Source organism: Chroicocephalus ridibundus, chromosome 9 (assembly GCF_963924245.1).
Source record: "Chroicocephalus ridibundus chromosome 9, bChrRid1.1, whole genome shotgun sequence".
NCBI classification, from domain to species: Eukaryota; Metazoa; Chordata; class Aves; order Charadriiformes; family Laridae; genus Chroicocephalus; species Chroicocephalus ridibundus.
The window spans coordinates 34,679,787-34,823,965 of NC_086292.1; the positions used below are offsets into that span (position 1 = coordinate 34,679,787).

Consider the following 144,179-nt stretch of genomic DNA (forward strand, 5'->3'; position numbering starts at 1 on the left):
ACGACTTGTTCGAGGCATATTAGTCATGACTGCAGTTCCCACGTTCAAGATTTTCAAACGTTTTCCACGGAAAAGTAGTCCTTCTCTCGCAGAAAACTTGCACCAGCTTTCCCTTTTTGTGCCCCCCCCCCTTTTTTTGTTTCTTTTTTTTAATCAAGGGCCAGAAATGTCAAGCTCTGCTAAGCACAGGAAAGTTTCAGAGGAGCAGCAAAGTTAATGGGTATCAATCTCCCTTTCCCCATCCGTATTACCTCTAAATTTGTAAAAAATTATAAAGGTGATGAGAACAACTGCACTGACTAGATAAAGTGCCAATCAAAGTTAAACTGTGCTGCTTTTATCTGATTCTCTGCCCTCAGTTGCAGAGCATCCTCAAAGGGCCTCACAGCTGGTCTCTGGCAGCCGTGCACACTCACGTTTGTGCTCAGCAGCACGTCACTGCAGTTTGCGCAGAGGGTGTCACCAGTATGCTCTGTGGCTGGTCGGTATCTTTATATTCTTGAGGAGAAAAGCTAAAATGACAAGACTTATAAAAGTTTGTGGAATCAAAGCTCAATTACCCGATATCTGATTCTCTAGGCTTGGCAGGTATTGAAGGTACAGGCCTATTTAATCATTCAGTGTGGAGACCCACTCTATCCAGGAGTTACTCATCATGACTGAAGAGATCTAGGCAGACTCCCCGCCCCACTGAATTTCCAGGTATGCAGTTCCCTTCTGTCACCTGCACTGCCCTTCAGATGCAACTGCTAACGTCACTCCTTTGGTGGCACGTTGACATCTACAGATGCTGCAGTTTATAGACAGGGTCCTGAGGCTTGTGTCATCCCCGTTTGAGTCATAAGCACCTGCCTTTCCTGGAAACAGCATTGTGAAGCTTTACACTAAAAGCCCTCCAGGTGAATACAAACACATTGCAACAAGAGGCTAGGTAAGCACTAATTGCACAAGTACAAAAAGCTCATTATTTTGTTCAAATAAACTGAACGATAGGTGTTTAATGTCATGCCCACGGTGCGTCATGACATTTCCTGTACTACCAGCCTGGCGACATCACCACAGCAGACTGCAGATACTGCCTGCCTCTCGCTTTACTTGTGGACACAAGGTAAGCTAAAAATGTAAGTGAAATAAAATCACATATGTTTAGTCAAGAATTCAGCCACAAGACAGAAGACCTAATAGACTCCTAGAGAACAAAACCAGGAGAGAAACCTTCCCAGGCTGTTTTGTTGCAGGTTTTTGACCAAAAGAAAAAACAAAACAACAAAACCCAAAACTCCACATTTGCCCAAAAAAGCCAAATGTCTCAACAGCCACCAATCAAACAGCTAGACCTTTCTGTCAGCACCTGGGAACCTGTGTTTGCTGTGAGTATGCTAATGTTAACTCAATGTTTTCCAAACATCTGGTGGTCAGGACTCCTCACTTCTCTGCCCTGGTACATTTAATGCCATGCATTGCGTTTTCCAACAGAGTGTCCGCACTTGTTACTGATGAAGGAAGGACCACAGCTGGGAAGCACAAGAGAAACTGTCAGCCAGGTACTATGTTAGAAAGCAGCCCACAGCATAGCACAAATTGGTAGTCCTGAGATACCGACCTGTGCCTTGGCAGGGCGGTAAGTAGCTGGCCCAGCAAGGACGGTGCTGGGGCTTGCTTCATGGTAGTTGTCACAGGACGACAGGTCTGATGAAAATCCTGTTTTGTCTTTGAAAAAATACTTTCATGGGATCTATATACACGCCTTTAAATGGAACCTGTTTAATTTTAAAAATAAATAGTTGAGTTTTGAGTATTTGAGCGTTTTGAGTCAGTTTGTTATATAGACACAAGCTTACAGCTGCCTTTCTCCTGCTATGAATATGAAGGAGAAGACAGCAATAGCAATAGGGACATAAGGAGAAAGGAGGTTGATTAAGTAGATGGCGGTTTGCCTTCTGCCATCGCCACTCCATATCAATACTACCAGTGTGGTACATGCATACAGAAGGCTTATCGTGCACACCTACAAAGACTCCTTTCCTCTCATACAGGTAGCACTTGTAGTGACCCTATTTCTTACTCATTCTTTTCTCTTCTGTGCTTATCCCACAATGCTTATTAAATTCAGCCCATCTGAAAAGGTTTCCTAGCCAAGGGATGCCAGGCAAACTAAAGAGATGAATTCTATTGAGCTGTATTGGCTCTACTGGCTTGGACATCCAGATAAATATTTATCCTTATGCGGTATCACATACAGCACCACACAGGCTGCAGTCTTTCATTGTGACTGTTAGTAACGCTCAGGAAGTTCACAGTTGGGAAGAGACATTTTGATCTGAATTTTGGATTTGATCTTATCTTTAAAATAGCTGGATACCACACACAATATGTACTGAAATAGCAAGGCACAGTGAGCTGTGTTTAAAGTAAACACAGCCCAACTCAGGAAGCTTCCTTTCTTTGGTTGGCTGATGTTACAGTTTTACATAGTTTTATTGGACTTTATTTTTTCCTTCCCTCTTTTCATTGCTATTCTACCTATTACACAATAAACCATTTTCTTATTTGAAGAAAAACAAATTTGAAACTTCCCATAAAGCAAGGAAATCTAGAATTAAGGCTGTCGTTCTGCAGCAAAGACGCTCCGCAGAGCCTGCTGGTTACTGCAGAGCCAGCACAAGACCTTCAATCTCAGATGTGTGGCAGGTAAAACAGCTCCCCGCTTGGAAAGCATTGCAGCATATCCCAGGCTGCAGGGCAAGGGGCTAAACACAGCACAGAAAGCAGATATATTGAAAAATCAGATTCTCATCATTTCCTCCTAACATTTTTATCCAGGAAGTTTCAACAGCAGACACAGTATCAAGTTTTCAAGGTCTAGTTTTGTGCTCCGTTTTCCAGGCATGTTGACAAACTGTGAAGAGGTCAAGGACTGAAGCAGCAGCTCAAATGGATTAGAAACCAGGCCCCTGGTTCCCAGTGCTCTACTTCCAGCTGTTAGACTGCCCCATCTTCTCTGGATGGTTCAGCTTCCTTTATTCTTCTTTTGGTAACATGTTTAAAAGACAAATTAAGAGGCGTGTTGGGACTCTGTCAAAAAGCTCTTTTACGCAGCAGATATCCAAGAAAATGCCAGAACTCAGATGAAGGTGGTCTGCACTGAGAAGGATTTACAGTAACCACAGTGTGACCATAGCCACTGAACTTGTTTATCAATTTTAAACAGTTGGGATTATGTCTTCAGGCAGGCATCAAAATCAGCTGATACCACACTTGCAGTGATGCAAACCCACCTCTCTCTGCCTTCAGAGAGCGTTGTGTGTGCAGATGTGTTTATTTGCTGTTGCACGCTCTAGTCACGAATACGCAATAAGTCCTTTTTCCTTAAATAGTATTTGCTGTACTTTAACCAAAAGACTTGAAGAACAAAATTAAAAGTATACCAATCTCGATCTCATCTGTAGTACAGAAATCACATGCCAGCAGCCTCAGCCAAGTCAAGTTTCAGGTCTCCGTCCTTATCTCCCAGGAGAATAAAGGCCAGGCTGGGCTGAGAATAGACAGCTCTGTGGGTGTGAGAGGTGAACTTTTAGTCAACAGCTCAGCACTCCTGTGCACAGTCGAACTGCTTTCTGGGAAAGTAAATTTCGTTTCTGGCACAGATTAAGTTTTCCCAGGGACGAATCCCAAACAGTCTCATCTCCCTTTCCACTCCAAGGGCAGCAATGTTTTCTTTCTCTCTCACAAAAACCCACAGAATTAAACACATCTTGACAAAAAGCCAAATCCAAGGGAAAACACAGAACTACACACACAATTTCTTTCCGGAAAAAGGATAAGATAAAAAGTGACTCACACAAAATAGATGCTTCCGATACTGGCAGGCATGTGAGTATCCAAGGTTTGAAGATGCTGAAAGCATTTCTGCAAAACAGAACTACCTGTGCTGCACAGGGGTATGCAGTTAATCAGTCTCCATTAACGCTGCATCCGCAGAAATATCTGAAACATATGCTGCTCCTTTTTCAGCACTATCATTTGTCTCAGCTGGACTCTCTTGAGAGTCTTTCCTGCGAACGCATACAGGAAATAGCCATTTCCTAGCACAACTTCAATGTGTTCCCTACCATCCTGATCTTGAACCCTTACAGTCTTTCCCTGGAAATAAAATCTTGCATCCATCCCAGCCCAAGTTAGGTATTTGTAGGTTTAAGATGGCTTAACATTCAGTGCCAGGCTCTTTAAGAGGAGTGAAGAGGTGGTCAAAATCAAATGAAGTGGATCCTGCATTGATCTTTCTTACTGTCTGTATTTTTTCCCTTACTTCACATTATGCCACTGGTAGGTTTCATCCCAGCCACACTGCATGCAACCATAGTAAAAGGACTGCTTGAAACTAGGTAAAATAGATTTGTAATCTAATATATATAAAACATTGTTCAGAAAGCCCATTCAGCTGAAGAAGCAGAAGTACACAGAAAGCACAGAAAAACTCAAGTTACCTGTAATGAGTTGCCTCTCTGCATGCACATATAAGTGTTCCTACAGTTTTCCTTTTGGCAATGTGGAGAGCTTAAACTTTCATCATCCACCTGTGCTCAGAATTTAATCTTTTTATTGCCTGTTCTGCTAATGGCATGAAGCTTCAGGATCCAATTAAAACAGCAAATTGTTATTAGAAGTGGAGAAAAGATCAAATGTTCCCTCTTACACAAAATATACAGTCTGTGCTGACCTCACATGAGGTTCATTCGTGCTAACCATTACAGGGCTGTCACACACCTACTGTGGCAGATGACCGCAATTCACTTCTGCATTTACTAAGTCTTTCCTTTTTTACATGTTAAAAGAAAAACCTATATATAATACAAAACCAATCTTTTATTCATTTCTATATCTTCTTCTCAATAGCCCAGTGCCTCATGAACAAATTTTGAAACAACAATTGAAATTATCCCCACTATTACAATGTAGTAGGGTCAGAGGCTTAAATATGTGACTTAATAAACACCTTATGTAAAAAAGAACAAATTAAATGTATTTTAAACCCTGGCAATCTTTAAACAATGTTGCTCTTTCAGCAAAGTCTTTGAACATTTTGCAATATTTGAAGAAATTAAGCAGCTGAAATGTGTAGCTCTACTCATACGATAGGATGCTCCAGTAAGCTAAAAGCATCAACATTGAATTACTGAAATATGCTGCATGATCTAGAAAAAAACAAAAAGCTGAATCTACTGCACTGTGTAGCTCACTCAGCAAAGCACACAGCTGGTCTGTAAAAAACGCACATGGCTTCTGGAATAGTTTAGAAAATCAGCTATAAATCAGAACAGATTATTTAATCAGGAAAAGGGAAACAATTAAGTTGAGAAGAATGAGGATAAATCAGAGGAATAGGCAAATTAATCAACAAGTTATAGTCTCATCGCCAAGAGATTTCATTTTGGGGAGAAACCTGCCTAATGACTGAACAATAAAAAAAAGTATTTGCATAGTACAGGGTTTTCCTTAAATAAAATACAGTGCAGGGAACCAGGTACAGCAGACAGCAAATGACGGCTTTTCCTTTTTCTTTCTCCATACAGTAAAAACACACGACATCCAAAAGACCCTAACGCTTTCATGAAAAGAGATGCCTTCCAAACTCAAAGTCATTAAAATCCATTATATGTGAAGAATATCCTTAATTTTATTACTTGGCCAGTGAATGAGTCTATGGAGGACAGGAGGGTTTTGTTCACTTGAATTAGTTTTAAACTTATGTATTTTGCATTATATAGCTATTGCCATTGTAGAAGTTAACTTGTATTTGCCTATCTACAAAAGTAGGCTCAGAAAACCAAGAGCCTCTGCCAGACCATAACAGATTAGTGAAAATTTTCAAAACAGAACTTGGATTTGATTCCCAAAACAAAGAATTATAAACTAATAAATGACCATATAAGTCCTCTTAAGGAACAAGTTGTCAGGAATTGAATATGGCAATATTAATCTTACACAGCTTTGAAGAACATTATATTTAGGTAGAATAGAATTTTAGCGGGAACAAGCTAGCGTGTATCGAGAAACAAAGCTACAACTGTTTTGTGAATGAGTTGAAATACCCTTTTCAACATCTTAAGACTTTCTTTTATTTCAGTCATATCATTTCAGAACTCTAAAGAGGAAATGCCATTTCCAAGTCTAAATGAACAAATTAAAGATCAGTTCTTTTTATGAAGACACATAGAGGAAGGGAGGTCTAATAAGGAGGATCACTCCCACTAGGAGTCTGCAACAATGCCTCTCCCTCCTCCTAACTTATAAGTTCAAATGAGAAAAGGCGTCTTCTAGATATTTACACCCACCACCTGCTTCACCAAGTTACAAAGAAAGCAGCTATCCAAAAAGAAGAAAATGCAGAAACCTGTTTACAGCATCAGTATTTCCCAGATAACTATTTTTGTTATATTTTAAACACAAGCATCTTCCACGTGAAATTCAATTGTCATATCAATCTAAGTGCACATACAAAGTAGAACTGAAAGAGCTGTCTGGCTGTTTATTTTAAGTGAAAATTATTTATTTTTTTACAGTTTAGTGTAACTGGAGGTAGATGCATTATTAAGTGATTTTCTTCCAGTGGTCTGAAATAATAGTCACCTATGAACATTAGGACAGAGTACTGGAGATTGGAATCAGCTGTTTAAAGTTAAGCCTACATAAACATGCAAATGAAACAACAAAAAATAGATCACAGCAGGTCATATGATGATTGTCAATACAGTATAGTGCAGATCTTCTTGGAGGAATGGCAGTTTCTATGTTGTGAAAACAGTAAAGCTAGTACTGCAAAAAAAAAATTATATGCTACTTGAAAAGATATACAAAATTCAGAGTATACAACTATGCTGTTCCTATTACTTCCTGTATACCTCAAACCATCAAAATCAAGTTGGAGGGAATTACATGGCAAAAGAATCTGTAATCTGCTATGCATGAATATATTTCTGATCCCGCAGGCAGGACTTTCATTTCGTATAATCGTATGAAAATGGATACTGCCATTGTCAGAACTTTTGCCTTAACCAAGCCTATCAGTCTCACTTTCAGAGCTGTTAAATTTGTCCTCTTCAGCAGATGCCTTTGTGGGAGTAAGGGAAGCTCCCAGCAACTCCAGGTTAAAGTATTTTTACAATTATGCTACTATTTGGGCCATTCAATGAAGAAGTCCTCACTGACCCATAACTGGGGACAAATACTAATAATCAGATAGAACTTAGCTATGGTTTATCAACAAAATTATGTAGTAGTGCCCTTTCCTTCGAATTCTAGATTTGCAAAGGAGCAAAAACAGTCTGGTGTAATATAAATGGCAAAAAAAATAGTTTTGTATTTTCAGCAATAAATGGAAAATGCTTTTTAAATAAAATCTGCAATTTTTTCTTTTAAATTTCCCACAAAGTTTGTTGAACAGATGGATCACCCAAAATGCAGATAGTTCTGTAAACCGAAATCTAACATACATCTGCATATATGACCATACACTGCACTATATCACAAACAGATGCTCAAGAACAGGTTAGAAAGAAGTATCAGATGCTTTGTGTTTCCTTGGTGCAATTTCTTGCTAGGTGCACAAGATTTTGGGATCAATTAAAGAATAAAGTTAAGCATGTACTTAATTCAAAGACTACAAGTAATTTTACTGGAACGAGGGGGGCTCCTTAGAGACTTTTAAGATAAGCCTGTCCTGATGCCCTCAAATGAGTAGGCTTCTAACATTCTGCCCCTGGCAGTATGGAGCCCATTTCAGGAAATGAAAGATGCCAAGTAGTAACTAACTCGTTCTCACCCTTCCCTACTAAGAACAGAAAGCTTCCCAAACGAAGCTTACGGGAAAGCTGTAAGCAAGCCTCACTCATCATGCAGGTATGATGGTCCTTTTAAAGTCAACAGGCAGGATTAACAGTTGATCTCTAATATACAGAATACATACAATGAAACTTGCACTGGTTTTAAAATGGGAATGCGCTTCCTGGCTCAGGAACTGTCAGTCTGCTCTGTAGTGAACAAAAAGTATTCATTTTCATTTGTTTTCTTCTTAGTCAAAACCCAAATACAGCCTTCAGTATAAATTTACGTACTTTACATATGAAGCTGATTTATATAATATTTGAAACTTTACAAAATAGTACTAGTCAATAAAAAGATCAGGTTTAAAATATTTACATTTTATACATCATTTCCCCCTACTTACAATTATTAAATAACCTGTGGTTTCCTTAATTTTAGGGAAAATCTTTTAATAATTACAAACTAATTTTGAATTAGTTTCAAATGGCTTTTTACTTAAAAAGAATTTTAGAAAAATCATATTTCCAATGTGAAACATTATCCTTATGTTTTCAGTAGCAGTTATATATCTATATCCATATTTTATAGCTGGTTTATAATGCAATCCTGTTTTCTATAATAAACAGGGGAGATCTAAATAAGAAAATGGCACAGCATGGATGGAAACATTATATTCCCAACTCTTAAATCCCTTTATGTTATTTGGCTTCTAGAATATCCAGTTTCTTGAAAATTTACATTATTCTTCCAGTACTTTCAAGGAATCACAGATTCAATACTTGTTTATATTTTTGTGTCATCAGCTTTTGAAAAGTTATTTCCTGAAGGAACTTCACAGAGACTATCGCCATCCGTACTGAAATCATCATCGTCATCGTCATCATCATCATCAGAATCAGCCAACACTTTACTTGGCGACTTCTTCAGTCTACTAAAACAAAAACACAGACATCTTTGCCATTAAAACTGCACATCTACATGCAGAACACTTATGCAAAGCTTAAAACATTGACAGGTAAGATTTATATTTTTAAAGGATGTCAAAGAAACTTGTGCTCCAACAGGTGTGGTTTATGCAAGAGAATGAACATCGATCAATCATATTTTTAAGCACCTTTAACTGAAGTCACAGCAAGGAGAAACTGTAAACTTTGCAGACCAAGACATTCAAAGATGTCTGAGGAAAACTAAACACAGGATAGCTGGTCCTCTCAGTCATTAGCAGGAAATTTTTATTACTACAAATGATAAGAGTGTTTTTTCCATTTTTTATTCCCTGCCTCAGTGACTTAATTCAGCAGGCAGATCTTGGAAAGAAGGTTTGGGCACCTAGAGCACCCTGAAATGATTTGGAGAACATTTGTAGAGAAAGAAAATACAGAAGAGTTTCACAGGTCTGTCTCTTAAACTCTATCTGCCAATGACAAACTTTAAGTTTGTTAGAGGAAGCCCTCAGTTCATGGACTACAGGAGCAACAGATCAATGTTGTGAGTGGTGGTGTGATACATAATTATTAGGTCTGACAAACCATCCTACCTTAATTCCTTCTTTGCAGTGTTAAGTTGTCCTTGCAATTGTTCATTCATGTCTAGTTGCTCTTCCAGTTCTCTCTGGAGTTTCTTTTTAGCACTTTCCAGTCTGTCTATTTCTTCTTCAGCTTCTTCAACTTGACGTTTCATTGCTTTCAAACGCAAACTCAACTGAAATATTTACATGTCAGCTGATTAGAAGACTATTTTAATAAAGGAATTTTATTCTTCCAGCATCTATGAGAGGGAGAATAAAGACACGACTTTGCCAGTGTAGTGACACTGTAATCCTATGCTTCAGAAAGTCAGCATTAGACTTTGAGAAAAGTGATGGGATACAATTTTTTAAGAAGAAAAAACAGCTACAAGCAAACATAGCTTTGGTAGGGTAAGACAGTACTATGTGATAGCAAGAGCCAGTTATCAATATGGGAAGACTGGAGATACCAGTGTGCCTAAGTTACCCAACTTTACCAGACAGATACTATAAAATACATTTTAAAAACCAAGAGGATTTTAAAAGATTGTTCCCTTAACAAATGACTGCAATTTGAAACATACTGTTCAATTTTTAAGCAGAATATTAACTATTTGACTCATGTAGTGAAACAAAAAACGTTTTGAGCAAGGAATCAACAAAGACCAGAGGAATGGTAGAGCACATTGCTCTTAGAATATCAATGTATGCTTAATACTTATAGCCTATATTTAATAATAAATAGCTTCTTTCTTTAGAAAAAATTTATGGTGGCAAAACAGAATATATTATCTGTTTGTGAACGTATTTATAGGATCGTATCTTGATGTATATATTTATATGATCATATAGTGCCTGTTGTTGGCTTTATTTCTTAAAATAATTATAGCATTGCTTCTGTAAGTGCTTCATTTTCATAATTTTAGAAATTAATAACAATTTAGTACTAGACAAAAGAACCTGGTGACAATGGGAACTGCAAATCTGACTAAATGGGAGTTCATAAACAACAGTGTAAACAGTATCTAACTATATTCTTCTCACATCTTTTATAAATGATGATTTATGCTAATAGGATTCATATCAGATATTTGCCTACTAATCTTTCCCTCTACCTGGTCCTTTTGATCAGTCAATGAGAGATGTTCATCATCTACTTGCAACATTAACTCCTTCACTTTTCTCTCAAGTCTGCGGTTACTTAGTTGGAAATTAGCTCTATCCCTAGAAAAAACAAAACAAACAAAAGACAGGCTTGTAAAAAAAGGAACTTAAATACTTCCAAATCCTGCTGACATCATTCCGTAGCAAATTTCTAAGAATTACATAAATACTAACGGGCCCTGCTTTGATTTACTGATTCCATGCAACATATAAATAAATTTGTTCAAAAGCATAAACCACTAAGGGGATTTTTTTCTGTCTTCAGAGCAACATTTAGAAAAAAAAATACATTCCTCCAAGATTAAACAATGACGTGAACATGAAAATGGAAGTGTTAAACTATAGTTAGCATTTCTAAGCCTGGTATCGATACCAGATATTTATAAAATAATAGAGGTATGGAACCATCTTAGCACTGTGCCCAGTTTTAAAATTATAAGGCAACTTCCAGCGTGCTTTCATTCAAAAAGAAAATTCACAATACTTGTATGAAACAGTAATCATTTTAATTTGGTGCTTGTGAGAAAAAAAAAAATCAAGTTAACTGTATTAGAGACTTAGCATTAGCAAGAGGCCATATAACAAACATAAACATGCATGTTTTGATTGTAACATAACTAGTTTCACCTCTCCTCATTTTCAAGTCGTTCTTCTAGCTCTGTGATCCTTGCTTCCATTTGAGCAACAAGTCCCTCTTTACTGGATCGGTAAGAACCCTCCAGGTGAAGGATTCGGCTCTTCAAGTCTTTGTTCTATAGTTGGAACATAATTGATTACTACATACGTGCTCATGTTAACAAATATCACCTTAACACAAAATAAATTTCTCCAGACAAACATAAGGTTATAATTATATTTTTAATTTAGTAAATATGGAAAAAGAGAGTCAGTGAGATTCTACTGTTTACTACAAAAGTATTTAGCGTTAAGCTTGAGTTAAAGTTTTAGGGTTAAATGGACCTTTGAACTTCAGATTGTTGCAAGTCCCTTCCAACGGCATTTTTTAATATGCCAAAATTCTTCAAGTACCGTTGGATCTGTCTTATTCTCCATACAATTATTTTGTCACATTCTGTATTCTTCCCCTGTAATTCACTCAGGATAAAACAAGCAGACAAAGAAATTACTTGCATCCAGTAATTGCTTTACTCTATCAAAGCTGTTACTGTGGGTTTTTCCCCTCTTTCTTATCTTCAATGCTACTCCTACTACATAAATAGTTTGAAAAACTTTGCAAGCTGCAGGATTTGTAAAAGCCAACTTTTTGCTCAGATTTACACTTTAATTTTTATGAGGCTAGGTAATTCGGGTTTTCAATGGGGACCTAGAGATAAAGTTGCCAAAAAAGAAAGAGTAGTTACATGAGGAACAGAAAATAAAAGTTCTTTGTTACAGAACTTCAAACCCTGATCTCGGATCTCAAACACTGAAAAAGCTACAATAGGAAAGTCAGAACTAAAGTATAAGGATGGACGTGGGATATACCAGTAGGTGGCATTCTTTTTTTCTCAAACAATTAAGATAGGTTCAATTTCACATAATTTAAGGCACCAAATTAGGTGTCTGGTATAAACATGTTCTCTAAATTCCCATTATAATCTGTTTATGTTCTTGAGACTGTCAATAATACTATGACTTGCTACGATAGCTTTCCTCTGGATCTCAGCTAGAGGCTATGATAGTAATCTTCCTTTCAAAGACCACAGAGCTGCAGAATAAAATCTTGCAAAAAGCTAGAAGTATTTTTAATGTACTTTCCATCACAGATATTGAAACATGCGTCATATTCCTTCCTAGACAAGAGAGGAGCAGTTCTCTACCAAATCTGTATCTTTTCTTTCAGAGGCATGTCTTCAGACAGAAGAAAGTACTTGACTAAAATCACAACTGCTTAAAATTATGATCTACCTTCAACAGTGTTCCCGAAGTACTGTTAAGACTTTGAAGAATAGCTCCTCCAAAAGCAAAGGATTTACAGCTAAACTGGCTAACAGTGTCTTTGACATTCTACAGTCTTTTCTGTGTATGTGCTTTTTAAAAGTTTCTATACTGATATTTCAGTTTTATTCTAAAACAAGCGTACCATATCAACTGTCACGTTTCTTTTTTTTAAGGTGTCTGATGCTCCAATGTATAGACAGAATTTGTGTGTTAGAGAGATGCCTGCATTCACTACAACAAAAAAGTCTTATTACATAAACAGATGTATGCACAGTATGAGTGTTTACTATATGAAATACATAAATTGTGACAAACCACAAGCTAAAACAGGGAGTACAGAAAGAAAAAAATACTAAGAGAAGACATAATTCAAGATTATAATTTTGGCTATCAATATTAAGATACTCATAGTTTGTAATTTATTCTTACTAATACTTCCAGCAGCACACCATGGTGGGATAGCAGGGCCTGTTGCGACAGGACACGGGGTAATGGTTTTAAACTAAAAGAGGGTAGATTTAGGCTAGATAAAAGGAAAAAAAATTTCACAATGTGGGTGGTGAAACAGGTTGCCCAGAGAGGCAGTCGATGCCTCATCCCTGGAAACATTCAAGGCCAGGTTGGACGGCGCTCTGAGCAACCTGATCTCATTGAAGATGTCCCTGCTCATGGCAGGGGGACTGGACTAGATGACTCCACTCCAACCCAAACTATTCTATGATTCTATGATAGTGCCAGCTACCAAATACTGTATTCCTTAAATGCTTATTTGAATTTCCTAATGAAGGCAGATACCAAGCCTGTTATCTTGCTAGCGTGATGATATGCCAGCCATAACTACCTGTCTTTCCAGTGAAATTTTGTCACACTCCAAATCTTGCTTTACAGCTCTTTCCTGAAGTAGCTCTGTCCTCATTTGTTCAATCTATTATAGAAAGAAAAGACAGAAATTTTAGTAAAAGATTTAATTTACATTTATCTGTACGATACTGTGTGTATGTATATATACACATATATACATAAAGTACATATATGTATGCAATGAGAATTAGTTTGCTCTTTCTTAGAACTCAAGACATATGCATGATTTCAGACTAAGTTTACAATTACAATCTTGAACAAAATTTTCTGCTTTGGGAAGCCTGCATTATTCTCAGTGCTTATTATACGCATTTTCCGGCCACACTGGGTATTGTTGATGTTCAGTATATATATTCTGTAGCAGGGAACTGAATTCTAGAATGTTACATGAGAGAGATATCATGTGGCAGGGAACTGAGTTCTGGAACATCACATCAGTCTTCAAACACCTTCTACAGTTGTTTTCTTCATACATAAGTCTGAAGCTCTGAAATGGCACCTTACCTTTAAGCTGCTGACTAGTCTACTTTGAAGTTTCCCTTTATGAAACACAAACTGGTAACTGCAGACAAGTGCCTAGAACTCAGCGAGAAACTCTACCGACAATTACAGTTTTCTATGTCCATGAGAGTAGTAATAGCTCTTTTTCAATGGACTCTGTTGCATACTAGATATGAACATTTGTCCCCTGCTCCAGTCCATTTTATGCCTGTCATGCCAGGAGAGCACTGACTTCTGGATTTGGGGAGGGCGTGGGTTTTGTTTTGTTAAAACACAACTTTTGTTGCAGTTTCTTGACTACTTCAGTTGCATATTCAATAACCAAAAGGAAAGTATATTCTCCATATGTAAGAAGTTAAAAAACTACCTGACCAATACAGAATCAAGATAAGAATACAGAATTAGTTTGGTTTATCTCACTATTGGACTTGACTGGAAAAAAAATAACTGAGAATCAAAGAGAAAATCTAAACTGCCTAACAGCTGCTACTGAAACTTTGGGGCTAAAGGAAAAAGCTTGCAGTGCCCAAATACTTTTCTTGCCTCTCATTCCGGCCGAGACTGCCCTCAAGGTTTTACAAATGCCTTTGCAGGCACAGCTAATGTTACCGCAGCATTTGTGCTATTCCCTGCGCAATGTTTACAATGATGAATATCACCTGGGGAACCACAGTGAACATCTATGCCAATTACCGTACCTGCAAAAAGACTGACAGAGGTTTCAGTGGCCACAGCATTCTTCCCTGCTTTACACACAGTTACATATGAACTTGCATAAACACACCATCACAGTTAAGTAGCTCTAAGTTACAGATTTATCTCACTAAAGGTCTTTCAAAAGACATTGGGAATTCTCGCATAAAAAAAAAACAAACCAAAAGCAATGCTAAGAATGTGAAGGTTAAACAAGTACAACACATGAAATTTTACCTTAGGGCTTTTCTGTTTTTACCGCATTATAATATTAAAAGATATATTTTTAGCTAATCACATGCTTAAAAAAAGTTGTTTACACTGTTTCTGTAGCTTTTAAGCGAATATATGAATACAAACAATGGTAGCAATGCATGCGGTTGCATATGATATGTCACAGTATGGTTTCAAAACAGTAGAAGGCATTCCTGAAAACTAAGGTTATAACAGTCATTGGACTACGAAATGTTAGCACGTGGCTGTGTTCTCAACAGCTGGGTATTTTCCTAAAAGCTCTCATTGTCACATAGAAGCCTAAGAATAATAAAGGTTTTATACGTTATACAGTAGAATATTGGTTTATATATTAAAATATTATTTTATATATTAAAATTAGAAACACTCATGTATACAATAGCTGCATTTATTCATTAAATCTATGAAAAAAAGTTATAATGTGAGGGATTACATAGAATTTATTCAGCTGTAATTGCTTTAGCCATGAAGACACACACAGAAAAAATAAAGCAAAATTTGTAGTAAAATGAATGACTAATTAAAAATGCAACTGTTAACCGAAGAAAGGGTTTTTGTTTTATGTAGGGACTTGCTCAATGGACCACTCTAAAGTTCTACTGTGCTCTTACTGTGCTCAAAGGCTGTGACAAATTTGTGCAACCTTCCCAAGTTCTCAAATTAAAGAATTATTTAGAGGACAATTAGTAAATTTCCAAGATGACTGCTACTGTTGTTGGACACCTCATGGTAAAAGCAGCCTCACAGAAAAACAGAGGAAGAAAAAGTGAGAGAGATAAAAAGTACTATATCTGATTAGGATCAGAAAGCTACGTGCAAATATATACAAGAGCTTGTAAAAGGAGAAGGGCGGCAAGACACAATTCTTGCTAGGGGAGATGGAAACTGTTTTCACTTACCTCCTTGCACTTTTCATTAGTAAACACATAATTAACATGCACAGAGGAAAAAAAGCAGTTCTATGCCAAAATGTGCTCAAACTTTTCACTTCTTTCACAGCAGCTAAGATAGACTCTGGGTATGTACCATGCAGAGCTTTCATATATCTAATATATTCCAATTACGTTAAAAGAAGAAACGATTTCTGCAGCTTAAGGCAACAGTTATCACAGCTGGATTTGAAGAATGCTAGCAACAAAGAATTGAGAAAAGCAATAGTATCAGATTTTACAAAGCTTTATTAGACATAACAGTGTTTTGTGCCAGCTGTAGAATTAGAAGCAGATGTTGAATGCATTATTAGTGGAAGCAATTTGATTTCTAATATTTTAGATGCTATCACATTGTTTACCATCTTGCACTAGGTTCACAGCCTATGTTTCTTGTCAATACCTAAGTAGGGAAAAGTAATATATATATACACACAGGTATATGTGTGTGCCTATATAAATACCTACATACACAATTCTCAAGTATTTGATCAAAAAAACGATGCTTAACAAACAAATAAGCTAAAGCCAAACAAACCCCTTTGATCCTTGATAATTGAAAAGCAACCTTAATGTCCACATTTTCATTTGTTTGCTTCCCACACCTGGTGCCAGCTAAAAAGGAAGTATACAGCTATCCATTGGGAACACTTTACCAAAAAGAAGTGAATGATGCAGTCAATGCAATTTTAGCCTTCTATATCTATTCTAAAATTGTCATGGAAACTAACTAGCCCATTTTTCACACTTACTAGAAACAATTCTGAAGTCAATAGACTCATGTTTGTGTTTTCACAGAATACAAGAATTGATGAGGGTATCTTAAGTATTTTTCAATTATGTTTGCAAAAACAAAATGGCAAGAGGTACTTCATTTCATTTGTTTGTGGGAAAAAAAAAAAACATTACGTACTAAAACGTGCTCTGTCTCTGTTTGCTTTAGACTCAAAGGGCAGCCGAGTGCTCTAGCTTTCTATCCTCTTTTCCAGAGTTGCTAATAACCTATCATTTCAAAACTAACAGGATACAATCCACCTTTCCCCCAAACTTTTTACTGTTTCCACTTTGTTGGGGTACTTCTTGAGAACAAGGTAGGGAGGATGAGAACAGTGTCTCATCTAGACATTCCCTGATTCAAAAGGGTGTTTAAATTAAAAAAGGATAACATTTCATGGTAAATGAAATGTGAACTATCAGCCTTACCAATGTTTATTCAAACATTTAGTTTTATGTAAAATAGAACCAGTTGTTTCAATTTGTTTTTACTAGAAATTTCAGTATTATAGTTCATTAACAGTATATTAAAATAACACATTTATAATAATAAAAAAAATTTACAGAAATACAGGTATTACCGAAACCAATCCATTATAATTTCTCATGTCATTATAAATGCTTAGCAGACCCTGAAATACTCTTCAGTAATTTGACTACTTAGTCATTCTGGCATAAAATCAAAACAAAGCAACCTTTGTAACTCATGTGTGAAATGAGAAACTCCAGACCTCAAAATAAACACGTCTTTTACCCATTATGTAACAATTTGGTCACCCATCTGTATTTCAGGTTTCCATTCAGTTAGCAAATTAACTTACTATAGTACCAGCTAGTGCAGCTATGACTAAGGTTCTTTTATCCCAGCCTTACAGAACGGGTACGGACTCTGGTATTAAAGTTTTCCTAATTTAACAATAGCGTGACCTCACATTATTATGGATCCTTTACATTCTATTTCACCCACTGACTCGGAGTCCATACAATATCAATGGAGTAATAGCAAAAAGGCTATTCTGCAACCAAATAGAATCTCAGTAACCTGAGTCCCAAAAAAATAGTAATGGCGCCTTGATGTTTTCAAGGATAAATGAAAGAAAGCTGAGCCCTAACTCACTTTAAAACTCTCCAGCTGTCTCAGTGGAATAGACAGTTTCACTGAAAAGACATAGAAACTAACATTTTACTTTCTGTTCTCCCTCTGAAATTAAAGCTATTCATAAGAATGTCAGCAATTCTTTTTTTTCTAGAGAAAGAAAGAGAAATGAAAATAGAACAGAATATCGTGGGTTGTACCTCAATGCAAACTGTCTTCTGGACTTTTAGGAAATTACTAATGCATTAGTATTTAATGTAAATGTACAGTAGTAGACATGCTATAAGTTACGCATCAGTTTCACATTTTTCAGAATGTAAAACTAAGGCAAAGAACATTGTCGAGGCCATGATATTCCAAGACAGCCATATCACCATATTGCTTTCCATGGACTAATCAAAAACTTGCATACTACTGACTACTTGACCATGGATGCTCTGGTTACTTTTTCACTCATTAGACCCTATTCTCTACTTTTGTGGTTTATTATACATCTTTGTTCCAGGACCTATAATTTCATATGTCAGTTCTTTCAGAAATCTTGAATAATATTATTAAGGCCTCTTTCTTCAGAACAATGAACTCCTAATTCTCTTAGACTTAGTGATTTCCAGCTCAATGGTCTTGCTTCCATTAGCCCACTCCACTTCCCCCCACCTGCACGTTCACTTGTCTTACTGAAGACAGAGGCAAAATATTCATTTATTTGAGGAGGCATACCTGGATTACTTTTTATCTTGATTGATAACTCATCATACAGTTTCCACAACTTTTTCCTTCTACTTATACAGTCAAGAACTTCTTTGTTATTTGTTTGAATTACTATGATAGGTTTCACTTAGCTTGGCAAATCTCACTTTATCTTTACATTTTCTGGCCCATGACATACAACCTCATTAATAAATCTTTCTTCTCCACATTCTAGGCTATCTACTCATATAACACTTCTGGAACTAACAACTTCTGTTTTTATGTAGAAAATGCTTTCCAACTGTCTTATCTTGGATACACCTAATCAGTTGCTACACTTGTAATGAAAATAAAAGCCTCCTCTCTGTTGAAACTGGCCAGCACCTTGCAGTTCAGCTGACTTCGCTAATTAATGCCACAATTTCCTAAGCTCTTCCTTCTTCGAAATCACGACTCTATTATGCTGGCCTACTTTTCAGTAAGGTTAAAAAATTGTGATCTTTCAATCTAAGATACTTTCTACAACCAGTTTTTCTCTGATAGCCTAAAACTAAGCCCAAGATAGCATCATCTCTGCATGCACCAATGATTACTTGATGAAGCTCACTGCATCAAGAACATCAGAGGATGATTCTGGTCTTCAGTCTTTATATGCAATCTGTGTCAGTTTTCCAGTTAGGAAAACAGGAAAAAATTAGTTTGTGGTGACACGGAGGAGTATCTTTAATCATATTTGTGAACCTTTTGCTTTTATATGAACCCTATTGCTAATCACTGTTTAGTTAATCAATATTGTTTGAGATCCTAGTAACACTTTTTCCTCATCATTATACAAGAGTTGGAAGACTTGTTCAAATACCTGTTCTCTGCATCTACTGATCCTCTCAGACAACAAATCCGAATTAGTCTTTTCTTCATCAAGCTCAAGTTCCAGGTGAGATAACTTGTCCTAAGTGGAACAAATAAAAATAATTTCAACATACTACTTTCCCATTCAGATTGCTACCAGGGCATTCTTCCTTAAACTTCAAGGACTCAAAACTGTCTGAAAGAATAGGCTTGAAAAGTGAAATGCCTCTGAAAACACGTACAGAATCTAGAAAAAGAGATGGCAGTTAGATAAGCTTTTGAAATGAATTGTTTGTCTGACAGAGGTAAAATAGAAGTTTCATTTCCTTGTTTAATCATTCCCACCAATTAAAACAATGAAAGAACAATTGCAATTTAGAACACATCATCCTACAATAAATACGCTAACAGATCACCTTTAGCATATACCAGAATAATTCCTGCAGTAGTACTATGTGGATTTTCATCAAAAACATTAAGTTATTTCGTTTCTTCCCAGGCAGAATCCATGTGAAATACCAAATAAGATACCAACACTTTAAAATGTCTCTTACCTCCATTAGTTTGATTTGTCTTGCCCGATCGTCTTTTAAGTGATTTTTGGCTTCCAGCTCATACTCCAAGCCTTTCACAGTCTGTTCTAGCAGTTGAGTTTTTGTTATTGCCTCATCCTGAGCTCTCTGGTGGTCCCTCAAGTTTTCCTCCATAAGACGCATCTGAAACAATAAGATTCTGGTAATACTTTTTATATTGTACTTTCTATAAATTATGTCAGTAAAGGGGACTAACTATAGTCATGACTGATCACATGGAAGCATGACAGGAATTGCATTGAGTTATATTGCTTTTCACAGTAATTTTTGTTTTATCCACAAGATGGCACCAAGAAAATAAATTGGGATTAAATATCAGATCTAAAGGGATGCTTCATAATACAGGTTTTACAGTAACAATTCTATATGGTGGGGCTTTTTTATTTCTTTATTTTTACCCAGTTACATCAAGCCAAAATTTTTACAATTTTCTAAATGGTTACATCTTTGGAACTTTTGCAATATCATTCCTTTCCTTTTCAGACTATCAGTACTTTAGCTTTTAAATAATTATGTAGTTTATATATCTGAGGCACTTCAATGAGAGCAATTTACTAACAACATAATTGCTAACATATATATGTATTAGTATGACTTCTAGATATAGTAGGGCTATCTGCTGAGGACAAAAGTGTACTCAATAAAATTATCTAAAACCTTCACAGTACTTTAAGAAAGAAAAAAAAAAAGTAGTGAGAGGGGGTTTAGGCAAGACTATGATCATTCCTTATACTTGCAATATGCATATAATATATGATAAGAATTTTTTCTTCAGCATACAATCTTCCATATTCTTCCTCTGATTAGTCAAGTGCTTATTTTAGTGATGAAGATAAAATAATGTATTAGTGACTGTCTACGGAGTTTGCTACCTATTGCTAAGTCCTGACAACAAAATGTATATCTGCATGACTTGATAAACAGCTAGTTAAATGCAGACTTCTATACATTAATAGCATTTCATATGCATTTAATGTTTCAGAATGATAGTGAATTGACAACTTTCAAGATTTGTATCTTTAATGTATCCACAGAGAACTTACAAGAGACGCAGCAATGAAGAACTCTCATACTGCCTTACAAGACTGCTTAATAATTTTTCTGCTAGAAAAAGATGATGATGCTCATGTTGCCATGATCATTACAATCCTTGGCTTCTGATGAGACTCTCAAAAAGAATATTTTGTGCACTATGACACCTACCAGACACCAGGATTTTGGCAGACAACAGACTTTTTCCACTTTGAATGGAAAAACTATCTATTTGTACTTCTTGTTAAACACAAAAGAGATAATAAAGACTTTCAATTGTCCTAAATATTTAGTCTCTCTAGAAAGTCTGCTGTTTAACCTGCCTACCCTATGTTTTCAGATTTTGTTTTCTCTTTTGCAGGTAGTTGCCATACTACATTTTGAAAGCCCTTAGATTTTAAATAATGCCTCATGAAGATGTTCAATTCCACAACCAGTAATATTTTGTCCTTTATATAGTGTTTGGGTTATCTTTTTGTCAAATAATAACAGTTTATTTTGTGCTGTATTTTTTTCTTTGTATTTGTTTTGTAGTTGTAATAGATAACACCAGAAGTATTCTTCATAATAACTGTAAACACAGTGTGTATACATATTTACATACACACATCTCTCCTATTTAAGCTGTCTATTCCCAGAGCCATGTTCTCAATATTCCAGTTTTATCTTTCACATTTTATTATTAATCTTCATCCCTTTAGAAAGGCTCTCCATCCCTGAATTGAATAAATATAGAAGGAAGACAGAATAATATGTAAGAACTATACTTTCTTCTATTGCTGTTCTTTTAAATTGAATTTAAAACAAGTCTGTTAAGGAGAGAGGGCAGAGTTTGTTAAGGGGAGAGTTCTGAACTGGAAAAAAATCAACCTATTAAAATATTCTACATACAGAAAACATATGTGACCAGTGCGTTCTCATAGCGTTTCCAATTGCAGAACAAGTATATGCAGAACTTTTAAAGGCTGGATTGCCTTTATGGCAGAATTTACATGCTAAGAGGCAAACACTTCAAGACTGTGGTCGATTCTTGGTTGCACAGACACCTTTCTCATTTAAATAGGTGGACTGTTCGGTGGATAAGGAACTGGCTGGATGGTCACATCCAGAGGGTAGCAGTCAATGGCTCAATATCCAGATGGAGAGGGGTGACAAGTGGTGTCCCTCAGGGATCCGTACTCGGACCGGTGCTATTCAATATCTTCAACAATGATTTAGACAGTGGGATCAAGCAATTTTGACGATGACACCAAGCTGAGTGCTGCGGTCTACAGGCCAGAGGGAAGTGATGATCAGAGAGAAAATTAGGAAGGCAAAAGCCCAGCTGGAGCTCAACTTGGCCACTAACATTAAGGACAACAAAAAAAGCTTTTATAAATACATCAACAAAAAGAAAGCCAGGGAGAATCTCCATCCCTTACTGGATGCAGGGGGGAAAGCTGCAACCAAGGACGAGGAGAAGGCTGAGATACTTAATGCCGTCTTTGCCTCCGTCTTCAATAGTCAGACCAGCTATCCCCAGGGTGCTCAGCCTTCTGAGCTGGAAGATAAGGATGGCGAGCAGAACGACCCACCCATAATCCAGGAGGAAGTAGTCAATGATCTGCTTCTGCACCTAGACTCACATAAGTCTATGGGGCCGGATGGGATTCACCCAGGAGTACTCAGGAAGCTGGCGGGAGAGCTCACCAAGCCTCTCTCCATCATTTATCAACAATCCTGGTCAACAGGGCAGGTACCAGATGACCGGAGGGTCGCTAATGTGACATCCATCTACAAGAAGCGTTGGAAGGAGGATCCGGGGAACTACAGGCCTGTCAGCCTGACCTCGGTACCAGGAAGGATCACGGAGAGGATCATCTTGAGCAAGCTCTCACAGCAAGTGCAGGGCACCAAGGGATCAGGGCCAGCCAGCATGGATTTAGGAAAGGGAGGTCCTGCTTAACCAACCTGATCTCCTTCTATGACCATGTGACCCGCCTTCTGGGTGCGGGGAAGGCTGTGGATGTTGTCTATCTGGACTTTGGTAAGGCCTTTGACACCGTCCCCCACAGCATTCTCCTGGAGAAGCTGGCGCATCATGGCATAGACAAGTGTACTCTTCACTGGGTTAAAAACTGGCTGGATGGCCATGCCCAGAGAGTTGTCATTAATGGGGTGAAATCCTCTTGGCGGCCCGTCACCAGTGGTGTCCCTCAGGGCTCAGTTTTGGGGCCAGATTTGTTTCATATCTTAATCAATGATCTGGATGAGGGGAGTGAGTGCACCCTCAGTAAATTTGCAGATGACACCAAACTAGGTGGGAGTGTTGATCTGCTTGAGGGTAGGAATGCTCTACAGAGGGACCTGGACAGGCTGGATCAATGGGCCAAGGCCAACTGTATGAGGTTTAATAAGGCCAAGTGCTGGGTCCTGCATTTCGGTCACAACAACCTCAAGCAACACTACAGGCTTGGGGAAGAGTGGCTGGAAAGCTGCCCGGCAGAAAAGGACCTGGGGGTGCTGGTGGACGGGCAGCTTAACATGAGCCAGCAGCGTGCCCAGGTGGCCAAGAAGGCCAACAGCATTCTGGCTTGTATCAGGAATAGCGTGGCCAGCAGGAGCAGGGAAGTGATGGTGCCTCTGTACTTGGCACTGGTGAGGCCTCACCTCGAGTACTGTGTTCAGTTCTGGGCCCCTCTGTACAAGAGAGACATTGAGGTGCTGGAGCGTGTCCAGAGGAGAGCTACCAGGCTGGTGAGGGGTCTGGAGACCAAGTCTTATGAGGAGAGGCTGAGGGAGCTGGGCATGTTCAGCTTGGAGAAGAGGAGACTGAGGGGAGACCTCATTGCCCTCTACAACTACCTGAAAGGAGGTTGGAGAGAGGTGGGTGTTGGCCTCTTCTCCCAGGTGAATAATGACAGGACCAGAGGAAATGGTCTGAAGTTGCGGCAGGGGAGGTTTAGGTTAGATATTAGGAGGAATCACTTTACTGAAAGAGCGGTCAGGCACTGGAACAGCCTGCCCAGGGAGATGGTTGAGTCACCATCCCTAGAGGTGTTTAAGAAATGTCTAGATGTGGCACTTCAGGGCATGCTCTAGTGGCAGAGACTGTAGGTTTTTTGGTTGGACTCGATGATCTTAAAGGTCCTTTCCAACCATGAAGATTCTATGATTCTATGTAATCCAGAGGGAATTTGACGAGCTAGAGAGGTGGGCCCAAGCAAACCCCATGAAGTTCAACAAGGCCAAGTGCAAGGTCCTACACTTCGGTCAGGACAATACTCATTATCAATACAGGCTGGGGGATGACGTGATAGAGAGCAGCCTTGCAGAAAAGGACTTGGGGGTACTGGTGGATGAAAAGCTAGACATGAGCCAACAATGTGCACTTGCAGCACAGAAGGCCAATCCTGGGCTACATCAAAAGAACCGTGGCCAGCAGACCCAGAGAGGTTATTCTCCCCCTCTACTCTGCTCTCGTGGGACCCCACCTGGAGTACTGTGTCCAGCTCTGGGGCCCTCAGCACAAGAAGGATATGGACCTGTTGGAGTGGGTCCAGAGATGGGCCACAAAGATGATCAAAGGGCTGGAGCACCTCTCCTATGAAGACAGACTGAAAGAGCTGGGGTTGTTCAGCCTGGAGAAGAGAAGGCTCTGGGGAGACCTTATTGCGGCCTTCCAGTACCTGAAGGGGGCCTACAAGAAAGGTGTGGGGGGAGGCTGTTTGCAAGGGCATGTAGCAATAGGACGAGGGGCAATGGTTTTAAACTAGAGCAGGGTAGGTTTAGATTAGACATTAGGAAGAAGTTCTTTACAATGAGGGTGGTGAGACACTGGCCCAGGCTGCCCAGAGAGGTGGTGGAGGCACCATCCCTGGAGACATTCAAGGCTAGGTTTGATGAGGCTCTGAGCAATCTGATCTAGTTGAAGATGTCCCTGCTTACTGTAGGGGGGTTGGACTAGATGACCTTTAAGGGACCCAACACATTCTATGATTCTATGAAATCTGCAACTTGGCTCATACAAAGGAAGAGGAGAATGTATGTCAACTCCTTTAGAGCTAGAATTTTCTTTTTTTTTTTTTTTTTCCTAAATAAGTGCTGGGGTTTTCTTTTCCTAATTCAAGAATAGTTCCACATTCTCAGTTCTTTCAGTAGCAGGCATTAAAAGAGCAGCAGACATCAATAGAATCCTTGTCATATCACTTAAAATAAATGCAGTGTTTGACAAATGAATGTATCTGTCATAAACAGGAAACCCCATTTCCCTGGCAGAAGTAACATGCTAATCGTCACCATCATAAAAAAATGAAACTGAAAAGCATGCTGATTGAGATCAGTCTCATGATGAAGTAGACAAAAGTGTGACAGCAAACATTCATTGTCTTGAAAACTATCTGAGCTGAATTCTAGGTCAAAGGTTAGAATTTGTCAGTGAACTTGTGAGTCATTACCTCATCTTGCATTCTCATGGTTGTCAGGCGTGATTTCTCTACCTCAAGGTTTTTCTCTTTTAATTGCCTCTGCAGATCTGCAAGTTCCCTGCGATTTTTCTCCTTGTATTCATCAAGCTGGTTCTGAAGCTCCAGAGTTGATGTTCTTGAGACCTCTACCATTTCAGACATCTGGGAAAAAAGCACATAATTTTTTTCCTAACATAGTGCTACAAAAGGTTCTATCATGCTTGATACACCAAAAGCTTTTTTTCTCCAGCTTCAATATTCAGCTCAGTATTTTCAAATGGAAAGTTCATCAAACATTCTCAAGCAAATAAATTTCTATGCAGAAATGTGAAAACACAAAACATCAAGATTAATTTCTAATAGTATGTGTAGCAACACTATTCTTTTTGTCTGTCAGCAGTTCTTCCAGCTGACTGACACAATGAACTATACAGTCACACTTGAGTATACCAATATTAAGTTGTACAATTTACACACAGATGGCAAAATAAGTCTAACGCAGTAGCATTTTCAGAATCAGCTGTAAAACTCTGAAATTCCGCTGTAGCATACATTAGAATTGAACTCAAATCTGCGATCTTGTTTAAACAAAACAGAACTGTTTTACAACAGTATTTTGAGATAGCAGTGTTCCGACCAGTATTCCAGCTCAGAAAGCTTTTATTGATAGTCTCTAAGTTAAAGAGACTAATAGTTCAGTTTGCATTTCATTTCATTTTACACATTTAAAAAATAATAAATCTTTACAATTTGGCAGCTCATTTGCTTCTGTCCGTTAGATATTTAGATTTCTTTAGCCTCTTTGGAGTGAACTCATACCTCCTCCTGTAACTTTTCAACAGTCTTGTTCAGCTGCCATCGTTCATTCTCCATTTCATTCTTTATCTGCTTTAACTGTTCCTTCTGTTGAGTTTCATCTTTTAACTGCTGAGTTAACTGTTGCCGTTCCTGTGAAACACAACGAATGTTCTCCTGCAGTAAGTTAAAAAACATATATAATGAAATGTAGACTGTCTTGGTTAATGCCTTAAAGAAACGTCATATAACACTCAACAATAATAGCACCAGCTGATGTAACAATAAGAAAACTGAAATAAAATAAAAAAATAATTTATAGAGTTAGTTTGCTAGCATTTACAGGACAAGCATTATTTTAGCGATGCAGTGCTTTATCCTTCCTGTAAATTCCTAAAACACTGTTGCAACATTTGTAGGACCAAATGTAGACCCTTGTCATGATTCTGTTACGTGCAAAGCATACATTTCTCTGCAGTTGCACACATGTCAGCAAATCCTACCTCCTCCATGAGGTTCAATATCCATTTCAGGTGGCACATTTTCCTATTTGCTCCCTTAAAAGTTTTCCTAACAACCAGCTTTCTTCCTAGGTAAAACAAATTAAAAAAAAATACAAATCTGTTCCTACGATGAGATTACCTGCTCTAGGTGAACCTGCTTTGGCAGAGGGGTTGGACTAGATGATCTCCAGAGGTCTCTTCCAACCCCTATCATTCTGTGATTCTGATCCTGCCCTCCCTGCCCCCCATTACCGTGCTTCTATAGCACCCAGAAGCCCTAATCAAGATGATGTCTCATTGTGACAGATGCTGTGCAAACAGAATTTTGCAGCTCCTAGCACAGAAATCCCCTTTCTGAAAGAACTTTTGTCATTAATGTTCAAACCAGACCTTCATTGTCTGGATTAAATTTTGAATGAACTGCAGAGCTATGTTGTATTCTCATCTACCAGGACCTCCAAATGTTTCTGCTACCACATTCAGGATGTTCAAGAACCTACCACCCTCCAACTTCTCAATACTGTCCATCAGCAGAATAACCGACTGACACTAGTTTGTTCCAGTACAAGAAAAGCACCTTATCTTCCAACTGCACGTTGGGAACTCTCACGTCTTCTTTCTCCCTCCATAATAAAATACCTTAATGGCCCTCTCTAAATAGACACTACAAGATTAGAAAAATGGTTTGAGAGGAACCATTAAATTGACTAAAACCGGATTGTGTACAGTTTAATTTGTTCCAACAGAAAAATATAAATAATTAAAATAACGATGAATTGTACAAAGCATTCCAAAACATTGTTTGAATATCTAATACCTACGATGCTTACTTTATTACACTTCAAAAACCTTTAAATGTGAAAACACAATAATATTTCTGTAGGCAATATAGATCAGAATCTCAAAAAATAATTATTCTGTTATAAGAGAAAAGAAAGAACATCTCAAACGTTAGAAGTTACAGATTTCTTTAGATCCTTTGTCTCTTTTACATTCCTGTATAACCTGTTAACAGAAGACATCTCTAATACAAACAGGAGTTATGATGGATGCCTAAGAAATATATACATAATCCTAAAACATGTGGGGGCCTAAGAGGTGTTGTCTTGCAAAGCCTAATTCTACACCAGAATTGGTTTAACTGACACCAAAAGACTATAAGAACCTTGAAAAGGTTCAACTTTAGCACTTCATTTCCATAAGCTGCTGAAGTCTTGGGACTCTGCTAATGTGCCATATTTGAACAGGTTATAAAAACCTCACGTGTGCCCCCCTCCATTAGCTTCTCACAGATCATTTAACTTTATTGTTTGTTTACGCATCCTTGAGAAACAAACCGCACAGATACAGATCAGTGAAGTACACTGTGGCAAAATAATGGCGCCAGCAGGGTGCTGTTCTGCATTTCCACTGTGCTGCAAGGGGAAGTAAACATCAGAGCAAATCTGGTCACTCTCTTTACTGCAGAGTTATCAATAACAACAAAAAAGCAACCACCAAAAAAAAAAAAAAAAAAATCAATCACTAATGTGAGAAGAAATTTCATCTACTAACTAGGGCAATTGCCAAAGTAATAACAGGTATGAATAATTATAATATTTAAAGACAATAGTAACAGGGGTCTTGATGCAAGCAGTGGATCACCTCAATTTTCATCAGGTCATGCCAACTTATGCCTGATTTTCAGATACGTAGCAGACTGAGATGTCCAAGATTGAAATTTAGCTTTTTCTCCTTTGAGTTATATTCTGTCATCCTGAAAAGAAAAATCTATATTTTTCATGTATTGCATCTCCCTACTTTCATCAACATCTTTTTACTGTTTGTTACTAAAAAGGATGGTAAAACAAATACTAAATACCTTACTAAAAAATAGAAAGTGTTGTGAAGTTGTAATCATAATTATTTTAATAAAAAGTGTAATTCCTAGATAACTGGCCTGTTCCAAATTTCAGTTTTGCTGAGTTTTAGTTAGTTCAACATTTAACTGACAGTGGCATGCTGCTTCAGAGTGCCATGGGAACTGAAGTTCAGGTGCTTCATGCTCTCATTCCCCCCCATCTATTAAAATTTCTCATGCCCAAGTCCATTTTGTGACGCATCAGTATCTCTTGAGCCATCTGACGTGCCTTAAGAAAGCCCTAAGAATCACAGGACTAAGCATTCTCTGGACCCAGGAAAGATCCTATCACTCTCCAGCCTCCCCTCCTGGTAGATCACATTTGTTAGTGACTGGAGAAAGCAAAGGCTTCTCTGGGTACATATAAAGCACAAGACTGGAAAAAAATTTTCAGCAGTGCTGTTTCTTACCAAATCAGCAATGTGTCATCAGATGGTTCACATGCACAACCATTCTCTTTGGAAAAGTGTTTAATACCTGATTGTTCTCTGGACTTGATGAATTCTACTTGGCTGGAAAATAGTGGTTTTCTTACCCCACCATTCTGCATAATTTTCTTCTCAAAATCTACTTAATAGGCATCTATGTTATGATCTGCCTTATTTAGCTAATAACTATGCCAATAGAACCATTTATTCTTCAAATAGTGAAATTACCACTAAAGCATAAAAAGGTCCTTGCTGTTTTGCTAAAACGTAGGCAGCAGCAAACTTGATAATGTAGGTATAGAGTAAAAATATTCCTCATGAAAACTTATCATTGCAACATAAATGATCTTTGTTTTACTAAAAACCCTGCATTACAACAAATACTACTTCATTCTTGTAATATTATTCAGGGGAAATAACATGTCATACGTAGCTTCTCATCAAAAATCATTTTCCTTGGACAACACAAATTAGGATACGGTATTTCCCTTTTCTAGATTAGCTGACAAAACAGAAAAATACTTCTAAAAATCAGCATGCCTAGCATATCATTAATATTTGATATAGACTAATATGTCATACTAGAAACAAAGGAACTTCCACTTATATCACTTTTCTTAATTCAGGTATTAAAAAACATGATGCAATGGAAATTTTGCTATCATCTATCCCAATTCTGCAGATTCCTCAGCGCCTACCCTTTCAATATACTATGCTGAATTTCAATATTTGAAATTTGGCATGTCCTATAGGACAGCTTCAATAGTCAGCTCAAGTATAATCTCTAATTTGAGTCCCCTTCTCACACAAAAATCCTTAAGTACTTTGCAGTGGCATTGGCTGCCCTGGCAGCTACAGTGTAACCACAAGTCAAGTCAACAGTTTGTCAGTTGCCAATTTACAGTCAATCTCTAGTGACAATTAATTACTTTGTGAAGAAGGTTAAGTGTTATTTCAGCACAAGTGAGGCTACCTCTACAGCAGTATTTCTCAATTTCAGGTTGGTGGACAGACAGTGGTCCAGAAGACAGGGAGCCATAAAATAACAATAGAACACACTCACATTTCCACATACTTGGAAAAGGGAAGAAAACAAAATGGGGGAAAACAAAAGTAGTAACTTGTTTTCATAGTTATCTGTAAGATTACTGCAATACTTCCCTTATTTTTCTAAACAATATTAGTTGAGCCATCTCTTTACAAAATTAATAATTTCCCTAAACTGATCACTGAAAATTAAGAATGTATTTCAACTTACAGTGCTCTGCAACACTAATTCTAGGTGCCTACCATTATTTACCACAATGAAACAATAAGTTTTATATTCTTACACCCAAGGAAAGGATCCTGTATTCTGATTGTTTAATTTAAAAAGCACAGAATACTGGCACTGCCATTCATAATTTTGGTGTAATTGATATTTTAAAATATATTGCAGTACCATATATTCTATGGTTAAGGTGCATAATAATTATATTATTTCCTTTCCCAAGAGAGTTCTCAAGAAACTTCCAGAAGTCTTCTCAATGTTGCAAAAATATTAAGACATATTTCATTTCTTGAAGCGGTAGACTACACAGAGGAGGCTACCCTAAATCAAAGATTGAAACACAGCATGAGACACTACAAAAAATACTACTTGCCTGACCATCCTTCAAGAAAATTTGAATATATACTGAGGTTGATTTCAGACAAAAGCATTAAAACAAATTGTCTATAATAATTAAGTGTATTCCAGCTATAACTTTTCTAAGTAGAAATTTGGGACAGAGGAGGAATAGATTTGGCTATGTTTACAGTAACTCTTACAATTCTATTCATATCGTCATTGTCTTCCTTATGCTAGTCCACCATTAAAAGTAATTTTTATTATGTAAAAAGCAAGATGGGCCAGTCAGGAATTAAGTTTCCACTGTGATAAGCATTATTACTGTGCCAAAGTTTGCCATCTAAATTGTCAAAGGTAACACAAGGCCAAATGAGCCTACTGCACAACATTCATTTAAACAAGCAAAAATCTAAAGACAGAAAGGCTGAATTGTTCTAAACAAAGGGGACCGCTGATTACATCCTGACGTCTGTTAGTGCTCATATCTGGTGGACAAGAAGAGTGAAGAATCAGAAACAGGATTAAACTTGGTGTGCCAGAAATTAGACATAAGTTCTGAATAAAACGGCAAGACGGACTCTTCTATTTGTCACCTTTCCTAGATTTCTTTAATTTGAAGACCCAGCCCGGAGGCAGCATTCCTTGGTGTGATGCCCTGAAGGATGCATAAACAGTAAAGAAAGAACACACTTTTAAAACATTTTGACCCAAAGCTAATCAAGATGCAGGAGATGCATACGGTGCATTGATTCAGGAACACCACACCAGACCACAATAGAAGAGAGTTCTTAGAAAACAGTGCTAAATGCAAGCCAGTGATGAGCAATGGGCCATCTATTGTGATTGTGCAGACTATCAGCAATACTTACAAGCAAATTTTGGAGAATCAGTGAGGTAGAACAGATAAACAGATTTAAAAAGGGAAAAATAACAACCGACCAAAAGCCTCAGATGAAACACTTATTCATGTAGTTACCAGGAACATGCGCTTAAAAACATCATTTTGTAGAAACAAAACTTCCTTAGTCATACTGTTAAAACCTTATATCCTTGAAGCACATTCCATTTTAAAGACGTTGCAGTATTTTCTTGTTGCTGTTATTTTTTTCTTTTTACCATTAATTAACTGAACCATAAGAACATGCCAGTTAATGCAATCTTCCCTTGATTTATAATCTGCTTGTAGCCAAGCTTCATTTTCAGATTTTCAGAACAGTGATGTAAAATTTGTGTTGAAGACAACACGGGAAAGCATCTGCTCCATTAAAAAAGGGCCACTAGCAATATACATGTAGCTCACTTTTGAGTCTGACTTGTTTGATAGAATCACTTAAAAACCTTGCTTCTAGAAGCAAAACAAAGAGAATTCTAAACTATCTGATATTGTAAAAATACATGCTTCTTTGGCACATGTAAAAGGTGAATTACAAAGAGAAAAGATTAGGTTTACAAGTTTTTCAGATACAGAATAAGATGTCAAGAAGAAATGTTTTAAGATTTATACACATATCTTTTCCTGAATACTGAGTAGTAAGGAGCAAGGCGAAAGAGGACTTCATGCAGAGTTTAAGAGGCGGCAAGTCCTAGTGACGTGTTAAATTTCTCTGGTTTTGTGATGAAATATACCAGTTCCATGCAACATTTGGAAATAAGACAGGTTCATAAAAAATAAAAAGAGAAGCCAATTTTCCTGATATTTGTCTACTACCAATATTTTTATTTATATTCAAGTGCAGCTTTTTATTCTTTTGTATGTAAATACCTACACACAACCAGTGTTGAATGCTCATTCAAAATAATCAATCAGATTTATAAAATCTTAGGCAGTTTATTTTGCTATTTGTGTCCCTGAAGATTTTGCTAGATCCAGGGAAGTAAAAAACAAACAAACAAAAAACCCTGCTATCCAAGAAAACAATTTTAATTAGATGATGCTATGCTTTCAGGAAACATTTGAAGAGTTCAGTGAAGTCTGGAATTTAAAATGAAGGGTACGTCAAAAAGAGTGAGATGTTACTCTGCAGAAAGCAATGGTGAGCCAGGTAAACAAACAGGAAATTTAAAATTTATATATTCCAAATTGCTCTTGTTCTTACCTGCATATCTTCTAGCTGGCTTTCCAAAGACCTTTTTAACACTACCAACTCTTTTGCCTCCTTTTCAGCATGTTTCAAAGCTTCTTCTAATTGTTGCTTCTCTTCCTGCAATGATACAATTTGATGCATTCAGAAATAGTGGCAAGGCCTTCAATCTGACAAGTAAACTGAGCTATAAAGCATGTTCACTCTGGCCTATCACTGCTCTCCACAGTTCTAAGCTGTGACTTGCTTTTACACTGGTTTTCACTGGAGAAATCTTCCCTATACATGTCAGCAAACTGCATCCTGCTTCTTGAAAACCTGCTGATTTTACTTAGCCTTCCCAATGACATTGCTCATCCTCCTCTTTGTCAACTTTTGTTCTACAACATATCCTTTGCAAACAGGAAGGAGGATACTTAAGGGGCTCATTTTCTCAACTTACCTCATATCTCTTTATTTTTTCCTTCACTGAATTTTCTTCGCCTTTCATATTATCAATTTGTTTGTGTAACTCTTCAATTTTACTCTCTAGCTCACCAACTGTTCTCTTCAGCTGTTCATTTTCCCCAGTCAGCTCTTTGACTTGATTTTCTATACTATTTCGCACCTCTTGTGCAGCGATTCTTTCACTGGCAAGGACAGCAGCACTCTAGGGAAAACAGATTATGTCATGTTTTAAAAATAGTAATAATTGATGCTGTTTTCCAACAGAAGTGTCATATGGCACCTCAGCAAATACAGCTGGGATATAACATTAAAATGTCAACAAAGAATTTAAACTTAAGTTTCTATACATTACAAACATGTATTTTTATTATTCATATTACTGTGGGAGAACACACAAGGAGCAATTTTTTTTCCTCAGGCATACCTAAAAGTATGCTTAAAGTAACAACACCTGAACAGTCTCATGCTTGCCATCACATATTTTCACCTCAACATCTTTCTTTTTACTGCCTAAAAATACTTGCATTACAAAATCCCACTGCTAGGTAATTCCAAGTAATCTAAAAAGCTTACCAGACATCAAAAGCCACATGGACCTTTAAGGAAGAACATATTGATGAAGAGCGTCTTCCATAGCAACACAAAATTTAGGCAGTCTCACCCACGGCTTATTCCAAGCACTAACATACAATACTCTACATCCATGCAACTATTTGTGGGACTGCAGAGTAAATCAACTTTGGGAACAGTATCAACTGTTAGTATATATATACACATACATATAAATATAAAGAGATCTTGACACCAAAAGAAAAAAAAAAGGGGAGACTGGAAGTGGTATTGGTGCAGCTATACCTGCAAATCATACAGCCATGCTCGGGGCTGCGCTTATTCAGTAGAAGTTCTGCTTGGTTTCCAGTTCTGCCCAAGGATGGAAGCAGTTTAGTCACTGAGTTCAACTCATATTCAAAAAGATGTATTTTGTATTTTTTCAGAAACTTGTTAATAAACTACTCATCACAATTTATCCTATGTGGTGATAGATTTATTTTTTTTTGTCAGAGCAACTGGCTGCAGCATGTAACTTTTCAGAGCTAATCATCACCTTAGTCTCACCACTTACACTCTCTAAAACACCCTACGATTTATTGTGGAAACCATGAGTGGAAGTACGTGTCTATACTGTTATACTATTCATACTTTTATACTATAACACAGACCAGGTATGTACTTGTAAACATGTAACTTTACTTGTAAACATTTAATTTTACTCTGGAGTAAAGAGCTGGAAGGATTTAATCTTTGCTCTTCTTGACTTGTCAGCCAGAATGCCCTCCAAAGAACACAAAAGAATACGAGATATAATTTGTGGTTCTTGCTCTGGGGCATTCAGGGTCTGATACAAAGCAAAACTCTGTACAAAGATCTGGTTCTCATGTATAGGCCCATTGCTTCCACATTAAGAGCTTAAACAACAGTAGGAACACCAGAACAGACATACGAGTCAATCTAGACCAGTATTCTCTCCAGTGGCCATTGCTGATGTTTATGGACAAAAAGAGGAAGAATAACGATGCGGCAAATCTTTCCCCATTACACGCTCCCAGCACTCACTGTTTTTCCTCCATGAATGTATAATTCATTAATTTCTCTAATCCTTTTTGAATCCATTTATACCTTTGGCCTCTACATTGTCTGGTGACAATAGGTAATTACATATTAATTACTGAAGGATAATGTTTTTGCATGTGAAATTGTGTTTATCTGGGTGAGAACAGAAGAAATTCTACAGAGCAGTTTGGTAAGAAACTATTTTGTGAATATTTTATGAAAGCATGAAAATCACTTTTCAGTTATGCTGGTTTTGATTTTAGTTCCCAATTTTCGCCTCCCCACCCCCAAAAGGAATAAGGAAAGTTATATAAAAAGCTGTTTACAAAGTACACCCCTCACTAGACTGTTTTCTAGCAAGCAACAGCTTTAAAATCATGCAAATTAGTTTGATAAAGCGGTAACTCAGAAAAAACTCAGACTGTCTACAGGGTCAATGAACTTATACAAAAACTGGCAGCATAAGCAGGCTGACAAGTTCTGGTCTTTTGAAAATACTGAAAAAACTTGTTCTTCTAAGTACACGACCAGTTCAAAGTTCTGAAATAAATCTCCACTGATGCTTCAAGTTCTCATATACTGAGATTATATTTTTATTTTTGCTTTTTGCATACAGCAAAGTTTTACTAATTAGCAAGCACTCCACCAGTGGCTCCTTTTTGTCTCATTTCCCGTTTCTGGAGCTGAGTGAAAGCAGCTGAGGCATGCTGGGGAGTTCAGGGAAAAGAATGTTGATTTGTCTGTTCTTTTTCATCCAACCGCCTACACAGGGCTGCAGAGTAAGAAAGGACTGCAGCAGATCAACACCGTACCTGAAGATTCTACTACCTCATCTGTCATGGTTTGCTCTACTTTTCCAATACAAGAAGCATTATTTACTTAGAAGTACATGCACACACACACAAAATCAAACAAAGCCTCCAGATCTACATATAACCTAACAGGCTCAAAATTATGTTCAACCTACACTGATGCAGTCATATCTAGAGACCTGCTCCAGCCTACCTTTTGCTGTACGTATCTTAGGATACTGTTCCAGCCACTAAAATTAAATTAAATTGGTATTCTATCTCCTTTTTCACTATGTATTTCAGTAAGTTAGCAAGATGCTAGGTGACTATATATAAAAGGTAGAGAAGCATAAAGAGCGAGTTGCAAGCATTATCTTTATTAACCCAATTTAAAATCCTGGAAATAAATAGGGTATATAAGCAAAAACTACCTAAAGTTCAGGCCGCCTGAATGACCAGCACTTAACCAGATCTCCACAGGTCTCTGATGACCTTGGCATCATTACAAGGGTTACCCCATCACATGAACAAACTGTTCCCAAACAAATTTTCTAACATGCTAAGTACAAAATTCCTTTATTTCATCTGGAAGGGGTAGTATGTCTTAAAAAATAACATCAATAAATATATACACTCACACACACTTTTTCAAGATGGTAGGAACTCTCTTAGTATACACAGGGAGCTTTACTGTGTTGTAGTTGGAGAATGGGCATTTTTCTTACATATCTTCTGGGGAGAGTAGGAGAAATTTTCTTCTCAATGCACATTTCACTGTACACTATTGTTTCAACACCTTTTCAACTTGTTTCAGATAAGACTGAAAAGAAACACAGGAGTATCTATCCTGCCAGTTTACCTTATGTAATTGTACTATACACATAAGGCATGACAGATCACCTTCAGGATATCACTCAGAATGATATTAGAAAAAAACAATACACAAGTTTCTTCAATTTGATAGGGAAATTTAAACAAAGTCAAACCCCACAACTACAATTTAGATGTTCTTTGAGTAGAAAATGCACACACAGCATCACTTCTCCAAGAGTTGAATTACACAGCTAGGTTTAGATAGAAAAATAGCCTATATTAATTTATCCCCAGTGTAATTAATTGCATGCAGAACTCTTCACTGGCATAAACGAAACTTCTGGATTATAATAGCTTTTGGCAATACATACCATATCCTGTAGCATATCGCCACAGAAAGTTAGGGTATCAAAAAACTCTGCGCCTTTTCCCTTCTCCTGTTCTCCACTGTTAGTCTTATTTGGCACCCCATGTTGCCTTCTACCAGCTCTTCTCTTGGGAAGACAGGTAAACATGATAGAAAAGAGCCTAGGTATCATTAGAAAGGATATACAAAGGAATCAAGCACTGAAATGTAGATCTGACAGACCTTGTAGTGACACCATCAGGGGAGAACGCGGCGGAGAAAGATCCCTATCCATATATTGAGCAATTACATAAGGTTCAGGCCAGCAGCTATCAAATCATACATGGATACCTGCTGAAGCAGAAATAGATTGCTGCGTCCTTTGACTATGGAACCCTACCACACAGGCAGCGCACTCAACCAGCCCCAAGCAACCAGAAGGCAGTATTACTCACGTAGAGACCATACGTTAAATCTACCACTCTATCATTAGAGTTGGACCACTATATTCTACGTAAAATTCCCCTAAGAAAACATTCCAGTCAGTAGAAGATACGAAAACCACTGCACTGAAATTACAGAGAAATTACTATGTACATTGATAAATTCTGAATGCCAATTATTGCATTTCACAGGTTAAAACTGGAAGTGGCAACAGCATAGATAGTTTAAACTGTACAACAGATGGTATTTGCTAACAGCCAGCGGTAATCCTATTCTTTTTGGTTCTGTCTACATGAGCAAGAAGGCACAGCTTTCATTTAAAATTCAGTGACTGGCTCACACATTCAAAACAGGAGTTGAAAGCTGTTTGCAAAAGCATTGAATTAGAGTGGGTTAGAGTGATGAGGATGAAAGCAGAAAAACTGAACACTACAGGGGTACTATACAAATGAGGAAAAAAGCCAGACAGGGAGAACTCAGATGTACAGATTGTGCTTTGGATCATATCCTTCATTCCACACATAACTTATTTGTAATGGTGCTGTACATAAACAGCGTGAGTTAACAAAAGGTCCTTAAAGCTTAGATACTACATCAATTAATGACTCCTGTTGGTACCCATTCATAAATCCTTTACATTGCTACATTTAATATTAGGGGATGTTGGTAATGTTTTGGCAATCATTTTAACTAAGTTTATATAAATTTAACCCATGGTAACAGAACTGGGTAAAGGTCACAAAGTAATGATTTAAGCTGAATATGAAACATTAACAAACATGTTGTTAATATAACATGATCTTTAGTTCACAGAATTGTGGATCAACCTCTTCTGAGAGCTGAAATGAGATTATATACGTAGACATACAGAGCAGATAACAGATAAAACTGGTTAAACAAGATTCTTGAAAACAAGAGCTGGAATGAAATTCTGTATATTCAGACATATTTACCATAAAAAAAACCAACAAAACAAAACAAACAAACCACAAAAACCCCCAAACCTCCCAAAAAAGAGGGAAAAAAATTGTATCAAGCATTGAAGTGGGCTCTTTGGTTCTTAACATATCTCAATTCCAAGACTGCAGTTTCTTCCCTATGATATATAAAATATTTGTTTCTTTTTATTCACACTTGCTAGTTGTGGCAGTATGTTTTAGTAAACCAAGTTTTTACAATATTATATTATGGATTTATATTTATGTAAAGTAAAAACCCTATAGCATTTTCCTTGTTATATTTGTTTGCCTGCATTTGCTTTGTCTTTCCTTCCAATTTGTCTGTCTTCAGTTTGTCTTCCAGGGCATTCAGTGCCTTCTATTCCCAGATTTCCATCCCTTCAATCTCTGAAGGAATAATACCTTTCTCTTAATACCCACATCCTTGCAGACTTCTTAAACATGCTCATACCTTCTTCTCATTTATTATTTTTTTAATACATTATGCTTTCTCAAATTTTACCATGTTAAAACTCATTATTTAAGACTGAGCAAATCTTATCAGTAGACTTAAGATACAGAGATTTGCTAAAAGGAGCTGGAAAGGGGTTGCAAATTTCTGAAAAAAAGCTGAAAAAAGAAAATGAAGCCTGTCTAGAAGAAAACATATCTGTAATGATGAGGTCCCACAATCCAAAGTCCTCTGTGACTACTTGAAGATGAGCTCCTGCATTCTTACACTGTCATTGTGCCATACTGCAAATGTAGTAGCTTTACTTATTAGCCCAGCAGCAGACTCAAACCACCATGAATAAAACAAGTTATCAAATCCTAAAAGAAAGGTCCACCGCAAAAAATCAGTTTCTGACCACAAAAAAAAGATCATACATGCAGGAAAATAATCTATGGTGGTCAATAACCACTGATTTTTTTTAAATAGTTCTCATACATTTTAATTCTGAAGCTTAAAGGATTAGTCAATCAGCTTGAGAACAAGTCAAGAGTCTACAGTGAAAGAGGCTGTAGAAATAAAGGAGTGCTGCAGAAATGAGTGACAGAGTAAGAGAAAAGATAGTTTCACAGCTAAGGTACTCAAATACAGCCCTAGAGAATCCGGACTCTATTCTTGTCTCTGCCAAAGAGCTTCTGAGGCAAGGTCACTCAACCAAAACTTTCCAGAGGGGATCAACAACCGCATGCTCCTTAATTTCCTTGATGCTTGATTTGAGACATAAGGGTTTGGTTTCCAAAGTCTTGAGTGCACAGTTGCAACTGAAGTCAGCAAAAATTGTACCCTAGATATATCATGGACTATATAATGGTTAATCTTATGTTAACCTAGGCACCTCAATTTGAACATGCACAACTAATGGATCCTTTAGACAACAATCTCTCTACCTCTTACTTTCCTAGACTTAATATGGGGAATAACATTACTCATAAACTTGCAGCTATGCTGTGAAAAGGAATTAAAGCTTGTGAAATAATCAATATAATTCTTTCTTCAGAAGTTTTTAATAGTACGTACTGAGTGCAGGAACAGACCAAAGTCTGAAAGACATTGGTAAATGAAATATTCTAACATTGTGTTTAACTGAGTACAAAGCTATTTTTAACTCTTAACAGATGGATGAGAAGAAAGTGGAGAATGCATGCATGTATATATGTGTACTATTTGATTTGTTACATACACCCGATTTATAAATTTTAACCTAGCGCAGGTCTGCTTATATGAGCCCACATAGTTACAGATGCTGAGTTCATATGCATGTGGCATTTACTCTTCAGCTTTGGGCCTAAGGAAGTTATTCTCCAGAAGGGAACTTCAGCAGTGAAATTCAATTCCCTCACTTCTCATCCTGCTCCTTCAGGCGTTTTGCCTAACAAGAAATGAATCTAATAAAGTCTGGGTTTGTGTCCTTGCATATAGTTGTATACGTGTCCAGAAATATTTAAAAATATATTAAAATTAATCAAGACCAGGTTTAAATAAAGCAATAAATACTGTTCAAACTCCTTTGGTGCAGAAATCTCGGTAAAGCAAATACTTTTATATGCTACTCTACTCTCAATTTTGGTGCAAGCAGTGAACCGATTTAAAGTATGGGAGATGAAGCTCAGTTAGTACAAAAGGCTTCAAAAATCCTTTCCACTACCCATTATTGCGTAAACTCAAAGCAACTGGACAGAACACACAAACAGGGTCCTCCAGATGCAAATGAAATATTCTATTCCAACCCGAATACAGCAAAAAACCTCTTGGATAGGAATGCAGAAAATGTTCTATGGCTCCACACCTTTTTTTTACCACACCCTCAACACTGGCAAAGACATGAGAGTGGTTGTGTAACTGATCATTAAAAAATGGTTTTGGCTGACTTCAGTGATTCAGCTGGTGAAATTCCCCTTTGGCAGTGACTGTACAGTACGGGACCTTTAGAGTCCTTTTAAAAAATACAGGAAGAGCTAATGCGAGGGGAAGCTAAGTATCTCATTCACAGTTTATTAGTATTGTTAAACTTTGGCTAGATTCTACATTTATTCAGCACAACTCAGACAGTTTTTCTAAAAGCCTTCACATTTCCTTTCAGAATCAAGTTCAGCTGAGTAAAACTGAATTCAACCAATTAACTGTTTGTTCTTTAATTGCCATACTTTAAATACAAATCTAAAGAATAAATCTCCATTCCAAATGAGCTAGAGCACAAATAGACATTTTTTTAATGAAAGTAACACGCTTTCAAATAGTCTTTCCATACTCATACTTGTGGAATCAAAGCAAATGACATGATAATCTTCCAAAACCTTCTGAATAGAAGGGAATTGTGTGGCTGCTCACTTCATTCTGTTCCTGGTGTAGAACATTTAAGGTATCAAGGAAGACACTGTCTGCTAAAACCAACTCTGAAGTCTCATGGGCCACCTTTTCAGGTTGATGCTAGACTAGTTGTTTAACTTCTTGAACTACAAGTAAAAAGTTTCATGTGGCTTCAGGGATTCAGATCTACCCCGCTCCCTCACACAATCCTGAGGGGATAGCAGTGATGGAGATATCAAATCCCTTTCTATTGTCTTTTCCTCTCCTTTTTGTATATAAACAAAACATGTTTAAATAAAACAACTAGACACTGATTTCCCTAGGTAAAATGCAAGTGATTTCCAAAGAAAGAAAAAACCAAAACCAACCTATACGCAAAGACTGACACCCAAGGACAAATGACAAACACCCTGAGTCTCAACATAGGGACAGCCCTTTAATTGTAATCCTTATTAGCTCTTCAGTCAAGAGAGCTTCTGAAATCAGTATTATTCAGGTATAGTCATCTAGCATTCAAAGCTCATGAATGCAAATAACAGGTCTTTATTTCTGTTTGTAGTTCTGGTATTTTTCCCCACTGTGTACCTTTAGGCAATTGTAACTTCAGACACTATTTCTCAAAGCAGTTGGAAGCCCTGGGATGAATGACACAGTAACACTGGATAGCATGGATAATAAGATCTCATACCTCTAAAAAAGGAATGTGAGAACTCCTTAAAAGCAAAAATAGAGTGTTAGGCTACCAACTCCCCTGCCCGCCCCCCACCCCAACCAAACAAAAACCCCCAAGCTTCTTGAAAGAGACTAAACAGCTTTACTTACTGCTTTTCTACCTTACGCTGATTATATTAATTCTTTCCATTATCTCAAAATGAGGCCTAGCCTACTTTAACACATGGCTATGCCTTTGGAAGTTAACTATCATTAGTTACCTATTAAAAGGGTCAGTGTTTTTTTATCTCTCAGTGAGGTATGCTGCAACTAACCTGAATCCTCAGCTCTACTTCAAGAGATTATTCAGTAAGCAACTGCACAAATTTACAAGCAAGTCAGACTGTCTTTCCTTCCACTTCAACCAGAGCTATTCTATTAACTGGTTAAAAATCATTCACTTATGACAGTTTGGAGACAAGACTTGTTTTCTTGCAAGGCGATTTTCACTGATCTAAACAGTATCATATCCTTAATATTATTTCCAAAACTATTTAGGTTTTCATTTATGAGATGTAATGAAAGATTTAAATGTCTACCTTTTAAAATGGAGAATTTACCGCATTTTTTACACAGAGCATATTAAACAAAATTTCCCAATATAGGCACGACCTAACATTTAAACAGTTATAAAATCCAGAGCCAGGGAAGTATTAACCTCTCAACCAGTAGCTATATCAATGTCATATTATCCTCCCAGCTATGTACCATGACATGCTGAGACTGGCTTATACTAACAGTTTTTTCAAGGTCAGAAGTTGTTGCAAAGACTAGAGTAAAATATTAACTAGTTCTGTGTTCATATTGTACCCTACTGAATTGACTTACACAGTCAAACACTTCACACACATACACTAACATACACTTTCATAAGACAAACCACCTGAACATACATATAGTGTCTTGTACTGATAAGGATTAGAGATCCTTCTGATAGTATTAGAGATGCATCTGACTGCACAGGCTCTTGCCCACTTTCAGAAACAAAACAAAAAAAAACCCCACAAACAACTCCCCCTTCCCAACCCAGGCTAAGTTAAATAGTCCTGCTGAATAAGGCTCGCAATGGTGAAATGACTATTACAGATAAAACAGATAGCGGGTTGGGTTTTTTTGTCTTGTTTAGATGTGGTCAAATCCAACTTAAATAGAACTTTGCAGGACAGTTTTGCCCAGAGGCTTTCTTGACTCTACATACAGTATAAAAACCACTCAGTTGTAGTTTCATGGTACTGTCTGCATCCAAACACACACATGTCCCCACTAAATAAATGGAGGAGTAAATTGTATGGAAATGAAAGACCAGAGGAGCTGGAGCATAAAAGGTTGCTTTTAGCACCAAAGACAAAATCACCAAATTACTTCTTCAGTGAGCTTTAGAGGCATGTTTTTATTCTTGTTGACAACACAGCTAATATTCCATAATTTGTTTGGTATTATATTAAATGGGTGTCTGAAAATATGCATGATGCTATTACCAAACAACTTCCTTTCCATGCACAGAACGGACACTTACAGCAAAACAAATCAAATCTGTCTCCCAGATTTTCCATATACAGTTTTAAAATATGTGTTTCCAATAACGATGTCTATTTAAGTAGCGCCCACAGCCTTCCTTCCACTGTCACGCTTCGGTCTGTGCACCATCCCTCTCTTTACCCCAGTCCATCTGTGTTTGTAGGACCACACTGGGAATCAATCAAAAACATACCAGGATTTTAGAAGGCTGGTAAAGGAGGGCAGAAAATGAAAGGGGGGGCAGGGGGAGTCAGGTCATGAAAGAGGAAACATTGACTTGGACCAGTCACTCCACTATTCTTTCATTAGATTAGTTACCAACCAGCTTCTACAACTGAAACAAAAAAAAGTGTTATTTCAGCATGGCAAAGGCTGCCTCAGGCAAGCAGAGGAAAGAAAAAACCCACCAGTGGCATCTGAAATCCTGGTTCATCTTCTCTAAATCTTTTCCAGTTGTTGTGTATCTTGTTTGAGGTGAACAGGCTAGGCTCAGACACAGCATTCATGATGCACATTCAGATGACTTATGGACATACGTATACAAGAGTATAATGACATTCTTATGCCCAAGTAATTCCTATAATATGATTTGTTTCTTTTACTGCTATCAAGACGATGTTTTTGTAGAGCTATTTATTATAACCCCAAGATTTCACCTTAGAGGGGCACAAGTTAGTTAGGATCCTATTGTTATTTTCCATATATATAATTTTACAGTTATATAAATTAAATTTGTCTCTCACTTTATGTACCAAAGTGTCTTTGCGATGCTTCACAATCAGTTATGTCTTCACTTTACGCTGAGTAACTTGGGTAACCACTGTTTGGTTGTTGTACAACATTATTCTAAAATAGGTTCTCAGAGTATACTAAGTTTAGTTATGTTTCATTTTACATTTAAACTATATATGCCAAGCCATTTCTACAAGAAAGGCATACACAGTACATACCAGTATCATTTACAATGCTAGAGTGGTTTTTGTTAAGTTTCTCTATGTGGAACATTTTTATTAGCTTTGAAGAAGAAATATATTATCAGATTAGGTAGAGAAAGGTATAATATTCTCTTTCACTTCAGAGTTATTACAGGTCTGTGCTAGATTCACCTAAATTCACAATCAATTCATACAAATGGGAAAAGAATAAAACCAAAGCCTATTCTCATCTGCAATGCTCAAAATTTTATATTGTTTTCTTATTTTAAAGGAAGACACTTTTAGTTCATAAAATGTGCAGAAGGAAACCACTGTCTTTTGTTGTTCCTACTGCTTACTCTGGTAAAATTCCTTCTTCTCTTTAATCATATCACGTGTCTTAATACATACATTACAGTTAACGCTTACATGACCACAAACTTCATTGCGTTCTTAAATGTGTTGATAAATGAATCAGCTTCTAAACTCTGAGTGTCTGTTTTATCATTTTGAGGACAAGGCCAGAAGCCTGATGAACCGTAAATAAATCAGTCAAGGTCAGGCTTAGATAAGCCTCTTCATAATGGGATGATTACAGCTTTTTCTGAACGACAAAATTTGTGCAGACTGCTTCTCAAAACAGACATAAATTTGGGTGCTGCGCAGTTTACAACTGCACTCCCAAGCTGACACAATTTCAGCGGAATTTGAACAGTACTAGCTGCAATTTGCTACAACCTTTTACCTACAGTATTACATTCCAAAAGCTATTTCCAAATTTTACTGGAACAGTGGCACTTCATCTAGTGACAGAGCACTTATGGTTAAGTAGTACAATTCTGGCCTCTTGTGTTGTAGGGTCAGATTAAATAATATAAATTTTTGTACTACATTAAAATATAAAAAATTCATATTCATTTCTGCTTTAGCACTGGCGGTGACAGAGAAATCAATTTTTAATTAGAAAGATGTTAATTTTCTAATTTATTATTAAATTAAAGGTAATTATTACCCCACAGAGATATGTTATAGAGAAGTGAAACTTTTACTATTGTTAAATGGAAAAAGTATGGTCTCAGCAATGAAGTTAAGAACAATCACAGCCATCTCAAGACCACCACAAGCAAAAGATATAATAGAAAAATGAGTTTAAAAGGTAAACTGTAGCAAAAAAATTAATATCTTAATATCTGCAGCTTTATCTAATGATCTCTGTTTAAAAAAACCAAGAAAACCCCAACCTACCACCACATCAGTGAGCCTGAGAACAGAATCGCACATAACATAATAACCCCTCTCTGTTCTTCTATCACATAACCTTGAGTATGTTTCTAACATGATTTCAAAACAGTTCTATGTGGTATTCTAATCACACCAACTAAACGCACTCAACATTACTTGCCAACCTACCTGAAGTCTCCGGCAGCTGAAAAATTCTGTTGATTTAACACTGGCACAAAAATTACTTCCTTTCTCCCTGCAAAAATTTCCTTCGGCCTAATACCTATCACAAAACACCTTTTTCAGTGTACCAATTTGAATGATATAGAAGAAACATATGAACTAACAACCTTTACATACAGACTCCAATATACCCTGATCTATCAAACATCATTATCCATATTTTCTGTATGGTAAACCACTGTTACAGCATTTACACACCAGTTTTCCTCATTAAATACAACAGAATGGCCCTTTCCACTAATCTTTGATGTGAATTTCTTGTATCCCTCCAGCCAATATAAATCTTTCCAGCTTGCAATAATATTTAAAAAAATATTTAACAGTCAAGCAGCTTCAATTGTATAACACATGATTTTCACACACACTGTTGGGTATTCCAGATTAACTATAAAACCAATAATTAATATCATAAGTAAGATCACAGCAGATCACTCATCTAACTCCCTGCAGAGACTGGCTATACTTCCCTGATAGATGATATATCAAACTCAACAACTAATCTCAGCCAGCAGGCATAGCGATAATGCTAAGCTTCAAAAAAAAAAAAAAAAAAAATCATTAAGGGTACTAATACCAGCCAGATTGTTGGGGGGACACCAACACACAAACACAAAAAAAGTCCACATTCCAATTAAGCACGATAAAAGTTTTACTTAAAATAAAACCAACAAAAATCACTTGAAGTAAAATTGGAAGAGGATAACTGGTGCTTAGAGCAACATTAATTAATTAAATTTCACTTTTGAACCTCTTATTAAATTTACTATTAGATAGACTATGTCACGCAAGTAAATAAATGCTATTTATAACTATCTCTAAGCCACAGCAACCTAGTCATAGAGCCATTTCCCAGACTGTGTTATTGTTATGCCAAACAGACTACTCTTTCATTTCTTGTCAGTCGTAATTACAGTTCCATAATTGAAATACAGTGAATTACCATGCAGTAGCTCTGAAAGATGGTTCACTGAGGTTAAGCTGTCACTACAATTATTGTATAATAAAAAATGATAATTTAAATGTTCTACTTTTCTCTCAAAGAAAAAAATGAATTCACAGTTCAAGCAGCTCAGATGAGTCAAATATCTTCATGATGATGTAAACAACGAGAAACAACACATTTAAGTAAAGCCCAACAATCTCAAGTAGAAGTCCTAGGCTGCATAAACAAACCAGTGTATATAAACTTTTCTAACCATTGAAGAAAACTGCACATTTAAAAACAATCCTTTAAAAGAATACTCTTTATCAGAATTCAATCATACAATATCTATCCATCATCTTCCATACATGCTCCTATTTTGCTCATAAACATATAAAGCTTGGGAAACTTCTTTCACGTTTCAAGCTTAATTTTAATGCAGTTCTACATTATGTTTTTGGCCACGACTAGTAGGATAACCACAACTCATCTAACACCAACGAGGTACGGGTAAAAGATAAAAATTAGCATGGACATTTCTAAGCATAAAACTGGGCCTACAAAATTTTGACTTACATTGGTTAAGCACAGTTTGCCTTTAGACATTTTCTCAAATATTTGACAGAAATAAAATGAGGGAAGAGGATATGAAAAAGACACAAATAACTGGCATTGTAAAATCGTAAAAATAACACTTAAAATTTTATGAGAGCTGTTCCCTTACAAAAAAAAAAAATCTTTCAATAAATTCTTAGCTGCTGTTTCTACAAAGATAACTTCACAAAGGACATCTTCTGGAAAACAGTAACAGATATGCACAGCTGAAAACTCTTCCTCTTCTCCCCCTCACAAAGACTTCCTACTGATGCTGGAAGAGGCAATTCGTTCAGTTCTGTTTTCCTCCTGCCTGCTTCCAGACACCCACTCCCTGCTGTTTGCCTTGTGCTGGCACTCATTTGACCATTCAGTAAACAAGATAAGCTCAATAAATGAAAAGGACACAAAATAAAACAACAAACCCTAGTAGTAAGTAGTACAAGGAACAAGATGGGACAATGTAACTAGGGAAAAGGAGGTGACACAAGTAGCTGAAGGTAAGAAAAGTAGGCTGCAAAGAACTGTGGAGAACTGCTAGAAGCTCCAAAACTGTAATTTCAACAGCATCACTGGCAAAGCACACTGACAGTCTTCACGGCATCCTTAAAGTTTCAGTGATTCCATTTAACCCAAGACAATCAAATGGTCCTCTGTAGTATACACCGATCTCCCTTTTAAAGTTTGCAATGAGGCAAACATAGTAAATAACTGCTTGAAGAAACAGCCACAATTTCAGCTGTGACAAACAATCAAAACATTATATAAGTGTATGGAATAGAACTTACCAGCAGCAGCTAAGAATCTCCTAGCCCAAATCTACCTATTTATTTTGCTAAGGAAATATTAGTATCTGAAAGCATCTAGTATGGGACATCTGTGGGGCATATGATTTTTCCCTGCAAAGATTAATTATTTCACCTCTGTTGCTTTCTCCAGGCTCTGTTGTAGATTGAGCAATTCTTTATTGTGTTGTTCTTTAAGTTTATCCATCTCCATGTCATGGCTAGATACTTCTTCTTTTAGTGCTCCTTTTAAAGCCGTAAGCTCTCTCTCCCTCTTTCTCAAAATCTCTTCTTGTTGATCTTTTGCTATTAATACTTCTTGCAGATCCTGCTTCATTTGCATCAGCTCCTAAAGAACAAAATTAAACACAATTGCATGACAAATAGCTCCAATGGATGTTCTGTTTGTGTTGCAGAGAAGCAAAGCATCCAAGTGTAAGCTCCCCAAGGCCAACTTCATTTCGTATGACTGATGTATTTTTTTCAGCTTTTATAGTAAGCTAAAAATGTAATAAACCCTAAGGTTATTAGAAGTGTAACAAATGCCTGATGTTTTATATAATGGGTCAACATATCTGATGCTGCAAAACTATGAAAAAATGTTGATGGTGTATGTTATGTTGTCTGTAAATAAAGCAGGAGTCAAACTAAGGGTGCAATTTAACAACTCCTTCAGTTCTACCTTCTGAAGCAAAGAGGCAGACAGGAACAAAGAAAAACCTTTTGTTTCCCACACTGCAAGAGAAGTGAACCCAATGATAATTCATTGTTGTCTTTTCTGCTGGGAAGAATAAAGTTCCTTCTGCAAGTGCTAAAGACAAAACGTGCTTTCCAACTGAGTCCATGCCTTTACACCCTTCCTCCTCCCACCATGTTTCCCCTAGAAGTCATTTCCCCTTTCCAAATTGCTGGGAAGGAAGTGGACAGTCAGTGAATATGAAGAATAAACACACACACTTATGTATACAAACACAGAATAAAACAACAGCAACAATCAAAAATGGACATCTTTAAATATTATCTAATTCGGTATTTCTCAAGCTGTGAATAATCGCACTTTCAAAAAGAATGCAAACTTCCCCTGCACTGAAGCAGGATCAGTACATCCTCTGTCCTTAAAAACCTACAATGAAAGTGATTCTACTGTCACCTCAGACAGCCATATTCCACTGTTTCTTTATCCATATTGATAGAAAACGTTTTCCAACAAATCAAATCTCTGCAGCTAAATCTCTTATTTCTTACTCTATCTCCACACAACGTAGAAAAAGTGACCACTATCTCCATTATAGCAACATTATATAAGATGTGCTTTTGACTCCTCCCTCACTCCTCCATTCAGATTAAAGTCCTTCTTCATAGGTAATGTTTTTCAATGCTATCACCATCATCCCAGATATTCCCCTACTTATGTACAACTTTCATCTCTGCAGTGCCTGAGGTTTATGACAGTAACTTAAGAGAGTAATCAAATCTCATCTGCACAAAACAAGGTAGTTATTCCACTCAGCATGTCTTGCATACAAACATCTTTAATATTCCTGAGATCTACTGTCTATGCTTTTGCTCCCTGTTTTGCATTTTAACATTTAGCTTACATTTCTTCAGCTAGTTCTTTGCACTAGGATTGAGAGAAGTGACTTGTTTTGGTACTACAAATATTAAGATAATTCTGAATTCTTATCTTCCTCTTGAACCATTATGCACTGACACACCCTTACCAACAAATTTAATAAGCAATTTTCTCTATTTCATCATCAGTATATTACTATAACCAGGCTATAATCAATTGCTCTCTCATCCCCAGGTGACAAAAAACCCGTAACTCTTTTGTTCCTCTTCAGACTGTATCTCTTGTCTCCCTGGTCCCGTCAATAGGGGGTCAACAATTTAGAGATTGCTTTCGTGAGTTCTTTTCATTTTCTTAGATGAATCTCATCTGGCCTTGCTAGTATGTACACCTTCTTTAAACTGACCTTCCCTGTTCTGACCCAAACTCCTATTTAATCATTAAAACTGACTGTGATTATTACCTGGTAATAGTGGATAACTGAGCTGTCCCTCAACCATTATGCTATTTGTTCTCCTATTCTGTAAAACAATGGTACTTAGACTCTGTATTCCATTTACCGTTAATGTAGTTATTATAACATGCTTTCTTAGGTCACCTAATAACGGTATATTGTTTTAGATTAACAGAATGGAAAAGCTAAGGCATGTATTTCTTCTACATGTATCTTGGTTCCCACTTTTTATGCAATTATTTTGATTTTGTCATCCTTCTTCTGGTACTTTATAACTAACCTCAATCAGAACCTCTTTCTCCCCTTCATCAGTATGTTTAGCGTTATCCAGTTCATCATGCATCTCAGACAGCTGGTCTTGAAGATCTCTGATCTCAGTCTGGTGTTGCTCCTGCTCCATCTTCACTTGAAAAAGCCTCATCAGGAAAAATTAGACAGGATTTTTTAATTTGTAGAAACCCTAATTTGTTCTTTCAAGTACTAAAAAGGTACAAGTATCTATTCCCATATTCCCCACAAGGGAATGGGATACAACACGGCAGAAAAATGAAATGTTAGAGGGGTAAAAAATGAGAACTCTTTTAAGTAGATATGTAAGTGGAAAGTTGTATTTTGATTTAAACCTGGTACTATATTCTTGACTAAAGCACTCGAGTGTTTCCACATTTTAAAGACCTGAATTATATATTATGACCATGAAATATTAAAAAGCAATTTGCACTAAGAGGAAGACTGTAAATTCAACAATCTTTCTTTTCCTTCCAGATAGTACAAAAACATGCCATTTTTAAATGGTAGAAACATTTCCTACAATAACAAATGTCACTCTTGTCTAATGCCATTAACATATTCTGAAGACACAGGTACTTTTAATCTAAAAGGTTTAAGAAAAGGTACAAATTCCAATTAATAACTTTTCTAGAAGTAACTCACTCTTCTAGGTTTTCTCTGAGTTCCTTCTCGCTTTCTTCCAGCTGCTTTTTTAAGGCTTCTTTTTCACATATACTTTCATCAAGTTGCAACTGAAGATCTTTCAGGCTTGCCCGTGTAGCATCTCTCTCTTCTTTGGAATTTTGCTGATTCTGAATTTTGTACACCAGAAGTTAAGCAAGATACTAAACTAAACATAAATAAATTAAAGGCTCTTTTTTATTGTATGAAAGAAGCCATTTCAAGACTTTGATATTTTTCACTTGTAGAAGTGCTTATTAATTTATGAATATTAAAAGCTTGGAATGTTTATTAAAGCACACAAAGCACTGCTTTTTGATTTGTATTAGAAATGTGAGAACTGAAGACTCCTCAGTACTATCTAATCAGTTTCAAGAATACTGATTCTTATCATAGACTCAAAATGCAAACTGAAAGAAGCCAAGCTGTCCTTCTCATGTCTTCAGAGCGTGGCTGTACTTAATTACTTTGAATTCAGCACTGCAAAAATAATGCTGTAACTAATAAACAGCAGGTAATGAGTTATACAGTTTGTCTCTCACTGCACATGTATCTCACTGCAGTTGACAGATTAACATTTACCTCTGAAGATACCCAAGAAATTTTATGTGCATATGCCTGACATTTTATTTTTGCTCCAAACTCCTCAAATACTAAGAAAGACTTCTTAAAGAGGGTAATTATGCTATGAGCAACTACACTTAAAATAAAAAGTCTTCTGTAAAAGCACAGGTATATCTGGATTAAAAAGAATACGAAGCAAAAAAGATTCAGATGGTTGATCAGTTGTCACTTACTTAGAAAAGTATATTTGAAATAGTCAAATGTTTTATAACAACAAAGTATCCTACCCGAATTTCTAGATCCAGTTTTTTCTCTAATTCTTCCACTTTCCTTTCAAGCTCTGCTTTTTGTTCCACCAATGCTTTTACTTCAGCTGAAGAATCTGAAACCTGCAATTAAATAGAGATGTATATTCCCACAAAGCCAAGATGTCCTTTGACAATTGTTTTTTAAAATCTAAAGCAAGTCTAATAAAGTGTAGCATCAACTGCCTGAGCTCACCAGGGACTTTTCACATGGGTCAAGCCAAGCTAACGTTTTCAAAGGAACCATGATTTGATTTTCATAAAACTTCTTGGTAATTGCTCAAGGAATGTTGCCAATAATACAGAAAAAACACAAACCTAAAGAAAAATTCAAATTAGGCAACACATGAAATAAATCATGAGTACTTGGGGCCAAATTTGACTGAGATATCACCAATTACACAAAATGGACATCAAAAGAATTCATGCTCATATGTCAAGACAGATTTTCAAACACTGTTTTTCGGTAGTTTCTTAAGATGTGTTTCACATTTTCATTTTGACTAATTATAGCCCAGGACAAAATAATCATCAAAAGTAATCACTTAATCCTTCTTATGCCAGCACTGGGCATTTCTTCACTTTGCTTTAGAAATGAAAAAATAGTGCACCACGTAGCAGGAAACAAAAACTTTTCAGTAGGCAGATCGTCAAATGCTGTTATTGTAATATGGCTTTTAAACAATATCCTAGACTACTGCTTTTCTAAATTACAAATTAAAAAACTCTCTTCACTTGTATATCTATTTCCATCACTATAATGAGAAGATGGTCCACCATTATTTTTTTAAAGCTACGTATGTTACCTTTTTCTTCAATCCAACAGCCTTTTGATATTTATGCTAAGTTTGCATATCTCTCCTTCTTAAGCATAGAAGCAAAATGTAGAAGCTCTCACGGTAGACTCCTTTACATTCTTTTTTAATTGTTAACATGAAGATTTCTCATAAATCACCTCAATGTATGATTAAAATTAAGCCATAGTACTGAGGAACTACAAGAATAGTTTAATTGAAGTCAGTGAGGGGACTCAAACTTTTAAAGCCCTGTTTGAACACTCTATCACTATAAAACAAGCCAAAGGAACTTAAAAAATTGTTTACCTGTGTCCTTCCAGCAGCTCTTGACTTTAAAGTCTGAATTTTCTCAAAAACTAAGTTGACTTTCCTCTTTGTTGCATCGTCATTATCAGCACTTCTAAAACACAGACAGTATAAGTAAGCAACAACATGATCAAAGGTACTATTTTGTTAACATCAAAACAAATTCAGAGTGTCCAAACTACTGAAAATCACCATAAAAGAAAAAAATCTAATATGAACCAGTCAGAAATTATCTTCACTATGATTTCATTAAAACCTTTAAAGAGAGGCATATTCGGAATGTTTTCTAAAAAAAACCAAAATAAACAAACAAAAAAACCCCAAAAAACACCATCAAACCAAATACACCAAAGAAACAAGAACACCAAAAAACCCACTAAAACTCTTAACACATAGCCCCTTCACCTCGCCCCCCCCAAATAAATCATTGAACTCTTTAATTGCAACTCTCTTGTACAAAACTATAGCTGTGGAAAGACATGTATTCAGCATGTATATTATTCAGACATAGTGAAATTAGAAATAATTAGTATTAGGTTTTTCAAGTCCTGACTACTGCACCATAAAATAGCACTCCAACAGCTCCCAGAACCTGCTACATCAGGAATATAAAGAAACGTAACTGCATCATGTATATTTTAATTCATTTCTCCTTCCTTCATCTTTCAATGAGTTATCATTAGAAAATACCAAGTAGAAGAGTTACAGGTGGACAAACGATTAAATGCAGAGCAACAAGACAGCTTCTGTCAAACCTTAAGAGATAACACTTTGTTGTTGTTGTTTAAAAAATCCACAAGCTTAAACTCCCATGAGGTATGATGAACTCCATATCGCATGAAGTTTAAGTCCAGAAGTATTTTGAAGACAAAACATACTCTAATTCACAACTATCAAGTACATTTAATCAAATCCTGTACAATACCTTACCCAAGTCCTGATTGCCTGGGTATTTTGAGATCCTATAATGCCTGAAAGGGCACAGCTGAGATACAGAATTATGAAACAGACATTTAATTTAGTTATAGCTTTGATTTTATAGTTTCGCATTTTAAATGTAATAGAAAATAAACACTGAGAAAATACAATCTCCTCTCCGAAAGTTAACTCTGTTTACTAACCCTTCCTTTAAGTAATTGTAAAGTATCTGTTTAGCAGTCTCTTCATTCGTTTGTTGTGCAAGTTCTTGCTGCCCTTTCAAGAGATCAGGAGTTGCCTAGAAGGACAAGATAAAATGTCAAAAAATATAATCCTGTGAGGGTTGTAAATACAACCTGGACAACTGAAGTTCTCCATACTATTCTATTATGAAAAAAATTATGAACTCTGGACCTAAAGTTCACAAAGATCCATTGGAGTTTTCTCTTAGTGCAAGAAGAAAGCATACTCCACACCAAAAGAAAGAAAACATAATTTTGCATGGAGTTACATACATTTCAGCATTCTACTTTTGTGCATTTATGTTTAAGAATCATCATAACATCACTTACAATAATCTTCTTTGTCCCCACCATGTTCTTTCACCCATACAAGAATAAACTGTTTTACAAGCCCTGTTTTCTATACCTGCAACTACAGGAATAATTTCTGTATTTACATTTCTCCAGAACAACTCTGCTATCCCATTTGCAAGTATTGTGTGATGGGAGTTTGTTCTAATGAAGAGCACAAAAAATGCATTTAACAATATGGCAGTTTTAGTATGCCAGAGTGCAAAACACAACAAGTAAATTCAAAATTACCTGTATATTAGGGATGGATGAAAATGTTTTTACAGAAATCTTCTTGGTTCCTGAATCAGGTGGAATTGTGATTCGGTTTGGCAACAACAAAGTAGAAGTTACTGTTCTAACTTCCTCCCTCTTATTCTGTCCTGGGAGTGTACATGACCTAAACATCAAGCTCTCAGCATCAGCTCCGTTTTGTTTATGGTACTGCAAAGAATTGAAATTGCTGTTCTGAGTGTCTTTATCAGGCATTTGCAGTTTTCCAATACTTCGAGCAGAAATCTTTATCTCTTTCGAAGGTGACTTTTGATCTCTGGATAACTGCTTGTGAAGGCAAACTTTAGATGGTCTCAGCAAGTGCTCTGTTGACTTACCCAAGCTTTTACTGAATTCACCTAAATAATCTGAATTTACATCAAGCCCTAATGACAAGGCACTATCAACGCTTCTTGATCTTTTACGATCATCTGGATGAATTCTATTCCTTTTTCCTGACCTACCTCTTCTGTGAGGATCAACTTTCTTATCAAACTTTTCAATTAGTTGATCCACTCCTGGAAGTGAACCAGTATCAATATCACGGCCAGTTCCAGGCAAAAATGGGATATATCTTCTGTTTTCATGCCGATTAACGTTGTCTGCATAGATGGCATACTCTTGGTCATCAAGTAAAAATCTGTATAAGGAATTTGCAGAAGTGGGAGTAGCTGATGAGGATGATGATCTTCGTGAGTCATCCAATACCGTCCCAGCTGAATCTTGTCTGCGGAAGGGAAGAACATCTGGTCTAGGTTTTCTTGTCTCCGGGTAAGCAGTGGGACTAACACATGGGGATCCTCCTGCAGACGAAAATGATTCTGAAACACGCACTTCATTGGGGCTGATCGTGCTACTGGAACAATCTGACAGTTGCTTATTTTGGTCTTCTACTGATCTGTTCAAACGTATCTTTTTTGAATTTGCTTTGGTTGGCTCTGCAAGATGTGTATTTGTTTTCTGTAGGGACACTACTTTAGATGAGGAAATCCAAGGCTTTGCTTCGGTTTTATCTTCATCTGCAAAAGATTCAGATTTACTGCACACAGCAGACTGGTATTTATCCAAGTTCAAGTTATTTTTTTCAGGATCATAAGGCTGCAAAAGTTCAGGATGTCTTTGAAAGTTCAACAAATTGGAGGATTTCATTGTTCCATCTTTAAAATCTGATATTCCATTTTCCTCTTCATCCAGATTGGTTATCTTTAGGCTTTTAAGCATACAGGGTTGCATGTGCTGTGTTCCAGGAAACTTTGGGTGTTCACCGTTTTTGTCCTCCAACTTAAAAGCAATATTGGAGTCTGTGGCTGGCTTGCTTACACTCTGAGAAATGACCTGCTGTTCTTTTCCAGGAGGTGGATTTTCTGACAAACATCCTTCTGTATTGTTTAGTACTATGTAAGGATGTCCATCAATTCCTTGGACTCTAATACTGACACCGTAAGACCCCGTCCTAGAATTTTGTGCATTTCTAGTTTTTTGAGTCTCCTCACTTGCGAGTTCAAGAGTGACTTCATAGTCCTGCTGCACGTGCTTAAAACCAGCAAAATATGGCTCCATGATTATCAGAGGATTATAGCTGAAGAGAAGAAAAATTTTAAAAAGTCATTGCTTTAAGTTGTTGTTTTAAGTACTTTAGATTATTTCATTAATTACTTTATTCCACCATTCAATGTGACTATGAAGACTAACAGTAATATGCAGAGAAATCAACATACAAGCTACACAAAGCGCAAAGTGAATGCATTGTGACACAAAGATAAATGTCTGACTGACCGATTCTGGATAAATGTAAGGTTATGTTATGACTGTAAATGTTAAGAAATAACAATTAATATTACCTACGCAGAATTGGTGCCAGTTGCTTTGGAATCAAATGACTTCAAATATAATCAATTCTAGTACAATTTTTTTCAGTCAAAGCAGCTTTTATTTTGGGTATCTCCACTATATTTACTGAAAGACTGTATCCTTCACCAACCAATGATCATTTTATAGCCAGCAGTTAGTACCAGGCATATTAACATTTAAACATAAGCCCAGGAGAACAAAGCACAACCAGTTAGTTCTAGGTAACTAAAGCACTGCAAGGACGGTCAATAACCTTATGCCTTTGATTTGTGCTTTTATGTACGTGGTTTTCAATGTTTGTTTCTAAAGACATATGAAAATAAACCCTTTAATTGATTATCTCATTGTCATCCCTAAAAATAAACTTTCCTACAGACTAATTTAACAATCCTCCAATTGTGGGCTTGTTCCAGAAAACTCCAGTTGCTATTTTAAAACAGGTACTATACTGAGCAAGAGAAATGGAAAAATACTGCTAGTATTTCCAAGGCTGAGAGTACCTTTTTCAGAAGCAACAGAATGCTAACTCCATGCCTGTATGTGCCAAAACTGTTTCAGTTCTAGAAAACAATAAATTAAACCCTACCTGCGCTTTTAATGTTAAATGCCATTCTTTCTTTCTGTAAGAGCTGGTTTTGTGGGTAGTTTTACTTTACTATCTGTTGCATATTATGAGCCAACTGTCTAGTGGCAGAGGCAATGCAGTGACAGTAAGAGCCGTGTCTATAAAAGAACAGAACAGAAGACTGTGTCAGACTGATGCAAAACCTGCAGAGAATAAACTTTTGAACTGAGCTGGAGAGTTGAGTAATCACTGAAGCCTGACAAAACCAAGATAACTAAATGATGGTGAATAATCATCAAGAGGAAACCAAAACAACAGGAAAAATAAACCTCTACACCCAGTTCCACTCCTGTGTATCTCAGCATGAACCATCTCCCTCAGATATTCTAATCAACAACAGAATTATCATTTTTTCCTGACAGTGAATTAAAAAGTTTGGCTCAGTATTCATAGTATGTTAGTTTCCACACAATCCTTCCTTCTAGCAGGACAGCTCCCCTCAAAATCTCTTCCTCTCCCTAAAACCCAACTCCAGTCCCTCCTCAACAGTAGGCTTACTTCATCTGAAGGAATCAGCGTATCTTTCTCTAAATGCAACGCTAGATACAACATGATTATTTTAATGAAGAAAAAAAAGCTGTCTTACTGTCAAAGTAATTCCTTAAATATTAAAAGATTTGGTGAACTAGTTAAATTAACCAGAAATTAATTCAGGGGTTAAATTCACTTAGTAAAGGGAAGTAAACAGACACTACAAATTTGATCTACATTTAAGACTTTCTGGAATAGGAAGAGAAACAGAAGAAGGGAAAAGCAAAGATGAGCCAGAGAATGCTAAGGGAAGTGGAAAAATGAAGGAGCAAGATCAATGGAAGGAACAGCAAGGACCTATACATTCATTATCTTGGGCCTCCATTCTATGTATTTCCCCATAATTTTTTACCTTCTTTTCTGAACACTTATAACATCTCACATTAATTACACTGTTTCAATGTATAAACCAAGACAAAAATGACAAAGTAAAAATATCAGAAGCTGATTCTAATCACCCAGAATCAATGAAGAGATCTCCATTAATTTAGTGGGTTTTGCCCAGGGCGCTGAAATCAGCTTCTGAGCTGCACTGATGGTGGCTGAGAAAGCAAAGAAGGAAAAAGGGAGAGCACTGCAGGGAGTTGTAACTTAGAATATACACTATAAAGGAACCAGACTCCACTAATCTAATGAATGGTTGCTGGATGTGGGAAAGAAAGCAGGCTCTCCACTTTGTTCTTCAAACTGTTGAGTGGGTCCAGCTACACTCATCAATATCTCAAAATTGTTCTTTGTTTGCTCAAGGCAACAAAAAAGAAATATTTTTAAAGTTTAAAAGTTGTTTTCAAATAAAGTAAGCATTTTGACGCTTTTATGCTTTCCATTTTTATATTACGGTTATATGATGTTGATGATCTGAAGTCAGTACTATGGGTATGTAATGAAATAATAAAATTTAAATAATTTCAAGTTTTAGCAAAATTAACATTATTAAATGAAGTTTCTCAGACTTCTAAATCAAATCTGCATGATTGTCTAGGGAAAAAGACATGAATTTGTAACTGAAAATTACTAACAAAGAGACTTCAAACAGCCCATGAAAAAAGCAACATAATTCTACGTCTTCTAAAGAGCAAGCGTTTAAAGTGTCACAATTAATGCTTTCAGGAAATACAAATGATTCAGAACTCCAGTTTTATAAAAAAGAAATCTAGTTGGCAGAATACAGTGTGCTGATACTACTTTGAGTAAGTTAAAATCACTCATGCCATATTTGCACGTGACCATGGAAGTGAAAAAACACCATGACTTACACATAGTTGGTAGCATGCACCTGCAGTAGGTGAATGCATCTTTAAAAAGGGTCTTTAAAAAGGGTCTCCAAGTAGCAATTCTGGCAAGATTAGAAATGGTGACAATAAATTTAGACAAATTACTTAGTATATGAAAATTTACACTACACTTTAAAGCTGCATGTATTATCAGAGCTATAAAAAGGGTAAAGTTCATCGGAATTTGCCAATAGTGGTAACATTTAACAAATACAAGAAAAAGGGGTCAATAAAAATAAACCTAAAACTTAGAAAAAAAGGATTCAAATCGATCAGCATAAAGAATAGATAAGCAATAAATTACAATACGTCATATTCAGGGAGACTGCAAAAGCTGCTCTTTCAAACATGTTGCAAAGTTGCTAAAAATATTAAATAACCAGAAAAAAAATATCAAAAACCACCACAACACAAAAAAGCAACCACAAAACATCAAAACCCCTAGTGTATAGTGGAGAGAGTATTTAGGTTAATAATCTACCTTAAATTAACCATTAATGTATTTACTTTGCCTCTAAAACTATAAAGAAATAAATTTATTTGTCTTCTTCATGTGCATTATACTAATAAAACACTTAGTTTTACTATACAAAAGGATAAAACCTTGTAGAAATGAAAGTGCTAAAACACTTTTTAAAATAAAATATTTTTTCTTTCTGGAACTGTGAAAAATATATATATATATAAATCCTCATTACTTTCACAAGAAAATAAGACAGGTGGCCTTACCATTCAAATAGGCTTTACTCAGAGTTCCTATTTTATAGGGTGTCAAGCCACAACATATAATACTCTCGTGAACTACATAATATAAAAAAGTTATTTTACAATACACGAAAACACAGGTTTTGTAATATTGTAAACATTTTTGAATTAAAAAAAAAGCATTGCTGGTTTTCCTCACACAAGGCCTTTCTGCTGAAAACCTAAAATCTCTAATGATGTTAATTGTTCGATTACAGTTACAGTCATATTTCTACACACACGTTGTAGTCGGTATCTCAGCCTTTGGCAGGCTTACAGCAATAGATTAAGATGAGAGGTCTGAAGCTGTTCCTCTCACATCTGTCTGCCCCACTCCTCTGATGGACATCACCACATCAAAACTGAGAACATCTGAACACTCTGATGGCTGAATATATACCTCAGCCACAAAAATTGGCAGACTGGCACAATCAGGTAAATGCAGTCAGCCCTGTGTTCCATACTATTACTGACTGAAATTCTGACATCTGATACAGCGGAGGAGCTGACAGCTGGACGCACTGACAGATACAACTGTCCAGTTTTAATCCTTTAAGTCCACTGAAGTCCTCAAATGTTATGACAGAACACTTTGTTTACTCTTAAGCTTACAAAAAGAGGTTAGATATTTTAATAGTAGTTAGGAAGAGATTCTCCCTATTTGTGGAGCTGCTTGTTGTTTCCTTGTAGTTACTCATAAAAAAGAGAAGCTTTTTTTTTAAACAAGGGTGATATAAATTCTAATTTCAGGTTTTCTGCCAAACTAATACTTTTAATTTTAAATAATACTGTCTTGCTAGCAATTCTATTCGCTGTCTCAGAGGAGTTTAAAAATATAGTTCTCAGAAAACAGAAGCAATGATTCTGCATAAATTCTTAATTAGGTAGAAATTCTATTATTTTATAAAATCAGTTCTTACCTCCTATTTGTGAAGCAAATATTATCACAACAGCATATATAAATTAATCAGGACATAAGAAATAAATACTTTAATAAATTATTTTATTTTTTATATATGTGTAGTCCCTGTGTATTCACATTCAGTTTCATCAGGCTACAGGATCAAGTTCTTAAAAAAGTTCCAAATATGTTGGTTTGAAAGATGCTTACTTCACTTTAATGTTGTATGTTACCCACTGACTTAAAAAATGTAGGCCATAACACACTAAGCCCAAAAGCAACAGCTCTAGCACCCTGTTATCTCGGCTTGTACAATCCTCCCTGCTCCTTTCGTGAGCCAGCAGCCATACAGCCACCCGGCCTTACTCATCCAGCAAAAAAATGAGCAAGTCAGGCACCAGGGAATGATGGGATCGCCTATTTTGGCAGCAACATGGCCTTGGACTGCTTGAGGCAATCACAAAATTCCAAACCAAATTTGTGTTTTAACTCCATTTTCAGGGACAGAAACCTTTAAAAACTTCTGCAAACAAACAAAATTGGCACTCAAAGCTGTTCGAACCTTTGAGTTTGGGGATTTCTTTTTAAAATAAGCCTTCATAAACGTGTTTAAACACTCACTTTAAATACTGGCCTCCAGTGGGTATGAAAGTCCCGTATTTTATCATTACTCAGAAGTGGTTTCATTTTTCTGAACAACTTATTTTTGCCAAAAATAGAAACTGTGACTTTTTTGTTTATGAAGAGAACTTGTCAGCAGAGGTTCTCATGTCTGAAAATCCAGTACTCTGCATGTTCTTCTGTAGCAGTTTGCTCTTCAGTGGTGATACGATACTTTACAAAGAACCACAAAAAAGGAATAGTGAAGGTTTAACAGGTCAAAAACTTTTTTATTTTAGAATGCCTCCAAAACATTTCCTTTCACAGCTATTTTAAAGCTAGCTACCAGGAGCTATTTGAGACCCACCTTACAAAAAAGAAAACCCCTGTAATTTGGAACCCTGATCGGTCTCCCTGCCAACATGAGCAGAAAAGAGTGTCTTTGAGAAACATACTCATGTGCCAGACATGGCTGTTCTTTTCAGCAGCTCTGCAGCCTTCCTAACATTACAGCATCACAAAGGCATGAAATTGTGTCCACTCATCCATTTCAGTTCTTTAGCCAAATCTACAAGACAGATTTATCAAAAAAAACCACCTTCCCAACCCTGTTAAATGCCATGCTCTGCATATCAAGCTTGTTCTTCTGTACCCTGCCCACCCATCTGCAATAAAGCACCTCACGCTTTCTGCTTCCAGCATGCGAGCCAACCAGCTGCACTGGACAGACGGGGCTCCTGAGATATGGAATACAGGCAGAGATGCTGACCAGCATGTGTGGGGACACACTGTCCCACCAGTGGATATGTTCCCTGCCCTCCTTAAAGAGCCACGGCTCCTTCACAGGTATTGCCTCATATTACGTGTATGCTCATTTTGCATACATCTAGTGAAAGAATATGGAAAAATAAAAAGGATCAGACTTTTCCTATGGCACTAGAACTCCTCCCTGGCTGTCTTGATGATAGAAAAACAGGAACTCCCTCATATTCAGTATCATAATCCTGAGACTCCTAAGACTAAATAAAATGAAGAATTTTCATTACAGGAAGATTAGGGCATACCACATTATCTGCCCTTCGGAGGCATGAACTTTTAGAATTCTGAAAATTTCAAGCTATTAAAGGCTAACTTATCAAATTACATTTGATACCATGGAAGTTATTCCCAAATTTTCTCACTATACAAAAAAACAGTCACTACCCATACTATCTAATCACTGCCTTTTTTCAAAAAAGAAGGATATTACAGTTTATGGATGTTTACTCCAGATTTTTCACACATGCACAGCAAAATGCCAGGAAGGAACTATGAAATTTGTCCTCCAGCTTTACGTAACACCAAGCTTGCTCTCCAAGCTAAATAATGGATTCTCTGTGCAGCTGACTATTCAGAAAGTACCAGCAATATCACATGAAGACAAAGTGGGTGTTAGGTCAATAATAAATAACAGTGCTATGGAAAAAAAGACAGGAAATAACTTTAGGAGAGAAGAGGAAGGAAAACTTACATACTGTGAGGGTAAAGAAAAGGAAGCAGACAGGATAATTCATGGAAAGACCAAAACTGTAATGTTTTTACACTTGGTGGAACACAATCTCATAAACATAAAAGCATGAGGGGAAACTTCATCACTGTCAATCCTACCAGCAATCTGAGGCTTCTGCAAAAGGCAAACGGGCCTGGGTTGCTGTCCCTTTCAGTCTATATGGAAGATATCTCTGGGGTAGGTGAGTTTACTTGATCTCCTGCTTACAGGACAGCAGAAGGGAGAAAAGTGAAATTTTAATGTTCCAGATATGGGACTGTAAAAAGGGACAGTAAATCTAATGTAAGAGCAAACTGACACTGCCCAGCAACAGAAAGACATCTGAAACAACAAGTTTGCCATCTGACCAGTAGATTCCTTATCCACATTTAATATTTTTTTCCTACTTGAGGTATATTTTTTGTGTCTATAAAATTGTATCATATCTGGCAGTCATTCCTCACAATTATTAGAAAGAAAATTATGATAGTTACAGAACACAGTAAAACCTCCACAGCAATTTCTTCTTGTCCCTGTACTGTCTGTAAACTGCCACTCCCTGTCTAGTGGTCAAAATTCAGAACTTTCAAAAGGCCTATGCAGAGGATTTTCTACAATATATTATGTCATAATTCAGCATATGCAGGCTCTCTCCAGGCAGCAGTGGGGTGGGAGGGGGAGGGAAATTACCCCAAGAGGGATTTATTTTATTATTGGTCAGCTTTTTTCATGTCAGCATCAAAAACCTAACTAAAATTTCTTCAAATGAAGAACTGGAAAACAGACCACTGGGTTTTAAAATATTCATTCCCTTTGAAAGCAGCCAAAAGCTTCATGTCCCACCTCTTCTTCCTACCTGTTGTAATGAAAGAGACTGTGAAAAATTCTATGCTTGAAAAAAATTCATGAGTTGCTGGGAACCTAAGCCATATGGCATATATTATTCCCAAGTCCATACACCAGTGTTACACCACAAAGACTTATGCTTGGTATCACAGACAGAAGACCAAATCGAGGTCTCTCTTCAGCCTCCAAGACAGGCCTGACCTATTATTATAGGCAGAATTAACCTTACATATTTCATAAAGAGTAAGATAGCAATTTATTTTCTTCTGAAAACACTACAAATAAATGAACTGCACAAGCCATTTGTAAACTTAGTACTAGATCCAATCCACCACCTTAGATACAATCCTAATGCAGTCCCTGCATGCATCTATATTACTAACTGGTGCAGTGTAAAAGACAAGGACCAGGTTTTGATCTGCTGCATTCTATTATAGTCCCAGGACTGCACACCCAACACTGCATTGTTACCTGCAATGAAATTCATACCTATTGCCAGTCCAAGGTGTGCATGGTGCCCATGTAGAAAAGCAAATGCTGGCAGACTGCACACCCACACTGCAAGTGGGTCACTCAAGCCTGCTTTGAAAGCAGTAATTCCAGCCTCTGCACTAGGAGCCACGTTGGTCTGTGCCTTCCTAAATGCAGCATCGTTGGGTTTTGTTTTGTTTTGTTTTCCTTTGACCAAGTTGTGATTAAATATGGTAGTCATATAGCTTTGAGTGCATAATGAAAAATGAAGTCCAGCCAGGAGCGCTGACCCATAGAGGAGTCTAAGGACAGAAGGAAGCATGCCATCACAGTAATACCTTTTAGTAGTATTTTCAACATTTCTGAATCAATTACTTTCATTTTTGTTCTGTGAAAAATATCATTCTCTGTTCTGATTTCAGACGGCAGTTTAGGGATGACAAGTTATAATTTCCTGCAGGATGAATATTCCAAATAACACTTTTCTTCCATAATTGTTAGTGGAAGCAGACAGACATGCTTAGGTTAGCATGGATTACACACATAATTTTATCAATTTCTCCTGAAACGCAGTATAGCAAAGAGGATGTGTCTGGATTTGCTGCCTTAGAGATGAGGACTTCAGTTTCAGTTCTGCCCAAATATTAAACAACCTTTCAGATGCTCAGCCAAGAAAACAGAATATTAATAGTCACCCTTTCAAGGTGTCCAGGTTTGAGGAATAGAACAGTATTTAATAAAGAATGTAAGAAGAGGGAACCATTAACAGCAGTTAGAGCAAAAGATACTGTTTGCCTGCTTCCGGCTTAGTTCATACTCCCGCTGGCTGAAAAATGTTGTGTGTGAGGAAGTCTCAGTGTCTCAAATGTAAAACATCTTGTTAGTCTCCTATGAAAGTATGTGACAGATCAGCCAAATGCTTGAGCTGTGTGACAACTAGCAGGTTTTGTTGGGTTGTTGTTTTGTTTTTTTTTTTTTTTTTCAAATGGGAAATCTGCTTCAATGGCTGTTAAGTCAACAACAAGACATTTTGGCAGATCCTCAGGTCTCATAAATTGTCGAAGTTTGACTGAAGACAAGTATATAATATATATCCCATTTTCTTAACCTGCTATGTATGAATTCACGTAGTCATAATTTTACAGGCTTTATCCTCAGAGGAAATATGGCATGACCTACTAACCTTGCTTACCAAGTGGAAATTAAAGCCTTCATTTTTGTTAATGATAAAAATATAAAGAAACTGCCAAATTTATCATGTAATATTCTAAACTAATACCACTGCAATAAATATTTTGTATCATTATTAAAAAACTCTCTTTTTCTCTCTTGACGTAATTAATTTCCAGATTCCGACAAATGACAAACAAAAGGGAATCAGAGACAAAAAGCACATTAAAAATATGCTAAAACAGAAGTCAACCTGTATCTGAAACACAGTTCCAAGTAACTAATTCGTGTCATCTGTCTCAACTAGTCCCAGGTCCTGTATACTGTGATACTAGTTAAGTCACTGGATGAAGATGGAGAGTTACATTTGTTTATTAATACTTACGTTGGTACGAGCTTTATGTGGACACCAATACCTGCATATGTGTACTTATACCACTATACTGTTTCTTCTCCCACACAGGCTCATATACACCTGTACAAGCTCTTTTTTGCCCCTAACACAGAATGTGGTCTGCTGGGGTTATCTACTTGCACTTTAATTATCTTGACACCATTGCAGTACAATTAACATTTATAAACTTCAAATACAAAAAGCAAGCAAACAACAAAACCTTATAAATACTTATCTCAGACTTAATTATATACATGTGATATGACCATACTCAATTTTCCCTCATTTTTATGACAACTTGCAAAGGATAAGGTTAAAAAAAAAAAAAAAGCTAATAAAGTCACAAAGAGGAAATTTTATTTTACATACTCTCTTCTAGTTTATCAAATTCTAAATGTATCTGTTCTAGTATTGACAGAAACAACAGCTGAGTGACACAAGGATACTTAAGAGATTCTAAAAGCAGTTTGTGATTTCAAATACAATAGCTGGTTTGTATCCAAATATCTGATATGGTTACGCTCACTCCACAAGAGATTCTATGTTGTTTCTCTACATTTTCCTCCAATTGTCAGTGGTAGAAATATTGCATTTTGTTCCAAAGGAAATTTTCTTAATACACCCCAATGATATAATTATTGTTTAAATAGAAGACAGTATCCTGTTCATGTTTTTAGAGGCTCTGGTAAAAATCTCAAGTTTGTTAAAATAAAGAGTCTCTCAAAGAAATGGAAACAGACTTAGGGCAACCTTTGTTAAAAAGTTTTGCCAGTGCTTCAAGAACACAGAATTATTTATATTATTATCTAAAATCAATAAATAAATAAGGTTCCTGTGAGAAATAAGTTCCAGTCCGAATGAAATCGGCTCAGGCAGAATCCTCTGAGAAGTACATTTTTATTCACGTTCTTGCAAGAGTGGGTGACCTAGCAAGTAGGCACCCTTTCAGTTCTTGAAACGCACCTTTTTATTTCCTAATCCCAGCCGAATTTTTCCCTCCCGTCTCCCATTGGTTAGGTACTCCAGGGTTCACAGTCTGTCCGAGGCACATAAAATTCTTCCCGGATATCCTGCCTCTGTTTACTTCTCTTTATGCTACACCTAAAGGGATTATCTGACTAGTTTATTTCTTTCCTTTTTGGTAAAAAAATTGCTCAATGTCATTAGCCCTGGTTAAATGTTTGAACTACCCTTCTAGACACTAATCCAGTATGAATCAGTTTGTCCTTTTGTCTGTGTGATAAGAGATGTTCTACAAGCCTTTGCTGGAGTCTCTTTGTCTTAGTCATTCTCTTATCATGTCACCTCTCATGGAAACGGCTTTTCTCTTCTGCAAAAGCAATACCTGCCTTTCTTATAGTTCCCCTCCTCCAAAAATTATTCCTTGGCTTTCAGTATTCCCACCCTACAAATATATAATCTTGTCTACAGAAATTACAGTTACAGCAACACCACAGATGCAACCAGCATAACCTTGATTATGTAAGTATAGTTTATTCCTAAATAAAATTAAGGATGAGCTATATGAGTACAATTGCATGCAGAGACTAAAGTCTCATCTATATGAAGACACACAGAAAAGGGTTAACCTCTATGGAGATGCAAGTATTTAAGTACGAAAACGACATGTAAAATAGACTTCAGGAGTTGTATTTACACAGCCAACATAAGGCCACAGCTTCATGTGTATTCAAGCTGGTTACTGCTCCCATTTTTCTATTGTTAAACTTCATCTTAATTACATTGTATTCTTTAAACACTTGGCTTTGCACCCATCTAGTTTCTTTCAACTAACTCAACCATGCATTTTAAAATTTAAATACCCAGTCAGAACTGCGGGCCCTGAGCCCAGCCACCACGAGACAACAAGATGATATCATCATGCTCAGTCTGAGAGACAGAGCTGAGTAGAGAATAAAGAGGCCAGATAACTCCAGAGGAAAGGACTGCTCACCAGGAGATGCATCACTTAAGAGGGCTTATGAAGCCTGTGCAGCCAAAGCTGCCTGGCGTGGACCCTGCTCATACACTGAGCACAGGTTTAACCAGCTCCCACAAGCTGCCACTCTTCTCACCTTCACGCTAGAATAGCACAATTACTGGGGGGAAATGAGAGATGTAGGGCTCCCTCTTTATGAGGCTTGAAGCGTTTGTGGAATTATAATGTAACATTACATGCCAATTGTTCTTGTAAATAAAGGCTGCTACTGATGAACATTTGTCCCTGCATATATCAGCTAAAGGTGTGCAAATGACCGTATGAAGGCATACCCCAACTCATTACCAGTTTCAACAAGGCCTAACAAAATATTCAGAGTTTGACTGACATCACTGAAAACGTTCCCCCATCCCTATACAAAAGCTCAAAATTTACCTGCCACTTCTGCGTTATGCTTTATGTTGAAATAGATGAAAAATCATTACCCACTTTTGAGGGGTTTTATGTACGTAAAATACATCTTCCATTCTAATAAACCCTAACAGCTCTTAAGAGATCTCTTTCAATAGAATTTAAAATAGAGTTGAAACATTCCTAATGGCTGGTAATTACTTAGAAGGTTTCTATAAGTGTCTGTGAGACTTTATGTACACATACACAGAAATACATAGACACAGAGGCATATGAGTGTGTAAGCACAGGCAACCTAGCAAGTAAGTCTCCCTTTCATAATGTACTTACATAGTTTCCACATTGACATTTTAGCTACGTTAAAATTGTGTGTGTAATGTGCATATAACTAAAAAATTACAAACTTCTGCAAATGCTTGGAGTCAAACTCTTGTCACGCTTAGACTGCTGAGAGTCACGCAGCTCTCTGAATGGTAGGAATACTCGTAGCATGCCTGGAAACCCTCACAGAAAAGAGCTGTTGTGGTAATAATTGAGCCATCTTCCAGGCTTACCAACCTCCCTGATATTTTCTTTAAATCAAAGTGCTTTCTGAGACATTTCTCCAGTCACCTTTATTCCTCATTATTCTCTGTCTTTACCAAAATCAAGTAGAATGTGAAAAGGCTATTATAGCATATTAATTTTTCATCTGATACTGTCAATCTGGTTAATGCAAAAAATGGATCCATTTAATTTAAACCAGAGTTTGTTTGGCTAAAAAATTAGAGGCATTGATGGAAAAACTATACTATGTACTTAAAATGTTTGGCTATGGATTTTGTCATCCGCTCTATTTCACATAAAACAGAAGGTTATACGCCTTTGGATAAACTTCAAGGAGGCTGCCAGCTCTGTTGGCAGAGATGGCACAAGGTCACAGCAAATACACTGAGCTCTAATCCCAAACAGTGGTGACTCCATGACTACCACTTCACTAAATCTTTAGCACATGCATTCCTAACACGTTATTTCTCAGGTTTAAACATTACATTTTCATACTTGGTTATAATGAAAAACATTACCATTTAGATTCAACTCTACTCAGAGAGTCAAGGCCAAAGCAGTTTCTGAAATGTGTTAACATTTCCAGGTAAACATGCCTGGAATAAATACTCCATGAACACATGAAGTACCTTCCACCACACAATAAGCTGGTAACGTAGCATTCATAGTGGGAGGATTCTCTATTCTTTTGACAGGTAAGGACAGAAATGACAAAACCAACTTTTTTGGGGTTTTGCACATCCTAACAGACCCTGCTGTGGCAGGGGGGTTGGATTAGATGATCTCCAAAGGTCCCTTCCAACCCTATGATTCTATACCAACACAGCATTCAAGACATTTTAAAAAACCCTGTAAACTGCCAAACCAAAGTTGAGGACACATCCAGTCAGTACCATCTTCCTCAGTGTGCAGTTTGTTGAAACCTAGCAACAAAACTGGAGAAATCCTAACATCTTCACCTCATCCTGGCCATTCAAGCCAAAGATGTTAATCTCTATGTTGTAAAGATGTAGTTCTTTATAAAGCCTGGCTCACTGAACTGATCAGGTAGAAGATAACCTCCTCCTACCCCAAAAAAGGAAGGAGAAGTAGGGCAGACAAAAGAAAGAAGACACAAATTTTTTAAGTCTGCTTTATCTGCATACATGGGCAGTAGGTAGCTCCATTATTTCTGCTGCTGTTCAGAGTTGCATAGAGAGAGTACGAAAGTGGGAAAAATGGCCCATTATCTTAGCATTCATTGCCATTTCTCAGAAATCTATAAGCATCAGTAATCTTGACCAGATTGTTGACAGTTCCCCTCTATCAACACAGGTAGACACTGCCATAGGCTGAACATTGTTTTACATCATCAGGCTCACGCGCTTGATATTAATACCCATATTTTCAGGTTATCAACACAGTAAAAAAGGCCAGATAATAATGGCATCATCGTCGTCACTATGATTTCAAAAAGCAGAAAAGGTGAAACAGCAGGCTGCAGAATGAAACTGTGCTGGTCTACTTTTGTTTAATTTCTGACATCAGCAGAATTATTTGACCTCAAAATACTTAAGTAGCTATTTGCAAATAATAACCTGCCCACTATGGTCCATGTGGAATAAACTCCTTGCACATATGTTCATCTCGCATAGCTCCGTGACAAAATATTTAAAAATTCAAGTTTGAGGTTATGCCATTTCACCTACACATTTCAGATGACATTGCAGAGCCTAGACAAACCAGTTTCACCAATACTCCCAGAAAGATCAACTTCCTATTACACAAGGTAAACCAGAAGAAGGAACAGAATACTGTCACCAGTTCTTTTTTTCAGCTTTGTAATCCTTTTATTGAGGTAAAATTCCTTACACAGGAAACACCACAGACCATTTTTGCAGTCACTTAAATTTCACATGCCACATACAGACCCTGTCAGGGGAACCTAAGCGCATTCTCAGACATTTTACTAGTGACAGTGAGATCTAATAATGCAATTAACAGAAATTAAAATAAGCTGGTTTGCTTGGAAGCAATTCAGGCAGCCTAAGCAGTCATGTCATTTATTAGATTTAAAAGCAAAACACAACTAAGTCAGATACTGAGAATAAAAACAGTTGTGTGATACAGCCACGGAGAAGACAGGCTCTTTGGAATAACACCACAAATTCTGTAATTAAAGAGGTTAGGAATGATAAGCCCCCCCTTTTCATTACTGTCATAACGTTACTGACATTTGCTAAAATAATCCTTTCTAGTGTGTATTTGCACTGAAGTGGAATTTGGAAACGGTTAACGTCAGTTGCAACTCAAGGTGTACATACATCAACTAGGAATTCTTTTCCAATGATTAATACCTTTTAAAAACATCTCTAAAATGTAAATACATATATGTAAAAATATCGGTCCCTTTATAAGATACTTTATTTGAAGCACTGCATTTTTTTTAGCTCAGATATATTTAAAAAAAATTGATGTGAATATTAAAATGAAAAAAAATTCTAGTAATAACAATTATTTTCTCTTATGTGGAAGATTAGCTTAATATCCTAAGAAAATTTTTAATAAAAGTTAGAAATGTTGCTTTATAATTTTACGGAGTTTTCTGTTTAAAAAGTATAGCTAACTCTCAAAATTAATAACATACAATAAAAAGCAGTATAATTGCCTTTCACAATACAACAAACTTCATCTCCTTTGTAAAACATGCTGCTTGCTACACTACTAATGGTACATTCCAATACTGTATGAAAAATTTTCATTTCCATTTATAATCTTTTCTCAAAAGACCAGAGTTCAAACTAACACACTAATTATTAAAAAAAAAAAAAGCTTATAGCAACTTGGCATACTTTTATATCAATCAGCAGTAACCACATGTGGCTTAGTATATACTGTAAGTATAAGCTAATTTATTCTGGGTCTAACGAGAAAAAATGAGACAATTCAATTACAATGGCATTTCTAGAAAATATAACTACTCAAACAAGTTGCTGCAAAGCACCTTGAAAAAGTAATCAGCAGTTTGGTTTTGCCATTTTAATTATATTTTTATAAGTTTTACAGTTTTGTTGAAACCAACTTTATAACGACATCCTTAATTATAAGACATGTGACAGTCAGCTGTCAGAATGAGGATCAGACACTAAATTTATCAAATTCATATGTCCTAGGGGGTTTCTGATTCATCTACAGGATTCATTTTATATGAATGCCCGCAAGTTAAACACAGTGTAGATATTCAGATAAAAAAAAACAACTTTCAAGGATAGGTTTCCACTATTACTACTTTGATAATTATTCAGACTACATTGCAGTGATTTTTCAAAAGTATTTACATGCTAAAGAGAAAAACAGGAGAAAGATAAAAGCTGTATGTAACAACTACTCTTATACAGTATGTTGTACATACATCTGTATGTAACAACTGCAGATGCTAATCCAAACTCACCACAAAAGTTTTATGGCAGCACTGATCTCCCCATAAAGTTGTCATCATATGGCAGGGATATAAATTATATCAGATGCAAAGTTAATTGGGAAAAAGAATAAATGGCTGAACTGCCATTCTGAGCTTTTCCCATGGAAAAGAACACACACAATGTGGACACACCCTTTCGCTAATTCGTGGAATAAAAGGGAGATGAAGAAGTCAGAGTGCCCTCAGCTCAGGAATGCCAGGAATCCCCGGAGGAATGCCTGCGGGCCGCCGGCCGCGGCGCCCCCGACGCTCCGCGTTCCCGGGGTGCTGGGGGGCGGTGGGGGGGCGCTCCCCGCCGTCCCGCCCAGGGCTCCCGGCCCCGGGGGGCGCCCGGCCTTCAGCGGCCCCGGCACTGCGAGCTCACCTGAAACCAACCCCCGCTGCGGGGCAGCCGCCGCCGCCACACGCACTCGGGTAAAAGAGCCCCCGCTCTTTACAACCGCGAGAGAAAACTAAGAAATTTACAGATTTTAACGGAGTCTGTTTTCCCGGCAACTCCCTCTCCCCTCCGCTGGCAGCGCTCCCCTCTCCGCCGTTCAGCGCGCCCGCCCCGGGGGCGGCGGAGCCGCCGCTCGCCAGCGCAGCCCCGAGGAGCGCTCGGGGGAAGGCCTGCCCCGGCACGACCAACGCTCCGCCGGCCTCCCCGCGCGGGGATAGCCGCGTTGTTCCCTCCTCACGCCCGGGAGGACTCGGCGTCCTTGGCCTTTGGAAAGGAGCGTGTTTAACGGAGCGAGATGGAGGAGGAAAGACGGCGACCCAGGGCGCCTCGGCGCGGGGAGCCATCTCCACAGCCCCGGCAGCCCCAGCGGCACCACACGGCGACGTCGCCCTGTGCCCACCGCGCTCCCGGCAGGTCAGACCCACCGCCCTGCACCCGCCCGGCCATCTCGTCAGGGCGATGTAGGCGACGTGGTGCCCCCCACCCTCGACTCCCAGACGTCCCGTCGCCACCGTCCGCCGCCGCTCTCCTCACCCGTCCCGAGCCGCCTCGCCCTCTGAGGGGGATCCCCCTCACCTCCGCGCCGCTCTCGCCGCCAGCCGCGCTCGCCACCGGAGCTGAGGGCGGACTGCCCGCCCCCTCCAGCGGGGGAGGGGGGTGCCGGGGCCGGGCCCGGGCCCTGCCGGGGAGGAGCCAGGCGGGGGGCGCTCCCTCAGGTGAGCGGGGGGCGCTTTCCCGCCCGCGGCCCTTAGGCTCCCTGAGGGGGGGCGCGGCGCGCGCCGTCTCCTCAGGCTGGAGCCCCCCCCCACCCCCGACAGGCGCCTGTAAACGGCAAACTGAGGGGAAAACGCCCAGCTCCTCCTTCGCTCAGCCTGTGGCGAAGGGTGCCAGGGCGAGAGGGGGTGGCTGGAGCGGTCCTCTGAAGAGGCAGCCCAGCCCCGGGCCCAGGTTCTGTCAGGTCGAGGCCGCTCGACAGTCGGGGTTGTTTTCCCTCCCGAGCGCGGCCCGTCGGCGTGCGGAGGCGGCGGGAAGAGCTGAGGCAGCAGAAGGACGGGGCAGGGCGGGCGCGGTTTGGAACCTGTAGCAGAGGTAAGAGGGAAGGAGCGAGGAGCCGGGCCGGGGCCCACAGGGCAGCGTGTCCTTGCTGCTCCAGGAGCAACATCAGGAGCGCCTCTGGGCTGCCTTCAGCCTTTTGGGTGATTTTCACGTCTTCGGCTAGACTGGAAACATCCCAACCAGGTGTCTGCAGATTTCCAGAACATTCTACAGAGATAGTGAGAACTGAAGGGCTGCCATTCTGCAGCATGACTCTCTCCCCTGACCCAGGTGCGAAGGAAAGCTAGGTGCTCAGGGCTCGAGGTTTACAAGTGTCACACAAAAGAATACAGTGGCTATAAGCGTCTCACAGGAACTGGGCCTCAGTTAATTTCTTCTACCCTCAGAAATTTGTTCTCAAGATTCGAACCACCTAGAACAAGCAGCATTGGCAGGAAAAAAAAGGTTATAGTGAATATACAGGGGAAAAAAACACAACAAAATACGATAGCTGCACGTCTAGAATAAAGAAATGCAGGGCAGTGAACACACAAAGGAAAAAAATAGTATACAAGCCATGTAAGCCACTTACAGAGCTGTTTTACAGGAGGACTATGGATAGGCACACATCCTCTTTTCAAATCCAGCTGTGCTGGAGGTCACGGCTCTGCAAATTCCTGTGAGAGCTGCTCTGCTACCTGTTACACATCTGTCAAAACAAGCCTAGTTAGCAAACACTGTTGTATGGAGTTGTATTGTGTTTAACTCTACAGATTTTCTGTAGAGAATGCCGCCGTCTTAATTAGGATGCATAAACAGAAGAGGTTCAACCAGAAAACTAACTGTTCCCAATACAACATCAATATTGACACTTCTGGGGCACTGTATCCAGTTTTAGGTTCCCTGTTGGGGAAAAAAACCCAAGTTAACATTCACACGAATCTACTGTACATCAGAAAATTAAGTGCATTCTTAGAATTTTAAAAAGTATGTATTTCTGTAGTCTTCTAAGTCAGTATTCCATCATAAGGATCTATTGACAGCTGCAGGAAACAGTCAAAAGCAAAACAAGGAGACAGAAGTAGTGACTGACAGCAGTAGCTTGTGATAAAATACTATACTGATGGTTAATCAGTAGAAAGAATTGTAAACTGCAGAAACTGGACAAATTATAAGCAGTTCTGTAAAGCCAGATAGTGAGGTGTTTGCAAACATCTAACAATGTTTTCCTTTGCTGAAAGGATGGAAGTGTTAGGTGTGACAGGGGCTATAAAGTCTTCTGTTGTGGACAAATGCACCTCTACATAATGTACTAAATTCATTCTCCCTCAAAATGGTTGTTGAGAGGAAAGTCATACATGCATAGATTTTTCTGCTCTTGGTATTAAATTGACTTGTCAGAAAAATGGTCATGAGACAGAACAGCTCGAAATTGTGTTGCCATCTTGATCTTTTACATATTTTGCCATTTAACATTTGGTTTTCATATACTTTTTTTTTTTTTTCACATAACCAGAGGCCATGACTAATCTTGGAGCTGTTTAACTAAAAGATTTATATAGTTTGCTTAGCTCCTTTCACTGTAGTTTTCGGAAAGCACATGAAATTTACTCCCCACCCCCTCTAACTGGTAAAACTGAGAAACAAGGATTGGAAAAGAAACAAAGTAATTGAACTATTATTCTCTCAGAGTTACATGTGCTACGTGGCAAAGTTTTCAGTTGAACTCACAGACATGCATATATGTGGCTGTATTTTATTGCAATTAAAGTGTGAAGAAATATGCTGATAGTTTGTTCAGCCTCATACTGCAGTTTTGTAATGTGAAGGAATTGAACTTAATAGGAAACAAAATGCTTCATTAAAGAGGTGTATACACCTATAATTTTCAGGTTATTGTTAGAAGTTAATTAAGACAGGTGTTAATCAATGATGTTATACAATAATACATTTCCATTGCATTTAGAAGCAAACCAGAAAAAAACCATGAGAGATTCATTTCTTGCTAAAACAACCAGCCTATGATGACTAGTATCATTATTATATAGTCTATAACGAAGTTTTTTCATGATGTATTACCTATCAGGTAACAGCTCAGGAGACAATTCAATTGATATCTGGCATGCTCAGCATTAAACTTCTTAGAAAACTATTCACTTGTTCTTTATTGAGTTTCAGAAAAATTGTTTCATATGATAATTAGGACAAGGCATTTTTCTTTCTTTTTTTTTCTTTTATTTTTTTTGTATTAAAGAAAAAAAAAGAAAGCCAGGTGAGAAAAAGGTGGGACCAGCACAATTGCTAAAACTCTTGTATTGGCTGTGAGCATCCCAGACTGAAAAGGAGAGCTTTGACTAGATTTTGACTCAAAGTTCTATCCTACACTTCATGATCCTTTGAGGAAAGTTTATTTTGAGCCTTTAAATTTTCATGAAAACTGTAGTTTAAATCAAACATTTTGTCAAACAGTTTCTTACAGATCTTTGGCATATTCTGAACATGAGTTTTGGAAGTACTTGGTATAATAATGCTACGAACATCAAGACTTTGTTCACTAAGACCCATAGTCCGGCTGGAATACTGCAAAAATACAAAGCTGACCAGTGAGGTAAGAATTTTTTGAAGGAATGCATACAAACACAGCAATAAGCTAAAATTGCACTGAAGGCAGAATTAGGTCATACGCAGAATATCATCTCAGTGCAGGCTACCATTTCCTTTCCCACCCCATATCCACCTACTTTTCTCTTCCTCTCCTTTAAATGAAGGCTTGGTCCTTGTTTACAAAACTGGCTCGACACTATGATTAATGTCTCTCTGTCCAGGCAAGGTATTATAAGGCAGTTGTGAAATACAATACAAAATGGAGTACGCAGCTAATGCAAAAGCAAACAGTAATGCCCTAGCAGTTTGTGCTGTAGATTAATTCCAGCTGCTAGCTACTCCAGCACACCTCGGGTACTGAATAGCACTCTCTAAATTCCTCTCTCCTTTTGCATTGAGTCAGACTGTATGGAAAGTTTGGTTTATTAGTGCTATGCTTGGCTCCTAGCAAGATTCATCTCTATCTATTCAACTGCACATTGAACTGAATTTTGACACTTTATTATAGTCTTCTGATTTCCTTACAGGAAAGGATGTGATCCAATAATCAGTGGGGGAAAAAAAAAAAATCTTTCTCACAGTATAAAATTACTTTGAAACACTGTTTCTGACTCCTCTTTTACAATATATATTGCAAATTTTCTCAAATTATTATAAAGACTAGATGATTTACTTAAGATATAACAAAATTATCCCTGTTATTACTGTATTCAGTAAGGTATTGAATGGACATTTTTATCTATTTCTTACTTCAAGAAACATAATCTTCAAAATTCAGGTCTTCTTTCTAATCTCTACTGTTATTTTCACTGACTTGTTTTCTCAAAACATTTTATCTTAAGCAGAATGTTTACTGATTTGATTCTAAAATTGTATCTGTATCTCAACCATTTTAAGAAACTTAACAAGGCACTTTTGATTTATATTAGCATGAGAAAGTACCCTTTTATTAAAATCAGGCCATTTTGGTTATCATAGAACACCAAGGAATAGTTCTTTTATAAATATTACCTTTACTGTGGTGTAAATTTTCTCTTTGAGGAGGATTTGGGTTATTTGTTGAAATTTAATTTTACACTCTTACCAGATTTACCAGATGCTTTTTTAGGTAGGACCTCTGTTTTTTCCTCAAAAGACAGCTAACCAGAAAGGGAGACCCTTCATTTTCCACCTTTCTTATTTTTTCCCCCTCTTTTCGCAGTGGCCTTTCTGCCTTTCTTCCTTTCCCTCTCTCTGTCTCCTTTTTTCTTTTTGGGGGTAGCCCCTGTCTTTTACATTTGTCATCTCTTCTTCTCCCCTTTCTCTCTTCTCCTATATACAGCTGTCAAACACACAGGGTACTGCTGATAGAACCCAGAGCACTGGGTTCCCTCTATCTCTAACTCAGGCATGCTATGTAGAGGGGTGTGTAACAGTATTCTAAAAAAGCCTGAATAATCCCAGCCATTAGGGTGGCTATTCAAGAACATATTTATATTGCAGGAGAATAAGATGTGGTAAATGAAAAGTATAAAATGACAGACAAAATTGTAGAACAAGAGATTAATGTTTTCAGATGTCTTCAACAGGGGAGAATACCTGTTTTTACTCTATGTTAGCTAATTCATGGTAAGGAAAAAGTTGGGTGGTGAAGATTTAAAATGTAGCTTTTCTTCTATAGAATTTAATTTTAGTTAGCTCAAGTTTACAAATACTCTTTCTACTGAATGTAAGACCGTACAATTATTAATCTAACTTACGTACATAGAAATCAAGAGTGAGATACAATATTCAGAGGTGCAAGGTGAGATGAAGAGTAGATACCATTGACTTTAAAAGCTGTTAAGGGGAAAATACACACAACACAAAGTTTGATCACACACAATATGATAGCTTCAGTATTAATTTAACAAATAATATATAGTCTAGTAATTAAGTGAATAATCAGTACTGATATTAACTTAGTTGAAGATTTTGGACACTGTTCTATATCTAGCCACCATAAGACTTTCTGAACTCCCATTCTTCTCCTTGGACAACTTTTGGCTATATCCACATTTCTTGCTTCACCTTTACAACACAGTCTTGGCTCCTACTGGCCTTATTCAAGTAATCCTAGCAATGACAAAAGAAGTTTTTCCAGGAGCCTACAGAAATCCGAGGTACTATGAAGTGCATCTACATTGAAGTGCCAGAAACCATTGTAACTATTATCTGCTCTGCTGTGGTCTGTGTAGCTTCTCATGGTCAAGGCCGGTCTGCTGGGATTCAGCAGTGCCCATGCTGCAGGAAAAAACTGTTTTTTTGGGAGTAACATAGACTGAGTCTCTATTTTGCACAAGTACGTAAAGTTAGTAATTTGTTGGCGTTGTCAATATATTTACTTGAAGAAAGCTTAAAGGGTCTGTTGTTTCAGTCATTGTGAATGTAAACATTGATGAATTTATCACAGAAATGGTAAGGAAGTTAAATGGCTCCTGTGCTTTTTAAGCATGTAACTTAAGAACTATTGCTTTTATCTATTTTCCAATAACACCCTCAGTATTAGGACATTGTACTAGGCATTGTAGAGCTCCATGCAGATAGAGATCCATACCAAAAAATGCTTTACCATCTAAGCAGACAAAAGATTTAATCACAAAAAAGAATACAGAATGTGCTATGCTGAAACCAAAACATATATTTTGTCAAGATAATGCAGAAACTTTCTGAGTCACTTAACAATTCTGCCTCTCATCCTGAAATAACGTGCAGATGTGTAATGTTAAGCAAATGTAAGCATTTTTTATGTATTTAAAGTTTAGCCTAACACATAAATATTTGCATAATTAAGGTCTAAATTCTTAAAATTGGCATCCAAAGGTTACATCCTGGAGACAGAATATATTCTGTCTGCCTCAGAAATATTAATTTCAAATCGTGTTTTACCTTTATTTAAGTAGCTTTCTTTTGTTTAGAATGTATATCAAATATTATCTTGGTTTAGTGTACGCAGTCATTTTAACACATATCTAGTGTACCAAGGAAGACAGCACATAAGAACAAAATTAATATTTTCATGTTTTAAAATGTACTGTTGATCAAAAATAGAAGAAAAAGTTTTATTTAGTTTAATGTATCAATTAATCCTTCTAGTCATGTGAGGATTTGCAGACATTGCATCTTTTATTTAGTTTTCTTAAAAATATGTGTGTGTCTTATGAGAATTAAGGCCAATATCCAGTAAAGAATTTAGGCTATTAAATCCCACCAAAATAAAATTATCTCAATTCAGAGGTGAAATGTTAAATATATTCTTGGGTTTAGACCCAGGTAACTTTTGGAACACAGATAAAATCATCAGTATCCCATGTAAAAATTAACTTTTTTTTTTCTTCACATAGGCATGTATGGATATCTTAATTATTGGTTGGTCGGGGTTTTTCTTCCTGCTTTTGGACAGCGATGAGGGAACTTTTCCAAGCCTGTGGAAGTTTAAAGCAGTATCTGATCCAAAACCTTTCTCCTAACTTAATGTTGGTAGCCAGTATACTTTTATGATGTTGTGCAATAGCACCACCTGGTGGCTCCACTCATTTTAACCGTTCTGATCCTTTGACAAACATACCTGAGTAGCTTGAAAATAAGACCGAGAAAAAAGGATTATGTTTAATATTCTTAGGATTGCTTTTATCTTTAGCCACTTTTCTTAATAAGGTGAGTCAATATAACTTAAATAGTTTTGTGAAGGAATATTTTAGAAGAGATACAAACATTTAAGTATTGTCCCATATAAGAAACTTTAAGGATTGACTTAAAAAGTTATTAATCCTTCCGCTTTAAAGGCAAGGCATCACTCCTGATTCACCGTCAGTATCGTATCTACTGATGCACTAAAGACTTAAGAAAATATCTATATCTTTGCAAATCTAGGCAAGACCCAGTAGGACAGGTTTTAGAGAATTGGAATTTCCAATCTTTATAGGTTTGGTTTGTCAGGACTGATGCAGAAAACTGCTTAAGCATGTGCTTAACTTAAAATGTCTTCTTCAATTCTACTCATTTCAATGTGACATAAACAGTTATTCAAAATTAAACATGGAAAAATATTCAAGGCTGAACATAACACTTGGAGACCAAAGCAGGGAAAAGGGAAGGAAAATGAAGAGTCATCTGGAAATCCTTTGCTTTATATTTTTCAAAGGCGGGGGGGGGGAAGGTAGCAGACAGACATGCAACTTTTTTTACTCATTTGAAAGGGTGGAAACCATAGCAGAATAAAGTCAACTCTTTCCTAACTGAAAAAATATATCCAGTATATATTTTAAAAAATAAATGACCTATAAAAAAAGTTACACTGCAATAACAACAAATTATGCTACCATACTGTCAGATTCACCGGCTCAGGAGCCAGTAGAAGAGTCTGCATGAAACTGAGAGGTTGCTAAAAAGAAGTAGTGCATGAAGATCTCAGAGGCACGCTACCCTGTCTCTCCTCACTTTGAAGCTCCAGGAAGGAATTGTCATGTGCTTTATGGGAACTGCTAACCAAAACTCAAAATCAATCAAGACATAAGCGTTTACATTGTAGAATGTACATACGTATAATAAGCATTTCATGGAGAATTAAATTTTTTAAAATTTTTCATCTCCACTTGTGAACTAAGTACTTATTTTGCACAACTCTTACAAAAAGTATTCTGAGAACTAAAACCAAGAACAAACAAACAAAAAAAAATGAACTAATGGAAACTAGTTTATCCTGGCGTTTACCGTGGTTTATTTCTTTCTTTTGAAAATAACAAACACTGTCTTGTCCTGGGTTTCCATTCAGATCCCACAACCATCCATTGTCTTAAGAGAAGTAGTTTACAGCCCAATTATGAGTCAGCCCAGAATAATTAAGATATTTTAAATCCTCAAATATGGAGGCTTCAGTGATGAAATAGGATCTGTCTTTGGCACTCACACGAAGTCTGCTCATCTGTACTGGGGCTTAAAGCACTCACAGAGATATGTTCATACAGATTTTACACTATCCTGGTAAACTAAACTGATACTCCAATTTTCAGTTAATGCTGTTTTCTTTAGGTAGAAGAGTTTTTCTTGGTTAGATAGTGTTTTGTGACTGTAGAGGGTGCTCTTAAAATACTGGTGGTGGGAGTAATACATGACTGTTTCTGTAAAGCCTATCAGTGTTAGGATGTTTATATTTAGAAAAGAAAGTTGTTGTACAGCTAGTGTGTTTTATTTTGGATGTGGGCAAGAATCACTATCCACATTTGTATCGAAGTACATCACTGGAAACTTTTCTGGATCTAGTTTATTTTTGCAAGTATGTTTCTGCCAAACAGCGATAGTATCTTCTGAGAAAACTATTGATGCTGTCTAAAACAAGTTGAAAGAAATACTAAATAGAGTGTATTTTTAGTCACAAGGCCATTCAGAGTTGGATAAGAGCTTATTGTTCTAAAGAAGTCATTTGAATATTCACAAAAATTCTTTAGTTACATGAAGTTGATGCTCCCACATTGTGCTATCTGGAATTCTGTTGGGAAGGATTTAACTTTATTTTACTTTGGTTTGTCTGTAGTCTGATTGCTCTGCCATACTCCCAAACTATCTGTTTTTTTACACTTTTCTAACTGAATTAGATCCTAGATACAATAGATTAAATCAAACTTTGTCCAGCTATGGTTTTGCCTCAACCACACAATATATATATTTTTTTTTAATATAAAATTATGTGTTCCCCTCAGTACAGCCAAGAAGTGATTGAGTTAATTCTGTATGCTTGAGAAATATTACCTCTTTCCAGAGAGGGTAGAGCCTCTAAGCCTCAAAAAGATAAGAATTTTATTTTAATAATCAGAACTGCAATAAGCCCATTTTAGAGCAGTGTGAAGAGAGTTAACATTTCTGAGGTCAGGACCTTTCCTGTGAGACCACAACTAGGCTACAGGCTTCTGCCAGCACCGCTCTGTCAGTCCTGGATGTGATGAGGTGTGATCTTTGACATAACTGTGTCAAAAAAAGCCTATACCGTAGCATACACTTAAACCAGCAAAACTACACTTTCTCTTGAATAGGTTGTTATGCTGAGAGGAGATGTAAACTTTTCCTAACTGATTACTCTGCTTCTTATACTGGATTTGGATACTTATTATGAGAAGGTACTCTTAGACGTGAACTCAAATAATAAGAACTTTCACCAGTCATCAGTCATTTGAGATCCAGACATCATATAAAATTACCCCTATTTCAGACCAGGTCTACAAAAGGTGTTTATTATATATTAGAGCATCACAAAGGCAGTGACTCTTTGCCACACTTTTGTAACAGCTCTACTGTAGGCCCAGTTTAGAGCATAGAAGTCAGTGCAGCTTGCTTTGTCTGGGGAAGCCCTCTGAGCTTTTTTGGCTAACTTCAGCAGCACCTATTCTAAGGAGACTTTCTTCAGTCTTTAATAGTGGCCAATCTGGGTGTAATCTATCAACTTTGGTCATTTCTGTGGTGGACCCTCTTTCGCCGAAGTATGGAAAGAGGCGATGTGCTTCATTCTGGGTTGAAGATTCCACTATGCAGCAAAACATCACAGTACCAAAGCCTCTAACCTGTAGCCACTTACAAAAATTCCCCAACACATTCTAAATTGAATCCACCTTTACTGGTTCCCTTTTTAAAACATACTCTACAATTCTAGAAAGTCCTAAAAGCTCAGAAAAAAAAATAATCTCGCATTGTACAGTACTTGCATATTTCAAGCAGTGAAAGCTGTAAATGATGCACATGTTGAAATGACAATAAGACAAATGGAAGCTTTCATTGGGAAAATGCAAACCAGGAGACAGATAGCTTGTTTTGCTTTAGGCAAAGCATGAATGCAAACATTTAAACTGGAGAAACTCCCCTTTCCTTCTGTGGCCCCTCTGAGCCATTACATTAATTACTTGGAACTATTTACCTACTTCCCTTCATTTAGGCCCCAGGTGCAGACACTCTGGAAACTGAAAATTATTTTCATTCTTTTCACTAGAGTGAAAAAACAATATATGGAAACATTCATCTTTTCCTCTCTGAAATCCAGGAATGTGAGGAGAGATGGCATTCTAAAATATATTTTGGGCTTGCTTGGTTTTTAACACCCCATAATAAAACATGAGTGTGGTAGGGGGGTCAGTGATGTTTCTTTTTCAGAATACAATGAAAATATTTGTTTAGTTTTGTTGCAATAGCAGGGGCAGCTGGCAGTGTTTGCACTTATGTGCCTTCTAACACTTCACTGAAGAGATACCCCTAATCTTTGAAGAAAGACAAATATCTCATTTTGCAAATGTGCTGACCTTTGCTTATGCAGTGGCTCTGACAGCCTTCTTTTGTGATCAGAATGTTAGCCTGTCTTTGAAATGTGTCCTTAAATTATGACCGGCCAGATCCAGGCATGCACTTTTCCATATGTGAAGCTAGAGAATTAACGGAGGTATTAAATGGTTAGAAAATAAACAATCAATCACATTAGAAAATAAAAAAAATTTAAAAAAAATCATAGCAGAGGCTCAAAACCTGAATTTCTAAATTGGCAGCAAAGAGGATCAGTCTCTATATCTGCAATTCTTTTTGGCGAGATAACCATGTCTCAAAGCTCTTGCTTAGAGTTTCATTTCCAGTTTTCCTCTTGGGGAAAAATGAATTAAACCTTTTCTTGTGCTCTTACTGAGAGGTTCTTCTGCTCTTGATTATTTTGGAATACAAACAATAGACTGTGGGACACTGACTGTATAGATACCTTTAAATAACGATTAACAAAATCTATGGCTATTTGCACAAAGTGCGTTCAACTTCTCCCTTCCCAATAAAGAGTATCAGGCAATCCCAGGGTAGCCCAGGTCATCAAATGGGTGGCTACTGAGTCTGGCTCCCCCTGTTACAGCTGCCTGGCAGTGGGCCCACCCTCAGGAACAGCCAGCTGGGTCTGCTGTGCATTTCAGCTTCCTCCAAGTTTGCATGTGAACCTGTGAAGCAGCTGAGTTTATTTTGCCTGATCGTCTCATTTGTTGTCAATCCAGAGAGTTTTTCCATTGCCATGACTGCTGATGATGCAGTCAGTTTGCACTTGGAGTTTTCAGCATGGCCTCTCTGCTCTGTCATTTCTGCTGGTCTGCACTGGCTCTTCAAAAGATCAGATCTGTTTCACAGATTTTGTTAGTTTTCAAGTGAGTTCAGCACTTCACTGTTCTGATCCTATTGCATGTCCGGATGCACAAGTTTCTTTTTGCAGTCTGCTAGCTTGTGGCCCCTAGCAGACTCAGTCTATGAGAAAGGTGAATCCTTCCTCTACTTTCTTTTATATTCCAACTGTATACCTGTGAAACTATACAAGCTATTAGGGTGACTCTTCATTTAGAAGATCTTGTTAGGGCATAGACAGCTATGTTCATCATAAATAATATATATTTATGGCTCAAGTTTGATATAACTCCCTCATACTGTGACCATAACAATGCAAACAAAAGCAACCTGCCTACGTTCATCTTCTGATGTCAAAAGAAGGGTATGAGTAGAATCTGCCATAAAAACAACAAAAAAAGGTCTTTGAATTCCAGGGTGTAAATCCGTGCATTCAAGGATTTTCAGAGGCAATCTTGGAAGTAATTCACTGTTAAAAGTAGGAGAGAATAAAAATAAAGAATAAAAAAATAAATAAAGATAAATAAAATCAAAATAAAAAGATTATTTCCCAGAACATTTATCTGTCTTTAAATTAAAAATATGATGTATGCAGAAACTTTCTTTCTGTTCCCAACTAATAATCAAGTATTTTTCTGGGAAAAAAGTTATTAGGCCTGGTGAATATAAGAAGAAGATATTGTAATTCATTTAACTATTTAGTGATATTTTTAATTTCATTAGATTAATTAATATCCAGTTGCATTTAGTTACCTAAATGAGGGAAGGAGATATTTTGTAAACCCCTATTTTATTATCTGATCTTTTTTATTCTATGCTGTTTTCTTATTCAATAGCACAGCACTAAAAACGTTTGTAGTGATATTCATTGCTTTACATGAGCTCATAATCTTAGTTACTTACAGTCTCAGCTCAGTAGCACGAGTTTTCACAAATCTGTCATATGAAAGTCTCTCCAAATTGTTTTTAATCACTCTCGACTTCTGGACCTTTTCTGTGATTGCAGTATCCTTACTGAGATGTGAATTTGAATGAGGAAAAATGGTCCATTCCCAGACTTCCATATTCAGGAGAGATGAATTTAAGACCTTATCATGAGTCAGTGGGGGCCTCTCTAATCTGGGTTAGTGGTAAATGCAAGGGAGATCATTACTCCAGCTTCAACCACTCCTCTCAGATTTAAGCATTGGTACTCACAGGCATAGGAAGAGACATTCAGCTGTTTGAACAGCTATTTCTGTTCACTGCTGAAAGAATCAGGTGCAATCACTCCTACTGGCTAGGTGGTATAGCCACCACTTAGTCACACAAGCCATTGCCATCATCACATTTTTACATTGCATACTTGCTTGAAAAGCACTAGCAAATTTCATTCCAATGCTCTTCCAAACCACACTAGTTAAGAGAGTCATCTCATTCAGTATGAATTATTTTGTATTCAGCTGGACTCAAATTCATCAGCTTTAATAGGTTCTTTGTGACCTTCACAAATCCTGTTGCAGCTTGTCAGGAACTTCTTCCATGAGCATAGTCCATGTCAGCAGTTAGCACACTAAAATTTGCTGGCAGGTAAATTTATTATGACTGAAGCCTAGTTGGGATGGCATCTGAGCTCATGTCCAACTTAGGTGGGAAGAATTACTCACATATTTGAAGCTACTGATACTATTCCTGCATTAGTACCTTCTTGAAATAGGGCCTCTATCACCTGTAAGGACGAGCAGCTGCTGAGTTGAAAAAAATGTAAACAAATCTTCTGGTATGGAAATCCATTTTACATTCCCTACTCAATGTCTAATACTCAACTGATTCTACCTGTACTGCACTCGCACATTCTGATTCTAATTCTTGTTAAATATGGTGTCTAAAAACTCGGTCAGAATTAGTATGGAAGTATATAAAGTAAATATCTCTGGGAAAGAGAAATAATTTTAAATTGTAATGCTGTGCTTGAGAATTATGATTACATTAAGCATGAATTCTGTGTGATTCATGATTATTCTAGCTATTTCTGATTTTTGCTTCAAATGGAATTGAGCTGATTGTGAAGTATGTTACTGAATTCTTCTGTTTGTTTAAAAAGGAAGTTGGAATTTTTGAGGGACATAGTGTTATCACTGTCATAGTATTTGAGGGCGGGGAGCTAAAGAGCCTGAGAGGCGCTTTCCCATAAATACAGTATTCTTCAGGCACAAAGACTTGGGAAGGAAACAATTCCTTCTAATTAGGAAAGTAATTTTAAGCAGAAAAAGATGTAAAAGCTTAAGGACTGTTCTTGTCAGAGAGATGTTTCTGAGAAGAATTAGGGCAATAGAGGATTATTGTTTTGTTAAGCCTTTGATTGAGATCTCAGACTTTCATCAGTTCTGTAGCAATGCAAGCAAGAGATCTAAGGCTCAAACACCACTCCAGAAAAGAGATCTTGGAGAAATAAAATAAAATAAAAAAACCAACCCAGACAAGGTTTTAGCTTTTGGGTATTTATAACTCCCAGTTGAGAGCCAAGGGGAAGTTTTTCTGTCATCACCCTGTTTCTTTTAAAAACAGAGGCGAAAAAATTTTGCTTTTGATTTCTCAAAAAAAATAGTGTTATTTGAAAAATTCCAGACCAGAGCATGAAAGATCCTTTAGAGGAAAACTCCAGAGTTGTTGTTTAGAGGCTGCCCCAAGTATAATCAAGATTAAAGCCTTTAATGAAGGCAAAGCTTACTTATCTGATCAGATCCTAGCATAATGGTCTAGCATGTGATATTATTCTGTGTAAGTTACATAACTTTTTGTTTAAGAGCATACTTTACCTTCAGCAGCACAAACATTTTTAACCTGTTCAGATCCTGGAGAAATGCAGATTTGACAAAATAAAAAAAAAAAAAAAAGAATATTTGTTAGCAGAAGAAAATCAAACCTTTCTGTGACTTGGTTAAGATGAAAGCAAGACAGGAAACTAATAAAGAGGATCAGAGAACCTGGAAATAAATGTTGACAGGCTTGTGCACTGGCAGTTTAAAATCACATACTATTAAGCATTAGCTTTCTGCTTAAGTGTTTGCCCACAAGATTGCCTTTCCCTAGTAAAGGCTAGAGATTACCCACAACTCATTTGTGTTTGCAGGTTTTCTGTGAGTATGTGTGGGTACATTCTACCATTTATCAGCCACAATGCACTGAGGTCACAAGTCCCCTGCCTCATTAAAAGACAGTGAGCCAATTGAAAAACAACTCCCTTCTCCCTTCGCGCATCTGAACATATGGTGCAGCAGTAGTATGCTTAATTTTGGAACAGTCAGATCTGGGAAGAAGCTAAGCAGTTAGGCAAAAAGTAGTTAATAAAACTTTGGATATACAGAGTCATATAGTTTTCCTGTTTTGACAATAGAATTGGTGGACTACAGCTTCAAGCTTTTTAGGGTTTCTCACACACTGAGAAATAAATATTAAAAGTCACAATATTAAACATTTTACTGGAACAACTAAAACAGAAGCCTGAGCCTATTCCATTGTGGAAATATCTCAGAGCTTCACAAAATCATGAACTTAATATAGGGTGTTGGTGTACTTGGCGTACCATCATGTAGGAGCATTGTATCATCAGGGTGTTTGTTACTGTCAGAAAACATAATGACAAAAGAGAAGGTGGTTGCTTGACTCCTTATGTGTCTAATATAGTGTGATCTAATATGTCACAGTAAACAGTTGTTTATAAGTTTCACAATCAGGCTTTTAACATTTGCTATTCCACAGACATACTCTGAGTATGGGTGGCGCTGGTTGGTGTCATGCAATCAGTTGCACCTTTTGCACTGACACGAAAATATGGTGCTAATTCCTGCAGTTCAGACTGCTTTTTGCTAAGACAGACTTTTTATATATATATATTTACATATGAGAATTAAACTTCTCACTAATCTCTGTGCATCCTTTTGCACAGGGAAGCTGCTACTTTATCTTGAGCAAACTATCATTCTGTACAGCCTTTTCCAGGCTAAGGAACTTTCATTCAGCTTTAAAAAGAAAACAGTCACTAAAAATTTTATACGTGAATGAGACCTTAAGAGTTGTGTTCAAAATGGTCCTCCAGAGAACACAGTGAAAACAATCTCTTGGGGCAGCAATGGAGAAGCTTCCATCAGCATTGAGCATGGAAATATTCATTGCTTCTGTAGCCAAGTAAATGCTCACTACACCATATAGACAACCAAAATAAAATTACTTTTGGTTTTCTTTATTATCCACACACCTCCCCCCTCCAAGATGTCACATAGCCTCTGAATATTAAATTGATTCTGGTTAACCAGAATACAGTAAAGTTAGCCAACATGGAATGCAACTTCATTGCCAAAAGAAAGGACACTCTTCTACTGCGTAATGCAATGGTCTTATACTGATGTAAGTAATATAGTAGAATGGATAGCAGCACTTTTCTCTCTGCTGTGAGTTCAAACTTTTGCATGAGAAAAAGGCCAGAGGAGAACATTTAAACAGTACTCCTTGAAACTAACCTCCCTTTCTGCGTCAGATATATAAGCTAATTACTTTTTTTGTGATATTCTTAACTAACAAGCTGTAACAAGGCTTCGGAAAGCTCTTCCTATCATATTTGCACAATGAAACCATAATACCCAACAAGGAAGTGTTTCTGCAGTCAGAAGGAGGGAGAAAAAAAAAAAAAAAGACAACATTGAGGTAGAATAAAGGAAATAGATCTTTTTCTCCCTCTTTAGCAGCTGTATGGATTGCCGGTATGGAAAGAGAGTGATACATTCAGTTACTTCCTTCCACAACACAAGAAGAAGCAGAGTAAGTCGATTTTGTTGTCCAACTCCAGAAACAGATATGATTGGAACTTCTATGCACACAGGCATGAGTGCATATGCAGACATGTTGCTTATTTCCACATGCTCATACCCACCACTGTTTAAACTGTAAGCAGTTCAAGCACACCTCCAGAGCCAGGGTTATGCTTTGTCACCAGAAGGGCTGTGATAATGCATGATTAGTCCAAATCCCTGAGAAGAGGCAAGACAGCGGGGACTACTAAGTTTGGCACCACTGGATTGTAGTGATCAAGTAGTGCACTGGAATAGGGAGACACCTGGAAGCCATTTCCTGCTTGTGAACTGATCTCCCTCCCCCTTCCTCTCAAAGATAAGTATACGCAATGTGGCATAAAAAAACAGAGTTTTTTCAGATTTGTAACGTCAGGAAGGTTTGCTTTAAAGGCACAAATCCAGGTCTTTCCTTACATATAAAACTTCAAAAGACCAATTTTTTCCCTCTGATGCTTTCCCCCCACCCCTCCCCCCCAGTCTCTTCTAACTTCAAATTTTTCCAACTCTGAAAAAGTCTTTGCAATTTTATTTTGAAACTGGCAAATTAACTTTAACAGACTAGAGACTGCTTAGGTACTGGCCTGAGCTTTCACGCTGCCAATGCCAAAAGCCACTGATTGTTGCTTTCTAGCCACGCCTCACTAACATACAACAGGTTAAGATTTCCACACCCTCCCACTCTTAAATACTTGAAGTTTTCTTGGCTGTGCAAAGTAGGCGCATATTTTATCCATGAGAATGCCTTTTAGCAGCATCTCTTTTGTTAGTTAGGTTTCTCTTGTGCATTGTAATTCTTGCCAGGAGACATCTCCTGACTGTTTTTTGTTGTCTCTGGAAGCATTTAGTTTGTCAGAATGGTCTCTATGTTTTAGCTGTTGGGTAAGGTGTTGGTCCCCCAAAATCAACAGGAGTCACCAAATTCTAAGATGCCAGAATTTTTCACCTCCTGTCATTAAAAACACTTAAGACTAGAAGCATACAATGCTTTGTCAATTTGAAAATGCTCCAGCCTTTCTTGATATTTTGTATGGAACTGTTGGTCTTAGAAATAGTAATAGCAGAGGTGGAACACTCTTATATTTCTGACTCAAGTTTACATACAACCTCCAAATAATTAATTTTCTTTTTGCTGAAAGAAATCTCAGTTTTCATAACTGAGGTCTAGAATTTTTTTAAAATAAATTTTAAAAAAAAGAGATAGACAAATGTTAGGAGGCCAATAAAAATGATTTTATGAAGTCTCACACAAGATGTCACTCATAAATATTCTTCAAGGTTTTGAGAAAGTTCCTTTTTACCTAAAGGCATTTGTTTTAACATACAATTCATTAGCATTATGGTATCATATTGTTGAAGGAGTTGTAAGATTTTAATAACTGATTTTCATCTTTTAACCAGTGATCTATAACTGCAAAGTCTGAATGCAGGCTTAGCCTCCAAGTCTTGCTGGGGAAGGTAGGAATTTATAGAAGAGTCACACTCTCACTCTTTAGAAAATAAATGGTAACATGAAGTATAAGTGGTCAGAGTACAACAAGTAAAGGAGGCAAACATGATACTACAACCAGCACGGCAGAGACCTCACCAGCCAGGGCCCCGTCCCACAATACCAGAGCAAGAGAGCCAGGAAGGCTCAGGGAAGGCAGCAGGGGTTAAGCAAAAGCCCAAATACCAGGCAAGTTTGCAGTGGTAAGGCAGGTCCAACATCAAGGCAGGTAGGCAGTCTGCAGGTCAGGAATCATCAGGCAGGACCATAGCACAGGCAGAGCTAAGGTGAAGCTGAGAAGTCAGCCCAGCTCAGGATCTGATCGGTAAGGTCCATGGCTTGGCAGAGACACACCTAAGGCATAGCTCAGCCAGGAGCTGAATGCCTAGGGCTGAGCTTAAATGAAGCCCCCACACCCACGGGCAGGGGTGTGGGTGGAGGTCCCAGGTGAGGCTGGTCAGGGCCATTAAATCCTGTTGGTGCACTCAGGCCTGCTAACATACACCAGTAGAACATCCAATCTTGTATTTTCATGTATAAGCAAGAAGAGAAGAGAATTATGATTGTGGTTTGACCTGTGCTGCATTTTCTGACCCCTGAGTGCCTGATTTCTCAACCACAATATTACAGTAATGCTATGTCTGCCCATAGTTTATATAAACACAGAGTATGTTAAACAACTGACTTATGATGTGATACTTTTGTTTCCACTGAATTCTAGACCATCTGTGTACTAAAACATTTCTAGACTTGGAAAGATCTGATCTATTCAGTTCCTTCACTAAGTAGTTACAGATACTCATGGAGTATTCTTATGTATGTACTTTGACATTTATATTTCATTCATTTTTTCACTGCAGTTAAGCATCTGTTGGATCCCAAGGCTTGGTTGATACTTCTGTACTTTTGAAATGTCTTCTTTGCTCACCTTAAACCTTTAAAATTCTCTATTTATGTGCTTTAATTTATGAAAATTAATGCAAGCTTTTTTCCCATGGCTTAGAGTTGCTGTAGCAGTTTCAGGTGATTTCTGAGAAACAGTTTGGTCCATGTCTGTTGATAAACAATGTTTTCTTTTTTATCTGTCCTAGCTGAGGTAATACATACTGCTATCTCATATTCTGTGACACAGAGCAGGAGGTCAGCAGCATTGCTGATACAATTGGAAGATACAATTCTAACAGGCACTTTGTACTTCTTGGAATAACTCCTGATCAGTGTGTAAAGTGTCCAGTTGGCTAACTCTATCCCTCACTTGATAATTAACAAAATGCCTGATTCTCCTGTTGGCAGAGAGAAGATTCAAAGCATACCAACTTCTACCAAGCTCTCTTTGGGGAAGTTCAGGCAGAAAGGATCCGTTTCAGTGCCTCACATAAAGGGATTTGATCCCAGCAGATTGTTTCAGTAGCTACTGAAACTGCATCACAGTCATTTGCTTCCCTAGTTCTTGCTGGCCAGGACTAGAAGCAGGAGAGAAACCACAGGTTTTGTTCCAGGTGAAAAGAGTGAATATGTGAGAAGTTAAGAGCACCTGTGCTGGGTCAATCCAAAAGCCCATCTAGCTCAGTATCCTATTTTGAACAATGGTCAAGGGTGGGTGCCTTGCAAGAGGGAAATGCTTTTCAACTTTTCCTTGCAAAAATTATTTCCTCCACGCCTCTTCTTCAGAGGATCACAGTGGGCAGGGCAACTGCATAAAAGCTAGTAATTCATGTTTTATGCAAGATAAAAGGAATCCAGATCTTGCTGATAATAAACAAACAGTGGTGTCGGCTTCAGTGCCAGTTATCTTTGCTGAGGATATTACCTAAAATCTTTACACAGAAAGAATAGCCTAAATTTAGACGTTACTCCAGTAGCCATATCAGACTTCATAATCTGTCTGCTTTTGATGTCTTCTAGCAGATCATAGCACTGCTCTGTTTCTAGTCTGATGCTTTGTTTTGATTTTAATAACCTAATATGAATTAAAATAGCAGGTGCACAGCAACACCTTTTTAGAATGAGGTGTGCTTGATGCTAATAAGCACGTTTAGCCAAGACTTTGCTGAGCCATGGCTTTCATCTCAGTCCATGCAATACACATATAATAAAAAACAATTAACCCCTTAGCTTCTTGCTAAAGGATTGTGAAAAACATGTATAAAATATCAACACAAAAATTGTAAGTCAGTGAAGTTATGGGAGATCATTGGGAAAAGAAAAGATTCAGTGTGGTCACTTGAATAATATCACTATACTTTGTATTTTTAATAATAAAGCTAGACATGGTCTGATAATAGACTGTTGCATCAAAAAAGAACCAGACACTACAGAGAAGGATTTCTGCACAACATAAAAATGAAAGAAATATGAGAGCATGGACACAAGCAAACTGCAGTTTGCATCTAGTGGGAAATTGAGGGCTCGTTGAATGAAAGGGTTAATGAAGGGATTACAGGAATGAACTCCAGGCATCCAGTGGATTCAATTCCTCTAGATTGTTGGGACAACGAGAAAAAACTGTATATCTTTGTCTCTTGTAATTGCTTTGTTCATTACTCTCCTAAATCCCCAAAACAAACAACAAACAAGCCAAGCCCTCCTGTCACACAGACATAGTCTTGCTATTACAAAGATACCACTTGTAAATAACACTCTTGTCTATTTCTCTGCTTTTTAACATTTTATCCTCTTACCAGGTTGAAGGTCAACAGAACTCACAATGAAAATATTGTAATTTGTTTCCCTAGCAAACTAATACTTCACTGGAGACACATACTGTATAAGACTGTGATAGTGCAGTCTTCATATTTAACCTGAGTCCAATTTAGAATTCTGCAAAGACAGCTCAGTTGGACCCAATGATCTTAAGGGTCTTTTCCAACCTAAATGATTCTATGATTCTGTTATAGGTTTCTGCTACAATAGGTTCAATGTATCATTTAGTTTCTCTTCTGGCTTCTGGGGCAAACACTATACACTCCAAATTTCTCTCACGCTATCAAATTGGGGAAATCTTTTTGCATTCCTCTCCAGAAGTTCACCAGTACCAGCTACCAGCCATTTCAGAGATTAGTAGCCAAGTTCCTAATTAATTCTTCAGCTTGTTCCTGTCTACAGGCCTAAGGATCCTCCCACAGAACCATTACAGTTAGACAAGAAAAGCAAGCTGATAATCAGAACATGAAGTGGAGCACAAAGAAAAAATGCTGTGTGGACCTTAGCCACTGGGACCTCTTTCTGGAAAGTGAGTCCAGCATGGGGAGATGTGCTGTATAGATTGCGTCCAGCAATGCAGACATATTGTGTACAGTGGCAAGATTGCAACTTGTCGAACTACTGCCACAGGAGAAGTGTCCCAGGTCCTTTGTGATGGAGATGTTTTCTGGAGATTAGTCAGATGTCTGTTAATTTTCAAACATCTCAGAAAACCATCTCAACAAAGGAAGGAATGATTTAACGTCTAGGAATGGAGCAGGAAAGAGTGTTAATTATCCTTGATAAAGTATAATTCCACTACAGGAAGAATATATAGGAGTATTTTTGCTATTATCTTAAATTAGACAATACAAAATATAAATTCCCTGCATCATTGAAGTTTCCAATCTCTCCATGGCTTCAGTACTTGAACAATATTCTGAATCATCAGACTCTGCACCTTCTGATAGAAAACACCAGCAAAATGGTAGAGCTTAAAGAGAAAGCCAACCCAGATGAGAGACTGACAGGGATTTCTAGAAGATTTCTAGAAGATGCTTATTAAATTCTATTTTTTTTAAATATTATTGATCTTGAATATGACTTAGTGTTAGCGGTATAATTGCATTCATTCCCAGCAAGGAAAAATAATTGCTTAAGTGAACACTTCCCCAAGAGTTTTCTTCGTTGGCAATAAGATGTCTTGATTTAGTTTCAGTTTGGACGAAGCTGTTAATAGGCTGCATACTACAGAAGCGTCTATGAATCTAGTAAATTCAGATGCACTGCATGCATATTTTACATGGGTAAACTCATGTATTTGAAGTCAGTGAGCTTAAACTGTGCAGCATAATTAGAGGAATGAGCCTCAGGTTGCTTTGTCAAAACATTCTTTAATTGCTGGATTTTAGGATTATTGGATTAGAAGATTAGATAGGATGCCTGGACATCTTAATTTGGAGCATCTAGTAAAGTAAGGCTCCTCATGAATCAGAGTTACAATGTATCGATAAACATCACAGTTTATATAAATTGCTGTACTGTTCAAAAAAATTTTCATGCTAGTACAATAGCATACTAACTATGTTTTCTCTGATCTCCTTTTCTAAAACATTTTTTAATTTTAAGGAATTTATTAACTTTTCTCCATGAGAATCAATGGCCAATATTCATGTAGCCATGGGTGCTATAGTCACTCTGAACATGGTCTGTGAATCACTAAGCTTCCTTGCCCATATGTTACTAAAGGAATCCTGATACCGACCAGACACTGCATGGCATTCACCTTGCAGTGTATGTTTATTACTTAAATACATTATTATCAGTAAGCACAGATACAAATTTTATGTCATTCTTACATTTACAAGACGTACTCTGTTGTAAAAGCATTCTGCTTTGGTTAAACAGTGTCTCTGAGTCCCAAAGAACATGATGGACTACAAGCTCTCCTCTTTTTTTCTCAGTGCAATAGCAGATTCATTAGCAAGTGCAGAGTCTTCACACGTGGCACACAGAAAGTTGTTCTGTCATTCTAGCTTATCTCACTTCCAGGGGAGACTTAGTACTTCACTACGAAAAGTTTCTGCAATGAAGATTTCACCAGCTGCTAGTGCTCTCCCTGCTTGGTCCAACATGTCGTATACCGCACATATAGCTATGAAAACGACAAGAAGGATTGTCTATATGCTGTATATGGGCGTGTGTACAAGTAGAGAAGTAATGGCACAATGATAAATAGATTATCAAATAGGGAGGGAAACTTTGGGCCCTGGTTCAAATCCCTCTTAAGAAAAATGCTATGAAGTTGGTCATGTCAATATTGAGCAGAAATGTCTGGTAACTTCTGCTGGGTGTTCTGAAGCTATAGGTTTAGAGTCCAGATTTTCAAATGGGATAGTTAATATAATAGTACTATGTTGCTCTTTGCTGAGATGGTTTCATAAGTATTAGGAAGATGACTTTTAATTCGTATATTAAAGAATTTCAAAAATTATTAATAGTACTCTGCCACCAAGTTTTGTGAAGCAAACAAAAGAGGAATTCTGTTCACAAGCAATACGGAGACAGCTGTGCTAGTCATATTCCCAAGCCGTTAACAGAATAGTTGTCAGCACTTCAAAGGATCATATTCCCATATCACTTAGTATTTGTACTGCTAAAATGACAGCATCCAAAATAAAAGCCAAAACACTGAAGTGTCCTGGTATTATGAAGATCATGACTGTCTGAACAGAAGGATCAATATGGGAAGGTGTAAATCATATTCTTATTTTCTGGAGTAAAATAAAATAAAATAAAAAAACCCAAACAAACAAACAATCCATGCCCACACCCACACCACTTTGGTACAATTTTGGCATCTTTTAAAATCGACTGGTATTTTTGTCACTGATTTCCACAAGGCCAGAACCGTGCCTTTTTGGTCTGACAGTCTTGTCAGGATTTAACATACCTGAGTTAGCAGAATTACATGTAGTGATAGCTTTCATATTTTCAAATTGAAACTGTAGGAACAAAAAAGATAACAGGTTATCACTTCCTTCTTTGGTGACAGAGCTCTATCAAAAATACATTTTTTTACTAAATTCTGACTGTTTCAAAAATTTCTGTCTGAGGTAGCACAGAACTCACCATCTTCCTTTAAAATAGTGATCTGTGTTCTGTTTAACAGAGTGACCGATATAAAATTGTTACACTATCAGGTAGCATAAAATAAGGAACTAAATAGCTTAACAGATGATCAGCGGGATACATTTTTTTTCTCTGTTGTGGGTGCCTGCTCACTAGTGGAACTGAAAAGAAAGTGCCTGCAAAAGCCCCTTCCATGCCCAAAGTGAAAAGGCAGTTTGACTAACTCTCGTCTAAGAGTCAGAAGCAGGGGAGTCTCTATCAGTGACAAGAAAGGGAGCTGTAACATAGGGCAGGCCTTTTGCCAGCATGTCCTCTCAACCTGCTAGCAGGGATTGCAATCTTCAGGTTCTATTTTCCCACATTTTACACCAGTGTAACTATATTATCTTTAAAGAATATTCCCCACATGCACCAATTTAAGTTTGAGCAGAGAGTCCAGCCTTTCTTTAACTACACATCCTCCTGAAGCACTTATTTCTGTGAGATGTTGGAGCCAAACACATATACAAAAAGCTAGAACGCATAGCCTGTAAACAGGGAGAGAAGTGGATATGAATCACTTCCCACCCCCATGCCCACACCGTGTCCTTAAGTATAGCTATAAGCTGGAGGCCTTGAAATCAGGAGAATTCTCTGGCCTGTTCTCAATTGCTCTCACAGGTAGTATTATCCCCAAAGAGCACGATACCAACCACACTTGATTTGGGGGTCAGTAGAACCACTGCTAACTTTATGTCAAACCTTTTTGTATGCACTGGCTCTAAAAAGCCAGTTGGCTTTTTTGGCTTCTTTGTCTCTTAAAAGATATACAAGATATAGTTCTAAAGGTTTTTATTTTCTCAGAGATTTACAGAAAGAGATAAAAGTGTAGAAGGTTACAGTAAGTGTGTGAATCCTGCCATTTAGATTATAGAAAGATTTTTGTAATCAAAAATATCCTTGCCAGAAACAGTTTCAGGTTTCTTTGGTATTTAGAAATCCTTTGCTAAACAAAGTAAAAATGAATGATAAACAAAATCAAGTTTCCTTTGAGCCTGATGTTCTTGCAGCTGCACTCCACTTTTAAGGGTAACCCATTAGCAATTAATTTAGAATGACACTGGCAAGCAGTCCCCAGACTTTAATTAATATCTTTTTGACAAGCTCATAATCTTTCTAGTTAATAAAGTTTCCCTTAAATTAGTTTAACTCTGATTTCACTTATCGTTGTAAGCAATTGGCATCAAATCTAGGATACTTTACAGTACTTTCTCATTTAAAATGCTTTTAAAAAGAGAATTTATAGTTACATTTTACAGAGTAAAAACAGCATTTGATGAAGGTCACCCTCAATCCAGTGGCAGAGCTGGAAAGAAAATCTAGGTTCCTGAATGCCCTTCTATTGTTTGATGGATTAAGCAATGGTGCTGTCTCCTGTCTCAGTATCTTGCAAGGAAAGGATTAAATTCTGATTCCAAGTTACATCATTGATTCTCTTCCTTTATGCCAGTATCAAGATCTTAGAAAGTAATAGTACAATATTGTAACTAGTGTGAATTACTGTGACAGGCAGTGAATTACTGTCTGTAAAAGTTACTTAAATAATAAGTGTCAGTACAGGACAACTTAGGGGTCAACTTGCCATTTAAATTTGTGCTCTAAATATATGTGTCTACTTGTGAAAACTTTGCCCTTAAAATGCTGTGTCAGTTTTACCCATATGTCTCAAATACAGAACTAATCCACATGAGGACATTATGCAGCCACATTATTGTGTCCTGGAGACATAACAGGAGATAATACTGTGAATTGGAAAAGATGCTGAGATAAAATCTCCTTTGACCTCTTGGTAAGTCAACAAGTTTTATATGAAAGTTCTGAAATGGGCTATACATGTCCCTGTTGCGTACGTGTATTGTGAGGAAAAAAAAAATTCTTTACTCACCTGAACCCATTTTCTTATGTAGATGCTGTAATGAGGTAATTTTTTATATGTAAGATCACCTCAACCTTTCTTTCTACTTTGCTTACAAAATAAACTAAGAGGTGCACAAGAGAGTGTCAGGCTTTGAGTCTGATAGGTTTTCTCAGAATTTAGAAAACTCCAACTACCAGAGTGTAAAGTCTTAAACTGATTACACCTAAAAAGAAAGGTGATCTTTTCATTTTAAAGCTAATCAATGTTTTGTATCTAACAGACAACTGTAAGAAATATGTGTCTAAGCATTGGATGACTCTACTTACATTGGATGACAGTGACTTACTGCCAAGGGAGATTGAAGTAGGATCATTTTTGAAGGTAATTTTTGCCAAGTAAAGACATAACAGTTTTTATTTGGTGATTCATGGGGATGACTTCTTTTAATTTTACTTTTCTTAGTAAAAATTTCTTCTTTAATTTTTACTTATTTCATGTAAGATGAAGAATGAGGTGAAAAACGGGTATGAAAAAAACAGGATTTGCTTATTAGTCTCCTCCATCTCAAATAAATGTAAAAGTCTCATTTACAAATCTCTCTCATTAACAAGAACTAAGATAATCAAGATGGCTGAGAAAGGTCAGTGATGCTATGCAACTTAATTGGGATACAGAGACCAGAAGACATATCACCATCTCTAGAAGTCGTGAGTAGTCTGTCTGTGCACTCTGAAAGTATCTGTCTAGGACATGTAAAACTGAAAAAACCATGTCCCACACACCCTCTAGAACAGTTTTAGCAGCAATAGGCATCAGCTTGTACCATGACCTTAAAATACTAACTTTGCACAAGGGAGTTATTTTAGGTTGCTTCTTTGTTCTTTGTTTTTTCCTCTTAAGTCAACACTGGGAAAAAAAAAAGACATGAGACAGATATTAGCTAGCAAGGAAAAGTGCAAAAAATGTTTTCAGTCAGTAGGATATTCCTCATCTGAATTTCTACAATTTTTCCTTAAGCGCTTGCTGCTGATGTCAGTATCAGCGTGCTGAAGCAGAGGACTTATTGCTCTGACAATTCCTATGTCTCTGTGGCAATGATAATTCCATTCCAGAAGCCACAAATTAGAAAATGGTTTCTTACAATGAAACACCAAACGAAACACAACATGATCTTCCTCCTTTCTCATGCGTGTTAACTGTAAAAAGTCTCTTTGTCCGGAATGTGGCTCTGATTACATTTCTCTATCCAAAAATAAACATGGTGCAAAAGAAAAGGATATAGGGAGGGGGGAAGCCTGTCAATGGGCCACCCTCAGGAAAACCTCACAAGATCTACTGTCTGTCTGTGCAAGCCATGGAAGAGCTAAGGAAGTGATCCCAGCTTGGTGGTCTTATTTTTAATTAAAACAAATGAGGCTCTTTCAGCTGCTGCAGATAAATATTTGATGAAAAAAGACAGGGACAGATGTCAAAAAACTGTAGTAAATAAAGAATAAGACCAGAAGAGCAAATATTACCACAGCATTTTATATACAAAAAAAAAAAAAAAGGAAAAAAATCATTTTACAGATCTCTGTCAAATGCCTAGTTTTACTAAGATCACTCCAAAAGTGGGAAGATTAATTCTTCATATTCATTTTGACAAAGTAGAATGAAAATACACATGCATATAGGTAAAGAAAAGTTTTTAAGCTGACTTGTTGCACATTAGGTTCTTAAAAGGTTTAGTTCTTGGGCCATTGATGAGACAGAAAACCTCTAAGTCATTTTTATAATTCCATGAGAGTTTATGTTGCTTATAGATTGACTAATAGAGTTTTGCTCCAAAATATATGGTAAGGATGCACAGTGGGAAGGTGCCTAGCAAAACATAATAGCAATATCCCTATTGCAATAATGTGTCATAATGTTCGTAAGTCATGTCCTTTATGAACGGTTAATTTTAAAAGGTGAATGTGGTACCGTTCAACCTTTCCCTGAAGTCACAGTTGTGTTTATCAGTACACTTGGATCCAACTTCAAACTTTACCTTGCTCTCAGTGGGGATTTACACAAAATGACCTCCAAAGGTCGCTTCCCACTTCAATTACTCTATGACTTGATGGTATTGGGTCCAAATTTAGTTTACCTTTTATCAAATTCATTTATACCGTTCTATGAAAAAACTGATCTAATGAAATGAACTTAGAAATAGGCCATTAAAGAAAGACGAGTCATGAAACAGAGGAAAAATCTCAGTAGTTCAAGATCAACATCTTCGTTGTTAGCATTATATTGGCATTGCCTGCTAGTTTAAGGTCTGATCTTGCCTTTCTTGGGTAAAATGGATATTTCCATTGAGTCCAATATGAATTATACATCTGAGTGTGAAAGAACTGATTTTATAAGTAGGCCTTACAAAATTGTAGAGTGAGTGTAAACCACAGGAGTTTCAATGGAAATATTTAATGTGACACCAAGATTTAAAAATAGCACAGTGATTCAGGTCACCACCAGCTGGATAAATTGGTATCATCCAAATTCTGAAAATATAAACACTAGAGTTATGACTGAATGGAGTTCTGAAATATATATCTGACTCTGAAGATGGTTAAGAAAACGTAAAAAGTTGATTGACTGCCATGCGTAAGGGTCTACATGGGGATACTATAGAGCTATAGAGTCCAACAACAGACATGGGTGAAAGCGGAGCAACAGAATCACACAGAATCACAGAATGATAGGGGTTGGAAGGGACCTCTGGAGATCATCTAGTCCAACCCCCTGCCAAAGCAGGTTCACCTGGAGCAGGTTGCACAGGAACGCGTCCAGGAGGGTTTTGAATGTCTCCAGAGACAGACTCCACTACCTCTCTGGGCAGCCTGTGCCAGGGCTCTGTCACCCTCAAAGTTCCTCCTCATGTTTACATCTGGTGACATAAAACAAAGTTAAACAAGTTCAGATGAGAGATGAGGAACAAATTTTAAACACTGAGGAAAAGTAACCCTAGACTCCAGTGAACTTTGCAAAATTGGAGGTAATTAACCTAGAATTCTAATGACTATGTATTGGTTAAATTGAGAGGTATGGACCTCTATAAAGACTACAGGAGGTACTTCGTAGCTTGCAGAAAGTCAAAATAAATGATCATAATTGTTTTTTCTGGCCACAGCACCTGTGAATTTGCAGTGTTCAGCATAACATTTTATCCCAAGCCTCTTGGGGTTTTCTGAAGCTGACACAAAACTCCTAATCCATGGATCATGCAAAATACCCATCCTTTCTGTTGTTGCAAGTTTCAGACAAAACCAAAGAGTGATAGTTTCAAGTGCAAAACAATTGGACACGTAAATTTTAATTTGAGGATCAAACATAAAGAACTCAATAGCAACCCTGCTTGGCACAAGTTTACTTGTGATCCGATGGAACCAATCTGAACCCAACAAGCTTCCTGAGAGAACAGTTTGTCAATTTCCCATTTCAAAGGCAGCGTGATAATTGAAAGCTTCCAGATATGTTACATGGAAATCAAACTTGCAGCAAACAGCAAACTTTCTGATAAAGGCCTAATCCTAATTCCATTGAAGTCAATGACAGACTCCGGCAGCTTTCAATAGAAGTTGAGTGAGGGTCAAGGTGAAAAACAACTCTAAGAGCAGTTGTAATCAACTCAGTCCCCAGTTAGGACAGGAAGAATGTGAGAGGATTCTTTACGAGTGGTGCCTGGGTTGAAAATTCTTAAAGAGTGAGTTTGCAAGGATCCCTGACACTGAGCATTTTAAGGGACCCTTGCAGAAGCTGATAGCATTTGGCAAGGTCAGCATGAGCCCAGTTAGCATGGCATTACCATGCTCAGCTGAGAACTTAGACGGAACCTGACAGCAGTTACCCTCTTTATTTAGCCTCAAGCTATCTAGGGGCTGTCAACACAAGCTGCAGCCAAACTGTTGTACTGGAGCGTAAACACACAGTGTGGCTGATGAAGCAATAAATGAAATGAGTAGGCAGAGGCCGGGCAACAAGTTTTCCTCTGTTTTCTAAACAAGTGTAAGGACTACAAAATGTACAATAACAAATCTATGGCATGCCCAGTGCAAGACATGAGAGAGGCAGGGAACTGATATACGTGCTGCTTCTGTATGCCTCTGAAGCAGATGCAGCTAGAATGTGATGCAGCCTCAGATGAACAAAGAATGACTACAGTGGATTCACAGGCACCCATTGCAGATACACACTCAAAATATCCATACACCAGTTCTATGCTTCTGGAGCTATGTCCAAGCAGTATTGTCATTTACACAGGCAGAAATTGAGCAACTTTTCTATTTTTTGGAGTGCAAAGGAAATGGATGGGAGACATATTTGGTGCTCCTAATCATCAGTGAGGTGTTTTATAGAGACCCACTTCTGTAAAGGCTTCCGTGCTGGGTGAAATACAAGCAAAGAGGAAAAAACAAATTTTCTCCAATTCCTTGTAAAAAAAGGTAAGGAGAAGTCCCCAGAATAATAATGACTCCTTCCTCTCCTTTACAGATAATGTTAAGGGAGGCAGAAATGAAAGGACTCACCAAGGTTATGCTACACAGTCAGGATTTAAGCTCAGAACTTCTAAATCCAACAGCAGTGCCTGAATGACACATTCATTTTCTTCTCTGTGTTCCCCCACAGTCTTAGGCCATGTGGCCACTATTGGTGAAATGAAAAACAGGTGCAGATCCATGAACAGATGGGAGACCAGCCCTGGCTGATCTCTGGAGGATAATACAGGGTTGTTTTCCGGCAAAGAGGATTCCAAAGAACCACAGAGGCAGCACCCCTGCCCTAAAACTGAAGCTGCTCTGCCTCACGCTAAATGTTATCTCCACCAGCCCAGCAAGTGGGATTTTTGAGGCATGGTCTGTTGTCTGTCAGCAAAGGACACTGCCTTACTGACCTCTCAGACTTGCAGTATAGACATCTCTGTTTTTCAGGCATGCCTATAAAGATCGTAGAAGACTAATTGCAATTCCATTCTTTGCAGTAACGAGAGACAATGTTTCTATGTTACTGAAACACGAGATTTCTTCCCTTGAGTAGACAACTTCGGAATTTCTAACCCTCAAAAAATGCCGTTAGTCATATGCAGAATCTTTCTCTGGGAAAATCACTAGTGGGATGGGACAAGTCAGCCAGGTAAGGTGAATAATATATTTGTCCTGGATCCATAAGAACAGATCTATTTTTGATTTCCAGTTCATGGGGTGCTGATGGCTTACTCCACAATATGTGGTTAAACAAAGAACTTGGACTGCTTTCTCAGTGGGAGAGTGATAGTGGATAACTAACAGGGCAATTGCTTGCTTCTAAGCACAGGATGGAGTGCTTGGATGCAAAGCACTTCCCTGCCTTGTGTGACCCACAGTTACAGTCCCTGCATGACAAAAGACACATTTTCCCTGCATGTGTCACCTGACACATCAGCCAAAAGTTATTAGAGAAGGCACAGCAATGGCAATCCTCAGTCTCCACAGATCCACAGAGCACATACCAAACCCCAGAGGACAGCACAGGCAAGAGGACGGGGTCGGTTTCATCTTAGATACTATGGGTGCCAGCCTTCTCATAGCTTTCTCTTCCTTCTTCCAAAAGCATTTTTTTAGTGCTGTGTCTGAGAGAGATTAGTTGTCCTTGCTAAAGCTGCTTTTACAGCAAAAAAGCATGTCCACTTGTGCCAAGAAACTCAAATAAGACCTGACTGTTTCCTTAGACTCTATTTAAATTGGGGGCACAAAACCTGTTTTGCAACAGTAGGACAAAAACACACTGCTAACATACATGTATTCTGCTCATATTAAACTGTAAATCAAATTGGTTTAGAAAATCTATCTTGTCCCAGTTTTAGTCAGGTTTTGAAGGAAAACATTCTCCACAGATGACACTAATAGAATTTAACAGCAAAGACCACCCAGCACACTGGGAATCTCAAACTGCTCGGCCTCAGGTTCTCTGATTTGTTCCTCTCAACTTCGTGTATGCTCTTTGAGAGGCAAAAAAGAGCATTTCCTTCATTTTCAACTTGGATTTCTCTTCCAGACGAAAATTCGCGAAAGCAGCTGGTCCCAGAGGTGGAATGTTCCAAAACCGCATTTGGAGCCAAGTATGTACATTATGGACTCAGTCATGACACCACTTTATAGAGAACAGACAATGAGTTTTGGATCTTGTAAGTACCTTTCCTCCCTGCAAATAAATTCCCTTCCCCCATTCTTTTGGAAACATCTCAGTCTGTATTGGAAACAGAGGATGTAATTTATTTTTATCGCCTTCCCTGTCAAACTGGCCAACTGCCACAGGGTTCTGCTTTCAGATGTAGCAAGAGGCAGGAGAATCACAATGAAGAACCATTCTTTCCAGTGGCTCCTCCTCTGTTTCCTTATCTTATTTTGAGGCTACCTACTGTGCTATCTTATCACTCTTTCTAATCCTGCAAAACTTCTCTGCAACTTGACCCCTCTGCAGAAAGATCTGACCTGCTTAGACCTCCCTGCTTCTCTACTCCAGCTCCCTTCCTCACAGAGTGAGTTGCTCCTTCCTTTGTTACTTTAGGATTCCTTTTTCACTGCCTATCTTACCCCTCACTCCTCCTTTTCCTAGCTCGTTACATTGCATTACATTTCCTAGCTGAATATACGTTCAGCTGTGTGGCCTCCTTGGGGTATGCTTAATTTCTCACTGTCCAGCCTGCCCTTTGATGTCTGCTGAAGAAGGATACATATTCTTTTCCATCTCTTCACATGTGCCTATTAATTACTCTCTTCAGAGAGACTGTTTACTGACTATCACTCTGTTTACAGTTGAATACAACTAAACATTTGGTCTTCACAGTTCCCCCTCTTCTACACCACCCACCCAGTTTCTTCCCAATTGTTGCAAAATAGATGTCTCCAAATCACTTTATAATGTCACAGATGCAATGTACTGACATTCCCACACCCAGCCTCCTGCTCTCAAACACTGTTTTTGCTTCACTTACTTACAGAAAAGTAAAGACTTTATATTGGTATTTCTGTCTCCAGTTTTCCAACAAAGAAAGCAGCAGTGAGGCTTAGCAATTCGACCTTTCTGTTGCACACATTCCTACCTGGGTATTGTAGAAAACCCAGAAAGATCTGTAAGGATCAGACTTCTGACCTGTGAAGAAATAATACGAACTCAGTATGAAGTATGCCCACGGAAATGAGAAGGGCTATCCCATGCATAAACTGTGCCTGTGACTTCACGGGATCAAGGGCCCTGGGGCAGAGGGAATTTTAGTAGGCTAGAGGGGGATAAAAGTTACTCTAGCAAATGTGTAGAAGAGAAGAATTATACGGTTATAATGCAGCAATTCAGATCTAAGATGAAAATTCCTTCAGATGTCCTTCTCATTCCATATGGAGCTTAAAATATTACAAAATAATATGAAATAAATTTAAAACAAATGTGGGCTAAATTATATTTTTTTTCAATGAACAGATTATTGTCAATCTTTTGCCTTAAAACAGTATTTGGGAAAAGGAAGGAAGCAGATACCTCAAAGCGTTTAGGAATTGATTTATTACAAGGTGTATGAAGCCCACTGAGTGTGAGCATGAGCAGGAAAGAGCGAGAGGAAGGCTGTCATGGAGGGGGTCACGCACTTGCACAGTTCAACAGTGGAACAACCCGAATACCCCAAACCGTTTCATCTGGGTTTTGGCATGGCATCCTTATCTCTACAATTAGAGATGGCTACATTTCCCATGAGTAATGTTGCCTGCTGCTTTCCACGTTCATCTCCTGTTTTCAGCGCCTATTACTTTATAGATTTTAACCGTGAGAACAAATTTTGCATCCTGAGAATTTTGACTGAAATCTTCTAAGATTTTCAGCAAAAATAATCCAGCCTTTCCAATACTTTGATTAAGAAGAACTGCATATTCCCTTTTTGTTACTATTACTGGGGAATTTTACTGCCCATAAATTTACTGCTCACGAATTAGAATGATAACAGTCTGATATGTCTTTGTAGGTCCTTGTATCAGGAATGTTCCTTTTCATTGAAAAATTACCTAAATGAGCTACTGGTTTAATAAGCATATGTTCAATGTAGGCTTATTAGGTTTGGGTTGAATGAGACTTCCCGTGTAATTACTCCTTCCAGCCCTCAAGGTGATCGCAACGCTGCATGCTGGAACTGAGAAGATGGACTCGCTCTCTGTTCTCCTGCCCCCGCTGCTCTCTTTTACACGCTGAGGAGGAAGAGTCAGCTGCTGCTTTACCTAAACACTGGGGCTGGAAGGAACAGAAGCCAGCACGCATCAGGCTGGAAGGGAAGAGAAGGACCGGCCCTAGAGCTGAAAGCCTGAAGGGCCAAATCCTCAAGGATGGGCGAGGGCCCAGGCAAGAAGCGTCAGGGGTAAGGGAGGCTGAAGTGTCTCTGAGGCTTACTTGTGGGTGCTGGAACCGAGCATTGTTGAATCTCACCATTGCTCCCCGCGCTGGAGCACTAAACCTGCACCACGCTCATCATTCCATTAGTTACTTAGCAGAGGCACGTACCTGGAAATGAAACGTTTTAAGCTTGCTTATCACCGATACAATTTGGAGGCCCTATCTCATGCAATGGAAACTGGGGGCGGGGTGGGGCAGGGAGGCGGGAGGAAGGAGGCCCGGGAAGGCCTGTGGCAGCTCGTACAGACAGCTGGGTGTGCACAGCCTTCCAGCTGAAAAGTCAGCAGTTACAGAAACAGTAGAATTACCCAGTGTGTGGTTGTCGTTGTTTTTCATTCGTTATCCTGGATATGCAAAACAGCCACACCAGAATAATAGACAGCAAAGTTTAACAGCCACATATCGGTTTTGGTTTCATTCACGCTCTTTTCCCCGATACTCCTGTAAATACAGAATCTGTATTTATATCCAAAAAGCTTTATAGTGAGTGCTTTATTGACCCATTTATTATACTTCTATACAACAGGATAATGATGACCAGCTGCTACAGATAATGACAGCTGCTAATTTATATTGGGTTACTACCTTTATATTCTGTACGCTGTCCTTTTTCTTTTTTTTTTAATTTTTAGCAATCTTGCCCTCTTGCTGTACGTACATATTATGATGCTTACATTTACTATTCTTGCTTGCTAGGAAAGGAACGAGCATTTAAAAAGCTTTATGTTTAATTACACTTTCAGCTATTAATTAGTCATGTAAACAAATTAAATGGACACTTAATTAAATGTTACCCTTTTAAAAGGGTAAACTGGAAGTAGAGCGCATCGGCTTAAAACTGATATTGCGTGCATTTATTAGTCAGGTAGTGTTAGGGATTAACGTACTTCAGCTGTTATATTCACAATCAGATGCATTAGCATTTACGTCTTTGTAGCACGCAGAGGATCAGTTGAGATGCGAGCTCCCTTCTGCTAGGTACTGCCCAAACACAACTCGAAGTGGATCTACAAGACTTACTTCCTTTCTTTGTCACCTTTAAAAGAAAATGTTGCGATACCCTCTTCAGCTTTTGCAGGTGTGAACTGAACATTCTGATGATAATTCAAAACATGATCCAAAATTTTCCCCTACCTCATCATTTGATATTTATATATAGGAGATTTCTCTCCTATAGAGCAAGTTTTCAATATTTTGAAAAGGGGACTTTCTGTTCTAGTACATCGAGGTTCTAGTCTGAGTGAACGAGGCTGACACACTAAATATCAAGCCCACAAACACCCCGAAGAACTCATCAGATTTTGGAAGCAGTTATTTCAGCGGTCAGAGCAAATCATTTGTGAGTAGTCTGGAGCATCTAATCTGGCTGTGCAGCAAACAATTGGCTATTTGGTGTCTTTCCAACAAACACACAAACTAGGGCTAGTGATTAATTCTGCTGCTGTGGTAAGGTAATGCTTCTGATGCTGTGCGTCTCTGATCATTTATGGGTGCTGGGGAGCAAAATGGCGAGCGATATGCTACTCCTCAGACAGCTCATTTTACACATACGTTTATAACCTTGTGTCTGGAGAGCTTATTTTTATAATGATTGCTACACGTTTGATTGTTCCTCAAATTTCTTTAGCTGTGGTTAAATATAAAAGACTTAATTTCTACAATTCCACCACAAGTATTTATTTTTTCTTTTTGCATCCTGGATAGAGAGGATGTGCATTTAATGAAACACGGTGTGTCAGAACTACCGTGAGCATAAGGAAGCACTTAATTTACTTGTATATAAGTAAGTAATCTATCAAACTAGTAAATCACTCTGTTCTGGCATTTCCAAGAGTCATCATTAGCCATGAAAATACAGTGCGGGGGGGACAGAAAAAGCCTCAGCACAAAAATAAGAAAGTAGGGCCAAAAATCCATGTTACCAAGTCAGCAAGACACAGTTGTGTTCATTTTGTACAAGAGTTTAATGTCAGGTCCATTTACTTTGAATAATTTCCTCCTGGATTTTTTTTTTAAAGAGCTGAATTGCTGAGTTTTTCCAAACCAAATACAACTTACTGCGTTATTCAGAGCTTTGATGGAAAGAGAGAGCTCCAGCTACAGGATCTGCATGGGTTTCTCATGCTTTTCTGAAGTCCAGGACTAGCAGGGGTCTACGTCTAATAGATTGAATTTTGTTATATTGTAAATTATTTTCTCATCTGCTCAATCACATTTGGCGGCAGTTACTGTTCTGACTGATATAGTTTATATTTAATTCCTTTTGTCTCTAAACATTTAGGTGATACATTTAGGTGTTAAAAATACATGGATGTCTCCTGAAAATGAACCAGCCTTGGTATTGTTGTTTCTCTAGTTTACCTGAAAGAACCAGAATTCCACAATACGTAGCTCAGCCACTGGCTTTCCAACAGATCTGCCTCCAGGATCAGTTGTGATCAACATTTTGAGAGAGATTTTTATCTCACTTGGAATTTGGTATATTTTTTTTTAAGACCTTTTTTTTTTGTAAACCAGTTTTTATTTAACAGATGTTGTTAATTGCATCAAAACATTTGGAAAAGTCAGGATTAGGATAGAATTGAAAGGGATTCTGTTTACAACCCAGACGATTTGCAGTTTCAGAGCCTAAGGCCTGGTCTGTGCCGTTTATGACCAATACAAACAACCCCAGGTGACTGCAATCAAACAGCTCAACTGGCCGCAGTCAGACTGAACGGCTGCTTGCGATAGCAGTTCAACGCTGTAGTCGTGGCTTAACCGGGGAATAAACTCACAGTATTTTGCAGTGGCATCCGGCTTGTCAGTGAGATTAACTTCAGTAAAACCAACGATGTTTAAACAGTCCAAAGCAGCCCCCGCAAACGGCACCTGACTTGTCTGCTCTTTGACAGCAGAGAGCTGAAGGGAAGAGAAGAGGATTTGTAGCCGTCTCCTATTAGCACCGTTTCCCCACTTTCCGGGCAGCTTTTCTCTTGCTGGATGGGGCAGGGGAGGTGCAGGAAGGCAGGAGCTGGGGCCGGGCCTCTCCCCAGGCTGTGACGGGCATCAACCCTCCCTCCACTGGGTAGCGATGCCCCGCGACCAGGGCAGCCGTCCGGTGGCTTTCAGCCCTGGCCATGTCTTGTCTGCAGGGAGGCAGACAAGGCTTTAAAATTGGGACAAACTACTTCCTTTTACAGGACATTTTAGTGTCCACAGGTTAGGTATATTAGAAAGCACAAGGTATCAGTGTTACGAACAAAAATCAAGGTTTACCATCCAGTATCTAGCTCGTCTTTTACAGACTGGTGCATTTTATTGTTTTCTGCCACAATTTCCAGATGCTAACGGGGAAAACGTTCATGTTGATTAATTCTTGGAGAAATGTTAACTCTTCTATAAAGAATCTTCTTTTTAACAGCATCCACTTGGTGCCGGAGAAAAAAAAAGATAAAAAAAAAAAGATAAAGTCCATTTTAATCTTTTTCCAATGTGTTAGATTTACAGGAAAGCTTTGCTACAGTATTCCAAGTGTTAATTCTTGCAGAATTGTAGTTAACAGACATATCCCAACATGCATCTCTTACACACACACACGCGCAGCAGCGCGTAAGGGAAAGATGAAGAGGAAAATGCCATTTCTACTCTCTCTGAAAGAAGGGACAAACTTGTAGTAGGTCTCACTCAGAAAAGCGGGGAGGGAACGATGATGGATGCTGCAAGGCTGGACGTAGAATTATTGTTGGAGGAAGTAAAAATTGAGAATGTTCCCTGCGCTGGGGAAGGTGCCAGGGCCCCTCTTCACAGCTATTCCTGCAGCCGTACCCCGCGACGCACACACAGCCCAGCGTCGCCTCCCCCGTTTGGCCAGACCGAGTTAGAGACCGGCCCCTGGTGAGGGTGCCGGCATCTTAGAAAGACCTGCCTGTATGCGCACCCCGACAAGTCTTTTACAGCATAAACTACATCTCACCGTAATCGTTAGACTTTCTAAGGTTACAAAGGACAGCATCAAGAGTTGGGAACTCTGCAGTACCCAGGAGCCGTACCCACGCACACCACAGCCAGGTAAACATTGTAACTTACATATAGTGTCTCTATTTGCTCTCGTCTTTGATGTGCGTTCCCCAGGAACATTTACCTAGGGAAGAGTTGAAAAGGCTCAAGCGTCTACCAAGTTTGCTCATTACTTGAGGTTTTTGGCTTAAACAGTTGTGGACTAGGAATTGCAGGAAGATTGCACCACTCTCTGTGTATGCCTTGGACATCGTGCACTTCCGTTATGCTTCGTTTGCACTTGCAGAAAGAAAAATTGTAGAAAATATGAAAATTTTAATTTCAAGCTTAAGCTACGGACTTCCCCCCCCACTTTTTTAGATAAAACCTATGTAGATGCATTAATCAACTCAGAATTAACTCAGCACTGAACTTCAATCCACAAAAGGGGCTCAGCTCTTGGAAAACTCTGTTAGGGCCAGGCAAAGTAGAGGAACAAGAGGTGAGAGGAGGCACATCCCTACGGGATGGGCTTGTGCCCGTGCAATCCCCTTCCTGCCCAGCAGCAGGGAGGCGAGGGGCTGTCCCTCCTCTGCCCCCGGAACCTCTGCACCGGCCTCACAGGGAGCAGCGACGGCCCCTCTTGTGCCCAGCTCTTGCTGCGTGCCGTGCCTCCAGTCAGCTTTTATTCACATAGCGGCCAAAGCTGCTTTTTGCCCCTATTTTTCAAGCAACACGTTACCTACGAGGAGAGAGAAATTTAAAAAACTCACTGATTTACCATGTTAAAAAAAGATGGCACATTTATTGCTACATAAATGTTATATACATAGTGTTTTCTGTTACATTGACAGAAATTTTTTTTTTTTGAACTTCTTGCTGCTGGTTGGAAAGGTTTATCAGCAATACCTTGAAATTTGACACAGGGTACAAATCTGCAATAAACCAACAATGGAAACTGGAGAACAAGATGAGAAGCAATTCATCTCGGACAATTAGCTCTTACAATACTCCATAGGTACTACACGGTATGCTAGAACCCTACTATGGTCTTACAATGCTATTGTAAATTTCTGATATTAATGAACAGGTTATGGTAAATAACCCTACATTTTTACTACCTAATATAGTAAAATAAAGTAAGAAACTTTTTACTGAAAACTTTTTCGATTTCAAAAATCTAGAAAGAGTAATATTTAGAATTCAAGAAATTTTCTTACAAGATTATTGTATAAAAGACTAGCTACAGTGAAAAATAAGCCAAATGTTTTTTTCTTTCTATTTTATGAAGGAAAGCTTCTGGGCATACTGCAAAGTCTAATATAGCCAAAAAGACAACAAGCTTAGAAGGAAAAAGGCCAGGCAGTGGCACGTGATCACTTTCACACGTCATAAGCAACAAATTTGTTTAGCTGATAAACACTGAAATGAAGAACAAGGCCACAGATATAATCAGGTGTTACTTGATGATATATGCAAATTAAAGTAATAGAAATGAGTCCACTAATTCCACAGACTGGTTTGTGAGGAACCATCCAAAACATGAGCTTAAATTCATTAGTTTATTTTAACAATCCACCTTTTGTTCTTTCAAATTAAATGACTTGATAAAAATTCTTGGTTTGTTCCTGTTTTGCGTGTGAACCAATTGCCAGTGATGAGAGATGCACTGGATAAACAACAGCTCCGACAGCCTCCGCTTGGGGAATTTCCTCCCATGATCATTGCAGTGGAAGACAGTTTCCATGGAAGTCCAAAGGGATTTTACCATTTCAGCACATCTGGGACAAAGGAATACTTATGGACACCGTTCCGGTGGAGAAACATTTAAAGGTTTAATGCTAATATGGCTTGGGAGGGGGCATCTGTTTGTTTGCATTTGATTCACGCTATTATTTTTTTCTCCACTGACAAGCCATACGAAAATGACAAGATAATCGATGTATACAGGAAGGAAAAACTGGTGACCGTTGCTCTTAGATTCCATTAGGTAAGGAAGCCCACCTTACTGGTGGTTCTATCATCACACTACCTGCCACGGTGAATTTAGGCTTTTACTATTCACCAAAATTACAGCCTGAAAAAAATCTCCTTTGTATTTTAATGCATTTTGTGCTTACGTACAGCTAACACTTTACATGTACTATATGTAGTACTTACTGCTCGGAAAACAAAGCAACTCTAACAAAGTAGATTCTCCCCACCCAATTTACACTTCACGTTACAAGCTTTACTATGAAGCCTAGAAGCCTAAAAAGGTTTTGTTTATAATTAGAAAAAAAAAAAAAAGTTTGAGGGAAGTCTGAGGGAAAATAAAAATCACTTTTTAAATCCAAGAAATGTTATGGTCACAGCGTTGCTCCCGCCCGCAGCCTTCAGGAGGCCTCTTACTGGCGTGAAGCAGGGAGCTCAGCGTGGAAGGGGGACTGTGACCATAACTGTTCAGATTACCAGAGACCAAAAATAACATAAAAAAAAGCTATACCAAGGAATAGTTTCCTATTGCATGGAAAACACTAGTCATATGGCAAAAGGAGAGGAAAGGACAACAAAAGACTTTTCCCTTCCTTTTTTAAGACACTAATAGGTATGCTGGGAATGCTACGGGTCGACGGTTGTCACTGCTTTGTTCTCTGAATGTGAACAGCTTTAGTGAATGCTGGCATCCAGCTGAAATTTCATCAGCTTTTAACATGTTAACTTTTCCCTTTATATGTAGACCTTTACAGTTCCATAACAATAAATAAAATTTGTAGTTACAATGCATTTGTCAATTCAGTTTAGGCACAAGGCAACTTCCACAATGAGTGGAGAGATCACAACAGTCTCTGATTGTGCAGAAGCGACACACTGCTTGCAACAGAATGATATGTTCAGAGTATTCCACGGGCTGAAATTCTGTCTGAAGATGTGGTATCTTCGATCCTGATGCAGGTGTTGACCAGTAGCTTTGATCATAAGATTGCATTTGGGTTTCTTGCTTCAAGTGTTTTCTCCTGTCAGGTTTGTGTCTTCGTATAATGTTAGTTGTCTGTGTCCTTGTGAAGAAAGGTCACCTTCTGTGTATCCTACCAATAATTCTGGAATTCTAGAAAGAAATGTGGGAGAAGAAAGGGCTATTAGGAAAAGAATCAATAAGCAGCACAACATCGACACTAGAGAACTAATTTAAACTGTATCTTACGGCATTTTCAGTCAGTTAAGTGCAAAAGAAAATCACATTGAGAGGCCTTGAGAGGCTTCTTCCCAGAGATACCTGTACGGAATGTGGTATGTTCAACAGGTAACTCTCAGGAACATTCTATTTGCGCTCTCGGGATTTAGGAGAAAGAATAACCCACAAATCTCAGACCTTTGATTTGTGTTTCACTTTGCTCTCTCAAATAAGCAGGAGGTAGTTCCTCATTTCATCGCTATGCTGAAGGTACGCTTTGCCATGTACCCAATGAGCCTGTGCAGCCTCTCCATGTCAACATCTTATAGAAGTTATTGTTATTAAAAAGCAACGATATAGTGAACTTTTGAAAGTGGCCCACTGAATTAATATGGTAAGAACAGACTATAAATTCTGTTGTAAATCAAGAATTATCTGAAGTAGCCTATTGCTCTGGTATGAAATAAAACAAATTAAAGAAAATCAAAGCATTTTGTTTCCTAAAAAGAAAAAGCCATTTTGCTTATGAAGAAAGAAGCTGCCTGTAAGGGATGGGGAAGAGGTGCTGGCTCGAATCAGGCCTGGTTTAAACGCCATTTTGCTGCTTTCTAAGGAACACCAGGGCAAAATAAACTTCCATGGGATACATTCTGGCAAGAGGCATGCCTTTATCTTAAGCTAAAATAGAAGCAAACCATTCTATATACACAACAAAAAGCCTCACAAAACACAAAATTTAGTAAAGTTACAGATTAAAATAAGGGCACTGAACTCAAATCTTCTATTCTTTTTGAAAGTGGCAACAGTTCTGCTGTTTTAGAAGACAGAATACCCAAACCTTTTTCTTCTCAAAATCAAGTTTTTCCCAATTATTTAAAAAAATCCAACCAACCAACAACACATAATAAACCCAAAAGACAAATATCCCTGTCAGGCCTCCCCATCGGCATGTTTAAAATGAACTATCATGGGATGGACTTCACGGGGCTTTTGGAAACACTGACTTATCTTGCAAAGCTGAAAGCATTACTTCTAAAATCTTAACTATCTTCTCTAACACAGATTGGGAGTGAAGATAGTCGGTGATCTCTCTTGGGCAAATGGCAGGACTCCGAACGGCTGGCCGTAAGCCAGCCAGCAAATCTCTGTGAGATGAGAAGCCTCTCTAACTCCTGGGCTGGTATCAGCACTAGGAAACAATACACGGATTTTAAAATGAACTAATGTGATATTTAGACCGTTTAAAGATGTATAATTCATCTCTATTATGCTTGGCTTATCTAGCAAGCCGTTAACTATCCCTCTGATGCCATGCCAAGAAGGCCACCTGAGCCAAGAGATGTAGCCATTGGCAACAACGCATGGAAATGAAGAGACTTTAACAGCAATTTCTTGGAGTTTTGTTTAATTATAAACCTAAACAAATCTGCATGCTTTTGCTTATGCTCAGAGATACCAAAGTACTTAGCAGCAGCACAAAGTTTGGTGCTAGTGGCAGCTCAGTAATTAAAAATAAATGTATCTAGTTCTCCCAAATGTCAGCCCATCAAAAGCCCCACGAGCCACCCGCTCTGGCCCCGAGACGTACCTGGCTGGTGTTCACATATGACCCATAGGGTTGGTAGTTTCACTCAGGCCAGGGTGGCTTCCTGGGTGCGGTGTTGGTGGCTCTGCCGATACGGCAGAAACTTTTTCTTCTTCCCTTCTCTTAAGGCAGGCTGCTTTAGGGTTTAGGTTTCGTTCTGCAACAGAAAAGCGATTCTTGACATGCCGTGGGCTGACAGCGATGGGAACACCGACACATTAACCCCTGCAGTGGAAATAGCTACGCAGCTGCCCTCTTCTCGCTCCTGTCCCCCGGTGAAAATGCAGTTGGTCTGAAGCTGCAGACCAGCACTACTCAAACTCCCACCAGGCATCTCCTAAACGGCTATTATTTTTTTTTAAAAATGCCAAACTTTACTAGTTGCCTACATACACCTTCAACAAACTTGTAGAAAGCGCCTCCCTTGTCACCAGAAGTTGCTAAAGTGCAAAGTGAGAACTGCCTGTAATTTACAATGTAATAAAGCAGAGATTTCTGTGTTTTGTTGGTATGTTGAGGTCATACCAACCTCAGTGACATCACGCTAGTTTTAGTAAGGTTTCCGCTCCTTTCTTCCCCTCGAGTATTAGCCTGCTGGTAGAACAAGGGAGGGGGAATGTTCTGAGTCCATAGTTCTCTTCATACCCTCAAGTCTGAGAAATCACCTTGTGCCCATCTCACTTGAATCAAAGCAATATGATGACAGTCACACACAGCTGAAGGATTATTATTTTTTAAAAAAACTGTATTTCCTCGCATATTAAAGCCAGAACTTTCTAACAGCCCATTGTGGACTAGCTATCAAGGTATTTCCAGCAGTATGTTTCCACTTCCCCAGTTAGCATCAATAGATACAAGGTTTGGATTGAGTTTTCAAATAGTGACCGTTTCTAAGAGTCAGCTGTTTCTGTTCTTCAAAACGGCTTTTCATGAATCGAAATCTAAAAGATGTAAATTGCAATGGCCAGAAAGACACACAAAAGGTACATAATATATTCTACCAGCACACGCTGAATTTAATCACCATTTTAGCTAGCTGTCAGTGAATTCTGTTTTGCTGTTTAAGATTGCAGATAATTTTAACTGCAAGGAGACCGCCAGAACTGACCAGAGAGCACAAGCCCTTCCCTTGCAGCGCGCAGGCACCCCTCCGCATTGCACTGTGCCGACCCCTGTGCATTCCACAGAATCTAGCTGGGCTGACACAGGCAATTTCAGATGGACTCGCTAATTCTGCTTTCACCCAAGTCATCATCAACAGCCTCCTACTGCACTTCCTAAGGATGAGCACTCCCAGAGAGTCTACCGGGAAAAAAAACACGCTAACTTGTCTTAATCACAGTTTTCTTTATTTAAATGTGGCTTGCCTTGAAGTTTTAAAGAAGATTTAATTATGTGGAAACTTTGAAAGGAAGTTAATTTACAGTGATTTAGGAAACGGAGATAAAAATGCTAGCCTACAGTTGGAGCTTAAAATCTGAAATGTTTCATTTTGAATAGCACCAATCACAAAATGAGCGGCTTCATTACCAGCAGAGAGAGGAAATTGTCCACACAATTATACAACGCACTGGCGACAGCTCCTCCGGGCACCGCGCACAGCCCCGGCCGCTCACTTCCAGGAGCAGGTGCAAAGGAAGACGGGCGAGAGAAAAGAGGGAACGGCCTCTGCCCCAGGAGGCCCGGTGTGCTCCTGACAGGCTTCCTCCCACGCACAGCGAGGAACGGTGACATTTAAACTCGAGGAAGGAAAAGCTCTCAATTTACACTGCCTGTAGAACAGGGCTGGTTCAACTGTAAGTGCATCTACAAAAAGATTTCCACCAGAGACATAAGGTCCGGGAGCAACCTCTGACCAAGGCAAAAGTGACTTTATTCACTTTCACACGGGGCTCTCTGTGGATTACAGAATCTGTCAGAGCAGGGAGATGGACTTGATGGGTTTTAAACATTAAAAAACATGCTTGATAATGTTATTCTGACTTCTTTATAATATTCAACCTTAGCCTCCAGACCGTGGCAAACATTTTCAGACCAAAACAATTCCAAAATTCAGAGTCTTAGAGATGGGTTTTCCCACGGCACCTGCTGGTGTCTCATCTGCACAGTAACTGCTTGCTCTATACGTCTTGGAAGACGTCGGGCTGGAGACAGTGCGTTTCTTTATTGAAAACTGGGTCATTAAAACTCTGCCTGAAAACGCAGCATCTCCTCCTTACTGCAAAGCACATAACCTTGCGTTAAGTTATTCACTCTGTCACTTCCAATAAACTTCTAACAACCGCTTTGATCTCCTGCACAAGGTGCAAGCAACAAATTAGAAAATGGAACTAAAAACAAGGTACACAAAAAATAAAACACTACCATCATTCAGTGACATCAGTGATTCCAAGATATAGTGCGTTAAGCAAATATGACCACTGACATCACCCACACCTCAAAGCCCTTTCCAGTCACTCGACGCGCTCCATCAGCGAGACACCGGGGAACGTGGTCATTCGCTACTACAGGACAGCAAAGCAGAGGACGCTCTCCTGTTCGAGTGCAGTGACACAGGACAGACTGGACTCATTTCCGTGGGAAGGGACCTACAACCACCACCTGGTCCAGCCGCCCGACCCGCTCCTCTGAGGGAGGTGCCTCCAACTTCCACACGTCTTCGACACGAGTTTAAAGGGAGACTAAAAGTCAACTGTAACTTCACTAACACACAGGAACGGCACAGTTGTAGAACTAAACATGACTCCTAGAACTCTCTTTCCTTAAGAGAGTGAACTGCACAAAGAATGCTTCCTTCTGCACCTACCAATAGGCCTATTGAAGAAGAAAGAGAAGAAATCAGGGGAAGAAAATACATGCAAAACCAGCATGATCCAATTAAAGTAGAAGTAAGTTTCCTCTCTCCTCCCCAGTATATATTTAGTGTAAAAACCTAAGTAAACATGTTAAATTCACTGCATTTTAATATTTCAATTATGTGGCGTTCATCTTAAAATAGATCTCTTATTTTTGCTAAAGCTTCTGTACTACTAAATACGTGCTTGTTACAATTTAAAGCAAGATGTGCCAATATTTCAAATTATCAATTTACCTTGAAGACTCAGGTGAAGAGACAGCTAATTGCATAGGAAGAAAAAAGAAAGATCAAAGTATAAACCTAATCCCCCCCACTTCTCCTCCCCTCTTTTTTTTTTTTTTTTTTAAGTAATTCTTTGCTTTTCCTGAAGAACTCCAACATTGTTACAGAACAGTAAACAAACTTTGAGTAACTCGTGCATCCCGTTGTGCTGATTTCAGGAGACTGACCCTGTTCCGTGAGTAAAGCCACCCTGCAAAGTGCCACAGCACAACGACGGGCAACTGACCTCTGACTTGCTGCTCTAGACTGAGGATGACCGCCACAGCCTGGTGAAGAATCAGCAGTTTCGTCTGGGGTTTTTCGCTCTTCAGATGAAGCTGACACATACGGCCAAGTTCTTTAAATGCCTCATTAATATCTCGTACACGCAAACGTTCCCTAGCGTTATTTGCCATTCTCCTCTCCTTTTCTCTTTCTATTTTCTGCTCCGGGTTTAAATCTTCATCTTCATTAGTACTGCTGCGAGAAAGGATAAATAAGAGTATATTGAAATATCACTGGAATTTCAAACAATTGATTCTGCTGCTGGTGCAAAATTTTCAGTTGATGAAATTTAACTTCTTCCCGCTTAATTCGTTTCATATTGAGGTATATTTAGATAACTAAGAAAGCATTAGATATCAATGTGTAAATATTCACGGTAATGCTTGCTGGTCCTGCCTTTTCCTAAAAATAAACGTTAAATGGTTTCTGCTTGAAGAATATCCACAGAATATTGTCTACAGATGGTAAATACCTCTAGGAAGAATAGTGACAACATGCTGCCCCTTGAAGCAAAACATGTCCCCAAACCACCACTTCACTCAATTACTGACAAATGTTCAAATAGTGAGAGAGAGAACCCAGCCATCTTGTCAGGTGAAGAATAAATAATTTTCAACAAATAGTTTTTACTAGTTTCCAATATGTCAGCTTATATAAAAAGGTATTCAAGTAATTTTCAATTTGATGTGCTTATTAAAAAGTTTTGGTTTTGTTAAAGACCTTCCTGGCCAATTTTAGATCTATTTTTTCTTCTAATACCCAGTGTAGAGCTCAACAGTTATATTTAGAATTCTTGTATCACTTCAAACAATTATATTAAGTTGCAAAGGCTTTTTTTTAAATACAGGACTGTCCAACTAAGTCTAAAACGGTGTAAAGCCTCTGCCCTACCAATATTAATACTCTAAGATGCCATTAGCTACACGTGATGGTATAGACTCCGCTGCCTGCGGTTGCAAAATGCCGATTGTTTACTGCCATCTCAAATTCCAACGCTTGTGTCAGGCCTATCAGGGAGATCCAGGAGCATTCCACCCACTGTCAACTCCATGTTTTTTTGCCTGTGGCTCAGGAGGCCAAGTAGTGTTTAAGAAGGCTATTTACCCATGGCATCCGGCCCCGCGTTAGCAGGCTGCCGCTCTCCATCCCAGCTGCCTTGCATTTAGAAGCACAGCCCTGGCCCAGGTACAAAGTATCACAAATTTCTACCATTCCATCATCCTCTCTGCTGGGCAGGGCCCTCTCCGTCTTCTACTACTGATCCCTACAGGCAGGCACGAGGGCAGGCACTAATGTAAGGGAACACATACTTTTCAGGTGATTTTTCCAGAAAACGCTCTATCTTGTATTTAAATAGATACAAACACTGTAAACGATTTATCTATTTCAGCTGCCTATAACATATGTACTGACATAATGCAAAAACCTTGAAATCAATTTATCAAACTTAAGGACAACACACTACAGAGCTTTAACGAAGCACAAATTCTCTAGCTCATGTCAGCAACCCACCTTGTTCTGCCTCTAGATGAGACCTTGATGTCCTTCTGGGAGGACTCATCATCCGATTTCATGTCATCCGATGAGGGGGGTTCATGTATATTTTCATCCTTCTCCTTGTGTTCGGACTTGATTTCTGTTGGACCGATAGCCACAGACTGGCTCTGTAAGCCACCCGACAACGCTGCAAGCAACCAGAGATCAGTGTGAGCATCACAGGAGTGAAACGTTGAGGGGACTCTCAAGCAGACGTTGTCGATGGGAGGCCAGAGCTGAGCAGAAGCCCAGGGAGACAACAGGAGGGAATACACTCTGGCAGCAGAAACGAGAGCAATCCTGGTAACGCTGCTGTGCTCGGACACGGGTCATGGGTTGTACAGGGATCATGATTCATACAGCAGCTCCATCAGTAACAGCTTAATCTAAGAAATACACTGCTAAAGACAAGAGGACGCTGAGCAAAGTGAGGAAATTTGCACCTCACGTCTGTGCTGCAAACCTGAGGGCAGAGCCACACGGACATTGAGGCTTGGGCCAAATGTGCAACACACACATCCCTAAATGGTGCAAGCATGCTAGCGAGTAAGCTGAATTCTGTTTTCTATAGCTTACTACTTTAGGCTAAAAATTGAGGGAACTGTAAACAGTTGCGTGGAACAACTTCCTTTTATCAGCCAGGCTGAAATCCGGCTGGAGGTTGCTCTGCAGCCCCCTGGCCAGCTGGGAAATGGCTGTGGCACTGCAAATGGTGTTGTGGCTACTAACGCCGAAGAATGTGGCTGTAACGCAGAGTCTTCTGCTGAAACTGTACTGAGACAGATCTGACACAGGGACACCCTCAAAATTGTTGCAGGAATCCCTAACAGTGGTGGTTTATAGGATTTATAATTCATTTTTATTTCTCAACATTATCTACGTCCCTGTCCCGTGTTGATTCAAGTTTATCAAGATCTACAGCCCCGTTGGCTCTGGATCATTGCAGACCCTGCTCAGCGTTTAACACAGCTGGGAAGTTACCTCTGTAGCTTTCTTGTGTTTTATGATTTAGTTCTGTGCTCTGAGCAGAAACCGTACTGGGAAGAACTGAATGGTTGCTGTTGAGGCTGACACTTTCTTCCCGGTGAGTCCCAACCTAAAGCAAAGCAAAGCAAAGATTTCTATTAAAGATGTGATTCAGATAAATAGTCCAAAAATAGAAATTTAAAAGACTTAAAGTATTTGCTGGATTAGAGACCCGAGTTAAAGTTCTAGCTCAGTAAAGGAAAGATTTAGCTGAAAGATGCTGTTACACTAAACCACTTGATCACACCATCCTGGATTAAGCTGCGTTTCAAGCAGTGACCAACACCTGTTTGGAATAACGTACCAGCCTAGCAACATTTCTCTGCCATACTCTCCCCACAGAACACTACAGGATTTTCTCCTGAGGAGTGTAAGATTTGATTAACCTTTGATTGCTTTGAACTAATACAATTATCATCTCTAGTACTTATAACATTTTGATTCTTAAAAGATAATCATGGGGAAATAATGGTCTTCCCCACATGTGAAAGGTGTGTATACCGCCCTGCCCTCATGTATACAGATGAGTATGTATACACATATATACTTACAAAACATAAATAACATCTCATTTCTTGTTTGCTGAAACAGGATTAAGAAAGAACTGGATCTAATATAAAAATATTTTATTCACTTTAATAATTCTCTCTCGTTTTCTTCCTTTCTCAGCTAAATACATTTAGTTTAGTTCCATTACAGAACCTTACCATACGAAAACAATCCAGGCATCTAACTATTCTTACCTCCTCTCTCAGCATTTTCTAGTCTGCTCCTTCATAATACACCATGATTAAATTTCTAAGCAGCAAGCACTGAGATAAAGAGTCTAAATAATTCAAGTTTTTGCAAATTTAGAATTTAAGATGTAAGATAGCTATGAGCACACATACCTAAGCTCGAAGAGGCAAATTTGTTAAAAAACCTGCTGCTCAACACAGAATACTGTTATAAATGCAATCCTCCACAAAAAGAAGAACATTCTTTTGTTTGAAAAAGGAAGAGGTAAGGACACAGTGCCTGTATTTAAATAACTTGGAACGCAGACCATTTAAAGCTTTTGATTCCTAAAGACATAAAAGTCCTTTAAATATTTATACTATAACCAACATAATACAATTAAACAGTTAAAAAACTGAACAAAGATGAGGGATTCTACTATTATTTGTATAGTTACAAAAATTGGCTACAGATGAAGCTTTTTATTGGAACAGTAGCAAACATGTCAACTAGAAGATTAAGCCTTTAATTAAATAGGTTTATTGCCTGGAGTTACACATGAGAACCACTGTTTTTCAATAAATCCTTCAATCCTAGTAAACTGCTGAGCTTTGAATCCCTCTTGAGTAATTAATGCAGCTTTTACCTTTCATGTCTTAGTATGGGTTTTACCCAGAGAGAGATAAATACCCTTATGCAAGTTTACCCTTTGTTTAATACACACTTGGTTCCTGAAAGCTAATGCACGGGAACAAGGAAGGGAAGGGGGAACCTCCCCGGCAACCCACAACTACGATCAGGTCATTCCGGGCTGCTATTTGTAGCTATTGTTCTGCAGAAAATCTCCTCTTCTATACTGCCGAATATCTGTTGCTATTTAAAGTATATTTTATTCTGCCTGTGTGTGTAATAGGCTTTGTTTGTGAGAAGTTCTACTACGGATACAGTCCCCGCTCGGCTCTTGCGAGCGCCACGAATCCACTGGGAGAAAGGAGCGGAACGCGGGTCCTCTGGCCTACGAGACAGAACTCTTTACAACAGGAACGTGAAACTCACTCTCCACACGGAACCTCCCCGAATTCTGCCCCGCAGGTTGTATGGTTTATTTTCTTCTTCTGGTCATGCTTAGTCCTAACACACGAGGGTGCTTTTATTCAAGCTACAGACTATTAATCACTTCAGGGCCAGGTTTGTTCCAAAATCTACTTCTTAAAAAAGGCAAAAGTTTCTTAAAGCTGTGTACAAACGTAGCAGCTGCCAGGACCCTGGCAACTTTCAAATCTAGAGATAATCTAAAAGCGACAGATCGGCAAATCAGTTCTGATAAAGGCTGAAAATAGATTGGAGACAAGAACTGAATGTGAGTCCATGCTCCAGTCCTTTGAAACAGGCTTACAAATTCAAAGCATACAATTTAGATTAACAAGATTTATACAGAAATCCTAAGAGCTAGCGTTACAAAACTGACCACAACATGAATTCTTATCTCTGATCTATGATGTACTAGAAAATCCAAAGAGGCAAACAAAAAAACCCAAAACAACCCAAACCAAAAGACTTGCTCCAAGTCCCTGTATCCCACGGGAAGACCAAGTGCTGTTTCCTATAAGCACCGGTTATCGGTGACTGCTTCGTGGCACCAAATTAGATCTTTAGTGTCTCGAGCGTGGAGTTTAGAAGATTTATTTTGCTTTTCTTTCCCCTGACGCCCACCCCACAGATGAGGAGGCTCTTCCCCATCCGGATTTCAGCCCAGCCCAACCTTGGGCTTCCCTCAACCCCTCTCTGCGGGCCTTCCAGCCCGGCAGCTCCAACGCCGCCGGCACAAACCAGCCCGTGACATGTTTTATGGCCGTCACCGGCGAGTAGCGCCCAGACACGCGACTCCCTGCTGGCACCAGGGGTGCAGAGCCCTCCGCCCGGCCCCGGCACAAAAACGCCGATTCCCCCCAGAAACGCGTCCGGCCGCGGCGGGGCGCGCCAGCTGCGCGCGACGGGGCGGGGCGCGCATTAGCATACAGCTGGGCGCCCCGCCCCCACCCCGGCGCGCCGTACCGCCCCGCGCGCGCGCCCGCGCCATCACGGCGGGAGTTAATTAACTGCCCGGCCTCGCTCCCGCGACCCCCGCGCGCACAAAATGGCAGGCAAACGGGCGGGGCGGCGGCGCGGCGCGCGGCTGAGGCTTGAAGTTCTGAGGCGCAGAGGCAAAGGGGTCTGGAAAAATCCACGGGCGCAGGCACCGCGCCCGGTAAACGCGTGTCTCAGCCACGCACCTGTGCGTGTTTGCTCCCTACTGCGACCATCGATAGTCGGGGCCCTCGGCAAATCAAAGGGGTCAGAGCCCGGCACAAGCACGGCCTGGGAAAAACGGGGGTCTCCCGCTGTAAGACTGGGAGTCACCGGAATTTACCCCAGGAACTCGGCTTGTTTTTGCACATCTCAAGACTTGTGCATAGGACAGTCTGCAGCCACACTCGGACCGGTGAGTTTTAAAAAAAAAAAAAAAAATAGAGTGCAGAACTTACTGTAGTTGATTTAAGTGATAACATTTGGGATCTGAAACCAGAAAACCAGTTGAATATTTTTGGCAATGGAATAAAACCCTGGCAAAAGCAGGAGCCGGTGACACAGCACCGTAGGGAGGAGAACCCAGAGCGACGCCGGAGGAAAGGACCACCTTGTCCCGCGAGCGCTGGTCCTGCATCCCATGCTGCGGTTTGGCCACTGATTTTGAACTCTGAGCCATAAAAGCTTTTGAGAACTGGAAAAAAAATTAAATCAGGCTTTGTTCATATCCACTTTACGACTTATTCTAAGCATATTTAAAAATACATGACTAGCTGGTCAGTTTCGCCATGGTCATTAACATCATTTTAAGTAAGGTGAGCATAATTAAGATGATGAAAAGGGCTTTGGAACCAAGATTTTTACACTTCGGCCAGCTCAAGGCTGTTTAGTGGGAGCATGATCTGGGGAGAAGTACCACCACGGGCAGGGCTCTGAGCAAGAGCAGAGGTTGGTGTTGGCCAAGCAGCTGAAACTGCCCTCTGGGGGACATCACCCATCGTCTTAGATTCCTCTTATACCTGGAAAAAAACCCCTAGGACTTAAGGATTGAGTTTCATCCTTAACTGAGTTTCCAGGCCTTTTATTTATTTATTTTTAATCAATTCAGGCTGTTCTTTTTCCATTGTATTACAATGACAAATAAAAAGCAGCTTGAATAAGAACAAAAAGAGTATTACTTCTTAACTTCTCAATAATACATGAAATAAAATACAAATCAACTTCAAAGGCCACTTAGCAAATATTTGATGAGTTTGAGATATTAAAAATCTATTTGAATAAGTCTAATGGCCAGTCCAGCTAAAAAGAAAACAAGACCATTCAAAGCAAGCAGGAAATGAAGTCAACTAGAGTTTTAAAATAAATCTGGCTCAAAAATAAGCAAATGTTAAAATAAAACCATGTCTGGTTACACTAATTACATAAAAAGGAGTTAAATTACTCATTTCCTAGCTCCTTCTGCCAACATCATCTTCTTCAAGGGAAATTCAATTTAATTTTTTTTTTCTATTTTTTTCCTAAAGAACAAAAATGTTTTGTATAAAGATCCCCCCTCCCTCAACAAGGAAGTTTCATTTAGTGCTAATCCCAATGAACATTTCTTGACCACAAAACCCTACGAGCATGTCAAACAAAAACAGGCAAACACCCTTATCAGTGTTGACATTTCTCATTATGTTAGCCAACACTCATTATTTTCTTAAAATTTATCGGAGGTCCTCTAAAGTAAAGTAGTTTTTAATTCCTGAACAAAGTCTAGATCTTATATCCAGGTTGTGTGTCAAATTCTCTGCTCTCTCCTGCATTTACTATTTCAAGAAAAACAAATAGTAAATCTGCATAGTTTGAAACTGATTATTGAATACTGTAAGAACTGCACCTCATGGGGGGGGGGGGCGGGCGTTACCGAAATGCAGCCGTCACTAATAAACTACTCAGTTTCCACTAGGGCCAGATGTGCCAGCCTCTGCTCTGTACATATTTCAGGATCCATCCTAAGTCATGCTGAATTCCCTTGGCTGCAAGCCATGTCAAAGGGCATGCTTTGGGGACTGGGCAAGGCCACGACAGGATGCCTTTTGTTGGAGCCAATTACTCTGATGTAACAAAATTCAAGTATAATCCAAGAAACTCTTTAGCTGACTCACTTTTCAAGCCAAAACTGATCTGCAAGCTTGTTTCACTCAGCCAGGATGAAATATTAAAGCAAATCTTTTTTTCGTTTTCCTAATCTGAGTTTATTTCTAGCAGACAGCAAGCATCCTTCCATCGAATCTGCAGATCAATCATTAGATGATGAATCAAGTCTATAGTACATTTAAGTTACACAACTGCATTAAACTACAGCAGACCAAGGAACGTTATTCATTTTGGAGAGTCATTTTCCACCATTCCTATTTTAATCAAAACCGAGTTGATAAAATATTTACCATAACTGAGTTTAAAAGAGAAACAGAGGTTTTTATCTACGTTTCAGCACTATCTGCATTTGAGCATATCTGGCTTAGCGGCATCAGAACGTTCACAAGCCAGACAGAGAACAATTTTGTCACTGCAGTTTCCCTCACTCACTCTACCCCACATCATTAAGACAGGGGGGAAGAGAGTTTTCTTTTGTATGACTAAATTTCAGTCTACCCCAGAACACTGTAAAACTTTCCCTTTAGCAGCATTCCTTAAATATTAAATGAGGCCATATTAAAAAAAAATTCTAAAGTATTTATGCATCACTTCCTTCATTACTAAAAGTAACTGTGAACTCGTATAGAAACCTGAAGTTGGGTACACATTTGGAAAGCACCCTCCTCCCCAAAAGCCCCCAGACACACGCAACTTATAGAAAGTCACCAGTTCTTTTTGATGTTTACTGCAGTGGTTCTGAAATTAATATAAATGGATGTGTGACGCGTGAATGGGAGAGCCTGGAACTAATTCTGTTTTATAGAATACAAACCCTTCAGCAATTGGGGTACCTAATTATTTTGATGATAGGTGAAATTTTGCCTTGATCACACAGTACCCAGCTGTGAATCTGTTTTATAACAGAAAATTTCACAGCATGTAACTGGTCTTTAAAATTACGCTGGAAACATGCAAACACATGGCACCACTAAAATAAGCATGTTTTAAAAAGCTCTTTTTCCTTTAAGCGTTTTTGAGAAGGGAGGAATGAAAAGGAAGAAAAAGGGAAGTGAGCAATGCTACAAATAGACTTCATTTACTGTATAATGCTTTTAACATACTTCTGATCGATGAAAAGCTCGACTACATTTTTTCAGAACAGTTCACATTTTTAAAGAAACTAAAAGAGAGATGGATTGAATTATTTCACTGTTCTTGGGGATTAATCTAAAAGTTGTTTCCTCTTCATTGTTACTTACACTACAGCTGTGCTCAAACTCCTTTTCATTTAGAAAAAAATAAGTTTAAATTTTGAGCCTGCGCACACTATGGTTCCACATTCCAACAGCTTCCTCCCAGTCCTCTGCCAGCATCTGCTATTGAAGACTAGTTCCAATTTACAATAAACAGCTTTTCCAGACCAGAACACTTGAAATTCAGTCCTTCTTGACTGCTTTTCCCATTCAATCTCCCTATTCACCATTTCAAGGAGAAAACTGTTCTGCCAATTATTACACATCTGGAAAAAATGCATGTATAAGCTGAAATGCTCTCAGCAGAAAGTTTCAGCTTTCTGCATATGGTCACAGCAGGATTTTATGGGCCACTGACCAGGCCAAAATCTAAGTTTTCCCATCTTTCTCCTCCCCCTCCTTTCTGCCCACCCCCACCCCAACCCTCTAATTGGAAACCCATAGCAGGTGCAAGTGCTCTGCCATCTTTTCCTGCACCAGAATCTCCAGTGGTTTCTTCCTGATCAATATGAATCTTACAGTCCGGTTTTAACTCACTAGGCTCTACGATAATTTAAATGCATCAGCTGTAATTGCTTTGCATAAATATATACGCATTTAAAAATATCATTACCATTGATGCTTGTCTGTTGGTTGTTACAAGGCTAGATGCTCCATAATTTGAGTTCAGGCTTCCAATTGGCCCATTGTGGGATGGTCCCAATAAACTATGTATATCTCCATGGCCACCTGATAGGCTTGTTGAAGGCCCCACAGCATGATTTCGTAGTACATGAATGGCATCATCGAGTCTGTCCAAGCGATCCTCCATTCGAGACTGCTGTTGGGATTGAAGAGGGACAGTAACAGCCGTTACCGAGGAAATCTGCAGCCTCGTTGCACTGTTAACAGTTTCTACCTCAGAGATATTAAAGATAGAAGATGAGATGCGGTATCAAAAGACTTCGAAAGCACCTACCAGCACTACAAACAAACAGGAAAAAGAAAAGGTATCTGGAGATTTTGCTCAAGATAGCATTCATTCCACAAATAGGTGGCAGCTTTTAAAGTGAAGCTTATTATAAGGTTAATGTTACTTGGCTTCTATTACATGGCATGAACAAGAAAAAAAGGAAGTGCTACAAAATAAGCTATCTAATACAGGACGAGAAAGAATGATCATAAAATCAGCCTCACCACGTTGGTAACAATTAAGAGAGGCAGTGGCTTTTTGAGAACCTGTATTACAAAAAAGCTGGACAAAACTTAAAGTTATCATTTTCTAAAATGGATCCTTTAAACAGATTAGGTATTTCAGAAACAAAAGCAAGTTCTGTATGTTACTGCAGAAAAGTCTGCCTTAAAATTACTTTCCTTTAAAAAAAAACAGAACAAAAAAAAAACCCCAAAGCAAAACCAGTTCTGACACTGCAGCTCTCTAGAAACTGAAACAGCAGAATGTTGGAGTAAAAAGATGGGTCATACGCTATGCTAATTTAAGTTTTTAATGGGGAATCCGAAGGAAGCATTAATTGAAACACAAAAAGGCACCATCTAAAGTGAAATAGTACCTCACAGACATCCTTTAAGAAGGACATTGCATCTTGCAAATGCTCGTGAAGTTGCTGTTCAACTCGATTTTTCTGGCAAAGTCAAGACAGAACAGGAAGCAAAGCACAGGTTAAGATTAATTCAAAAAAAGAGGTGAGGAAACAGCTGATGTGCATGTCAGCAATAAATTGTTAGTCAAGTTAATGCAACAGAGATCTGATTATATTAAGATAAGAAAAGGCTAATATTTAACATTGCAGTTATGTTAGGATTCTAAGTGTAAATATCCATTATATTTAATTGCAAAAATACTGAAGAAAAGAAAACTGATTTAGCTTAAATTTATTCTTGTTAGACAGAAAAAAAGAAATTACATCTGTGGAAACTAGAAATATTAACAGGTAATCAAAACCTTCCCTCAAATTTCTCCCCTTCCTTCCCGATGCTGTGTCAGAAATTTAAGAAAGAAGTCAGTAACTTAAACCTTCTGTTGAATCTTCAAAACAAGAAAGTTTACAATGCTGTAGATTATTTCCTGTGTGTTTTTCTGTAAAATGCTTCATTAATTAATAAATGAACATTCACCAATAACAAATAATAATTACACATAAAATATATGACTACTTTAATGAGAGTATAATGAAAACAAGCCCAAGAGACTACCATTTCGGGGAGAGAGGGGGAAGGACAAGTAAATGCGAAGGCATGAAGTCTTTATCTTTTCTCCAGACTGAACTTTAGATAAGAATTAGCCATGGATTTGTGAAAAGGTACCAGAATCTCATAACAGCGCTTTAGCACCAGCTGTCCTCAGCACAGAAGCCTGATGCCCAAGGAACAGATGGTGAAAGACACACCCTGCCCGTCTTATATTGTTCAACTGAACAGGCCATTTGTTAGCAAAGAATTCATTTGTAATGCTATCCTACTGTTTCCTTTAATGATATGCAGGATTTATACAAAACCAATCCTTCAACTCTCAAGTAAAAAGTACTATGTTGCTTTCAGCAATTCTTACCAAGGAGTGTAGAGAGTTTTCATAGTTTGGAGATGAGGGGGCTTGTCCTCCACTCCGAGACCACTGACTGGCACCTGTCAAAACGGTCTAGGTTAACATACAGATTCAGGCAGCGTAAGTGGGAAGCAGAGACGCAGTATTTCTCAACGTAATTAAACCCAACATATTCTGCATAAAGGTAAACTAACATATGGGCATACAAAGGAGGACAAATTCCTTCGTTCTGCCTTACCGAGGGATAATTTTAATATCCTGGCATCTGTAGGGTTAGACACATTATTGACGACAAAGCAGTGGTATCTTCAAAGTACTTCAACATTAAAAAAAGTGGACTAAACAGACACACACCGTATCTGAAATACCTGCCTTCTGCCAGTGTCACCATAAAAAGATTGCTGAATTCTTTCTTCTTCAGATTATGTTCAGTATATGTAGGCATATCTTTAATAGTGTTAAAATACAAAACAAACATATTTAAAGAAATCAAAGAGACACTGCATTAAGGGTAACTGGAAAACCATTTTTATGCCGCCTCTACTAAATAAGTAAACTTAAAACTAGATTTAAATGCTTTATCTTGTCTAGTTCTATATTATACCATTTTAGATTATAATGCATTCCAAGTTTAGAAGAGTAAAAATACACCTAAGTCATTCCCATTTGTTATTTCAGATATATTTAAGGTAAATTGGCAGCTAAAGAATCATTGACCGTGCAACAAATCGACAATTATATCTATATTACCTATGCACTGCAAATTCAAATACATATCCACTCTAATCTGACATAAATATACCTAATTACTGCATAAAATGTAGAAATAATTAGATGTGAAATGCAGTAACTAATAAAGCAGTACTTTTAAAGCAAAGCCTGAAGTAGTACAACGTGTATTTTTCTCACCAACTAATAATGCATCTTTTATAAAGATACCACATGAAATTCATGTCCATTAGAGACAGCTTCCTTTCAGCCATACAAATGTAATAATAAAGCAATTACATTAATAAATTATGGACATACAATCCAACGCAGCTCATTAAAGGAAGAGCCTGTGGGCTTGTTCTTTCAATAACGGCCAGAGCTGTACGTCTGGAAAACTGGGAAAAGGTTTAATAACATTACAGTTCCTTTGTTCAGAGAGCTGCAAGTAGTTACCTTTTAAAGAAAGGGTTTTATTTAACAAAAAGAGTACAGCCTACATAGCTATTAAAATACCTAAATATTTCCTTTCTAATTAAAAAAAAATAAACCATCTCCAATTTCGTAAGAGCCCAGAGCTGCCATAACTGCTGGAATTCTCTTTTAAAATATAACGACATCAGTGAGTAAGTTTATAATTACCAATTTTCACTTCACACAGCTACTCTGGGTCTGCATCTGTAGTCTCCCTCTGCATTATTGTCATTCCTGAACTTGGGAATAATGCTTGGAGTCCCACTCATTTTTGCAAAGCATTAATGAAACAACTTTAGAATATTTTGGCTAAGGGTAATGTTCAAATTTTTATCTGGTCAAAATTCCACTTTTAGAGACAAGACCATAGTGGAAGCTTTGATGAGTGCTCCCTACTAACAGGGCTGAGTGCACAACTTCCTACAACAAAGCATCAGCTGAATATTAAGCGGAAGGGCAACCAGTTAAAAGAAAGCAAATAGACTCAACACCTGTGCATCTAGTCTGGTAAGTTTGTGAAGGTATTTTTTAATGGAAAAAGGTACTATTTCCTTAATGTAAGCCCAGAACAAAACTCTGAGTGGGACTTCTCACAAAGGAAATAAAAAGAAAAGGAGGGAGGGAATACTCAACTCCTCCTCCTCTCCAACTCCTCAACAACCCAACTGCAACCTGCAGTTTTTAATCACACCTCCTCTAGTACTGCTAGTGCTCTTTCTGAGCCATGGCATATCCGTCTCCATGTCTGTGCAGGTTGCCAGATGGCACCGATTTCCTGCTTTCCTCGTTCCACTCCCCCTCCTAGAAGTTTGTGCATGAAATCCACCAATTATGTTAAAAAGCATCCTGGCACCACAAGCCCTGCAATTAACAACTGCAGCTTTTAGTGCAGCACCAACATAGCAGCATGAAAAAACAAATAAGCCAGGCAAGTGTTTGGATTTACAGGGGTCATCGATAGTAATCACTGTGGTATTGTTCTTGCTCTCAGTCTCCCCAACACTAATCCCCCACAGCACAGGCTGGGTTTGCATCCTCAGAACCCACCAAACCCTTCCGAATACCTCTGATCCCAGGAGAAGGATTCTTAAAATACCAAAGCTCCCACCATTCAGATCCGTATATAAAGTTCAAATACATAAACACAATAATTAAAACTATGCAAGAAGCTTAGCAAGCTTCTGTAAAATCAGAAATTAAACAAGGGCAGGGAAGACAAGACACACACTATTGTCTCCCTACTTGGGGAGTTTCATCAGGTTGTTCTCAAAGCTTTTACTTAAATCAGTAAAAAAAAAGTTGTTAGTCCTTATTCAGTAACCTAACAGCCAAATAGTCAAACATGAGCTTGCATACTTAAGTGTCTCATGAAGTTAGTATCTCTCAATGCTTTAAATGGCAAATAGCATGCTCCTACTGTAATTTACAATTAAAGGATAGGTAAATTATGACTTAGTCAAGCCTATAATACTTAAAATGCTAAATCAACAAAGAACTAACAACTGCAAAAGAGGAAAACCATGATGAAGGCTAAAATGCTCAAAAATACATTATTTTAGTATACATAAAACATTTGTTTTATCTGCAATAACTTTTTGGGTCAGGACAGAAAATGGCTACCAGGAGTATAAATAGCAATAAATATAGTAGTAATTACTTTATATTGTGCTTCACTGTGTTCTTAGTGACTCATCTGGGAATAAAGATAAAAGTCCAGATTCATAAATGAAGGTAATTAACTACTGGAGCAATTTACCAAAGGCTTGATAAATTCTGTATCCCTGGAATTAAAGGGGGTGGGGTGGGAGGGTATAACTGTAAAGCAGATGCTAAATTTGGGCCTGAGAAAGATTTCAGTATTATTTGCTTGTATCTACTACTGTCTCAGCCATCAGAATCCAGAATACGGGACACATCAAAATGGAAATTTTGGAGAGTTTTACATTTGATACAGGTTCCAACAGACAAAGGCATCAACAGCAAAGGGAAAACCTGTATTTTGGGGACCTCAAATTTGTATTCTAAAACCAGAAATTAGCTAGTGCTTTCACGCTTACAAAATTAAGTGTGGTATCTAATCAGGTAACTCCAGTTGGGATCTTCAAAATTTTAAATACTTTGAAATGTCAGAACTTCCTTCTTCCATCCACAGAGCTCTTTACAATATTTGTTTTGAAGTTTAAAAGAAAATAATAATAATAGTAATCTTCTGGTCTGATCTGCCTTTTCGGTACAATAAGGATACACAAAACATTTTTTGCCAACTGTAATCACTGAATCGAAAATCCCATTAATCCCAACGTTACTCAATTCAACATTGCTTTTTTCAGTTATAGAAAAAAAATGCCCAAAGCAGCTGCTCAGGTATGCCAGGTCAGATATTCAATAATCCACTAAGTCGGCAGAAAACCGGAACAGTGTCCATTAAACAAAAGTGCAGTATGAATGATGAAAGTTTTCTGAGAGACCTTGCATATATAGATATGCATATTCACATATGGATGTATATGACTGCGTTTTGTGTGCAATAATGTTACTAATTTATTCATCTAGATTACAAAAATGTTCAGCTAAGTTCATTTTGTACACCTTTCACTATAAGTTAATTTTATTTTTTTTATATAAAGCGAAACAGTCTTGCAAAAGAGTGACCAATGGCCAGGACTCTGCAGGGCTACATTAAACAACAGAGAATGGGAAAACAGACTGTTGTATAAACGTTAAATAATTTACCAAATTGCACTATAGGAAAGAACAGGGTTAACGTTACATCATCTTGCTTGTAATTCTAGTTCTTTGTTAAACAACAAATTTAAGTCAATGGAGCTTTCACAGTCCTCTCTATATGGAGAACAGCTGTTCAACTTTTACTAGACAGCTGAGGCCACAGTGTCTGTGAAAGCTGCACTACCCACTAATAGCTGCAGGCAGCTGCCCACAGTTCATCTCCACACTGGAATGCTTCTTCCCACATTCACACTACAAACACACAAAGCACAGGTGACAGAGGTGGCTGCAATACAGAGCATTTATTTTGAAAAATGCCAGAAATTCTTCTCCCATAGAATGAAAGCATTCATGAAAGATATGAATGAAAAGCTATCCTGTGTAAAAATTGGATAGTCTCATAGCCTACTATATTTTAATTAGAGGGAACACACATCTGCTGTGTTTGTCAGTGAAAGCTGACGCACAGTTTTAACATACAGCTTTAGAAAAAAACCTCCAACCAAATCACTCTTATTTCTCTCCAATGGTACAGGTCTGTACAGTTATCTTTATAGCTGTGACATTCAGTGTTTTCAAAGATTATTTTGATAAGCTAATTTTCAAAGCCAGTTGCCAGGATTTAAGTGAATGCTCATAACAAAATATTTAAGAATCTGGATTTATAGATCTGGGTTTCCTACAATGGAAAAATAATACTGCTGATTTCACTGTGATTCCGAACAGGATGTTTTCAAAACAACAAACAAGTTATTGACAAATGTCTAGTGTCTACCTGTAAGAGGCGATGGTGATCCAACTGGTGTTGATGGATTCGATGGAAAACTACTGCTGGTATGATCAGGAGAATAAATCTAACAACAGACGAAAGAGACTGTGTATCAATACATGTCATAATACAAAAATAGCTATTAGGATTCCTTTTCATGCTTTAATTGTCACTCTTGCTGCTGGATTGATAAAAAAAACAATTTGATCCTTCAGTGCCAGCTCTGCTTTATTACACTTAAGGCTCTAAAAATGTCCAGAGAACTTTCATTTTCAAGCAGCTGTCAAAATAAGCAGAGCCTGTATTTGATAGCGACACAAGCATAACTCATCTTCCTTCCACTTTAACAGCAGCAGAAATTCCAGCCTTTTTATCACTGAAGGAGAGCAATATACATAAGAGTTAACAGTACACAGATAATTAGAGCAAACACAACTTCAGGATAATGGGGAGGAATAATGACTTCCCAAACTTTAGAGAGAGATGTTAGCAGTCAACACACATTATCTTCTAAAAATTAATCCTTCACAAGAGCAAATACCAACAAAGTATTCAGCTCTAGTTACTATTGGTACCTATCAAATGGAAACCATCTGAAATTTTGTTGCTCTTGCAGCACATACAGTTTTTCTCTCTTATTTCTGTATCAATTGCTCCCTTAAGATACTAAACCTCAACCTGCAACAATTCATTCCTCGCTATTAATGTAATTAAAAAGTCTTGATAAAGCAGAAGACATTAGTGCTTAAAGCTTTAATTAAAACTAAAAATTTCAAGATTCTTGGAAAATTCAATTTGTGAAGGGAAGCGAATAGGTTTAGAGGCTGACTATGGACTTTAAAACATATTTTTATAGGTCATCAGTTCAAACTTGTTTTACTTGAGCAGAGAGCAGGATTTGTTAGTCATCAGATGGCAGTTAAAATAAAATAAGAAAAAAAAAAAATCTTCGCTGGCAGTGTGGCTGATGTCTCTTCACACAGACAATATGACAGTTCAGCATTTAGCTGACAATAAACTGGGACTTGGTTCAGTTGCATATTGTATTTTTTTTGAACTGACAAAACCAGGACCCGATAGACCGCATGCTCCTTCCTGGTCTATCATACTTCTTCATTAGAAAAGACCATCCGTTCCCTAATGGAAATGCCTCCTCCTTTTCATACATGCCAGAAAGAAAATACATTGAAAAGAACCAGCTACCTCAGACCATTGTAGGAAATTCATGCATTGTACGTCAGTATAAAAATAAATCTTGGGTGTCAGTGTGGGAACTGTAGAAAGTTCCAGACAGATAAGATACAGAAAATTAAAATGATGTCAGAGCAAAGGCCGTGAAATTTCCTCTGAAACTGGTTGTTTTCCACCGGTCTACCTGCCGATTTTATTTTGCTATATTTTATAAGAGGGAAAACCTCCATTATACCAAAGCCACAAGTAAAAGACGAGGTCAGAATTCATTCTGCATGCAGACCCTGGCCGCTGTGCTGTTAAATGACCAATGATGAACAACCCTGACACCTTCTGCCAGGCTTAAACGGTAACATGACTAATTTTACTGCAACAAATGAGACTCCTCCTCCTATCAGTCATGGTCCATTCCAATCAGCGGGGTGCCAATATGCCAGGGTCTAATGAAAAGGCTCTTAGACAAAAGCTGCACAATTGAGAGCCTGCAGAGCCAAACCTCGGAGCTGTTAGTCCAATTTTTTAAACACTACAGTGTACATTTCAGTTAGGCTTTGTTATGCTAATGTTATTGAGTCTAAAGCAACAAAGAAACTTAATTCATGAATTACTTTCAGAAGTCAACTTCCCTACATTTTCTTTTCTTTTGTGAGGGGACCAGTGGCTATTTAACTACCGAGACCGTACAAAGGCCTTTACCCTAGTTCTGAGGTAGGAATCAAAACATAAGTTATCACAAAGAGGTCTGATATAATCAACAAAGTTAAACAGTCCTCCTGTTTGATCTCCTCTAAATTAAAGACCAAGTGTTTTGATTTGGCATTAGGCAATGAAATAAACCAGATGTTTCTCTTGCCATATAACCCTCCATGGGCACAATCTTAAAGGGTTATTGTTTGGCAAATGTTCAGGGAAACACATTAGAAATGGCACGAATACCCAGATTTTCTTTTCTTTCTATCTATACTAGTTCATTATCCAAACTAATGCATAATCCACAGGGCTTTGGGAACTTTGTGTAAATACTTTCATGTACAATTCTCTTTCTTGCCTACCCTGAGATTAAGACCACAATTATCCAGGCTTAAACCTAAAATAAAAGAACCTTTGCAAATGTATTATCTGGCCTTACATGTTTAATCACATACTATTCTGTATGGTCTTTAATACCTAAACTGAAGAACAAATGTCGTATCCTCTGATGTTTCGCACATGAAAGGCCTATTGTGAGATGTACGTCAACAGAATTTTAGAACTAGAAATTCCTCTCAACAGTTGCAGTGGTAGCATTTAAAATCCTAACAGAAAGGCACAGAGCGTCATCTTGGGCCGGGGGGGGGAGGGGGTAGGGGGGCGGGGAGAGAGAGTCAAGACAATCGCAGTATTTAAATCAAACTTTGTTCAAACAGAAAAATATTCTTGGTTTAGCAGCCATCAAAATTCATGTGCGCTGGCTTCACCTGCAGGAGACCAGCTCCCTCCGCGAGCGATGCTCCCTGCCCAACAAGCGCAAGGAGTATGCTGGGTGCGCGCGTGTTGCGGGGTGCGGGGGAAGCAGATGGATGAGGCGAGGGATTTGAAGTGTGCAGACTATGGCATGCACTGATAGAGCAGATGGAATGCATCACCATCAGCTATGACAGAAATGATTTATGGAATGACCTGGCTGCTCCTGCCAAGCAACAACACAGGATGACAGAAACAAGTTTCTATGACAACCAGAGCCCACCCACCAGTTAGATTAAACATTTCTGCCCTGACTTCCACTCGCAATATATCTAGTTTTTCCTCAAAACATCAGCCTGGTTTTCTCAGCTAGTGACTTGGGCAAAAATACCTGAAAGGATGAGAAAATAATTTAAAAAAGGAGAGCAGTGGAAAGCATCATGAAGTCCCGCAGGTCTAACTGGCCAGCGTGTCAGACTTAACAGAAATTTTGGTCAGGCTGCAGAACAGCAGACATCCTTATACATCTGGAGAGTAACGAAGAGCCTGAAGTAAGCAAGCATTGCTACTTCTGGGAGTCCAAATGATCCCAGTTCTTTTCTGACAGGTCTCAAACAGACAAAAAGAGAGTGTTAACTGCCCTCTGGACTCTGAATTGTTATCTGCTCACTGAATCCCCAAAAGCAACAGGGACAACATTTTTCTCCTCAAAGCCAGTAGGTCAGAGTTCTCCTACCCAATATGGACATTACAGACATTATCAGATCTGCTAATCTTCTAACATATGACCCTCTGAGGGATGCAAGGGTAACAGGATCTGCACGAATACACACATTTGCATTCACTGGTATGAGGTGAGGGATGCAGAATCCAACCCAGGAACGGTCTTTTTGGGGCTGCAAAGCAGTCATTTTTATCTTTTAAATCAGACTTAGTCTCCCCCTATTTGCTACGTACAAGAAATACAAAGTGGTCCCCCAGCCACCACTCCTACCTCTGAAATTTCTGCTGTACTATATAAGTTACTGTTTTATAAAAAAAAACCCAGTTTTATTCTGATGCTATATCAATGACTGTTTTATAAAAAGTACATCTGATTTTACTAATGCAAAAGTAATTGTTGTATGCATACATATGTAAACAGAGCTGTCAGTAGACTGAAGATACTTGCAATGTTTTACATTATCTGCATTACTCCAACAAGAGTTAAGAGTTTAAACTTTGTGCATATACAGCATTTTGAAGGCTGTTCCATAAATTATAGCTATACAACACAGCACTCAAAACCTCTCAGCTTTATAAGGCCACTGAGAAAACATTTTAAACCTCGAGGCAGGATCTGCTCTAAGAGCAACGTTAAAAATATTTTACTTTAACTAGAACACTAGGGGAAAAAAAAAAGTCAAGCCCTACACTTTTTATGATTATCTTTTACTTTGTCTAAACAACTTTCTAAATGGTATCTGCCCTAAATTTTTCCATCACCTGAAAAACGTCAGTCAGAACAAGTCTTCTACAAGTAAAAGCATTTTCCACTTGCTTTTTATAGACATTTGTCTAGTATACAACATCATATCATAGTACATTATTTTACCTTCATACATGAAAACTCCTGATCTGATGTTATAAAATGAACGAGCACATAAATAATGAATGCAATGATCAAAATAGGTCTCTCGGATCTGAATATTCTAACTGCTACTTACAGATGCCAGTGCCTTTCCAAGCGCATCACCTGTCTGTGAGCTTCCAGCACCATTTCCTCTGTTTCCTGTAATGTGGAAAGCAAACCCAACACTTATTTTTAAAGCTCAAATTTTATTTACTTTTATTATTTTATTCATCACATACAGTTGGGCAACCACTTTTTAAACGGATATTCTAAGGAAGTCAGTGTCAACAGAATCAGTTCTCATTATACTTAAAAATTTAATTAAAACAATTAGATTTAAATTTAGATGCTCTCCTCTTTAAAGTCAAACACAGTATCACCATGATAACTTAAAAGTCCAACAAGTGAAAGCAGTTAGAAAAGACTGAAATTATTTTCTAGAATCACAGGCTAATTTTAATGAACCGTGAAAAGAAAAATCAAAATCAGAAAATTATATTATTGAAGATTATTTCTAAACTGTTATCACTGAAGTGCTGCATGTTTCATTAATTCTTAAAGCCAAATTCACTGAATAGCTCCTTGTGTGTCTCCTGACTCCCCCAGCTCTAATTCCCCTTGTTGTACTCTCGTCTTTATTTTAGAAAATCCCTGAAAAGCTCTTATCCACCAAGCTTTCTGTCACCCCTGCTCTTAGTTGCATGTCAGCAGCTTTACGTGCCCTTTTGCTCCACACACCATCAAGCCAAGAGGAGATCTGAAGCCCTGCCAATTGGAAACACAGAAAGGACCCGAATCCTCTGAAATACCTGCTTTACCATAGAAGATAGACCCTTTAAAAGTGAATCTCCTTTCTCCAATTATCAACTTCTAATGCCAAAGAATTGTATTTAATGTCAATGTCAGACATTCATATCATAAATCCAAATCATGCAACAATCACCATTTCAAGTTTGTGGCAAACTTGGATTTTTCCAGCCTGAATTTCCCATGCAGATTCATTAACAGGCTGTTTAAAGATCTGTGTGTAAAACATGTTTCCAAATCAAAGCCAATATAGTCACTCTAAATTCTGCTTACTTAAAATGAAGCTAGGTGCAAATCATATCGAACTGACAAGGGGCATCTACAAGCCTTTAGTTTCTATGGCTGTACCTTTAGATGTGCAAATACGTGAAAGCAACAGATGATCATGCTATATTTCATGCTTTCTAGGTACGCACGGAAGAGACTAAACCAGCCACCATACTGGCTACTCAGTAATCTCTAAATCAGTTAAGAGAGGAATTTACGATGCAGTTTATCAGGCTCTCCAAAGAAACAGTCTTCCTGCCTTTCTCCTGCACGGTACCGTGGTGATACAGCAGCTCTGAAAACTGCAACACCAGTACCACCTATATGAACGTGTACATATACTCAACTGTGGAAGGATTATTGCCATTAGGTTAGATGAATACAATCTCCTGAGCATAGGCTTGGCTGTGAAAGCAAATAAACCAGTAAGTCTCAAGCTGACTGCAAAACAATTTGCCTCATCTCAGCCATGCTGAGAACAGAATGTCACAGTGGTGCAGTATTCCTATCTACAAGCATCCCATGAATTAAATCTTACTAATTTTGTGTGTCATGCAGCCCTAAAGTTCATTTTCTTGTAAAATTTAAAAAAAAAAAAGTTCTTTTTACCCAGAATATTATCTGATCCATTGACAGGTGGAGTGTGTGAGGCAGCTACATAAGGTGAACTGCTGGTACTGCCACGATGGAAGCTAGACATTGGAGGAAGACTGGCATTTATATCTGTAGGTGAGACTGAATGTGGGGGATAGCTCTAGAGAGAAGAGAAACAGACATAAGGCATTAAGTAGTCTTTAAATAAATGTTGATATTTTAAGATACCAAATACACAACACCCAGCCCTTTATTAAAGAAAGGGATTCATCCATCCTTTGAATGCAGCACTGTACGGCCACAGATTTTTATTTATACAACAGACATAAATAAAAGGACATACATCTAATGCAGTAAAGTTTGTGATTTCCAACAACTGGGTTTTTAACTGACATACATGAGCAGCAAACAAGCTAAGTCAGTTCTCCATATACAAGTACACATATGTTAACCTGTGCTGCATATCTTACCAAACGGTCATGTGTGTGCAGGCTGCCGTAACTGCTGGACTGGGACATGTGGGAAGAGGAGCCTCCCAGCATCCCACCATAGCCAGGCTGGCTCATGCCATTGGATGAACTCCAGAGGTCAGAAGAATTGTGGGTCCCATCTTTTTGTTTTTTAATTTTTTTAATGAAAAAGAAAACAAGAAAAATACATTTAATGAAGAATAGTACTGAGTTCTACTTTCCTTTACAAAATTATTTTAAAAGAATACAGAATTCAGCTACTCAGACTAAGATCAGCAAGGAAATGGTAAGCAGTTTATACTGCGTCTTCTATTTTCATGCCACCACACTGTTGCTATATTTATTAAAAAAACAAAAAACCAACAGAGGCTTTATAGCTGAAATACAATCCAACCACAGCTGAGAAAATACCAAGTACTTCTGCTAATTACACAGACCTTCAGTAAGGCCAGATTTATATCAAGAGGGTTGATAAAAATTCCAGACTGAAAGAAATAATAAAAAGGGAGGGGGGCGGGGGGAGAAGTTTGGCTAAGCAGAGCTCATCATAAGCACACAGTGCAAAACATCTATTAACCTAAAGTAAGCCATTTATAGTCTAAAATACCTTAGTACCATAAAAATAAAAAACATTTCATAATAGCAGATTTAAGTAGCTGAAATGACTGCATTACATAAGCCTTAAACCCGTGTGTCAATGCAGTTTTCCTTCTGGAGCACAAACTAAAGTGCTCTGTAAATTCCCGTACTGAGAGACTATGCTTTCAATATGCTCCAAAACCTCATCAGGCTACAGTACGAGCTAATTGTATGACGTGAGGCCGAGGAAATGAATTCTGCTCTCGTTTTGTTCGATGGAAACCCCTTTTTTTTTTTTCTTTGGCATGCTGGATATACAAGCATTTGAGAACTTAAGACTGTTAGCTGATATTGTACAGTCAAATTCCAGAACAGTCAAGAAGCCCTCACCTCATTTTTCTCTATCACTCCAGTGTGCTGCTCTGAAGCCCCTACAAATCAAAGGATGGGGGATTCTGTCCATCTGGCCTGGTGTATAATCCCCTTAAATTTCAGTCAGCAGTCAATGTCATGAGAAAAACTTTAAATCAACAGACAGCTCCCTTCATCTAACTGTTTTAAAAGTATATAGAACTTAATCAGAGGCTCTCGCACAATATGTTACCTTTACGCTTCCTCATTTATTCAGTACAACAGTGGCTGACTGCAGATTTCTGCCTGAAGGACAAATGACATGTACCCATATATTTAAAGTCATTTTACCCACCTTGCATAAAGAAAGTGCTAGCAAACATACTGCTTGGTGGCTTAGGAGACGGGTAACTTGGAGATTCTCTGTTGAAATCATCAGAACTCGGGGATGGTGCATACACCTAAATATTGGAGAGCAATAAAAGCATGTTAGTAATACTTGGGTGTTGTGCATTAAAAAACCCCATAACAGCATACAGACACAGATAGAAAGCACAAATTAAAAAAAAGAACAGTGTAGCAAGCAGCAGCATTTGTTGCCCTTGTTTTATTCACTTTTTAGCAAGTTGCCACAGTACAGAGGAACTACAGTACAATGATCCTAACAACACACTTTCTGGTGTGCCAACTCAGCCAGGTGGCCTGATAAAAGCCTGAATGCTGATTTTGCTTTCTAAGTGCATGACTCGCACAGACTTGTTGCTCAAGATAAAAAAAGCAAGATAAAACAACTGGGCCCCAAACAAATTTTATTTTAAAACAACTGTATGCCTGTTTGAATATTTAATTAGCTGGCATCCCAACAATCAGAGAGAAAAAGAACATCCAGTGACAAATGGCAAGATTTTAATGCAACCATTGTATCATCCATTCAGAAACCTGCACGCCTTTGTACAGTCATCAAAAATACACGTAATGCAAGTTCTGAAGAATAATCTTAAAACTGCAACATCGAGCAAATTATTTTCACACTGGCCTAGCATTAAAGAAAACCAGCATCGTTCTTTTTTCAGTGTAACACCACATTGGAATGACCATTCTCAACTTGCAAGCAACAAATTTTCTTAAGAAATTAAAAATTGTAAGATGCCAAATAAACATAATGATTAGCCATCTTTCACTGCAGTGACTCTAAGAAGAAATATAAAGCATATTCAGGAATAAGTCAGTCAAATCAACAAAGCCAGTATTCACAAACTCAGGGACTCTACTCATAACGTTGGCTGTTCTAAGCAATGCTATTTCTTCATAACAGTATTTTGGTCAATAGACTGAATATTGCAATATCACTAGTGTATGTTAAAAGAAAAATCTAAAAAAAAAAAGGCAAATTAACAAATATGGCAGCAAAGAATACCAAAGAGTAACACTGAAACCAGAGCATCTTTTTGCTACAAAGTAAAAAATGTGGTATTTTTATTTTTTAATCGTTCGCCTTACTTGTAAATACATAAGGCTTCATAAACGCATAAATTAAGAATAATTTTAAAACTTAAAGCTTACATAATGCGACTTACAAAGCACACTACGCCCTAAAATTCAAAATTTAATATTTTTATCCCTTCCTATGCAAATAGAGGCACACGCATGTTTCTGCAACATCTCTCCCGTCTTTCTGGGATGCTGTTTACCAAGCAAGAGAAGGGCCAGGAAAACCAAGCCGGCCAAGAGAAAAAAAAAAAAAAAGCGTTAAGTTCCCTAAAAGAGCCCCATTGTTCTCCCGGAGAGTGACTGTTCCGACACGGGTATTTAGAAAGTGAAGTGGGCGAGCCCCGCTCCATTTGCATCCCAATACCCCCCCCCTCCCCGCTCCCCAGTGCTTTTCCAGCCAAACGGCCGGGGCTGTGCCTGCAGCCAGTGCTCCAGAGCCCAGGGACCAGCGACCACTCTCTTAAGACTCTTTTTACATAACAGAATTTCAATAAAATCTATCCAACTACAGCACGACGGCCTCAGGACAGGGGCACAAGGCATGCAGCCAGGGCACAGCTGCCGATACGAGCCACGCAATGAAAACGGCAGCAGGTAAAAAGACACCTGATTAAAAAGGAGTCAAGTGGAAAACTTAGGACTTTTAGTTGCACGCTTATTTTATCACTTTTTAGAAATCAAAATAAAGGAAAAATTTCCCCAAAAGCCTTTTGGGGAGCTTTTGTTCAATATTTTACTTGCAGGTTTTCAATTTATGGAATAAATGTAAAATAGAGATGCTTACCAAATCTGAGTGACAGAATGACAATACATTATAAGCAATGTTAGCAGTACATATGTATTTACTATATATGAGGAATGCATGTATATTCCATGCCTCAGACATATTTTAACAGAAATGTCACTCTGTCAAATTGTAAATACTCACACTCATAAGACTGCAAACGTATTAGGCAAAACTGGGCTTAATTTACAAGTTCTCTGTTGTGCAGAATAACACAGCATATGCTATAGCTGATAGATAATCTATCACTGTCACAGGACAGCA

At 38.2% G+C, this 144,179-nt stretch overlaps 2 protein-coding genes across 20 annotated transcripts in view; both read right to left on the minus strand.

Annotated features, from left to right (window-relative positions):
* Nucleotides 1-4,877: 4,877 nt before the first annotated feature.
* CGNL1 (cingulin like 1) lies at nt 4,878-72,701 on the minus strand. 8 transcript variants are annotated; one of them, XM_063346145.1, is made up of 20 exons: nt 72,603-72,669; nt 56,734-56,870; nt 54,276-55,875; nt 53,655-53,749; nt 52,534-52,627; nt 51,413-51,514; nt 50,544-50,692; nt 49,891-50,026; nt 47,723-47,935; nt 32,913-33,119; nt 32,486-32,590; nt 25,974-26,126; nt 25,146-25,316; nt 19,639-19,800; nt 19,095-19,184; nt 13,278-13,361; nt 11,123-11,247; nt 10,447-10,555; nt 9,362-9,525; nt 4,879-8,755 (listed from the first exon to the last, which is right to left on the minus strand). In XM_063346145.1, the coding sequence occupies exons 3-20, from the start codon at nt 55,854-55,856 to the stop codon at nt 8,608-8,610; spliced, it is 3,888 nt and encodes a 1,295-aa protein (XP_063202215.1). In that variant the 5' UTR covers nt 55,857-55,875; nt 56,734-56,870; nt 72,603-72,669; the 3' UTR covers nt 4,879-8,607. The 8 variants fall into 8 exon arrangements, with proteins under 8 accessions (XP_063202219.1, XP_063202215.1, XP_063202213.1 ...); XM_063346143.1 differs by having other exon boundaries at nt 72,561-72,665; XM_063346149.1 differs by lacking the exon at nt 56,734-56,870 and having other exon boundaries at nt 4,878-8,755; nt 25,974-26,102; nt 72,561-72,701.
* A 38,328-nt stretch (nt 72,702-111,029) lies between these two features.
* TCF12 (transcription factor 12) overlaps nt 111,030-144,179 on the minus strand; it is a 170,204-nt gene continuing 137,054 nt past the window's right edge. For 5 of the 12 annotated variants that reach the window (XM_063346151.1, XM_063346152.1, XM_063346163.1 and 2 more), the window contains 13 exons: nt 141,996-142,101; nt 140,711-140,850; nt 140,256-140,400; nt 138,667-138,731; nt 134,333-134,411; nt 129,655-129,728; nt 128,657-128,728; nt 127,720-127,926; nt 120,904-121,018; nt 119,899-120,070; nt 118,349-118,581; nt 114,987-115,140; nt 111,030-113,332 (listed from right to left, as the gene is read on the minus strand). In XM_063346151.1, the coding sequence (XP_063202221.1) occupies nt 114,998-115,140; nt 118,349-118,581; nt 119,899-120,070; nt 120,904-121,018; nt 127,720-127,926; nt 128,657-128,728; nt 129,655-129,728; nt 134,333-134,411; nt 138,667-138,731; nt 140,256-140,400; nt 140,711-140,850; nt 141,996-142,101 (1,551 nt within the window). In that variant the 3' untranslated portion in view covers nt 111,030-113,332; nt 114,987-114,997. The remainder of the gene's footprint in view (nt 113,333-114,986; nt 115,141-118,348; nt 118,582-119,898; nt 120,071-120,903; nt 121,019-127,719; nt 127,927-128,656; nt 128,729-129,654; nt 129,729-134,332; nt 134,412-138,666; nt 138,732-140,255; nt 140,401-140,710; nt 140,851-141,995; nt 142,102-144,179) is intronic. The other 7 variants (XM_063346156.1, XM_063346162.1, XM_063346155.1 and 4 more) reach the window with 5 other exon arrangements.

Coding starts and splice junctions, on each gene's coding strand:
- CGNL1 (XM_063346145.1), bottom strand. CDS start 55,856: ATGGAGCCATATTTTGCTGGTTTTAAGCACGTGCAGCAGGACTATGAA. Junction 50,027..50,543: donor CTCAGAGAAAACCTAGAAGA/GTGAGTTACTTC, acceptor TTTCCTGATGAG/GCTTTTTCAAGTGAAGATGG. Junction 19,801..25,145: donor CCATGAGAATGCAAGATGAG/GTAATGACTCAC, acceptor TTATTGTTTCAG/ATGCGTCTTATGGAGGAAAA.